General features: G+C 44.6%; 2 protein-coding genes and 1 non-coding gene across 3 annotated transcripts; 2 read left to right on the top strand and 1 right to left on the bottom strand.

The window, feature by feature from the left end:
• Positions 1-22,882: 22,882 nt before the first annotated feature.
• LOC8035794 (venom metalloproteinase antarease-like TtrivMP_A) lies at positions 22,883-76,402 on the top strand. The gene is made up of 15 exons (XM_042293271.1): positions 22,883-23,004; positions 33,608-33,783; positions 39,969-40,058; positions 40,753-40,879; positions 43,824-43,874; positions 46,177-46,295; positions 57,333-57,404; positions 58,859-59,001; positions 62,191-62,240; positions 62,723-62,831; positions 63,979-64,143; positions 68,119-68,129; positions 71,710-71,843; positions 71,923-72,039; positions 76,352-76,402. The coding sequence occupies exons 1-15, from the start codon at positions 22,941-22,943 to the stop codon at positions 76,400-76,402; spliced, it is 1,479 nt and encodes a 492-aa protein (XP_042149205.1). The 5' UTR covers positions 22,883-22,940.
• Positions 59,169-59,243, bottom strand: Trnai-uau. The gene has a single exon. It is a non-coding gene; the product is annotated as a tRNA-Ile (tRNA).
• Positions 76,403-78,458: 2,056 nt separating the features above from the next.
• LOC121837881 (venom metalloproteinase antarease-like TtrivMP_A) lies at positions 78,459-124,316 on the top strand. Its single transcript, XM_042293739.1, has 8 exons — positions 78,459-78,522; positions 84,907-85,082; positions 88,057-88,146; positions 101,680-101,806; positions 106,069-106,119; positions 106,732-106,850; positions 124,158-124,229; positions 124,311-124,316. Exons 1-8 carry the CDS (start codon positions 78,459-78,461, stop codon positions 124,314-124,316), a joined length of 705 nt encoding a protein of 234 aa, XP_042149673.1.
• The last annotated feature ends 19,591 nt before the right edge of the window (positions 124,317-143,907 follow it).

Genomic DNA, 143,907 nt, shown 5'->3' with positions numbered 1-143,907 from the left:
CCTTCGGCCAATGCATTAACCTTATGGGCTGCTGAGTGATAGAATGTTCTACTCAGGACACGCCACGCCTGGCGTCTCCTTAAAGGCCCCCCCTATTTTCTGCAGGGACGATAATCCTCTCGGCCCTCCCCATTTCCTTAGCTGCGAGGGGAGCCAAATTGGGGCAAGGGAAAAAGTGGAGAGGATAGAGGAAAGCGGGAGGCAAGCAAACGTAGAAAGCGCGAAGTGTGCGTCGGCCTTAAAGGTGTCAGCGCTAATAGCGGCTCTGTAGCCTATCTTAATGATACAAACATTGATATCCCCATTGTTCTGACACATAGTTGTTTTATCTAAGGGTCAAGTTAATTGAATTTTCAATAAGACGTTTATAGCGAAACGACTGGAATTTTTTTTATACAGTGCGAATTGCAATGCTAATTGAAATTAGAGTGTACTCGCGACGCTGTTTATGTCACGGGCAATCGTTTATCGGCGCAATTGAACCTTAATATGCGACAGTTTAATTTAGAAGTCCTTACACTTTAATTCTAATGAATTCTCACCACCTATCAGGTTCGTATGCTTGGTCGCTCCATCTCGTCCTCTTAACCAGGAGCGGCCCGCCGATCCCTTTTCCCGTCCGGTGAAGGGGATAGTCTTCTTAGGGCGCAGCTGCTGTCGGGGCGCTCGATATCGGCGGAAGAGAGCTGCTCGCCCGCCCGGCCCTGCCTCTGAAACGACTGGACTAGGCCCGTATTTTTTTGGCCGTACTTCGTTCCCTGCTGGTAGATATATATTTTATTTAATCGGCCACTCCGAATTTAGTTGCGCATGCCACATCGGCTCAAATATGCAAGAGAAAAAAAAGTAAGGCAGGATTAATTAGCGTAAGAACGAATGTTTTACGTTTTCTTAAAGTCCTTTGTTGCAAGATGTATATGAGGACAATTTTGCGTCGGTACTGCCGTCGGCCGCGGCACTCTTTATTTATTTATACCTTATGACCTTCTTTCAAGATGAAGTGAGCGCAGAACCGTCTACAATATTGGTTCCCACTGGCCCCCTTTGTTGCTCTCTTGCCGTGAGATGTTCCATAGCCAGACATCCCAGATGCTTTCTGTAGATGTCAGCTAGTGGTATAGCATATCGCGGTTGCTTGCCGCTTTTAATCTGCAACACGGCACGCAACAGTTTCTTAAGTGTTGCGTGCCTCGTAATTTACGGGAAAGCCTAGACTGTTAGGATGGCACTAAAGAACGGCAGATAAATTAAGCTGCTCAGGCGGGCGCCGATAGAAACGTTGTATTGACAAGAGCGCCTCTAGATTGGCCGCGTTCACCAACTGAAGTGTGCGGCATCGGGACCACCATTGCGGAGGCGTGTTCGATTTTTTTCAGGGGCTCAGAAAGAAAGCGTGACTTTATGATTCGAGTTTAGGGGTTGAGCGACAGACCGCCTGAGGACTGCGGGGCGGGGGTAAAGTCGCCGGTAGAACTGGTAGGTGAGGCGGCTGGAATTTGCCCTTACGATCAGTGCCGTTAGCGGAGACGCCATTGCGGCAGCAATCTCAGACTGGTCAGAAGCAGCGACCATACATTATAATTTTGACTTGGCAGCGCGACTCAAATGCGAATGTTTCTATTGGTTCTGTTTCACTTTGAATATTGTGACCCCGGGCGCGTCCCCTAGGTCCCCAAGTTACGAATAAATAACTTGATATCTTAGAGAAGGTCATCTGATATAACCACAATTTGACCTCAAGCACCTGATTGTTTAGACATCGAGATACAAAATGCAAACACTGTTCCTTTTTTATTGCAAGGAATGAAGCGGAAGCAAATTACTCTCTGGATTGTTCAAAGTTTTCTTTTGTATGCTAGACAAAAATAATATTCAGAAAAACTTGTTATTTGACCAGTAGCTAATTTTTTCAAGTAACAAGGCTCTGTGGCTGCTGTACGTCTGATTGCTTAAGAGGGAATGGTATGGTAAAGCAGTTCATCTTGATTTTAATTTTGCACTTTATAAACTACTGAATGTGTTATTGTGAAACTTTATGGATTGAATGGTTACGACATTGAGATAAGCTTGTTGCTTTTTTGCTAAATAATTTTTTATCTTATTAGTAACTGACTGTTGAATCTCAGGATGCTTTTAATTTTTTAATGTACCTTTTATCAGGAGCAAAAGATAGCATGTGTATTTCATTTGGCACGTGTCTTTCCCATATTGCTGGATTTAAACTAAACCTAAAAAATACGTTAGAACATAAAGCAGGCAAAAAACACAGTGTTCTCACTTGTCACGAGCCAAAAGAATTGCACCTCATTCTATTAATTTTTTAACAATACAAGGAAGTCAATAATTGAAACTTTTACTTCCGAGGCACTGTCAATATATATTGCTATAAACTGTTTAAAGTTCTCGTGCAGTCAGATGAGTAGTTTCTTGTAAAGGTATATCAAAAGTTAAAAAAAAATAAAGAATAAAAAAATTGTTATTTTGAATAAAAAGACAAGTTTGTTTGCCTCCAGATTTCTCGCAAAGGCTTATAAGGCTCCAGCGGAATAGTACATGTCCATTCTTGCTTTGTTTTTATCCACTCCAAAGCCTTGCTTCACGTTCCTCTGCCTCCTGCGTCGTTCCTTACTTTCCCTGTGTTGGTACCTTCGAGGTATTAATCAATAAATAAAGAACTAAATTTAAAAAAAAGCATAAACGTGCATTAACCAATTTTAAATACCTAAGGGCGCGGATTTTGGCGCCATATCTAAGTGACTTGGAGCACTGGTTCGTGCTCGCCGCTTCCCACTTTTGTTTCTCAAACTGGATATAATCTTTCTTTGGCACTGAAACTGAAAAATTTACTTCTTTGGTTTGTTTATTACCCTACCACAGACATAACGAATAATGTTTTTTTTTTTGCAATTTAAAGGAAATGTGAATATCAGAAACAGTGCTGTTTCCCCGTGCCAAGAATCTGTAATTCAAGCGAGCAGAAAACGAAGAGGTATAAATAAGAGAGTACCAACGAGCGTATTGTATTCTTGGCTTGAAATTTATTCCACTAAATTTTGAATTCCCTTCTATTTCTATGATTTATAGTGCTTATTTCCACCGCATGCATTCGCCGATTGTGTATTTGCCGACATGTGATTTATTGTCATTTTTTTCTTACAAGTATCAGCCTGTAGTGAGAGCACCTGATTATCGTAGCGTTTATTCCCTTCAACCTTAATATGACAACTGTTGTTCTATTTATGCTTATAAATAATTATTAATAAATTCAAACCCTGCCAGAAAAAAACATGGTGCGGTCGTCTGCGTAATGAATCATGCTTGCTTTGTTGTCAATATGTATTGATTCGTTGCTGCGAGCACACATCGGCCCCGGATCTTGGCTGCAAGGGGTTCCCTTTGTCGGTGCCTGGCCATGAAAAGTTCCCTAACCAGATATCCCGAGGTTTTTCATTGGACAGAACGTGGTGATATCGGAGATCTGGGTTTCTTGCCATGCTTGATTCGTAACACGGCACGCTGGAACATGTAGGCATGTCGTACACCATAATCACCGTGAAAGGCCTTCAACAGTTAAAATGACTATATAACGACCGCGGGTATCAGGCTACTCACACGAGCGCAGTTAATCGACTTTGGCTCTTGCTGTGAAGCGACTTTGACTTTTGATGTATCCCTCATAATCAGCCCCCCCCCCCCCCCCCCCCAATCCGTCACGGAAAACGAAGTAACTTCTCCCCCTCACCAACACTATTTTGCTCGCGGAAGGAACCGGCAGGACGTTCCTAGAGCGTATGCGTGGGTCAGACTTTTGTGTATAAAAGGAAGAGGAGGGGAGGCGGTGTGAACTTGTCGAGGGGGGGGGAATGAATGTGATGTCACAAGCAAAGCATTGCCCAGATCCATTTCGCTGAACTAATATTTCCCATTTCTCATTAAACTAAAACTCTTTCACTAAAACACACGTTAAACGTCGTTGAAAATAATCCTTGGGAGACTCAGGGAGAGGTCACCGTCCATTAAATCCGCCTTGTAACCCAGCGTGGGCAAAGGATTAAGTTGTCGAGTCTTCAATTTCTGTAAACATATTTACTTTGTCTCTCGACGCGAATTAGCGAATCGTCGTGCTATTCCGCAGTATAAGTATATCGCCAGCCATCTTAGCTACACGCCAACACATGCTACTCTATAGTACTGCAACTGACGACGAAGGCTTCAATCGCAAAAAGAATAAAATTAAGAGTTGCGGCAACGCAAATTGTGCTTCCGGCACGAATTTGCGGGCACTGCAAAGACCTCAAATAGGTTTGAGATAGCTGCGACCTCAGTAGAGCTCAGAGGACGGAAGTCGCGCAGGTAAGCCAAGATGGATCCAACCCTGTCCGGAAGTTCTCATTTTATTATCGGTTTTGTAGAACAGGACGTCCTGAAATGTACTCACCATGTTCCTTCGAAATAAACCAAAATTTATCTCGGCTAACTAAAAAATAAAATGGAGGGCGCGGGTTTAAGTTGGCGTTTCTGGTGTTGCTCCACAAGGCGTCGAAAGCGTTGGGTTACTTTATTTTCAAGAGCCGAGATTCAAACCTTAGGTCCTGTGATGAATGGGAGACATACACCGAGTAGGGATGAGTAAATTGCTTCATAATATTCTGTCGCTTACCTCGATACTATACATATGTTTACAGAGGAAGTTGAAGAAGCTGTATAAACAGCATAAACAGCGAAAAAAAAAACAAGGTGGAACAATACAAAAATACAGTTGTGTACGGCATGTCAAAGATTGGTGATAAGTGCCACTGTACCTCTTAGAGAATGCTTCCCTAAACTATAGATTACCCCCCTCAAACATTTACAGTCCTTCCTCGGACATCATATAAGAACCGAGCACAATTCCTCATGCTACGTTACAGACGTTACAGTCGCTTGGTGGCCATGAAAACTCGAAGTCGATCTCGTCATAAGCAGACGTGGACTCCCATAATGTAACGTAATGTAAGAAAATGGTGTGTGAAGGGCCCTTGAGTCTGAACGCATTTAAGGTTTCCAATAAAGACGTCGGAGACGTGTCTTAGCATACGTTTTCCCAGCGCTGCGACGCAGCTGGAGCAAGAGGTGTACTGACGCGCGGCGCGGAGGCGTAAGTTTAACCAGACGCCACGACGCAGCTGGAGCGAGAGACGTGTTGATATGCAAATCGGAAGCCCTACTTCAACAAGACGCCATGACGGAATTAGAGCGCGAGGTGCGTTAATACGTTTAGCGGAAGCGTGGCTTTAACGATACCCCTGGACGCAGCAGGGGCGAGGTATGTCGGTACGCAAGGTGAAAGCTTAACTTTAACACGACGCCACGATGTAGCTGGAGCGAGAGACGCGTTGACTCGCAAAGCGGAAGCGTGATCTCGACAAGACTCCACGACGCAGCTCGTACGAGAGGCGAAATGAACTATGTAGGCAGTGGGCCAGATCTGCGGCAGATGCCCTTTTCGAAGGCATTTTAGGATGATTTTTCAATCGCATGCGTGAGCATAATATTTCACTAATCCAAATCTATCATCCACACTAAATTGATTTTAAAATGAACTTATCCGGCGAAAATATCGCATAATTGTCATATAGTCACTGGAAATCTGGGAAACGCAGAAAAACGGGGCAGTCCCAATCGATTTGTCATCGCTCCGTAATCAATGAGAGCCTGACATTGGCCGATAAGAGCACCTCAGAATGAATCACGGGAAATAAACGTGACCATTAGAAAACCATGCCTTAAATTTCTTTAAAAAAATTAAAGGGGGGCGTATTTGGGGCTCTGATTTGTTACCAAACTTGTCTACAGAAATGTAAAAAAAATCGCGGAATATTTACGTCACTTTTGCGTAAATTAGATGGCGGTAGCCCACTCTAGGCCGCGCCCGGGAACGCAGATTGCTACCCTCCGTTTCTTGGCTCTCGTTAATTGGAGAGGTTATTGATGTGTGGAGTATTCGTTGTACATTTGTTTTTACTTCGTGCCGCGATGCCACCGTTTCTTTTTTTGTCATGAAGAGTGAACAGTGAACCCATTGCTTCGTTGTCCGAAATGAGTGTGAAGTCCTCTTTCATTTTTTTTTTCTTTTCTTTTTCGGGTTACTTCGCTGTTCATTTATCTTCTTTTTTTTCCAACTCTAGGTTTTCCTGAAGGACGCTTCGGGGTTAAGGGGTATTTAGTCGAGAGGCGTCTTTCGTATCTGAAGTGGGAACAATGTTTAGAATAAAAATGGAGAAATATTATTTGCGTTCTAGTTTGAAGGAGGGAGGATTCGTTTTGCCTTAGTCTGTTGACCTGTAAAGTTCTCCCCTTTCTTACATTTTGTGATGGTGGTTATGGCGCTTGAACTGTATAGACTTCGTCCTTGAGTGGTGGTGGTGACAACCTCGAGTTTGATACTATATGAAGAGGTGGGCTAAATACACGGGTTTGCTGCGTTTGGGATGTCGCCTTTCCTATTTTTTATTTTTTGTTTATTCTACGTTTTTATGCTTATCTTCTTCCCAAGTTTCAAGTCAATTCAACATGGTTAATTGGCACTTGTTAGCTTGCACCCTTACTGTATTTTGTTCGTGATCAGCATGGCTACCTTGGAGAGAAGAATATAAAAAATTAATCCGTCATATCTTTTTAAATCCAAAAGGAGGTCCCCAAACCGCATAATCAAAACCAGTAAGTAAATATATAATTTTGCTTTTTCTACACTCGTTTCTGCACACCAAATATTCACTATTCGTGTCTGTATACTATTCGCGTCAAATAAAACAAACTTCTCTTGTATACACTTGGTTCAAAATACGACATGCCCCTGGCTTATATTCGTGATGTAGTAAGAATATATTAATAAAAAAAGACCTGTCGTATCTTAGTTATTACAGACTTGTTGGCTCGTCGTAATTCATGGATAGGATGAGTACTTTCACGTGAAGTGCACTGAAATGTTTCTAAACTCATAGGAAACCTTTCGCATCGGTATGGCGCAAAAGGGAATTTAAAATACAGAGTAATTTAAAACAAATTTTACTTTTTTAATTTTACAATGCCATTGATAGTGCCTAAGACTTACTTCGTTAAGCTCGTCACAAGTTTACTGCTGTCCTTGAGTGTGGAATAATTGATGTAATTATTAAGGACATATTAAAATTTCCGAGCGCTAGAATAAATACCTAATATACTTCACCACGAAATAACATCCTAAGTTTAAAAGTAAACCTCGATTTCATTTTCCATCACGCAATTCTTTGAATTGAGCCCCGTGGTTCATTATATCTTTCTGGAGAAAGGAACAACGCGGGTTTTTATGTTACAATTACGCGCACTAAACGCAATACCTATTGTGTTTCTTGTTTGGAGACCAATGCGCTGTTATAAGAACAATCTCTGGAATATATACCTACTAGCGAAAACTTTATTCTCCTTCTTTATGTGAGCGAAGGGTTGTCTAAAGCACGCCCGAAAGTGTAATTTGACTACTTAAAAACTTAAAGAAATAACATGCATCAAGGGTAAAACCATAAAAAAGGGCGGTCTAGTGAGTTAATCATGGGTTACATGGGTCACTGCACGGACTGTATCTTTAAGGTGTGTATAATAAACATAAGTTATGCAGCTTATGCCGCTTATAAATGTGAAAGCGATTTATTGTACAAGGGGAGCTATTAAGAGAAGACCCAACGAGAAGTGGACCGGGGTGTGAACAATCCTGCATGTGATGGTGTGCATAGGTCGTTGGCCGCGAGACTGGAATTAACCCCCGGTATTCACAACGGGGTGCTTTGGTATACTTCAAAATTAATGCCTTGGTTTTTGGATTTCATATATTATTGAGCCGATCGGGCTGGTGGTTAGAGTTTCGTACGACTAGCTCAGAGTACCGCCTCCTGTACACTGGACACTTGTTTTTACCTTGTTACTCAAATATAACCGAAGTTATTTTCCCGCGTGATTTGAATTCAGAAACTCGGAAGTACATGCGGAAAGTTTGCAATTATTGTATTTTTAAAGGTTTCAAGCAGTCGGTTCTGCCAAATAAAAAAATAGGTGGATATTTCCATACCCTCTGTTATCTTGTTGTTTATCATATGCTTTTCTCTGGATGGTTATGATTCTCACTTAAAAGAATAAGAATTATATTATTCTACCTGGTCACAAAGATTTTTGTTATTTAACATATTTGCAGCCATGAGGCCACAGCAGGTTCGTAGGCGCTCTAAACGCACAAACACACTTAAGTAATAAAAATGTTATCAAGAAAACCACACACATTTTCACTATTAAAAGCATCCGTTGATCAACACTTCCATTAATCGATGCATTTAACAAAAATAGTTTCTAAAAAAGCCAGCGTTGAAGTGATGAGGCACAATACATTTGTTATGTTTTCTTCTAGTTGCGTTATTGATGTTTGCCTTTGTAAAATTTTTCTGAATCTGATTTTTAAAAAAAATTCAATCGTCTCATCATCATCCTGGCACTTATGGGCAAAATGTAGCATCGGATCAATAGCGATTGAAAATAAATCGGACAGCTTTACTTTGTCTGCGTTCTACTTTGCAAATGTGTTGCTGTGTGAATGGTTCCCAAACAGGGCCTGCATATTCAATTGTTGGTAAGATCAGTAACTTATATGCTATAAATTTGAGCTCCGGACCGGCCATTTTTAACGTCCGTCAAAGTTTCCACATTTTTCTTAGCGCTTTATGGGAAGCATTTTTGATGTGCGCATTCCAGTTCAGAATACATTTCAAAAGAACGCCTAGGTATTGGTACTCCTCTACACATTTTAAAGGCACCACTGCTGGTAATTCGTTTTGCGTTCTGCTCTGGTATACATTTTTTTTTACTTTCATCTGCATCGTCGCACTAGCCTGTAAATTTCTGTAAATGATTATTCATTGTCTTTTTATCATCATATGTTTGTATTTCTGAATATATAATTTTCTCAAGTTGAAGCCTGGGCGAGTTGGTATGACATTCTTAAAAGGTTAAACCAGCGCAAAGAACGACGGACAGGGTAAAGAAGGACACGGACAGAGCGCTGCAGCGCTCGGTCCGTGTCCTTCTTTACCCTGTCCGTCGTTTTTTGCGCTGTTTTAACCTTTTAATAATTTTCTCATCAGCAAAATGCATAATTTTAACACCAGCTTGAAATCCTCGGCTTATGTCACTGATACATAGGATAAATAGCAGCGGGCCAAGAACAAACGTCTTGAGTCACTCCTTATATAACAGATACGTTGCCTGACATTGTACTCTTCAACTGCGCGAACTGCTCTCTACCAACCATGTATAATCATCAAGCGAGGTGAAAATTTTATTGTTGTTAAGAATATATGTAGTTTATGAAGTAGCTTTGGGTAGAAATACATTTAAGTGTGTTGGTAAAATCCAAGAGCACCACACCTATCTATCCGCCCTTGTCGAGGCGTGAACTTAGGACGTTGGTTACTTCTATTAGTCTTGCGACTGTTGAGCAACCACGCCTAAAACCATACTGATAATTTCCTACGAGGGTATTTTTCTCAAGAAAAGTTATAATGTATTCAAAGATTTTACAACTTGTACTTGCCGATCACGATTTTGGTATTGGAACTATTTTTCAGACTTCCAGTCATGTAAAAGGCTCCCTCGAGATGTTTTTTTTTTTTTTTTATAGATGGTGGCTGAGTAAAAAGAACGACACTGCATATTAACAAAAAAAAAATAATTGCATCATTTCTTTGTTGTTCGGATTGTGCTCTTATTACAGCGCGCTGGCCGAACAATTCGTTCAAACGCAGACGATTGCTTCGTCAGTTTAGGCGGTGTTTCACCTGTGTAATAATCCTGGTGATCTAATGATTTTGTCTAGCGATGTTTTTGACACAAAGCGGAACAAAGCGATTTATGTTGGCCTTAGCTAGGGTTTTGAAAGCAGTTCACGTTTGTTCTGCCGTTGTGGTTCCTAATAGAGCAAACTGCTCGACGTCGGTGAAATGTAAATGTAACATGTCAAGTATACTTTTATTATCGGCACAAGTTAAATCTGGAAATGTGGTCTTCGCTGATGGTATCGAAGTTGGACCATCTAATGGATACTGAAAGACTACCTTGTCATGATCAGAGAGGCCACCTTTAACTTCGCATAAATAATTCTGTCCAGCAAGTTGTTTACCTAGGAAAATTAAGTCACGCACCGATTCCAAATTATTATGTCTTCTAGACCCATAACCTACAGCTGGTGTGAGGTCGCGAAAAACTTCCAATGAGTGCTCGGGATGCTCCGACCTCAGCGTCTCGCATATTTTCCAGTCTATTAAAGGAATATTAAAATCTGCAGCAAAAATGTACCCGGTTTTTTATTTTTATATATCTACAAACGTTAATATAAAGATGAGCAAGATTTTCCGCTCCTGATACAGGTGGACGTTATACCGCATATATGATAAGGACTACGTTTATATATCTAATTTTAAGAAACACGCACTAAACACTTTCAGCGGGAGACGTCGGAATACCCTCTACGCCCTTCTCAACTAGAATGGCGACATATCTTGCCTTCCACAACCATATTCTATATTTGTAGTAGAAGTACGAGCTTTTTTTTTTTTTACTCAAATGTTACGAAACAGAGTTGACGTTTAGAAACACTCGCTTCGTATGCACTTCGTAGGTTAAGTGCTAAGTGCGGCATTACGTGTGGATAATGTCAGACCAGTTATTCTTTTGTTCAATATTGGTATTAAAAAGTCAAACTCACTTTTCGTGAGAACAATAGCCTGCGTTATGCGAGAAACGTCTAAGGAGTAACCTTTGTTTTAAAGGCCAAAACAAACATTTTGTCGCCTAGAAAAAAAAAAAGACAAGCTGCCTTAGTGAACGCAAAAGGGCAATTTTATATGCAAAAGTCAATAGTCATAGTACCCGATACCATGCTATATATTCGCAAAAAACTTAAAAAAAATGAGTGAAATAGACAAAAAAAACAACACAGAAGGCTCTATTTCTGCAGTTTGTATGACTCACACCGTTGTAGCATGCCAAATAAAGCAGCTGGAATGATATACCTGAGACTTGCTTGTGTAATGGCTTTATGAAAATATGGCAAAGAGCTAGTCAGTTGTGCTGCGAAACTGACTAAAAGGTGTACATGTGCACCACACCAACGGGTGCGCACGTACTCCCATATTTGGGGTGTGCAAGTGTTCCCCCAAAGAGTGTAGTATATGTGACAAGCACTTACACCCCCTATGGGTGTACCCCATGACGCCCTTTTTTTTAGAGTGTACGTGCACTCCAACCTGAATGTCCGGAAGGCGTCGTCCACCGCGCAGCGAAGCATTGGCGCGTCAAGCGGAAATGGATCGGAATTATCGGACACGAATTGATATCACTGTCAGTCTTGACGCTTTGATGTGAATTCAATACCATGACGTGAAATCGTACCTAGATACAGAAACCGGGAGCTCTGCTGGAGCCTGGGACTTCTGTGGTGCAGAAATGTAACAATTAATATCTTTTCACTGTTACCAAAATAAATGTATCGGGTTTTCCATAGGTTTTTGCGCAATCGTCTTTTTCAATTTTTTGTATTTTTGTAAAAAAAAACATAAAAAGTTTCTTTTTACGCCCCTCAAAATTTCATGAAATTTTTCATCTCTACCCACGGCACCGCGTCCCGTGGAGAAATAGTGTAACCATCTTCTGCTGCGTTGCGCGAGGACAGCGCAGCAGGGGTTGGTCGCACTATACTCCACGGGGCGCGGTGCTGTCGGGCCTGAGATGCGCTCCGATTGCAAACCGAAACTTAAATACCGGTCGAATTTGTGCGGTTTTTCAGAAATCCGTAAAATGCTTCGCGTGCCTTCTATCGTTCTGCAATTTGTTGATTTAGTGTCTTTCAATGATGCTGAGCAATTTTCTAATCGAAACCATGGCCTTAAACACATTATTAAAAAGTTAATTACGCAAAAATAATTAACAACTTAATTATCCTTCACTCTAATATTTTCCTAAATGGGCCCCTGGACCATGACCAAAACGCCGCTAGCCTTTTTTCGCTGTGATGAGTAGTTTTCGCATTAGCGATTTGGCCTGCGTTCTCTGAAACACCCTGTATATATTGTGGGCACCCTAGCGGCTTCCCAGCCCCAGTTGCTCGACTGCGAGGCAAAGGTGCCGAACTTTTCCCGCGTGGCGGCGACGTCACGCCAGCCACGCGCACATCGCGTGCGCCGCATTGATAAGGCGCATCAGAGGCGGCGCACAGAGAGTCGCTGCCTGGACTCAGGCACCGCCGGTAACAATGTTAATCGTCTGGTCCATGTCCCGTTAAATGTAGTTTCTTGTTGTTGAAACCGCTGGCTCCTTGTTATTCCTCCGGGTCGGGTATGCAGCAATGGCAAAATCCGACTACAACGGCACCCAACGTGGGGCACTAACATCACCTTAAGGTTCCGATTTACCCTTTCCGTGATATTTGCTTACGGATGGTATGGGGAACTTCTTTTGTGCTTAATGCACCGCGCATGCGTCCGCAAACACCTTACTCGTCAGATAGGAGGCATTATCGGTTACAAGATGTGCAGGAAAGCCAAACCTAGCGAATGCTTCGAGTATAGGCACTACCAGATTTTTTTTTAATCTAGCTTCCCCAATGGAAATAACTGAACCCACTTCGTGAAGTGGTCGGTTATCACGAACAAGTACTGATTGACGCGGGTACTACGTGGGAAGGGGCCCATGACGTCACATCAACAAATCTGCCAAATGCTCTGACTCACAACTGGTTGCATGAGAGCCGGGGGCTGACCACCACGTGGTTTTGCCTTCTGGCACACCGAGCGTATCGGAGCACATCCTGCCTCATGCCAGGTAGCAATTTGGGATAACTTTTCGTAAGTCTTGCTCCCACTGCTGTGTCCTGCCAAGGCAGAGTCATGCATGTATCGGATGAAAAGCTTACGTAGCTTGCGGGGTATCACGGTCCAGAAAGCCGAGCCATCCGGATCGTCGTCGGCCTGGGGGATGTAGCGCAGCAGGAGGCCGTCGTCGCTCATCAAGTAGGAGTCGAACTCCTCGTCACTTGGGCGGTCGACTGGATCCCTTGCTGCCAGCCAAGCGGACACGCGTTGGCAGAGTCCGTCATCCAGCTGCGCCTTGCAAAGCTCCTCGTGGCTCACCATTGTACCCCACTGTGAATCTGGGGATCCTCGTGTCGTGGCCGCGACGGTCACCAAGCCATGGGTATCCTGCGAGTGTTCCTCGGGAAATGGAGCGCGAGAAAGCGGATCAGCAACTTTGTTAGTTGACCCCGGACGGTACACAATGGCGTAGTCGTACTGTTGTAGCGTAAGCGCCCAACAAGCAAGACGTCCAGCCGGATTCTTAAGTCCCCTTAGCCATGATAGCGCTAAGTAATCAGATTGAATCTGGAACGTAGCGCCATCTAGGTACATATCAAAGCGCTTCAAAGCATGAATAATGGCGAGACATTCACGTTCTGCGACACTGTAGTTGCGCTCGGCTGGAGTTGGCGTGTGGCTCGTGAAAGCAACTGGCCGAAGCACACCGCCATACTTCTGCAGCAAGACAGCACCCAGGTCACAGTCGCTTGCATCTGTCTGCAGAACGAACGGCTTGTTCAAGTCTGGGAGCTGTAAACAAGCGTTGTCAGTCACGGCTTTTGAAAGGGCTGCGAATGCGCATTGTTGTTGTTCGGCCCGACACTACCTGACGCCTTTTTTTAGAAGGTGATTGAGCGGTTGGGATATCTCGGAACAGTGGGAATGAAATCCCAATAGAACGCAATCATTCCGAGGCATCTGTCTAGGCTCTTTACGTCACGTGGACTTTAGTATTCCGTTAGCGCGCGCAACTTATCTTCGTGGGGGCGGAGCGTGCCGCTATTTAATCCGAGGGGTTAATCTTGGGCGCGGTCAAATGAACCTTTCCGGGATGAATCGTGAGCCCAGCATTACGCGTTCGCTCAAGTACAATGCGAAGGTGTTGGACATGCTCCTCGATAGTACTCGAAAAAACAACCACGTCATCCATGTATGCCATGGCGAATTCGTACTTCGAGTTCCCGAGTACAACATCCATCAGGCGCTGAAAACTGGCGGGAGAGTTAGACAAGCCAAACGGCAGTCGGGTGAACTCGAACAACCCTCTGTGGCAGATGGAAGCAGTTTTTGGAAAGTCTGATAGATGAATCTCGATCTGAAGGAACCCGCTACAACAATCCAACGTTGTAAACACGGTCGCGTTACCGAGCGCGTACATCACGGAGGAAATGCTGCAGAAAGAGCAGCATGTGGCCAAGGAGCGGGGGAGAGCACGGACGCCGAACGCATAGCACGCGTCAACCAACGTTTCAAGGGTGTTCGAATATCACAACCCTTTTCAAGGGTCTTAGAGAATCCCAACCCATTTTTCGGGTGGTAGAAAATCACACACTTTATGTAGGGCGTTAGGAATAACATACCTCTTCTTGGGTGTTTGGTTACCCGAATAAGGGTGCTCCACATAGGACAGGCCATTTGCACCAAAAGGGTGTTAAAATTTTAAATGTGTGGGAAAAAAGACGAGGGGCACGCGCTGAGAGACCGAACGTCGGAGGCACCTGGTGGGTGAGCTCACTTTCAACTGCTCGTTTGCCCAAACTGTCAAATTGTTACTTACCCCATCTACCTTCACTGATAACTCCATCAGCATTTAATCACTGTACTTAATAAAATCCTTTCAAAATACCGGGTATTTTTCTTAAGCTTTACAGATTTGCTTAAAAAGACCCGTGAAAGCTTCACGTATGCGCTTTGTTCAAGTGATTTAAACGGCTAGGGGGACGTAATCGGTTAATAAAGTAAAATTTGTTAATTAACTTTTTAATTAGCGAAAACAGACATATTGTTTCAAAGAGAAGCTTGCTGGGCGCCATCTAAAACCACTGAATCAAAATTTTTTCGAAACACTTTGAGCGCGTAGGAGGCGTAATAGTGCATTAAATGTACCACTCGTGCTGAGGTAATGATAAGAGGCGGGGCTATGATATGAAACGGAAAAATTGCGCGGGCTCTTTTTGCATCAATAGCCCTGCTCCTGCTGTACGAGTGGTAAGTTTAGCGCATTACTGCGGTTGGAACGCGCTCCAAGTCTTTCTGAGAAGTACTGATTTAGTGGTTTTCGATTACGCGCAGCAAGTTTTTAATTAGAACCATATGTCCATTTTTTTCTAATTAAAAGGTAATTAACAACTCTTGCTTAATTAGCCGACTGATCGTTACGATTAACTCCCTGTACTCGGTCCCCCTGGACGTATAACTCACCTGCGCCAATCGCATAAGTGTAGCTTTCACGGCTTTTTTTAAAGCAAATCTGTAAATCTTTAAAAAAAAAAAAAAAAACTCTCTAGAGTACACACGGTGTTTAATTTCAATTCGAAGAGTCTATGTTTTTTTTTTTTTTTTGTTTTTTTTAAATTACATGATAGGCGAATTTTGTTTTCACCGTGTATTTATCACGTTCGGCGGACATTGGATGAGGGGATAATTATTATGATAAGTTGGGTAATTTAATAAAATCCATAAACGTACGCTTTCATTGTTGATTTTAGGGACCATGTTGAATCGCAGTATCGAAAGAAATTTCTATTAGATGCTAGATCACTTAAAGCAATTTGCGAAAACAAGTAATCATTGAGATAATGATTGATCAATTGGCATGTTTTTAGCCCGAAATGAAACTTCCTCGCAGAAAGAGCTCTAAACGTCCTGTTCACAATGGCGCTTGGGAGATTGACGTCGTCGTTGTTTTAATCGTGTCGTCACTCTCTGGGTACCGTGCTCTCACTGGGTGCGCCGACGACAGAAGTAACGACGTGACTAAACGACTATAGTCCACTATTTTAAGCCTCACTGTGGACAGCTCTTCCGGCGCATTTTCCTGCTGCCTGGCGGGTAAACGCTTAGAAACTTCCAGCCGCCTGGCGTTTACGAAAGCTATTTATCTATTCTCTAGAACATCGTAATGTTTACGAGAAGGTAAGTCCACATGCAGTAAGTCACAGCCGGGCATATGCATTTTCGTCGTTTCGGAAGGCGAACAAAGTACGCACCACACGCAGGAACTATGAAAATCGCACCGACTAAAAGCACTTTTCCGGAAAGGTCTATAAATTGTGCGCTAAATTACCCAAGCACCAAGGAGCATATGTGCATGCTAAAAGTGTAGTTGCATGTGCTAGTGTCTGCAAAAGTAACTTTTTAAAGAAATTTTAAAACAAATGGCACGCCCATTCAGGTAAGAAGAGCCTGTACAGCACTTGTACCCGTATTTCGAGCATTTCCCCGTGGTGTCGCAAAATGCATAGCGAAACTCTTCGGCCTTTTTTTTGCCAGCATAATTGCTCGCTTGTGATAGAAGAAAGACGGATTTACGCCAGTGAATTTCCAAAACTAACGAGCCACGGCTTGAGTTTACCGAGTGGAAAACACAGTGTTTTCAAAATCACAATTTTTTTTTTTTTTTCACTTTTATAGTTAGGCTTTGTGGCAAGTGTCGTACTTGGTGCAAAATAAAGCTAATTATTAACTTCAGATAGACACGAACGCCCCCGTCTTCTCGCTGTCAGACGCGATCAACGTGGAGGCGAGCGTGCCTGATAGCCGGCCGAGCGCTTTGCATCCAGCCGGTGTCGTCACGCTTGAATGGAGGGGGGAAAACAAGAAAGAACGAGGATTCGGTTTCAGGAGCGGACAGAATATACGTTTCTTTAGTTAACTATGCGAATATTTGAGAACGAGATAGCAGTCGGACTTACGAAGTGTCCAACATCCATATGATGCCTTTGGATTAGGTAGATCATAAAGTCGACGGAGGTTGCACCTAAGCATCCTTGAAAATCCAAAATTAGAAGCATGCCCGTCATTTGTTCTAAGATGTGTCTTAAAAAATGAACGTAACGCGATGTTTGATCGTTTTTTTTTAATAAATAAAAAGACCAACAATGCTTGTAGTTTTAATTTTGTAGGTTGCTTGGGGCGCGGTATACTTGGAACCATACCAAGATAATCTCAATATCCTTTCTAGTGCATCTTAAAAGTTTATAAAAAATTGAGACGTTTAGAAATCTCTGTAACGCGAGCTCAGAGTGCAGCCCTTGAGGAGGAGGAAGGGAGGGTACGGGCAGGAAAGGTGTGCCCCTCCTCCTCCCTTCCTCCTCACCTCCTCCCGTCCTCGTCCTCTGCTCCTCGTCCTCCCATCCTTTCCTCCTCCACTGCCCTCTTCCTCCTCTCCTTCTCATCCTCCTCTGTAGCCCGCCTTCCTCCCCATCTGTACCCTTCAATCCTCCTCCTCCATACCCTCCCCTCCTCCTCTTCCATACCCTCCCCTCCTCCCAGTTTCCCAGTTAAACTTAGCTGAAAAATTGACGCCACGTAACCTCAACAGCAATTCAATTCCCCGCTAAATTTGGGGAGGGAATGAATTGTTGTTGAGGTCACGTGACGTAAATTTTCTCGCTAAATCTAGGGGCGAAACCGAAATTGTTTATAGGTGACATTACATCAAACCGTGTGATGCCATTTTTCCTGCGAAATTTAGCCCGGAAACTGAATTGGCGTTCACGTTACCTGATGTCAAGTTTCCCGCTAAATTTAGCAGGGAATTGAGTTACTGCTTACATCACGTGACATCAATTTTCCCGCTAAACCTATCGAAGAATCTGAATTTGTTCATTGCTGACGGTACACCCAATCATGTGACGTCATTTTCCCCTCTACATTTAGCGTGGAATTGAGCTGGTGTTCCCTTCACGGGACGTCAATCTTCCCGCTAAATTTAGCGCGGTTACGCCGACGCCGACGGCGACGCCAACGCCGTGAAACCCGGAAACGGGCGCCGAAGAGCTGCGCTCTAAAACACTAGAGGCACCAGCGTTCCTCAAGCTCCCCCTTTCATTTGTCATGGTGTAAGCGCACGAAATATGTCATAATCAATCTTCTATCCTTAAAAGTTTTTTTTTTTTTTGTCTTTACAGGACTTGGGAACACAATGCTTGTCTATCATGGCTCAGTAGAAGCTCGGCATTCCTGTAATCGGCTGTCACTCCTTATAAATGAGAATGTCATCGATAGCAAAAAAAAAAAAAATAGTTTTACGATGTTTGTTTTACAGCGAATCTGTATATGGCTCGTTGGTCGGGTTTCTTCGTGTCCGTCGACAGAACAATAGTCGACAGACAAAATAGCGGTCAGAAAACCCACGCGCGCCTTATTTCTGACCATGTGGTTTTAGCACTTGTGTCCATCAGAAAACCACAAGACAAGTGTCGAAATTACATAGTAGATGATATGGACGTAGAACTCCCTGCGTGCGTTTCTCAATAAAAATAGCGGTTGCATCAGCTGCCGACTCAACGGCAGACTACGAAGTGGGGTGTAACGTCACTTGCCCCGCTAACATATGCGAAGCTCGTAGCGTTCCCCGCATGCGTCTCGCGGTAAACATTGCGGTTGCATAAGGTGCCATGGCAACGGCAGCGTACGAAGTATTTCATATATGAAAAGAAAAGTTTCGGTACAGTGCATTTACTTTTCTTCGGTCAATCATTTGGTGTAGAGCCTCTTGCTACAAAAACATGAACTGCCGCTTGCGTCCCAAGCGACTTCCGGTCGCATCGTCTTTGCAAGCCTGTAGAGCCTGCATATGCCCACCAGTGCTAGAAGGCATAAGTGCTACAAGAACAACAAATCTGGAGATTCAACGAGGGGTTTAGGCTGTACAATATTACACCAGGAGGAGTCAAGTTGGTGTACAAGAATACTCCAAACATTTTAACGAATCTCGCACTCCTTCGTTTTTTTTGTCGTTCACCTGGAGAATCGGTGATTAGATGTTTCATCTACATTTCAAGCAGCGGTGTTAAGGTGGCCCAGTTGTTATGGCAAGTCGTCATTCATTCTTTTCATAAACCGGATGTTCTCTGGAACGTGAAAGACAGGAGCACCAACTGGTGGCGTTTGCCATAAAAAGGGTCTATAGTGCAGTGGGCAACCGTTGCAGGAGATACTACAGTTTTGCTGTCCAACGAACTTCGTAGCGTTGATTGGAGCCTTAATTTTTTTTCTTAAATTTCAAATTAACATTGCGGAAATTAACAAAAATAGCATATCAAGATAAAGATGGACGTGCGGCCGTTTCTATGGCAAGGGATAACGAAAGGGGCGTGATAATTTTATATTTCTTGTAATCTTTATAAATAATTTTTGAAAAACGAAAACATGAATACTGCAATGACTTTTCTACTGCCTAGCCTTTTCCCCTTTAAGTCGAGACGATGGAAATAAACAAATGCAGAACGTATATTTAACAGATGTAATTTTTGCACCTCCGACAAATAAAATGTTATGATCCGCTTCTAGTGTGAAGCAATGTGCTGCGAGCGAAGAGTCTAGAAACTGAATATATATATATATATATATATATATATATATATATATATATATATATATATATATATATATATATATATATATATATATATATATATATATGCCCGATAAAAACGTTCAACGGGCCGGTTGGACGTAAAGCGAAAGTGGAGGAGTTCCAGGAAAGGCCTGTCTTTACTGTACCAACGTTTCAAGCGGGGACCGCTTTTCTTTCTGAAGAAAAGCGGTCCCCGCTTGAAACGTTGGTGCAGTAAAGACAGGCCCTTCCTGGAACTCCTCCACTTTCGTTATATATATACATATATATATATAACGGGCATGGTGGCGGGAGGCCAAAGGCGTGGGTATAAAACCGAGAAGAAAAAAACCCTTAGTGAAAAACAGCAACAACGGACGATTTAATCTTCGACGTTTCGGCCGGAGTCCGGCCTTCGTCAGGAAGCTGACGAAGTTATATATATATATATATATATATATATTCCGTCATGCGTTATTCCGTTATATATATATATATATATATATATATATATTCCGTCATGCGTTATTCCGTTATATATATATATATATATATATATATATATATATATATATATATATATATATATATATATTCCGTCAGGAAGGCCGGAGTCCGGCCTTCCTGACGAAGGCCGGACTCCGGCCGAAACGTCGAAGATTAAATCGTCCGTTGTTGCTATTTTTCACTAAGGGTTTTTTTCTTCTCAGTTTTATATATATATATATATATAACGGCTAGTAAATATTATTCCAAGGATATGCTAATTATCGATAAGAAAACAAGATTGAAGAAAATAAAATTGTATGCTGCAACGACTGCTAACTTTCAGGTAAGAGTAAATTTTAATTGCATTAAACACAACCAAAAGTAGGTGGTATTTTCTGTGCCTATTTCTTTTCTAAAGCAGGGTATTTTCGCCAAATAGAAGGCCCTAGTAACGCTATACTATTAGTAATTTAGAGGATATGTTTCGACTCAGAGACACAATTAGACAAGCTATTAATGTACTAGGTATTCGTTTTAGATACACGGAAACTCTTCAGTAGAAGAAATTTCAGGGGAGAAAAAGTTGTCGTAAGCTCATTCAACTTGCGCAAGTGAAGATTATAAACGCACACAAAATAAAATAAAAGTAATGGCTACTTCGGCTCGATTGCTAGAAACTAATAAAATCACTAATTATTTTATCTGATTGCTAATTTTAAAACTCAATATTAACAGACTCTTTGTCATATGCGTTTCTTCAAACTGTTATCGGAACTGCTTGGTAGTTTAATGCAACATATTTACTTACAAACTATTTGGAACCTCTCTTGTTGAGAAATCCGGCAAGTAATATAATATATGCCGTTTTTTAGCGCAAATGTCGACTTTTCTCTACTTCACAATGACAGACAATCCGCAACTCGCTCAGTACGAACAAGACTATCTTTACTGATGGGGCGATCAAATCACGGCCTGATTCCTCGAAAGTTTTTGAGGTTGAAGAGTTATTTCCCTATACAGACGGCGCATGGGAAAGCCCTTGACATGATCTTCATCATAGCAAAAGTGCTTGATTTCATCATAAATACAACGCAAGAGTCATAACATTACAAAACGCGCAGTAAAATTCGGTAAGCATTTGGTTGTTTATTACTTACAGCGTAAATAGACAGTACAATATTTGGTTGTCCGCAAAGATTATAGTAAAAATGAAATAAATATAAACTTTATATATAGAATACCAACGCTGAAGTTTCGCTGAACTGCCCTGAGTATGTCCAATATCTCCGCGGCCCGAGATTACGAAGTTTTACTTCATTGTTTTTCAATCCTTGTGCTATTATATTTACACAATGTTACGCAATGTGACAATATTTGTTGCCGCCATTATCCTCTCATCGAGTATTCGCTATTCGTATTTTAATTTCTTATTTCTTCGTAATTAATGCCTCGCTTTTTCATTCAATGTAAAAAAAACCCTGTTGTATTTCTAAATTCCTAACCTGGAAAATGCCCTGACGAAAACAAAAAACCCGCCGAATATGAATTAAAGAAATTGGATAAGACCTTTGCCGGAAAAGGGGTGTCAAAGAAAATTTAAGGCAAGAGTAGACTAACCCTGTTGAACCATACCTAAGATATGGAGGAATATTATTTTTATTGAAAGTGAACATGTTACCCGGGCTCCTATGAGACTTTATTTTTTGTTATTTTTAAAGCGGATTGTAAAATTGCGAACTGCATTATTTTATGCCGAGGCAACTATACAGTTGTGACACGTACTTGGGTAGTTTAACTAACCAATGACACAAATTGCAACGAAAACAGAGGTGTGGGTGCTCCTCTTACTTTCTTCGGTAAAAGTATTTGGAATTTATAATGATAAACTGCCACTGAGGCAGTTTATCGATGTACGCTACCTGTTGATGGTGGCGAAAAAGAGGATATTAGAACGAAAATGCGCGCACGAACATCTTCCCATATACTAATTACTCTTTTAATTAATTTTCACATCTCCACAATGCGAAGATACGAAGAGCAAAGCGGAAGGGAATACTCCACACTTCTATATATTTTGATCACGGGGGATGGCCCCTTTATTCCCTCATCCCTGTACTTTTTAGTGATTCTCTCAAATACATGTCTTCATTAAAGGTATAATTTACGAATCCACCAAATATTAAAAAAATATCTTCACTCGAGATCTATTTCTGGTGATGTTGGGATTTGGATTATAAGAAATAATATGTCTGATTTAAGTTATGATTTATATTATGCTGAGAATTACTATTGTTACTAATGCTGTTTATATTTCAATCCTGCATGCAAACTCCTAACATAAGTAATTTCGCTCCAGAAACATGGAGAATTATTCTTTTCATATAAACTTCTGCATTAAGCATTTCAAATGCAGTAATACAGCCAGAAATAAACAACGAAAACGATATGCAATTGACTTGGAATGTTTTTCTTTATATATATATATATATATATATCTTGTAACTTCCCTTGATATTAATGAAGGGGAGGAGTGAACAAAATAAACGACATGCAAATACCAAGATTTCGGCTCATTTCAGTTCAAAATGGACTTTAGTCTTAACAAAAATCAAGTTTTTAGTGTCCTAGTGAACTACCGGAAGCGTTTCAAGTGAGAAGGAAAATCAACATTATAAATGAGAACAATGTTTAAAGCACGAATAATCAAGCGCTGAAATGTGCATCATGACTTTAACAACTGCATTGTCCTATGAATAGATTAAAGTGTGACACAAAAGCATGTCGGAAATGTGATGTTTAACACTCATTAAAGGTGCTCGTAAATCAAAACGCTCGTTGCTAATGCCAAACGCGTTGATGACAGAAGAATAAAGGAAGCCTTGTCATGCGAAATGGCTTTAAGAAAGCGGCTTTAAAACTTCACAAAATAAGCACCGATAGAAGTTCGTCCATGCATTACGAATCAAGACCATCGTACGATGTGTACCATTTTGTTCGTTCTTGTCTTTGCGATTTTCGGTCATGTTCTTTATTGCAAGCAACGTGAGTACAATGCGCAACCTATAGAACATTTAAATGCCTAGCTTTGTAATTTGTCCAGCGTTTTTATGCTGGCGCTATATCGGGACACGATTAGTGATGGCAATATATATGACTCGAAACTCGCACTTGCCGCAAGGTGACATTGAATGTAAAGAAATTACTTCAACAAAGGTCATGCACCAATAAAATATTGGAATCTCAAGTAAGACGTGACTAGCAAATTCTGCGTATATTCAAGAACCTGCTTCAGTTTATTGAATCTATTTATGTACTATAGTTTAATGCTGGTGGCATACAATATTTGTTCAAGTTTTGTTTGGCCACAAATTAGGACGTTATTGGCTGAAGTAATGTCCGCATGATTACAACTCGGAATACCTTAAAATTGGATTTCGTTAGATTTCAGACGTCCTTAGACTAGAGTATTTTAGCAATATTATCACAATAATTGACAATAAGTATATTGCCATTAGATTTCTCAAGTGCTACAATCATCTTCTATGCTCTTTTTGTTCACATCGTGCTGAAAAAGTTTCTCAACATAAACATAAAGCATACTTTTTTTTAATTTAAAACTTAAAACTCTTAAAACATTTAAAAATCATAATAAGCGACCTACAAAAATCTCTTCAAGCAACACTGCGCACGTGCATGCTGGGAACCAGTTGGCTACGGAACAGAGTGGCATGGTTTCGGTTTCGATAAGACAGGCGCTCTCTGTTCTGCTGCAGTCAAGCACGTGAACTTCGAAGCCTGCACAACTTTTCTCTACGCGCATACGAACGTACTAGCACGACAGGGGCACCAGAAGGGACGTTGCAATCTATCGCTCTACATTTGCCTACCCTTGCCCAAAATCCGGCACATCGATAACCGCTAAAACAGTGCCAAGTCTTGTTGTTGTCTTTTTCAGTATCTCGGCAACGCCTACAGTATTGTACACTTGTAGGAAGTCGCAGCAACAAAAACGAAAGCAGCGTGATTTGTCACGACACGATGATCGTGACAAAATCTGAAACTGAAACCGAGACTAAGTGGCCAACTGGTACCCAGAATTCATTTCGTGCCACCGTGCCACAAGGGGCCCTTCTATTCGGGAAATGATCTATTGGAATGTCATCGGGGACTGTAATTAAAGCAATTATGTATATTAAATTAACTCACAAACGAGAAAATGGCTTCCACTTTCGGGTGTCCGGAAGGTTTGTGGCGCTTGTCTTCCGCCGTCCGCCTCGATGCATCAACCAGGCCAGCCAGGAATTCAACGGAGGGGTTTTATTACCAAGAACTTTATTACCTTAAGGAAATTGAATTACTGCAGACATGAGAACGGACACGGCGTATAGTTTCTTTAAATTTATAAATGAACGGAACAAGCGCACGTTTATACAACAAAAATGATTCCCCCATATAGTCAAAATCAACAGTTTTGGATCTGTTACGAATGCAGAGCACGGTGCTTTCAAGAAACACACATTGACTTTTGCGTGTATTATACTTGACTTTTTTAAGTTCATAAATGCGTTATCATAGATATACCTTGCGCATCTTATTGGATCACCATCACTTAGCCACTATTACTTAAGCGAAATTGCGCTATCATAAATATTTGGCCACCCAACCCTCGTGTGCCACAGAGTCATCTAGATACTCAATGTGCGCCAGTGCTAATGACGATTTCTTTCCTCAGACGTATCTGGTACGCCGACGGCGTAAATAGTCACAACTTGCTATAAAATCAAGCGCAGAATTTGTGCACATAATGATGGCACGGAGCTAGGTAGTAAAAATTAAAGAGGTTTATAAATTTCTGTAATGCGAAGTTAGAGCGCAGCTCTGAGGAGGGGGAGGGGAGGGTACGGAGGGGAAAGTATACTCCTCCTCTGTACGGTCTCCTCCTCCCCTCCTGCTTCTCCCCTCCTCCTCCTCTCTTGTTCCCTCCTCACTTCCCTCTCATTTTCTTTTACTCTTTCTCTCCTCCTCCCCGTACCCTCCCCTCCTCCTTCTCTATACCCTCCCTTCCTCCCAGTTTCCCCTCTAAATTTAGCTGACAAATTGACACCACGTGACCTCAACACCAATTCAGTTTCTCCGCTATATTTAGCGGGAAAAATGACGTCCCCCTATTGAAAAAAATCTAATTGGTATGATAAATTGCTGTGTCCGAGGAACAGATATGAATCGTAGAAGATATACAAGAACTTATAAAAGATATTAGAACATATAAGAACCATATAAGAAACTTGAGAGAAGTTTCTTAGAAGTTTCTCATAGGGTTCTTATATATCTTATATAGTCTATGGTTCTTATATGGTCTTCTACGTCTTGTATGATTCATATGGGTCATTCCATGTCAAACGTCCCAGACGTCGCGCTCGACCACCGCCGATTTCTAGAAAAAATATTCATGGCCTTCTGCCGTAATCTCCGTAGCCATTCCTTAAAATATGTTTGTCGAAAACCTTTTTTTTATGACGTGACCGCGGCTTTAAGGTTTAAAAAGAGCGCGAAACTAGGCATCACTCAATAATTTATGAAAAATCATTTTTTTGATGAAACACCCAACAATATTTTTTTTTCTTAAATGTGCACAGCTTTCGACTTCCAATGTGGTTGGACTTGTGCAGTTTTGTCCAATATAAATATAAAAAACGAAAATTTCTCGAACATGTAAATATTTTTATTATTTTATTGAAAATATTGAATTGCCTTCGGGACTTAATTAAACTTTTTACCGGCTGCCCCTGCAGGTATATAATATATAAAAATGTTTAAAACCGCGTACTAAAATATATTTCAGTAAAAAAAAATCCTGAATTTGCAAAATAAAAGTGCGCTTTGGCGCATAACAGCCGTTTATTTGACCCTGACGTGTTCCAAGTAGAAATACAAAATGTAGTGTGTTTGGAAGAACGATCGATTGTTTTTTGATTCTGAAAGTTTGATCGAAGTAATTTTTGTTTAAAGCGAGAAAACAATTTTTGAAATTGAACTCTCGCACCAGAACCCGGAGTCGCTTTTTTCCGCCTCTTTTCCGCACAGCACTACGACGATAGCTGACACGATTAGGTCCAAAGAAAGAACGGAGTTTGCTGCCGCTTCCCCTTGTCCGTCTTTCCGGCTGCAAGGAAAAAAAACGGCGGGTATCGTGTAATAATCGGAAATGCCGCCAGCGCGTAGCCATCGCAGGCCCGTTGTGCCCTTCGCACCCGAGGGCGGCTCAAAACGCGATACTTTGTTTTTAAAACAAAATATTTAAACAGAACTGCACAAGCCCAACCACATTGTAAATAGAAAGCCGTGAAAATCTAAGAAAAAATATTTTTGGGTGTTTCATTGAAAAGCAGATTTTTCATCACTTATTGAGTGATACCTAGTTTCACGCTGTTTCCAAAAGTTAGAACAGCGCTCACGTCATCGAACATTTTTTTCGTCAAAAATATTTCAGGGCGTGGCTACGGACAATATTGGAAAAGGCCATGAGTTTTTGTTTCAGAAATCGAAGGTGGTCGAGCGCAATGTCTAGGACGTTTGACATAGAATGGCTTTCTCCCTCGGGCACCTATGAACGAATTTAGTTTCTACAGTATATTTGGCTGCAACATTCTCTTCACGTGACGTCAACACCAATTCCATTCCCGGTGAAATTCAGCGGGGAATCGAATTGGTTTCGAGGTCACGTGACGTCGATTTTCCACCTTAAAGCAATCGGAGAAACTGAATTTGTACGCTAAATCTATAGGAGAAATGAATTTCCCCGCTAAATTTATCGCGGAATTGAATTGGTGTTAAGTTCACATGACGTCAATTTTCCCGCTCAATTTAGCGCGGTTACGTCGACGCCGACGCCTCGAAACACGGAAACAGATGTCTAAGAGCTGAGCTCTAAAACAAGCATCAAACGACACTTATCAAAGCAAGCCAAAAAAGCGCGGTAAAACGCGACGAAAAAAATTAAAGGCGTTTTCAAATATCTGTAACGCGAAATTAGACTGCAGCCCTTGAGGAGGAAAAGGGAAGGGCACAGAGGGGGAGGTATGCACTTCTTCCTCCTCCCCTACTACTTCGCCTTCTCTCGCCCTCCTTTCTTCCTCCTCCACCTCCCCCTCCTTTCCTCCTTTTCCTCCATTTGTTTCCCTTCTTCTCCTCCTCCCCACGTGACGTCAATTTTCCAGCTAAATCTAGCGGCGAAAGTGAATTTGTTCATACGTGACGTGACACCGAGTCATGTAACGTCATTTTCCCCGCTTAATTTAGCGCGGTTACGCGGACGCGGACGCCGCTCAACCCAGGAACGGGCACCTAAGAGCTCGGCTCTAAAACACAAATACAATGCCTTCGCCAGGGCGCGGAGGGGAGAGTGGAGCAACGATCTGAAGCCAACTCATGGCGGCCGCGTCACGTGATTCCAAGATGGCAGCGCCCATGCGATGAAGGGTGAAAAGGTTTGTAGCCGGGATGGCCCGGCGGTGTTCTTTATGTAGGGTGGTTTTCCTTTTAGCCTGTTCTCGTTCCAACCTTCTCGTGTGGACCTTCTCAAAAGGATCGTCCTCAAAACCATGTTCTCGGTTGGGCCCGCCGCATTTGGTCCGTTGTGCATCCTTCGCGTTTCATCCTCAAAAAAAAAAAAAAAAAATCAAGTTAGGGTTTTTTGAGGTTTCGGTAATATGGCTTAGAGACAGTATAACCTCCAAAAACTGCTTAAAGTGCGCCCCCCCCCCCTCCCCACACACACACACTTATTTCCTTACACGCACTCGCTCAGATACACATGCTCACGTACTTTGGTTTGGGTCCTGCGGGTTGGGAAATTACTCCTGGAATACATTCTTTCTGCTTTTGAAACATCCCCGAAGGTCAAGTCTCGCTTGTTCTGTAGTCCGGAGGTAGTCTCAGGCGCAGCAAAATAACCCACCGAATTGATATTTTATGTGCAAACAAGCTTTCTATGTCCCCCATTTTCCCACTGCGCGGGAGGATAAAAAACGGAGTGATTTCCCTCTACTCATATTTCTTTTTAATCTGCACTGCCGCGCATTCCACGAGCCGTCGGAGGCAATACAGGGCTGAGAACCACACGTCGTTCGGTCGTAGTGCGAACGAGACCGAATGCAAACGTGATGCCAAATAGCGGCTGCCGCTACTTTGGTCCCCGAAGAAATGCAGTAAGATTTAGTGCAGGGGTTTGTTGTCTTTGGAGAGCCAGTCTGTTCTCCAGGGCGTGGGCGCTTTTAGGTGCAGCCACTACAGCTTTTAGACTAGTGAACGCCAACACTGGCGCGTGATTGGAAGCGTGCGAGAGGATTTTTCCTAACAAAAGGGAAAGTTTACGTAACGAGCGAACGAACGGAGTGAGATAGCATGGCGGGAACTGCGCCGCAAGATTACGAAACCAGTCCAGTTCACGGTTTAGTTCAGTCAAGACCAAACCAAAGACGGCTGCATGCACCATAGCAATTAATGTTAACATTGTAAAAAAAAAATAGTTTAGATGTTTTCAGAAGGTTCAAACGAGAAAGTTCAAATGAAAATGGGGCGAAATGAGAAAGCCCGAAATGCCAATGAGTCCTTTCGAGACGCACTCCTTTTAGAGCGCAGCTCAGGCGCTCGCTTCCGGCTTGAGCGGCGTCGCCATCATTGTCGGCGTAACGGCGCGGTGCATTTTAGGACGCGTCACGTCACTGGTGACGTCACTGATGACGTCATCAGTGACGATGACGATGCGTCCCCAGATATATTGACGTTATCAGTGACGATGACGATGACGTCACACGTGACGTCACTGATAAAGTCACTGATGACCTCATCACGATAACGATGACGTCAATGTGACGACGCAACCATCATCGTCACGTGACTTCACAGGGGTCACGTTACCCCCGTGAGGCCACGTGCCCCTAGTGAGGCGACAGCGACGCCGCTCGGAGGAAGGAGTAGGAGACAGGGTGAGGAGGTGAGGAGGAGGGAGGAGGGCTATACCTTCCCCTCAGTGTTTTCCCTCCTCCTCAAGACCTGCGCTCTAATTCGGCGTTAGAGGGGGTTGTACAGGGGGCGCCTTGAGCGGCCTGGGCGGCTTGAGCGGCCTGGGTGGCTTGAGCGGCCTAAGCGGCTTGAGCGGCCTGGGTGGCTTGAGCGGCCTGGGTGGCTTGAGCGGCCTGGGTGGCTTGAGCGGCCGGGGCGACTTGAGCGGCCTGGGTGGCTTGAGCGGCCTGGGTGGCTTGAGCGGCCTGGGTGGCTTGAGCGGCCGGGGCGACTTGAGCGGCCTGGGTGGCTTGAGCGGCCTGGGTGGCTTGAGCGGCCGGGGCGACTTGAGCGGCCTGGGTGGCTTGAGCGGCCTGGGCGGATTGAGCGGCCGGGGCGACTTGAGCGGCCTGGGTGGCTTGAGCGGCCTGGGTGGCTTGAGCGGCCTGGGTGGCTTGAGCGGCCGGGGCGACTTGAGCGGCCTGGGTGGCTTGAGCGGCCGGGGCGACTTGAGCGGCCTGGGTGGCTTGAGCGGCCTGGGCGGATTGAGCGGCCTGGGTGGCTTGAGCGGCCGGGGCGACTTGAGCGGCCTGGGTGGCTTGAGCGGCCGGGGCGACTTGAGCGGCCTGGGTGGCTTGAGCGGCCTGGGCGGATTGAGCGGCCGGGGCGACTTGAGCGGCCTGGGTGGCTTGAGCGGCCTGGGTGGCTTGAGCGGCCGGGGCGACTTGAGCGGCCTGGGTGGCTTGAGCGGCCTGGGCGGATTGAGCGGCCGGGGCGACTTGAGCGGCCTGGGTGGCTTGAGCGGCCTGGGTGGCTTGAGCGGCCTGGGTGGCTTGAGCGGCCGGGGCGACTTGAGCGGCCTGGGTGGCTTGAGCGGCCTGGGTGGCTTGAGCGGCCGGGGCGACTTGAGCGGCCAGGGTGGCTTGAGCGGCCTGGGCGGATTGAGCGGCCTGGGTGGCTTGAGCGGCCTGGGTGGCTTGAGCGGCCTGGGTGGCTTGAGCGGCCGGGGCGACTTGAGCGGCCTGGGTGGCTTGAGCGGCCTGGGTGGCTTGAGCGGCCTGGGAAGCTTGAGCGGCCGGGGCGACTTGAGCGGCCTGGGTGGCTTGAGCGGCCTGGGTGGCTTGAGCGGCCTGGGTGGCTTGAGCGGCCGGGGCGACTTGAGCGGCCTGGGTGGCTTGAGCGGCCTGGGTGGCTTGAGCGGCCTGGGAAGCTTGAGCGGCCGGGGCGACTTGAGCGGCCTGGGTGGCTTGAGCGGCCTGGGTGGCTTGAGCGGCCTGGGTGGCTTGAGCGGCCTGGGAAGCTTGAGCGGCCGGGGCGACTTGAGCGGCCTGGGTGGCTTGAGCGGCCTGGGTGGCTTGAGCGGCCTGGGTGGCTTGAGCGGCCTGGGTGGCTTGAGCGGCCGGGGCGACTTGAGCGGCCTGGGTGGCTTGAGCGGCCTGGGTGGCTTGAGCGGCCGGGGCGACTTGAGCGGCCTGGGTGGCTTGAGCGGCCTGGGTGGCTTGAGCGGCCGGGGCGACTTGAGCGGCCAGGGTGGCTTGAGCGGCCTGGGCGGATTGAGCGGCCGGGGCGACTTGAGCGGCCTGGGTGGCTTGAGCGGCCTGGGTGGCTTGAGCGGCCTGGGAAGCTTGAGCGGCCGGGGCGACTTGAGCGGCCTGGGTGGCTTGAGCGGCCTGGGTGGCTTGAGCGGCCTGGGTGGCTTGAGCGGCCTGGGTGGCTTGAGCGGCCGGGGCGACTTGAGCGGCCTGGGTGGCTTGAGCGGCCTGGGTGGCTTGAGCGGCCGGGGCGACTTGAGCGGCCTGGGTGGCTTGAGCGGCCTGGGTGGCTTGAGCGGCCGGGGCGACTTGAGCGGCCAGGGTGGCTTGAGCGGCCTGGGCGGATTGAGCGGCCGGGGCGACTTGAGCGGCCTGGGTGGCTTGAGCGGCCTGGGTGGCTTGAGCGGCCTGGGAAGCTTGAGCGGCCGGGGCGACTTGAGCGGCCTGGGTGGCTTGAGCGGCCTGGGTGGCTTGAGCGGCCTGGGTGGCTTGAGCGGCCTGGGTGGCTTGAGCGGCCTGGGTGGCTTGAGCGGCCTGGGTGGCTTGAGCGGCCTGGGTGGCTTGAGCGGCCTGGGTGGCTTGAGCGGCCTGGGCGGATTGAGCGGCCGGGGCGACTTGAGCGGCCAGGGTGGCTTGAGCGGCCTGGGCGGATTGAGCGGCCTGGGCGACTTGAGCGGCCTGGGAAGCTTGAGCGGCCGGGGCGACTTGAGCGGCCAGGGTGGCTTGAGCGGCCTGGGCGGATTGAGCGGCCGGGGCGACTTGAGCGGCCTGGGTGGCTTGAGCGGCCTGGGCGGATTGAGCGGCCTGGGCGACTTGAGCGGCCTGGGAAGCTTGAGCGGCCGGGGCGACTTGAGCGGCCAGGGTGGCTTGAGCGGCCTGGGCGGATTGAGCGGCCGGGGCGACTTGAGCGGCCAGGGTGGCTTGAGCGGCCTGGGTGGCTTGAGCGGCCTGGGTGGCTTGAGCGGCCTGGGTGGCTTGAGCGGCCTGGGCGGATTGAGCGGCCTGGGCGACTTGAGCGGCCTGGGAAGCTTGAGCGGCCGGGGCGACTTGAGCGGCCTGGGTGGCTTGAGCGGCCTGGGCGGATTGAGCGGCCGGGGCGACTTGAGCGGCCAGGGTGGCTTGAGCGGCCTGGGCGGATTGAGCGGCCGGGGCGACTTGAGCGGCCTGGGTGGCTTGAGCGGCCTGGGCGGATTGAGCGGCCGGGGCGACTTGAGCGGCCAGGGTGGCTTGAGCGGCCTGGGCGGATTGAGCGGCCGGGGCGACTTGAGCGGCCTGGGAAGCTTGAGCGGCTTGAGCGGCCTGGGTGACTTGAGCGGCCTGGTCGGCTTGAGCGCCCAGGGTGGCTTGAGCGGCTTGGGCGGCTTGGGCGGTCTGGTCGGCTTGAGCGGCCTGGGCGGCTTGGGCGGTTAGGTTCGCCCGTCTGGCCCACACCGCGCTGAGGCGGGCCTGAAGAAGGGCGCCGGCGAGGTGCGTTGGGAGGTGTAGCTCGAACACCCCTCAGATGGGGGAAGGGATGCGCACGTCTACCTCATTTTAGATGGCCGGCGGCTCCACCGCGTGCCGGTCTTCCAGCCTGAGGCCCCGGAAGGGCTCCGTGACGGCGTCAGCAGAATCACCGCATTCCAGTCTTGGCCGCTCCCAGAAACGGTAATTTGTAGCCATCCTGACTTGCCTCACGTTCGTTAGCCAGGTAGCCACAGAAACTGTTCTCAATGGGGGCTGTCCAAAGCCCCAGTGGTATTTCTGCTGCCAGTCTAGGAAGCGGGCCGCGGTACCCCTGTGATGCCGCAAGTCTTCGATTCCTGCAAACGCGGCGGACAGCACAAAGAGGGGAATTTACGAGTCTGAAGGGAAGGTGAAGGCCAACAGTCTGATGGTGCTTACAATCGTATCCCCTTTGTGGAGACAAAAGGACAGATTTCGTTCGAAAGAGATGTCGTCTCTCAGTCCCTCCAATTAAGAAGAGGGAGTGTAAAAAGAATGGTTCATAGGCGTCTGGTGGGAAGTCATCGCCGGCGCAGGTTGTACTGCCCAAGTGGGGTTTTGCGATCCGGGCTCTGGCTGGAGGCTGCATCGTTGCGGACGTGCGAAGGAACCTTAGGATCGATGCATCGTTCCAGCTCAGACACTTGAATAGGTAAGTACTGCTGCGCCTTGAATAAGTAACGCCTGACACGAGAGCGGCGTCCGAGCCGTAAAGCGTAAAGCGGCCGCCAATGGCTATCTAGAAGCCGTTTCACTCAACCAATGTGAGAATGGGCATTTGTTTTGCGTTCTTTCACGGCTAAAGACGCCCCCGGCTCCGCTCTATGAGATAGTTAAGGCTTTCGCATTAAAGAGCAAACAAAAGTGCGACGTGTTTGCGAAAAAATAAAAACCGACGACGCGAAAAATACGCGTACACGCTAAAAAAAATTATAATAGTAGAAACGCTACCCAGGCGCGATGAAAGTCAAGGAAAACGCAACACAAGACATTGAGAAACACGAACCAACTGGCTGAGTTGACCACCGAAGACGGACGCCGATATTCACGATGGGTACAAGATGCATATGGTTCGGCTTCTACCGTCCGTTTCGATGCCAACCAGGCCAGCCAGAAAGTAATCGAAAAGGTTTCATTTCCGCTGTGGTCCATAGCTTCAGCCACCCGCGATGGAGGGGGTGGTGGTACGTTGTTAACATTTTATAATACCAAGGTTTGACTTGCCCATGAAAGGTGGCGTGGGCAGGAGACGAGCTCTGATGAGGGCTACTGTGGGGGTTTACAAACCCACGCTGTAGTCTGTCCCGGCCTGATATACAGGCGGTCAGCTTGATCTATGCGGCAATCTGGCAGTAGCGCGAGAACTCCGCATCATGGACGCACTCACAGGTTTCATTTTAATGGGCACCGACAGTCGAAAAAACAGAGCGTGACAAGCCCCGTGCACCCTATATTCGTACACCTTATATCCACTTTGCAGCCGGTGTGAAAGTGGCATCAGCCGATAAAAGCTGGGAAGAACCAAACACAAAAACCCGAAACGTAATCAAAATATGTTTAACACACATGCATGAACTGTGAAATACTGTGGTTGATTTTGCTGATTCATTTGTTCTTCGTTTCAGTACAGCAGCGCGAACCATCGCTCGTGTATCCCGCGTTTCTCGAAGGCCGAGGGTTGCCCGGAAGTCGAATCCTTAAGATCAACGAGGACATTACGTTAAACCTAGAAAAAAGTTCTGCCCTAGCCGACGAGTTTCTAGTCAGGAGCTACATTGACGGCATTCTGAAGCACACATATGTAAGTATTGTCCATTGTAACAAGCGCTGAAGAAACTAAAGGCGTGGCGAATCAGGAGAATATAATTATTGCTTACAGCCAGTATGATTGAGGCTAGTGCCGCTAAGAGCGCGAATATTGAATCACGGTACAACAAGCTTGAACATCCTAAGCGACGTCCTATGGTTGACACAAGGGTCATCGACAATACCGAACCATATCTAGGGTGCCTCAATGTCCTTCCGCTTATGGCGATGAGATTCCATGTACGGTCACTTACCGTTTATAAATTGCAGGGTGTGTCTATCAAATGCCTGGCCTTCATCACGCACTTTACGCCTTACGCCGTGCTTTGACTGCGCTAGCGCGCTGGTTGCGCTTGAAACGCCGAAGCCTTGTCCAAGGTCGGAAGCTCGCGCTGGAAGCGGGACGAGTGTAACTCTAGTACACGATACTGACTGCACGCTCTTATAAAGCAGATAAAAGGGATATACGGAAATAATGCCACCAAAGCACACCTAGCAACCTTAGCACAATCAACGCCAACAGGCCGTGCCCGAAAACGCTTTTTTACGCACGGTTGAGAAAAAAAAAAAAAAGGAAGCATTTGAAATAGTTGATAGATTTATGGTTCCGGTTTGAATCTCCGATCGGTACGGATACGATCGCTAAATGACTGGTGCAAAAGCGCGCCCTCGCTTCAAACACAAAAATGCAATTTTGGTTGCCGGAACAGGACGCTGAGGCTGGAAATATGACGGAAATGAACGGTTGTTGTGTACTTGAGGAGCGAAGCGTAAAGTTTGATCAGGAAAAGGTCATAATAAGCGGAGATTAATAGAAGGCAAAAAAGGTACCTAGGCCTACAGTATGTTAACGTGGTAGAGGCTTCGTTGTTCTCTCCGTTTTTTTTTTGTTTTTTTTTTTATTGTTCCTACGTCTCAGGGTTACTATCGAAGACATGTTCCAAAGTTTCATGCTTTTGGCAGAGAAAGGAATCAGTACCCTAGGCAACAAAAGTTTTCGTCTTCTCGAGCCAAGTTTTTACGGAAAGAGCGCTCGTGTGTAACTAAAAGCAATCGGTTTTTTAGAAGGTGGAAGCGGCACTTTTTACACTTTACTTAAAACGTCCTGCCCTAATCCTGCCGTAAACCGCACCTCAAACACAAACTAATGCAATTCCGGTAGCCGGAACAGGACGTAGAGGCTGGAAATACGACGGAAATGAACCGTTCTTGTGTACTTGAGGAGCGACGCGTGAAGTTTGGAGAGAAAAAGATGGGTAATAAACGGAGATTAGTAGAAAACAAAACGATATACCTAGGCATATACGATGCAGAAGGGGTAGAGGCTTTGTTGTTCTGTCCGTTTTCTTATTGTTCCTACATCTCAGGGTTACTATCGAAGACATGTTCCAAAGTTTCATGCTTTTGGCAGAGAAAGGAATCAGTAGCCTAGGTAACAAAAGTTTTTCTCTGCTCAAGCCAAGTTTTTACGGAAAGAGCGGTCGCGTGTAACTAAAAGAAAACGTTTTTATAGAAGGTGGAAGCGGCACTTTTTAAACTCTACTTAAAACGTCCTGCCCTGATCCTGCGGCAAACCTCGCCTCAGCCCCTGAGCCTGCTTTAAATCTCGCCTCGAACAAAAAAAAAATTCAATTTCGGTAGCCGAAACACGACGTTGAAACTGGAAATATGATGGAAATGATCTGTTGTTGTGTACTTGAGGAGTGGCGCGTAAAGTTTGGACAGAAAAAGATCGTAATCAGCGGAAATTAATAGGAAGCAAACAGGTACCTAGGCTTGGACTATGCAGACGTGGTAGTGGCTTCGTTGTTCTGTCCGTCTCTTTTGTATTGTTCCTACGTGTCAGGGTTACTATGAAAGACATGTTCTAAAGTTTCAGGCTTTAGGAAGACAGAAATCGGTGCCCTAAGGAACAAAAGTTTCTCACTACTCAAGCCAGGTTTTTACGGGAAGAACGGTCGTGTGTAACAAAAAGAAAACGTTTTTATAGAAGGTGGAAGCGGCACTTTTTAAACTCTACTTCTAAAGTCTACTGTGACGTTGTCGGTACCTTTACCCGTAGTTCACGCGGCCATCAATATTTGCTAGTAGTGACCGACCATATCACGAATTGGGTCGATGTGTTTCCTTTACGCAAACTGGACTCTAGGAAAATCTGGGACTCTCTTCTCGAGACGTTTGCGCGCTTTGGCTTTTCCTCAACGTTATTACGAACAAAACTTTCTATTTTGTTTGCAAGGTGTTCGTGGATGCGTCTAAAGTGCTAGGGATACAGCACAAACGGACTTCGCCATACCATCGACAGACGAACATCACGGAAAGAGTGAACCGTAACCTGAAGCTGGTGCTTGTAGCGCATACGGAGCGACACAATGGCTGGGACGCAAAATAGGCAGAAATGGCATTCGCTACCCGCACAACAATCAACCGGTCCACGGGTTTCACTCCGTTTCAACTTAACTTTGAGAAAGGGCTCGTGCTTCCTCTGGGAAACGGCCTTCTTTGCACAGATGCTGCAAGTATGCAGCGCACTATCACGCAGTTCGCAAAAGATATCCGTAAGCACTTCACGAAGAACGTGCGGGAAGCTCGAGAGAGCCTCGATATCACGAGACTGCAGCTGGCAAACCAGTACAACAAGGGGAGGAGAAATCTGCAGTTCAAGTTAGGAGCTCTGGTACTGAGGCGAACTCATTCGCTGAGTGATGCTGCTAGAGGCTTCACCGCCTCTTTAGCAAAAAGATGGGACGGCCCCTCCTCTGTTAGTAATAAGCTCTTCAATCTTTCTTATGAGCTGGTGCATTGCGAACCTGGTGAAGTGTGTGGGTCTGTTCATGTCGCCGACCTAAAAGCTTTCTATGAACCCGAGGAGGCAAATGTGCCGCAGGTTCCAGATGGAGACGGTTCGGAAATCCTCTCGGAAGATTCTACACCCTCTCTGCCGCGATACAACTTGAGACAGCGGTGAAGACGACGAAAAGTAGCACCAGCTCTAAGCGCATTATATCCCTACTGAAAAAAACCATTTGGCGCCTATATGAAAATAAACGGGTCCATACCGGTAACAGTTTAACCATACCGGTCACCAGTTTGTCAAAGGGGTCGCCCGTATGGCTCAAAGGGGTCTCCCGTATGAGCCATAAAGGTCACCTATTTGGACAAACAGGTCACTCCTTTGTCAAACGGGTCGCTCCTCTGGGCAAATGGGTCGCTCGTCTGGGCAAATGGGCGACTCGTTTGGGCAAAGTTGTCGCACGTTTGCTCAAACCGGTGACCATGTTGCAAACTGTACCGGTTTAATCAAACGGCAATCGGGAGCCCGTTTGATATTGAACGTACAGATCGGCGGCGTGGGCACGCCCAGCGTTTCAGCCGTGGCAGCCAATGTTTCCGAAAGTCTGGGAGCGCCGGTTCATCGATTTCAGATCGTCCGCGTAATGCAAGTAATTATATTTATATTTCAATTGCGCTGATGTTCGCTTATACTGCAACTAAAACTGACACCTTTTTTTGTTGTTGTTTTACGTAAACGCGCGACGTTGGCGAGCCGATATTTTTAACAAAACTTTAAACTTTTTTCAAACTTTGTTGCCTCAATTTACTTATTCAGCTCGAATCTCTCTCGCAGAAGACGCGACCGCGTGAAAGAATGTACGTCTAGACTCCGTTTCACTTTAATTCAAACGCAGCGAAGGTAGCAGGCGTACACGCGGCTGCAAGAACATCGAGCATTGCAAGAGCACGCCCGCCGTTGCAGCAGTCGAACTACGAGCTCGCGCTGACTACTTTCTTCGCTCGGGCGCAAGCCGAGCTTCAGGCCGCCCCGCCGCCATTTTCAAGGTTCGAGCGTGCTAAAATGCGCGCGCGCGTTTTTTTTTTTCGAGGTTACAAAAACACATCTCACTGGAATGCCTGGGGAGAGGGAGAGGGCCGTCCCTGTGGTCCTCGCCCCCTCCCTCCTCTCTTGTCACCCGTCACGTGATTCGCGGCCGCGCGCGAGCTACACGCTGATAAGCATCGAGATCCGGAAGGGTGCGCCTGACAGGCGCTTTTTTCTTTGTCTGCTTGTTGTCAGTTCCAGGCTTCCAGCTCGAACTTCGCGCGTCCACCTGCTTCGATCTGTCACCTAACCCTGCGGTCTTATTAGGATGCCTCTCGACAACGTATTGGATGTGCGCCAAAGCTATCAGTGTTCAAAAAGTCCTACGTCTATATCGGCAACAAGCAATTCTTCAAAGAAGTCAGGAATTCTCGCGGTTTGGTTGGGTTCGGCAACTGACAGCTTGTGCGCCACATCGTGTTGAAACTTCCAAGAAGCCGTTCCCTCTCATTTGTGTTTGTGTGGTTGTCCTGCTTTAACCGTGTCGACAAATATCGCGGATTACATCTTTCAAGACCGCTATTTTTATGGTAAGTGCACTGCAACCTACTTCTTGACAACGATTGACCGTTCTTCTACTCGTACTCTTCCAGGTTATCTATATAATTATGCAGCCACTATTCTCGCGGCAGCCGGGCGAATAATTTCCCGAAAGTCTACCTTCATAGTCTAGAATTAACTCGGTTCTTGTTTGCTTTGCTATCTTCTCAGTTGTATAAAAGCTTAGAGTGCCTCTCACATTTCACAGATCGTTTGCACGTTTGTACTTGTCTACTCAAGACGTAATAAACTTTGAGGAGAATTGAAAACGATCTTTTGTGTCTGTTTTCCTGCCCATTTGCAAGCACCTACGTGAGCACATTTGTTCTACGTGTTTCCTCCATGTTATAAATAGGTTTGTGAGTTTCGGAACGTCTTAAATAAGTTTAAGATAACCAACCTACCAGACGATCCCCGTTTAGGGCTAGCGCATAATTTGCCTATTCGAATGGCACGTTCAAACGTGTGGTCACGTGCAAGGTCGAACGGGCAGCTGTATCAAACGGGCACCCGTTTCAAACGGGCACCTGTATCAAATGGGTACCGTTTCGAGCGGGTACCGTTTCAAACGGCTACCCGTATCCCATAATCACGTTTGATCCAAACAGGTCGACAAGTTTGCACCCGTTTGATTTACCAGTTTGCCACCCGTTTGAATTTCAAATGTTTTTTTTTCAGTAGGGATTCATGCCCTTTTCGGGTTTTTCGGGGGAGAACAAAATGTAGCCTTGCTCCTGTATGCACAGTGGAGCAAGCATCGTCTATGCCACGCCATGGCCTCATGTTGTTTTAATTTCTAGCTCCTCGTGCCAGACTGTAGCGGCGGCGACGCAGCTCCCATGATCAGACCCGTCAGAGCCATATGGGTACTGTCTGGAAGTACTGACGTCGGGCCCGTGCTCACCCATCTGCGAAGACCCTCGCTGACCCAGAAGGAAGGCCCTCAAGACCTTCTAAGACGCACCCTATAGTTTGGTTTTTGGATGGGGGAGATCTGTGCGCAACCTGGGGATGCAAATCGTTTGGACCATGTTGCTCTTCCGACAATCGTCAGTGGTCATCTCTACCGCGAGGTCGCCAAGGGCAACTGGCCAAGTGAGCGGCGCTTCGCCGCTGATGAAGGGCCGTCGCAGCCGCCTCTGCGCCTCTCGCAGCCTGGAACAAAAGTTCAAGGCTTCGGATATTGAACTAAAAGACTGTCGCAGCCTTAAAGTTCGCGTATATAGTAATATCCTAATCTTCTTAATTTTGGCGTTATCTACAGCGCCTCTTCCCAAAATTTACAGGATGTTTTAACCGCACACACAACTACAAATTTCCCAAAGCTTATTCTCCGGCAAACCATATCACTAGCGGTCCGAACCAAAAGGAAAGTCTTAAAACTAACCGTAATCTCCTTCAAAAGTTATGCGTGATTTGTTAAAAACTTTAGCAGAAAAATTAGACCTGTTTTTGTACGTTTTCGGGAACTGGCGTTATTCAGCCCCATGTATTCGAGAGCTCCGTCGGCAATCATTTTCTTACTGAAACTTTGGGAAAATCACTGACAATGTTTAATAAGATAACGATTGGTTCTGAAACTTTGGCCTCTGGTTCCGGTCGCTAGGGTAACACTTGGGCGGAGAATGAGCATTCTGCAATGCGTAATTTATTTTTGTTGTAAAAAAAACCCCCTCATTTCTTTTGGAAAGGGGGGGGGGGGGGAGGGGGAGGGGAGGGGACAACCTGTATAACTCTTTACACATTTTTTTAATATGTAGCTGGATGGGTCTTATCTAGAAGAGGACCTGTTCCATGATAAAGATAAAATGGCTTCCGTCACCGTATCTGTTGAGGAAGGGGTACAAGTGGTAAGTTGATTTTTCATATTAGCCTTAGTGTAAAGTCATAGCGCTCTTTGTTTGCTACAAATAGCTTTTGCTAAAAAGTACCTAATAAATCATAACGAGAAAATTAAGAAAAACGCAGAGATATTCTAAGGGACATATAATCTAAAGTGTTGTGTCAAATTAAACATACTACGCAGAATTCAGATACTGAGACCTATTAAAGGACATGCTCACGCACATTGTTAGTGTTTAAGAGTAGAAAGCAGCCTTAATATCGTACAGCCTGTGTATCCGTAACCATATTATCCCTATTTTATTAAAACTCTATTTATGAAAAATAGTGATTTAAAATGGGCACTTATAAAATCACATCGTAAAAACATGCTCAGTATATTTTTAAGGGAGGAATTGAATAGATTCATGCTTTCCTACTGAAGGAGATTGATATGCCAAAAGTAAAATAGTGCTGAATTTGTATTTGACATTTGGTTTGTATCGAGGTTTCTGCCCTCCCCTCCCAATGTGCTCCTAAAGAGTGCTGTTCTTGAATAAGAAGAAACAACTTGTTGCTTCATATTCTCCCAACGAAGCAGCGTGATTGTTCAGTTATAAATAATATTTCGCTCGATAAAGTGATAAAGCCTAAGCCTAAAAACGTCCTTGACTTTATTAAAAAAAACGTTAATAGAATTGTTATTTGCTCGCATGTTTTCAGGAAGGAATGATTGGAAATAAGTTAAGGATAATGCCGGCGCTTGAGCAGGAACGGTCATCAGATGGCCGCGTTGCCCATTGGCTACATGAGATCACGGACTCACACGCAGGATTTCATAATGACTACGGTCTGTATTTTAGCACCTAATATCGGCAAATCACTTTACCGCGGTATATTATCTACAAGTATATAAACATTACGTCGTTTACCTAAACTGGAGTGAAACATTACACATTTTAGCAGCGTTCTGTGAAACCTACATACGTTCGGACCACCACCCAACACGACAAGATCTACGCTAATCACACACGTTCAACGCGACACAGGTACCCGCACTGTTCAAAACTCTAGGTAGTCACCAGCAGCCCGTCGCAGCAATGTTGAAGAAGACCCCTGCGGCACGTCCCTGCAATTATAGTACAGGGAGCGGTCGCTGCCTGGAAGAAAGGTGGCGCTTTAAATCGCTGATGACTATCATAAAGAGAGATGCGGGTATTCACTTGGCTCTATAGGTGCCGTCAGAGGCAGTTGGAAACAGGCGCAATCTACAGTCACCGACATCTCAAGAAACCAGACTTGGACGTAGTTCAACTACTCTACTCACACTACTGTAGTTTAACTACTTTTCCGAGTGACTTGGTAACTTTCAATTACAACTTTATTTGGGTAATTAGTAGTTCAATTTAACTACGTTTTTTGGGTAACTTCTACTCAAATTACTAACTACTTTCGAAATCTAACCTTTTCTTCTTTTTTTTTCATCACAAAAGTTTGAGCGCAGAAATAAATAAGACGCGGGCACAATAAGTGGTATTCACGAACAAGGGACCCCCTCACATTACGTCCTCACGCACTTATACTCGGCAGCCGTAGAAACTGCATCAAAGGCGTCCTTGGGCCAAGGTGGTGACGAGCAGCCAAAACATAACACCGGCGCGCACGAACGCAGAGATGCTTAACAAGCCTTGGTCGGGTATTGACCTAATCCGGTAATGCACGCAGGCGCTACGCCTCCAGCTGCAACCGTGAAAGACGGGGACACTCCGAGGGTTGTTGTTGTTTTCATGTTGTGTGCCTTTAGTGAGTGCCGACTCAAGTGGTAGGTTTTACGGTAGGCGCCACTGGAATGACCTCGCAGCTGGGCGCCTGTTCCCATGGTCGCCTCGTCGTCAGCGGACACTCCCTTGCAAAGCCGGACTCCCCCGCTCACAAACGCAGACACGGATAATCCGTTTACGGGAGCACGTTCTCGCCTCCAGCTGCAACTGTACGAGCGCCGATGCATGTTCACGTAATGCTTCGCGTCCTTCCGACCTTCTACGCCAGGGAGTCTTCCTCTTAAGGTCCGTTCACACTCTTGCAACCGAGTACGACCGAGAGAGACCAGACTGGTTTTTAAGCTTCTTGCGACCTCTTAGGACCGGATGCGCTACAGCGGAGCTGGTCCTAAGAGATCGCAAGAGGCTTAAAAACCGGTTTGGCCTGTCTCAGTCGTACTCGGTTGCAACAGTGTGAACGGACCTTTAGTTGAAAACGTTTTACTTGTCAGGCGTGTCAGGCGCGTCAGGATACCGTAGTCGCCGGGGAGGATTTCGAGTCACTTTCGGGAGATCCTTTTGTTTGAGCCAACGTCAACGGCAAAAAGCAATTTTTTTTTTTCAGTGGCGTAGCTATAACACTCGAAGAAGACGCGCAGTCCTCCGGATGATCTCATCGTCGTGGCGCGAGACTTGATCCCTTGACGGTCAGAGGTGCACTCGCTCGGCGAAATCTCCGAACGTCGTGAGAATAAAGAGGGGCCAGTCATAGCAATCTCAACTTGCGGAAGAAAAAAAAAAAAAAAACAGGAGAGTTTCTATAAAAGACCCTCTAGCCGAGGCAAGCCTCACGAGTTCGTCATGGGCACCAAACCAAAGATGCCGACACTAGCTTACCCGACCTTGCACAGCCTGCTTGGCCTGCCTTTGCATCCAGCGCCACGGTGGAACGTCTTCTTAGCTTGACTGAGGACGTCATTAGAAGGAAAAGGGGAAAGCTCTCCGATAACAACTTTGAAAGACAATCGCTTCGGCGAGCGAATGAACTATTTGAAGTGATAAAATTACTGCATCTATTTCAGGCTCGCAGAGTTTTTCACTGAACAAAACTGCTGTTCAATTTGCTGTCACAAAAATATAAAAAAGTAACTTCGAAAGTAACTTCAAAGTAACTCGCTACTTTTTTACAGTAGTTAGTAGTTTACTCAATTACTATTACAAGTGCGTAATTTCTACTTTACTCCAATTACTTTTGGCGTCGATACTCAGTAACTTAACTTAACCACCTTTTTTGAGTAATTTGTACATGTCTGCAAGAAACGCAGTGGGGGTTTATTATGTTCACATTCTTTGGCTTCGTGATTCGTGCTTATGTGTTCGTAGCATCAAATGGCACAACACAATGGGCTTTATAGCGATAAAATTATGATCGCAAGGCGCCACTCTTACCATCCTGCACTTGTGAGTGAGTATGGTAATGGTGGCGCGGCCCGAGTTAATGTGAATGCAGATAGACGAAGCCACCTACTCTGACTCTTTTCGTTTATACGGTTTGCAAAGCTACACAATGTTGATTAAAATGCATCTTGTGGCATCTACTTTACCTAGAGAAAAATATATGCTTAGCTTCATGATATATCACTTTCTGAACATTGGCAAGAAGAAATAGTAGGGGAACTATTCCTGTTCGCGAATCAAGGTTCGATTTTGTTTTTATTAAAACATAAAACACGCTAAAATTTGGTACATTGTAAGGACTCGGAAACACAAATAACCCGAATACTAGAAGTTTTGAGCTTCGTTTATTTTTTATCAAAATTTAAAGATAAAGGTTTTATTGCGCTTACTAATATTAATTTAAACTTGATTTTTTTTTAGTTAAGAATAAATAGGTCGATATTTATGATTGAAATGTTGATATGTCTCGGTGTCCCAGTTTTCAATTATCTGGAAGTATGAACGAAACCAAATTCTTTCAATAACGGTTTGTGATTGTGACGTGAGTTAAAAATACAATTAACTTGATTATTTCAGTAATGCCCGAAAGACCCTATCACAACATTACAGAAAGAGCAAAGAAAAAGGGTAAGAAATCTGTTTATCTATCGCATGCAGCGTAAATACATCTTAAAATATCTGGTTGTTAGAACGATAATAGCAGAAAGTAAATATTTTGATTTTAAATTAAACACAAAGGGCAGCTTTTGTTCTGAACTGTCCCTGGGGATGATCAACTTTGCCTCGGTCCTAGTTGGAACAACAGTTAATGTCGGCATATTCCTGTCTGTCAATGACTGATCAAGTCAAACAACGAGCAATTATAACATTGCATTCACCCCTAAGCTGACAAGGAGGGGGAAGATTCGTAATCTCCCCAGCAATGAATCGCCTCTCTTTTATTACCAGACACCGCTCTCCGCGTTTGACCACGAGCAAAAAGAGTGATAACGTGGCGCAAGTACAAAGGTAGACTGGTTCAATAGGGGCATATTTTCCATCCCCCTGCCAGTGTTAGCGGTGAGCGGTACACAGAAGCCTGGGTGGCAATGGTTGACCGGCGGTCTGTGGGCCCGTATATATCATTCCATTTAGCGCTCTCAGGGCGACGCCATTTTGTTAGACCGTAGCGCCCTCTCCACACATCCGGGAAATTCAGCTGTTTCGGCGGGGCAAAACGAGAGGGAGGGCACGCGTCCGACTCTGCTAGCAGATGACAAACCTGGAGGTTGCCGTTTTCCATCTTTGGGCTGGGCCGGCGGGCTGTACCGAACATCGAACCCTCGCTCGTGGCTGCCGTCATGAAGTGGTTCGCCTTCTTAGAGTATTTATGATTACTCAAAAATCAGCCTGTTGTTTTATTTCAGTAAATTATCAACTAGCGTATCTTTGTTCTGTTACTTCAATAGCATTGGAGTCAGCCGACACCTCAACCACTGCGTCTGTTCTGCCAGGAGAGCGCGTTCCTATTCATTTTTCCAGACTTCCACTTATTGTTGCTAAAGGTCTACACCAGTACGGACTTCGTATAGTAAAACAGCTACAGCAACCGGATTTACTTTTCGCCGGAGCGACCGGCCACTCTGGCACAGTTTTTTTGCATTTTTTTTACTCGCACGCAGGTAACATAGCAATTAGACTGGGTTAGTATTTTCATCGAGAATTGCATTACATGATAACTTGCATATCACTATAGATGGATCTGCGCTTGAAATTTTCAAAATGGCGCGATTTTAAACCGACTTCGAACGCCATCCGGATATTAGGTACAGCTCACTCGACGGAGCAGACCACGCGCGGGGTGAGAGAGGGAGGGCATCCTTTCTCTCTCTACTCTTCCTAGTGGAATGGTCTATATGACACTTATATATGAATTCCTAATTTGAACATATATATATATATATATATATATGAACGAATATGTGCAGATGAATGAACCGTACTTAATCCAATGAATCAAAAAATCCAAGTTTCCGGGAACCCGCCGAAAGCCAAAAATTGGCGGAGCCAGGATTTGAACTCTGGGCCTCCCAATGTCCGGTCGGGTGTGCTAATCACTACACCACTCCACCTTGGCTTTCTGGCGTTTCCTACCTGTCTTATTAATGCACAAGAAACGAAATGTGTCCAATCGGAGGTGTTCTGGAAACACACGCCGCCGCGTGGAACGCGGTACGACGCTTAGTGTCACGTGGTACGTGCTCGTTTGTGCTCCAGAAATCCTCCCACTGTTTGTCTCGCCCCGTGTACATGTAGTATTCTTTGTTTATGAGCTATATATATATATATATATATATATATATATATATATATATATATATGAAACGTCACATAAGACTTTCCTTGTTTTTTTCAGTCAATTGATCTTTCTTGTATGTATATATATGTACATGGTTATATATTCAGGGTGCCCTAAACCAAGGTACATAGTTTTTCCCCCGCAAGAATACACTGCGCATCGCCAAATCCTTATTTTTCACCCATGTGTAGCGCTAGGCGTCCGAAACAAATACCAAAGTTAACGGCACTAACCTTTACTTAGTCAATGGTTATAAGCGATATTCAGAAAATTTCAATGGAAAAATGGCGGTCGACGGAGCTCTCCAATACATGTAGCTCTATGGCGCCAGAAACCTCAAACGGGCAAATATGGGTCTCATTTTTTTATCGAAAGTTTCACGAAGTCATCTATAACTTTAGAATAAAATATCATGTTAAAACTTTGTCGTCTGGTCCTCAAATCTAGTGCTACATTTGAGCGGAGAAAAAGCGTTCGGCGCTGCATATTTTTTTTTTTTTTTTTGCGGTTGAAGACAACACTTTGCGTTTTGTTTGGGACACTGCATACCTGCTCGAGAGTGAATAAATCGAATTTGTCTGCTTTCGCCAGGTACTAACAAGTCAGCAAAAATATACCCCGAACTATTTGTATTGGTTGACACAGTATTTTTCGGGGAATTCGGAAACAATGAGAAATTGATAAAATATCTATGTCGCACATTCAACGCGGTGAGTAGGATTTGATATTGCCCGCGTTTTTTTTATTTTTTTTTTTACAGCAGAGTATTATGCACATAGTAAAAATTCACTCCAAATTTCTCGATAGACCCTCAAGTACTAATAGGACCTAATTTTCTTCGATGGGACTATAATTCGCATACAACTTCGTGACAATTTCTTGAAAAAAATGGCGAACATATGAGGTGCATTTTTGGCATTGACACTTCAAGAAGCACAACACGCGGCTTATTATGTGAACACTTGTTGCTTAGGCGTGAATTGTTCACGGGTCTTCTTTTCGACTAATGGCTCTTACTGACTGTTGAGCGATAATGAGATGATCGGGGGCTTGCCACGCCCTTGAGCAGTCAGAAACAACAGTCGGGCAGACCTGATTTAATGAGTTTGCTTTTACGAAGAGAAACTATAAGATGCTCTTTGAAAAATACACTATTGGCACGAGGGCATGACGCACCCAAAACTGCAATTTTTTTCACCGATATGCTTGAGATGCAGTTGCTGCTAGTGTGAAGGTGAAACGACGTTCGGTGTTCACGGTGTTTTCTTTTAATAGGGAGTTTTAGCAGGTCGTTTCCACACGAACGGTTCGCCCACGAACGCATCCGCGACGCCACTGCGCATGCGCGCGCGAGTCGTCCGGGGCGTTGGGAGGCTCTTCTCGTTTGTTTCTCCCATTCCGGCCGCTGGAGTCGTCACCGCAACGCAGCCAGCACCATTCACGACTCGGGTAAAAAAAAAAGATGGCGGTCAGTTCGGCGACCGCCTTCGCCGACCCAGCCGAGCGTTAGGCTTAGGACAGCGGGAGGCGATTTGCCGTCCTGTTAGTCTGCTTCATTTGAGAGGTGGAACCAAATCATTTTGAGGATTGCTCACAATAGTAAGCGATCGTGAATGCGGTAAACTGCGCATGCTAGTAAATTTTTGCGATCTGCGGGCAGACTAGCTGCCGTGCCGACCGCGAGCAGACGAAATGATTTGGTTCGACGACACACAACGTGAACGATCGTTCAAGTTCGAGATGACGGAGACACACCACATACCTTTACGGTCGTTCAGACACTTTTTACTCTATCTAGCTTCGCAGTTCTTGAAATTCGGACCGTCAAATGTTACGTCGGCCGTCTCGTTTACATCAGTCGTATACGCCGGAAACACGAGCCGCCACCGCGGTGTCCGCCACCGTCGCCATGGATTTACAAGTTGCAGAACGTTTCACATGTTTACTAGAAGATGGCGCCACCGTTAAGCACTATCATCATCATCCTTTACACGGTCGCGCCACTTTCACGATTCGCTAAAGAATGTCAAATTTGACGTACGGTTTCACGGAACGGACCAGCTGGGCCGTTCGTGATTTCGGAACCGTGTGCTTGAAAAACGACTCGCTAAAACCCCCTAATGGGACCGCATTGTTTACACACAAAAAAAAAGGACTTGCGCTATGTCCTTTTTGCCCTGGGGCTAAGTTGGCGTCTGTGAGGGTCACTAGAAAAGGGGAGAGATTGGATAATTAGTTTTAGCTAATTAAAAATAAAGCATCTTGAGTAACATCTTAACTTTTCAGAGTGTGGGGCACAATATAGATAAAGAATTAAAGTTTTGCCTCCTTAGTATATAGTCGTAAACGTAAGAGGGGTATTAAAACATTCATAGTAGGTCATATATTGAACCAAAAATGTCACCTTTCAACGCGGCTCCGAACTGAAACTAGGCCAGCGAAAGGCGCCCCTGACGCCGATCCCTTTGGTTGGTGCTCGAGTTGTACCATAGCCTCCTCTATACTAACAAAGCCTGGCAGTTCGACGACGGAGTCATAGAGAGTGACCGGTCGCAGATTTGGAGCGCGAGGATCTGTTGGCACAGAGCATCAAGGCGCCATTTCTCGAGGAACCTGGACGTCAGCACACAGCTTTTGCAGCGGCGAGGACCCGAAACACAATTGTTCGCTCGGGAGAAGTGTGTTTCGGCGTCTCGCCGCAGCGGGGCGCCAGTCACGTAGCTCTCTTCTCATCCGTTGTCTGCCGCTCCACATGTTTCCATTTCGGCGGCTGCTTCTAGTGGCGATCTGCCGGGCTTTGTCAGTATATAGGAGACTATGGTTGCACTGATGACTTGCCCAGGGGCGCGGTCACGCGGGTTGTGAAACAAATGCAGGGCGTAGCCTGGGTCGACGTCATGGGCGCCCTTCGCTGGTTCAGTGTCGGTTAGACCATTGCGAAAAATCGCCACCTACGGGCTGTCGTCTTTGTCTGCTGAACTGTGAAACGCCTTCTGAGAATGCGCTGGAGCTGTGCTGTGCGGTATATCAGACGCTGCGCATGCGTACACAGCTCAGTGACTCAGCATTTTTCGCTCGGGTGATGAGCGATGCAAATGTCTATAAAGCCGAGCGCTAGAATGACGTTTCTGGTCCCATGGCCATTCTATTATCTAAATCTTTGAAGTGATTTTCTTAAATGTTAAATGGGAAAATGGCGGCCGACGGAGCTTTTGAGCGTGCGGAGCTGAATGAGACCGGTTACCAAAAACGGGTGAAAACGGGTCCCTTTTTCCAAATGAAATTTCTGACAATCACTCATAACTTTTGCACGCGACAGTGGTTCATCGGGTTCGTATCGTTAGGGCGATATTTAGACGTAGACGATGCGTAGTTTATTTTTGCAGAGAAATAAAAAAAAAGCCTGTACTTTTTCCTTTTCTTTTGGGGGGGGGGGGGGGGGCAGCCCGTAGTTACTGAACAGGGCTTAATATCTGCAATCTGATTGGCTGCGAAGCAATAATAAGATTTTCAGGACTCTTCATGCCTTGCGTTTTTGAGAATGACATTGTCCTTATAGCCAACAAACCTTAAGATTGAGCGCGTCTATCAGTCACGATTCGATAGCTGAATGACTTCGGTTCCTGATTACGAATACTCCACTTCAATTTTTCCTCTAATATGAGCGAGAAGTGTTGCCTCGCCAGCCTGAAGTGGTGTATAGTAATCAGAGGTTGTCATTTTTGGCCGAACTCACTCACAGCTAGCTAAAAAAAGAGGTTAAATATAAATGCTCACTCACCCTCATCCTCACGACCGCACTCACCTTCAAGTCCTCACCCACGATCTCATCAAGTCAGCGAACTCACGAACTCATGCCCCTCGCCAAGACCGGACCATAACCTCACAGACCTCACAACCCGTCTCCGCCCCCCCCCCCCCCCCCCCCTCGGACTCATGAAATCACCGAACTCACAAACTCACCGAACTCATTTACTCACTGCGCTCATAAACTCACCGAGCTCTTGAGCGCACTGAAGTCACGCCCCTCACCAAACTCATGGTGCTCACAAACTCGCGCCCCTCATCGAACTCATGAACTCACCGACCTCGCTCAATCCAGAAGTAGTTCTCGCCCTCTCTGAAGTCGCGGTGCTGGCGCTCGCGTTGGGCGCGGGTGGCGCGAGTTGCGCGGCTTTTACAACTGCTTCACGGTCGCTGCTGCCTAAAGGGGTGTCCGAACAGGACACTACAAAACGCACGACTCCGACAAATCGTGAAAATTGAAGCGGACGCGCCCGCTTCAAGCCCGCTTCAATTTTCACGATTTGTCGGAGTCGTGCGTTTTGTAGTGTCCTGTTTGGACACCCCTTTACGCCGCTCCGGTGCCAGCCGTCATGTTGCCAAGTAATGTTTTGTCTTTTTGTTTGGCTTCGATTTTTTCCGCGCCCCTGCCGCGCGCCGGCCGAGCTCTTGAGGAAGGCGCGCCTTGTTAGGGACTTAAGAACGCATCATCGCGAGTTTCGTGACGGAGTATTCTTCACGGTGTGGCACTGCTTGTTCCAAGTATTCGCGACAACTGCGTGAAAGTAGGGAGTGAGCGTCTGCATCGCTGTTGATGCAGGTGTGAATTATCATTATTCCAACACGCACCGTGGGCCTGTATTTTTTTCTGCATAATACATTGCCAACTTTCTATTGGTAGGACGGTTTGCTTGGCCAATTCGTTGTCGAGTAGAACTGTTTCGAAACAGTTTTCCTCCATGTTTATCGTCGTTCACACAGATCGTTTCTTGTAAAATACCTGCCTGGCGGACACTTTTTGTTTTCTGGAAGACGGAACGATTAAAGAACTTTGTGCGCACCATAATATTGTATAATAATACTTGTTATCGCGTCTCTCGTTTTCTGTTGCACCACTCATATTAATTACATCTGGAACATTCTAATCTAACGACTCTGTTCCTCGTGAAATGCTACACTTTATAGATCCTAACATAAAATCATGATATTATGTTAGGATACCTTAGGCATTATTCTTGCTCGGACAATGTGTGCATGTATTCTAACTTGTCAATATATTAAATACAAATATTTACAAACTGCATGCACAAAGCTGTGTTTTCTATTAAAATCATTTATTCTTTTTTTATAGATAGTAATTTCTAAATTGTCGTCAATAATTTCAATAAATAAGTGGCCTGCTTTTGTAAGCGAAAGTTCTTTTACCTTTGATATTTACATTACTTTTCAGTTGTAACCATTAGAAGCATAACTCAAAAATCCACGCTATTTTGAAAAGGGGGATGAACGCGATCATGCAACTTAATTAAATGGGGTACGATTATTCATGATTTGTTTTGTTAGATAAAATCAATTCGGGCGCTTAATTTACTCAGGCGAGAAAGTTTGCTTCCGTGCACGCACGCGCTTGCACGCATATCAAATATATTTTAATTACTTAGGTTTGGGTCTTATTTTCTCCCCCTTCGCACTGTTATTTACTAGCATGTATAGATCGTACTGCTGAAAATGCAAATAGCACTCCACATAAACGACTAAGACTTGACTAAGAACGCTGAAGTTCTCCGTCAGCCACCCAGTCCAGTGTGGACTCACCTCGTTCTTCCTCCACACCTTGCTGCCTTCACAACCGAAAGGCCTAGGCTTCATGGCAGCGGACCCAAAGCACGTAGAGGACACCAGAAAATCGCCAAGTATGTTATTATCGCGGCATTCCTGGCCACCAATCTCGATTAGCCGCCATTCTTGTGCCAATGACGACACAAACTTGTAGCCACTGCTCCTTGACAACTTCCTTTCAAGCCGTGCACGCTACCGGCTTTGGTATTACTACAACCAAGACTATGCCACCCGACATCCATCCGGCATCGGGCCGCCTTTTTCATGCCGACGTCGTTGTTCCATCTCCCAAATGAACTCCGGGCAACCAAACTCATCTTTCCCCCCGGAAAACTGACGTGGGCAGTTTCTAGCGCAGCAACTGCTCGTTCTCTGACACGGCGGAATCCTCCAATGCAGCGAAGAAACCTCATTTCCGTTTTGTTTGGCCACCATGATTTCTCTGCTCTACTGGACACAGGGGCGTCTGTGTCCGTCATTCATCGGGTGTAGGGAGAATGCTCGGGAAAGTTGAAAACACGCCCTTTTGGAGGTGCCGGAACCATGCTCCTACCCACCACAGGCTGTTGTACCGCTCATGTTGTCATCCAATGCCGTTATCACGTTGTTGAATTTCTGGTTCTACCACAGTGCACGTACAATGTCAAACTCGTGTCGGACTTCCGACAATCATGTGATGCCATAATCGGTTGTTCGAGCTTTGAATTGTTGACTGCAGAAGAGACGACTACTTCACCCACTACACTGCAAGACGAGGTTAAGCAGTCCACCATTGTTGATAATGTCCTCGCACCGCATTAAACAACTATCATAAAAGCATATATGTATTTCAGTATATCCACCGACGTTCTTCTGTACCCGGTGCACGACACCATTTTCAAAAATAGGTCTATTGTACCTCACAGTCTCGCTTCTGTGGATACATGATTTACGTCGATTACCGTCACAAATAAAACGAACCGCAGCGTTCTTTCTAAAACATTTTTATAAACAAATGCTCAGTCTTTCCACGATAAAAATATTGCATCTCTTACAAAACATGACCCCATCACCTCGTATCCAAAAGCGCTGACTTCACCGCCGAACCTAGCATACCTTTGTTCTACCGTTGACGAGTCTTTGACCAATATCCAAAAATGTCATCTCATCGCTCTATCTCAAAAGTTCCACGAGGTGTTTGATCATCCTTCATTTTCCTTAGAACATGCCACATAAGTTGAATACTACATTGAAACTGGAAATGCACCTACGGTTCAACAGCGACCGTACCGCGTGCCTTTGGCCGAGCGAAATATTTATTCAACAACACGTTGATGACATGCTGACAAAACGCGTGGTACAACCTTCTTGCAGTCCATGGTCATCTTTCGTCGCACTTGTGAGGAAGACGGATCCATTGGGTTCAATGACAATTATCGACGACTAAACAAAATTACTCGTAAGGACGCCTACACGCTACCACGAATTGATGACGCTCTCGACTCTCTGCAATGATCCTCGTATTTCTCATCTCTCGACTGGCGCACAGGCTACTGGCAAATACCAATAGCTGAACATCACAAAGACTGCATTCACTACCCCCGACGGACTTTTTAAATTTGACGCTATGCCGTTTGGCCTTTCCAACGCACCAGCTACCTTTGAGAGGACGATAGATGGAGTCCTGCGGGAAATGAATTGGAAAACACGCTTGTGTTATTTTAACAACATTATCATAGTTTCTACCACATTTGAACAGCACTTAACCCGACTGGCCCACGTTCTTTCTTGCCTTCTTAAAGCAGGTCTCAATTACATACAAAGGAGTTCCGCTTCGCTGCAAGAAAAATAAAGGTACTCGGCCACATCGTCACTCAAGTTGGCGTCGCTCCCGATCCCAGCAATATTCGATCAGTCCGAGACTTTCCATATGCCAAGAATATAAAATACCTTCGCAGCTTCCTCGACCTGGCATCGTACTTTTCCCGCTTTATCAAAAAGTCTGCAGGAATCGCCGCTTCTCTTCATCACCTGCTTCGTGGAGATGTAAACCACAGTGTGGACCCTTTTTTGCAGGACCTCGTTTGCTTCCCTTCGACAAACCCTTGCCTCATCTCCAGTCTTGTGTAGCTACGTCCCTTGTGCTCCTATAGGAATTCATACAGATATCAGCGGATGCGGATAAGGAGCTGTACTCCTGGGGCGGGACGCAATGACCCAACAGGAAAACGTCACTGGGTAAGCCAGCCGCACCCTAACGAAGCAGGAAGCAAACTATTCAATACCCGAAGGAGAGTGCCTTGAGATTGTGAGGGCGATCACCAAATTTTGCTCGTGTTAGGCTGTCACTTTGATGTCGTCGCAGACCGCCACTCACTTTGCTGGCTCTCGTCAATGAAAAACACCTCCGGCCGTTTTGGACGATGACTTCCTTGTCTACTACAGTACGACTTCTCTGTTCGTCTCAAAACTAGAAGAGCCCACAACCACGCTGACGGGCTATCCCAACGCTCTCTAAGTGCGAAGGACACGAGCAAGAGTCCAAAACCCGCCGCGACAACAACCCTCTTTATTGCAACTTTCTCAACTGGCAGCTTTTATCATTCTAGCGCTTCGACACCTGAATTCGCCCACCTCTTGAGCCTCTTGAATGCAGTAACCCGTCGAGCGATCGTTGCTTTATTAAGATAGTCGTAGGACTTCGCCATTTTTAATGACCTCCTTTACAAGCACGACTACGACCCCGATGAAAAGCGCTGGCTGCATGCTGTTCCATCAGTTCCTACAAGCCCAATCTCCATCGTTACTTTTGGTCAGGATTGTACCGTACAGTCTGCCATTGCATTGAATCGTGTTCCCCGTGTCAGCATCACAAGCGCTCCTCGTCCGGCCCCACCGTTCTCCTTCAGCTCATCCCTCCATTAACGCAGACTCTTAGTGTTGTAGGAATTGATCTTGTTGCTCCCTTTCTTAGTTCATAACCGGCAATCCCTGGATTCTCGTCGTTATCGACCACGCCACTCGATATGTGGAAACTTCCACTTTACCGAAAGTCACTGCTGAAGCCATCGCACTCCTCATTTTATATAGCATCGTACTTCGCCATGGTACACCAAGAGTTCTATCAGCGATCGCGGACGGTCATCCCTGGCGCAAACATTGGAACGACCTCCATCTACCATTTCAAAACAAACGGGCTTCCGGAGAAATTTAACCACACGCTCGCAAGCATAATTTCCCTGTACGTCTCGAACAGCCATTTCAATTGGGACATTATCCTTGTATTCGTGATCTTCGCTTACAACACGTAAGTACAAGCCTTCGCTCGATACTCCTCATTTTATTTAGTTTACGGGAATGAACCGTCCACCACGCTCGATGCTGTCCTGCCTCACCCAAGTGAAGTTTCCGACAATGGCTTTTCTTCCCAGGCCGCTTATAGTACAGACTCCTGCGGTCAACTTGCCCTGTGCATGTACAGCTTCGCAACAAGGACACTTCAAACGCCACAACGACAATAGACACCAAGATCGGCACTACACTCCGAATTACCTTGTTTGTGTCTATTTTCCCACACGGAAAGTCTGTTGTTATACAAAATTCTGTTCTAAGTACCAAGGTCCGTACCGGATCAGTTACCAGACATCTCCCGTCAATTACCTCGCACAGCCTACGCCACCCACAACCTACCGTCGGTTTCATGGTCGGCACATCGTCTGTGTTTACCGCCTAAAGCTTTTCCACCGTCGGGACAAGCTTCCTCTTCCGATGATCGTCCGCTCTAGACCAGGATAGCCTTCTCTCGGAAGATGGCAGACGTAAACAACTCATTCGTGTGCCCAGTGCAACAAGCGGCAGCACCAGTGTCTCGGGGACTGGCGCGCGCCGGTGTGGAGCGGGAAAGCTCGCATTCAGAACAGACTGGCCGTAGCTGGACACTAACATGTCTCCGTCTGCTTCTTTGCTTAGCCCTAAAACACCCTAATAATATATAGGATTCATAACTAATATTTATATACCTTTGCCTTTGGTCAAAAACCTTTCTCCGGCGTTCGAAATGTTTTCGCGTGTGGCCAGTATTCTTTACGACTATGGTCAATGACCCCCTCTTTAGCGACTAACGGGGTGTCGGATACCACGTTAGGAACGCTAATTGTTATTAGCAATATTAATCTAAAGTAAAAAGATCGTTTCATATCTCTTTGAACGAAATTCATTACCTTATCGTCTGCTATTGTTCTGTGTGAATCCACGATCGGTTTCACTTTTATTTGCTACCAAATAAATGTATCGACCTTCAAACTTAATTGCTGACTAGTGCAGCGTTTCGGGCGTACTGGAGAACGAAAACGTGCATGCATACTTCTTTTTTACAAAACTCCAGGCTACGACGTGAACAAACAAGTATACAGGCGAATCGAGACAGCTCCCAGCGGGCCTTTATTTTAAGATTTGATTCAGGAATAGCGAGAGAGCATAAGCAGAGCGCACTTGAGATAACATCTACCTCCAGGTGTACCGGCGTAGTGCGTAGAGCCGGTTTGCTTCCTTCACGAAACAGCAAAATGACAAGCTTAATCGGTGCCTCGCAGTCGAAAGCGACCGAGGCGAGCGAGCGACCACTGTTCCCCCCCCCCCCCCCCCCCCCCCTTCTTGTCGCACCGTCACCAAGCAGCGACCAGAGACAAAAGACAACGCCATGCCGCCGCGAAGCGAGCCGGAGCCGAAGAGCACAGATAAATCAATAGGCTCCTTTGTTTCTTTCCCATCACTGTAAAGAACCAGTCGCACGAGCTAACAGCGCGATTGCGAAGCGAGCGTCGACTCAACTTCCCCGGAAATGTATAGAGAAGTCCTGTGACCCGCCCTTCTTCAACTGCACCCCGCAAACCCTCATCAAACCTATGGCCCCTCGGGCACCTATGCAGAAGTGATAAGCTCACACCTCTCATCAAACCCATAGTTCACCAAACTCATGCACCTACTGAACTCAAAAACTCATCGAACTTATGAACTTACCGAACACATGAACGCACAAATCTCATGAACCCACCAAACTCACGGCCGTCACTGAACCTCAAACGCGTGAGCTTTCGAGGCTGATGAACTCGTTCACCTTCACCTCACGTCTGATCTCTGAGGGTGAGTGAGGTGAGCGAGTGCAGTCGTGAATGAGTTTTGCCGAGGAATGATTGACAAACAATGAAACAAGGATTGCGAGAGGCGAGCAGTTAGAGCGCGCCCTTACTGATGCATCAGCGGGTGGTTAGAATCAAATCCCAGGTAAGAATAGCTAAACATCAATTCGTTTTTGAGCTAAATTTAGCGATAAGCATTTTCCCGCTACATATAGCAGGTAAGAGATAATAGCAGGTAAAATTTTACAGCATTTCAATTTAGAAAAAAGGGCGCCAGAATGGATCCGCGCTGGGCAAATTGATAATGCCGAGCTCGGCAGTCGGTCTGTAGAAATAACAGGAATTTTGATGCTATCATACTGCGTTTTTTGTTCTTCATCAAGCGGTGAGAGGCCGTAGTTTTCTTTTGTCTATAATTACCTGTAATTCAATGATCCGCAAAACAATTACGGCAATGAAATGAAGTTATTGTGGAATCACATATATCAGCACATTCTTCTTTATCATGTGTGTCATACTGGAGAACTTTACTTTGATCAAAGTATTAAGTATGATAAGTGTCGTACAAAGAGTTGGTACGCATTGAATCAAGTAGATAAGATAAAAAATGGGCGTAGCACTTCAATGAGGCAAACGCAATGATTAATATTTAGAGTACAATGCGCATTTCAACAACTGCTTGAGTGACTTTATAATGCAGTTCGGCTTCGTTGTACATATCTAACCTAAATTTTTGCTGCATAAGGGTATGTGCACAAAAGAGTGCCTAGTAAAATAAAAAATTGTGAGGGCTGTGCATAATGTATAAAATGCATGTATTGCCATGATAATTCGTCGTAGGATAATATGAACGCTTGGAAAAAATAGAAATTTGTGACAACGATATTGTAAAACAAAATGTGATATTAATTTCACTCGACAATTAAAAGCTAGTTTAAATTGGACTATTTTTAGTTTGACAATCACTATTTTACCATAAGGAGAGCTGTATTTTTTTTTTCTTTTCAGGTTAATTTAAGATACTTGAGCGTTGACAACCCGAAAGTGAAGTTTAGGCTTTTGGGAATAGAGCTACTTTCGGTGCGTATTTCTGCTTACATCAGTCTTATAAACAAGCCTCTAGCAATACATTCTCCCAAAGCTTTCATGAAATAAAAGATCTTACAAAACTACACCTGTGTCACAACTATAGTCAGTTAAAGGTCAAGAAGGTAGCGGCAAATGCCCCTCAAAGGGAATCAGATATCCCTCTGCCACCTCCGCATCCAATAGCGTCCCACCGTTTCCGTGACGTCGCGGCCAACGCGCGAGGAGGGTCTTGCCTTTTTGTACATATTTGCTTTATCTTTCGGCTTTGACTTAGCATTGTGGAAGCGACGAGAGGGAGATTAGAGTTCTCCCCCACCGACGGAAACAAATACGACTTTCGGGGATTAGCTTCCCCCCCCGATGGATACAAAGGCTGCTTTCAGGGGCTCGGTTCCCTCTCCGATGAATACAAAGGTCGCTTTCTTAAAAAGTGGGATCGGAGACAAGTGGGAATCCATTGAAGCGGAACAAGGAGCCTTTCCAGTGAACTCTTCTTTCGACTGCGGAGAGATTTGAAACGGGCGCATCACAATTGTGGGAGGACCTTCTCCTACCTTCTTGACTTGGAACCGACTATACTACTCTGTTATACCAACATATATCGCAGCGACTATGTTTTCAACAAGCTCGCATTTGATTGGTTTAAAGCAGAATATTGCGATCTACAGTTTTTCAAAGAAAGACAGGCAGTCAAATAAGCGAAGTAACATATATTTTAAGTACATCTATTATCTGTGACTAGTCCTCTAGGTAAAGCAGCTCCTTTTTCGCCTGCTACAATAGACCGATATAAATTTGTATAGCAAGTAAAATCGTTAGAATGTCTTTCTCAGATATATCTGAGAAAATGTAATTCAAAACTGCTATAACCCGGATATAGTAACGTAGTATTTTTCTGAATATAAACGTTCGAAATACTACTTGCCTAAGCACATGTCATAACCCTGCTATTTTTTATTGGATTTAATTATTGACTTTAAAGTCAACTATTGATGTACTACAGTGGGTAGGCTAACTAGAAACCGTAAATAATCTTGACCTAAGCTTAAGCATATATATATATATATATATATATATATAAACAAAAGCATAAGAAGTATGAGAAGCGAACAGTCACCAGTAATGTGGAACACGATCATATATCAAAGAGGTCCTTGCCGAAAAATGTACATGTGCAATTTCCAAAATTTTGCTCGGCCTACGAATTAAGTTCAGAAGCAATAAACGAACCAAAGGCTTATAAAGCTTCAAGTCTGCTACAGTCGCAACATTATAGGGGAGTTTATTTCAACCTTGCACAGATCACAGAACTGGAAAAAAACCAAAGCATTTGAGTTAGTACGTGATGTAGTGGGTTGAACGTGGCATGAGTTATCAAGTATGAAACATACGTTGACGAAGAAAAGGGTAAAATTTGTATAATATCTTGCTACGTTTTCCTGCAGAACTCAAGAGAGTCGTTCCTGGCTTTTATGCCTAACCTATCAAACGCCATAGACGGAGTCAAGTCAGTATTCAACATGAGAGTTTTCTTCAATCAAAACAAGAAAGACTATGCCACCTATGACATCGTCTATTTGGTTACTGGGTAATTCCAACATAGTTTTGCTATAATTATAATGCAATTAAATGCAAAGGTGCAAGTGAGCTGGACAAAAATGACGAAATTAATCCCTCGAGAAGGGGAACAAGAGGGACAAAGGACAAACATAAATCTCCAAACACAGCTAGGTGAGTGGTGAGCGACCGAAAAAATCCAGCCGGTCCGGGTATTGAACCCGGGACCTCTCCATTATAAGTGGAGCGCTCTACCAACTGAGCTAACCAGGGGTTAGACGTCAGTAGAGCAAACGGGTTTTATCAGCTGCCACCAGTCTAACACCAACAAGGGTGAAGCTTGCAAATTTAAAGTTATAATTATAATGCAATTAAATGCAAAGGTGCAAGCGAGCTGGACAAGAATGACGAAATTAATCCCTGGAGAAGGGGAACAAGACGGACAAAGGACAAACATAGCTCAGTTGGTAGAGCGCTCCACTTGTAATGGAGAGGTCCTGGGTTCAATACCCGGACCAGGCGGATTTTTTCGGTCGCTCACCAGTCACCTAGCTGTGTTTGGAGATTTATGTTTGTCCTTTGTCCCTCTTGTTCCCCTTCTCCAGGGGTTAATTTCGTCCTTTCGTCATAGTTTTGCTATCCGCAAGACCTATTAATTGTCATTTAGCCAGTCGGTACTTCAAGAAGAATGAAGACAACGCGCTGTATAGAAATATTTGTTTTGGTAATAAGCAAGCTCAATACCTAACAAAAGCAAAATTTTAATGACGCTTTTCAAAGAAAACGATATATATATGACCATAGTCAATATTTCGGACGGTGTCTTTCTTGTCATCCCCAGCACCTGATTTAGCGGTGTCGCTCCAAAATTACCATTTGCTTTTTCAAATCTTCGCTAATTCTGGAGAGGAGTTTTACATGAGTGTGACATATCTATTGGCATCCTGATGTAAAAGAGGAGCCATAAGGAGTGATAAATTCAGAAAATTTCCCCCCTGGTTTACAATGGCTTCTTATTCTCAGTGACGTATTTAATATACAGGGTATTGCTTTTATTTCGAAGATATTTAATTAAAAGAGAGTGAGGGTTAGACGAGTGCCGTTTTTATTTTATATTGCTCAGGCTCGGTGGACATTAGATGAGGAGACAATCGTAATTGTGAGTTGAGTAATTAACTAAAAATTCGCTTATTATTCTTTTTCCTTTAGCTTTAGGAGTGACTGATGTTACAGCTTTGACGGTAATTACTATCAGAGGCCAGACCAATCCAAACAATTTTCAAAATTGTAATAGCTTTGAGATATTCTTTGATTAATTTTCGCGTTTTTTAGCCCGATTTAGACTTGCGCGAAAAAATGAGCGCATCAAGCCCTGCCAACGATTATGGTGAGAAGAGTGACCTAGTCGTTTCAGTTTCGTCGTCACTTGTGTCGTCGGCGCACCCATCAAGGACACTCTTCCAACACAGTGACGACATGATTGGAACGGCTATGTCACTCTTCGAAGCGTCATCAAGGACAGAGTTTGCGACGCACTTTTTACGCGCAATTTTTGATACCTGGTTAAGAGCGTGATATTAATCAACATCCAAAAATTCTTACATTTTTGCAAATGTTCTAAATGTTATCACCGCTAGTAGTGATTACCGTCAGTACTGCTATTAGAACATGACACCTGAAACCGATATATAAATGTTAATTAATGATAGTTGATTAGGAAACCTTAACATGACGATTATCTATTCGTCTAATGACCACCGAGCCTGATAAATGCACCGTGAAGACATCACTCTTCGAACACTCACTCGCTTTTAATAAAAGCAATCAGTTCTAAATAAAATATAACACTCTATATCTATATGTTTAAAGTAGCACGGCTGATTTCTAATATGATAAAGACCACGATACCTTTATTTTCAATGAAAATGAAGATGCCTAATAGTGCTTCAATTAGCCGCTAAGCATAAAAATATGTCAAACAACCTGCTCCATCATGAAACACCGAGCGCATTAAGCAACGTAACATGACAACTTACTAAGCCAGAACACCAGAACATCGCATGTTCAATACAATAATTTTAACTCTTAAAAATAACACAAAAAATTTATATTGAAGGATCGAACAGCAGAAGAGACAGATAGACCTTCAAAGAAAACGAGGTCAATGTAGCTTATATACCGTTAGATTTGAGCCCAGTACGTAGCTTCAGACAGTTAAGGCCCGTTCACACACTTGAGACTCCTTAGAACCGAGTGCTTGAAACGTCGTCAAATTCCTTAGGACGGGAAAACACACTGGCACGTTGGCGCCATCTACGCGGTGATCCTGGAACTGCACTTTGCTAGAGCAAGGGTTTTCAGGATTTCCGAAGTCAAATGTGCGTACTACCTATGAGAAATGGTCGTTTATAACGCTGAAAAGGTTTTTCTAGCCAAGAAAAAAAGGGTGATGCGCGTGAGAAACAAAATATACAGGACCACCAAGTTTCAACTTTTACCTAATAGAGGGCGTTAGTGTGTCCGCTCGTCGTAAGAGGTCTTAAGAGGTGCCAAGGCGCTCGGTCTTAAAAAAATCGGAAGTGTGTGAGCTGAGCTCTACAGTGTTCGAAAGATTGCCTGCTGCACGCTCAATATAGATTGCTCAAAATAGTAGCTTTCGTCATTTTACGTTAATGTTAACTTAACCCGAGATATGGCATACAAAAATGTGTATTTTTCTTAAGAAACACAAAATCTGAGGCCCATTTGAAACCTGAAAAGATTCATATGGAACCCTAACATTCACATCCCTTTAATATTTACAATCATTCAGCACCACTTGAATTTATTGTGGTATAAGGCAGTACTAGGCAAATAAAACAAGATTATTGTTTACTACGTTTTCTTATGAGTGAATTTCGCATGCGAAAAATCAATATAGTATAACTTATATTATTGCGAGAAAAATGGCCTGTCTTGAATTTCTTTTGTTGTGACTAGAAGGACACTACGATTCTTGATCTAAAAAAGTGATGCACCAAATCATTTTTAACATGTGCTATGAAATACTGAATTAATAAATAAAGGAAAACCAGCGTTATGTGTATCAAGGAATTCATTTTTTATTAATTGGCAATAATGGTACTTACGTTTAGGGTGTACTTCTTATAGAAAAATTGTAAAGAATGTTTGTGTCATTCACATTATATTCGCGTGTTTTTCATGGCACACGCACATGAAGGAGGGACATGGTTATAATACAGGGATCACACGTCGACAGAGGCAACATGGGTAAGACAATCACGACATATAATGTAATCAGAAGTAAAACTTGTGACCAATAAAGCCTCAAGCTACACTCTAAAAAAAGCCCGTGTGTATACTTTCCCGCACAACACCTCGCAGAGCCAATCACCACAACTTACGGAAGCAGCTCTGCGAATGACAATGCCGAAACATATGTTTAGACCAAAAAACGCACTCTGAGTTGTGACATTAAGCAATTCAAAACTTCACGCTTGCATTGCTTAATGTCACAACTCAGACTGCGTTTTATTGTCTAAACATACGTTTCGGCATCGTCATTCACCGAGCTGCCTCCGTAAGTTGCGGTGATTGGCGCTCCGAGTGTTGTGCAGGAAAGTAGACGCACGTTTTTTTTTTTTTAGAAAACTGTAATGATGGCATCGCGATTCTAGACTTAGAGGGAGGTTCATTATATTCACTCATATTTTTGGTGCCAGCTCAAGGGGTGTTCAATTTTTCCTTTCAAGGGTATGCGTTCATTGCCGCGGCATGTGGAGAAAGTAGAGTGGGTTTAGGAGAAGACAAGGCCAATACCTTCTTGGGAGTACGCATCATGGCTCATGAACTTGGACACCTGTGAGTATGTCAGATATTGTTATGTGAAGATCCGAGATTCATTATGCTCGCACGATGTACATGGCTAAAGGATTTCCCTGTGGACTTAAACCGCCGCTTGAATGTCAAAATGATGCACGAGCATATTCAATCGAAGGAATGCATTCACTTTAGAAGTAGATTGCGTGCAAATCTCTGACTACAGGCAACATCAAATGATCAGTATCATCGTAGGAGGGACGATTAGTAAGTTTTACCCCTTAGGCTGTAACTTCTTATACAATGATGGAATTTATATATGTTACAATTGAATGAAAGTTTTCAATCTTTCTTTCTCAGTATCACATATATTTTCGACCCCACCGGCGGCGATGCACTCCAGCTACCTATCGTTCCTCTGCGCATGCCGTCGTAGATGGTTGAGGGCGGCCTTCGACGTCATCAAAGGCCCACCGCATCGCTAGCCCCGTCGTCGGACGCAAAGCGCTTATCTTTCAGGTGCATTTTTATCTGGGAAAATAGCCAAACGTCCAAATGGCACAAGGTGCAGGTAGTTAGTTGATATAGCCAAGACATCTTGGAACTGGAGCTCTTCCAGGGCCGCGTTGGTCTTGTGAACAAAGTCCTCAATCCTCAATGACGGCATGCGGAGAGTAAAGCCAGGGTAGCGGAACTGAATCGTCGTCGGTGGGGACTACGTTGAAAAGCTATAAGCTCCTGGCATACAAGATATTTGAAAATTTGATTTGAATGCAAGAGCATTGAATTCAATCACTGAATAAAATGTTACAGCCTGGGAGGCAAAACTTATTACCCACCCCTCAAATATGTTTTAACAGGCAACCAGATCATCTATGTCTCTTTATTTTCTAAAACACAGTTTGTCTTTTGCAAGGCGATCAGCAGGAATAATAATACACCGTATAAAACAACAATCCGCGTAAATTGATGAAGTGCACATACAGCAGAAAAAAGTGAAGGCTTCCAAACCAAACATTGAACACAGAAACTCGTGTTTCGGTGGAAATGGAAGAGTTACGTTGGAATCGTTCCTACTTTGTGTCGTTCACATTAGAATGTTTCCTTCCGTCAACTGCACTTGCAACGAGTACTTCACACCTCCACAGAATTGATGATGCTAGTCCTTTTAATCGTCCATGCTTCACAGAATGGGATGTCCTCACGACGGCGACCCTACACCTCCTAACCTTGGAGGTCCCGGATCTACAAGTTGTCCTTTTGCCGACGGATACCTTATGAGTTATTACACGCATAATATGAACCAATACACATTCTCATCGTGCTGCAAGAAGGAGATTAGCCTTATGGCCAGGTATGTCGACGTCACACCTATCTCTACTCTCGCAAAAAAAAAAAAAACAATGTGTGTTGTTATAAATTTCTTTATGAGACACTTCAGCGGTATACACGTAAAATATAACTTTTTCATTTGTGAACGACACCCCCATCTTGGCGTCATGTTATCTTCAATGTAAGCTTTGTAAACTGTTCCTTACTGTGCTTCAGCGGCATTTTTATTTTGCCGTTCATGTATAAACTTGCTTGAAAGTTCAGACACAGGTCTGTCTAGCGATCTTAGTGGTAATGGTTGTCTGACGGCTGCTTTCTCAGATACTAAGGGTGCACACGAGGGCTGGCCTTTGTCTCCCTGGTTTTTGTAATTAGTATTGACCCGTTCTTACGTAAAATCCACGAGAATGAGTTAGTCCGAGGGTTCCTACTTCGCGGATGGAGCACAGTGTCTCTTTCTGCATATGCAGATTGCGTGTCTTCGTTTCTGCGTGACTCTGACAGCGTTTTGGCAGTTTTGCGCATTTTCGCGATTACGTCGCACTTTCTGGTGCGTAGTTGAATCGCGACGAAAGTAAGGCGCTGCGGTTTGGATTACTTTCTGTTGAATCCCTTAGTATTCCCTTTGCTTCAACTATACGTGTTCTTCAGGTACGTTTGTCGAGAAATGGCGTAGCAGACCTGGCATGGAAATAAATTTTCAATCAGGCGAGGAATCAAGCGCAGTTCGCTTTTGTATTTGAACTTACCTTTAAAGGTAAAGCTTTTTTGACAAAGAAGGTAATATGTGCGAAGCTGCGGCTTGTAGCGAAAGTCTCACTCTCACCTCTAGGTTTGACGCGTACAATGACGTCTCTTATCTTTTTTTGCGATATAAAAGCCGAACTTGTGGCCAGACCGGCACTACGCCTACCACGATCCAGTGGTGGCTCGAACATTCAATGCCTGCCAACGTTTACGAGGTTATTAGCATTAAAACGTGTGCTCAATCTTTTAGACGACACGGAGTATATTGGTCTCTCCCTCGTATTGTATGCGCCAGTTAGGCAGAACTCTCGTGCCAAGTGGTCTTCAAAACCTGTGCCCTGCGGCGGAGACTTTCTCTCTCTATTACGTTTCTGTCGTCGCGAATCGCAGTACAGCGTCGAGTGACTGAAGAGTTGCCCACTGTACGCGTTCAGGAGACTACCGTGTCGCGAATGTGTGAAGCCCTTTGTGCAGCTGACGCGTCTGTCCAACATCAAACCCGGAGTTTCCATGTAATCCTGGATTGGCTTGGCTGCTCGGCCGAACACACTGGAAAGTCTAGTGTTTTCCTATCGCGATCGTCCGGTTCGTCCCGGTTTACCCCCGCATTTTAATCCAAATGGTGGTCAATTTAATCCAAGTTTCATTCAATTTAATTCAAGCGCCGTCCAATTTAATCACAGCGCTACCCGATTTAATCTCTGGGCAGTCAATCCAATCCACAATGCATATTGTCGACGCCGACGTGAGTCCCCAGTTTTATTACTCTGAATTATTTTAAGGAATTATTTATTAAAATTTAACTTCGTAGAGGCTCATTGACATTCTCATTACTTTTTGGTTAGATAGCTATTATTCACACAAACAACTTTACTGAAGCAGCTTTTCGTTACTCAGCCGATTACTTTATATTACTATTGACAAAGGCAGTCCTATATATGTTCAGCTAAGAGTTTCATTACTTTTTATTAAACCACGTTAATATTCAACCAATTCATTCACTAACTCAATTAAATTAGTGATTACTTTTTATCCTTTTCTAATATATTAGTCACGTAACTGAGTTTATATCAGCTTTGCTGACATCTTGATTACTTTGAGTAACTATAGTGACCTATTTGTCTTTATATTGATCTAATTGATATAATCCTCTCTCATAAATACTTCAGCTTTTATACAACCAAATTATATATTCTCAGCTGAGTTACTATTTTGATCACACTTGATTATTTTGACTTTGATTTTGTCTAAGTGACATCATGATTACTTTTGACATTTCTATGAGCAAATTATCGACTAACCGATTGATTATGAGCACAAGTTGCATAATGATTACCCTTTTGATTACTTCGAGTTGCTACTGACCAAATGGACTTTAATTAGCCCTAACTGACATCTTGATGGCTAGATAACTTTGTTCTAATATTCAATCAATTGCTTTGTCATTAGCTTAATTGATGTTATGAGCAGTAGTTTGATTACTTTGAGTTACTACTTTCTGAGTATATTATATGCAAACTAATTGACCATGTGGTGCCTCTGTTCATTACTTTGAGTGATTATGAAATCAGTTTATCTATTATTGGCTCCATTCACAATTATTACTCTTATGACTACTTCGAGTTACTTTTGACCTATAGATTTTAATACGGCCTAATTAGCATTATGATGATACTTTTGATGTAATATTCAACCAAAGTATTCAATATGAGCTAAATTTGCAATTGGGTCAAAGTAAATCCAAGTAATCAACTGAGTAATAGAAAAGTAAATTTAGTTTGTAATACTGGTGGTATTGCTAAGTAATCAAGAGAGTCCCCAAAGTGTGAGTTAGGCCAAATTAAAATTCATTGGGTCCATAGTAGCTCAAAGTAATCAAAAGTGCAATCATACTGTCAATTGAGTTGATAATAATTAATGTTTCTTAATATTGTATCAAAGTAATGAAAAGAATCCTCACAATGCCATTTAGGTAGTATTAATATCTAGGGATTACAAGTAACTCGAAGTAGTCAAATGAGTAATACTATTGTGAATTGACCTAATATAGATAAACCGCTGGCATAATAGCTCGAACCCTATTGAAAATTCTCATTTGTATGAGAAATTTTCGTGTCCTATAAACACATATGAATCATCCAAGATATATAAGAACATATAAGAACCGTATAAGAACCATATAAGAGCTATATAAGAACTATATAAGATGTATGAGAACATACAAGCACCATATAAGAAACTATTAGGAAGTTTCTTATAAGTTTCTTATGGGGTTCTTATATATCTTATATAATTCTTATATAGTTCTCATATAATTCTTATATGGTTCTTATAAGTTCTTATATGTTCTTATATATCTTGTATGATTCATATGTGTTTATTGGGCACAAGAAATTTCTGATACAAATGATTTTTTTTACTAGGGAAGTAATTAAAAGAAGCACCACAATGTCAAGTAGCTGAGATAAAATTGAATGAGAAAATAATAACTCGAAGTAATCAAACAACAAACCATAACATCAATTAACCCTTTGATGCCCAAAATTTACTTGAAATACTAGAGACCCACAAACCTTGATATGGTTTTAGAACACACAAAATAACACAAACATGAACCCAGAAAAAAAGCACCCTTTTTGTAAGCGTGTTTCGAAATGTTGCTCGTGGGCAACGTTTGGTATTTGAAGCTCTACTTCATGTTGGACAAATTAAAGCAGTTATGACATAGGAGAACGCCAATGTGCATTTTGAATTTTGTACAGCAGAGAAAGGTAAAACCGAATTTGTATTATTTGCGCCGCTCTTTCTTCTCGCAGTTTTGAGGCTAGTGGAGCCACGCCATCATACGTCACATCCGCTGTCGGCTTTGGTTTTAAAGAATGAGTTATCTGTTTTGAAGATGCATTTAGATTCTTTACTGCTAAGTGAATGTATCTTTGCTCTTGGAACAGAGGGCACTAAATTCATAGAGGCGCATGTGGTACGGTAAAAATCAATCACTTTTGAGTTGTTGCTCTTGGTCAATGCTGAGGATTAAAGGGTTAAGCTCTCAACAAATCAATTGGTTGAATATTAGCTTAAAGTAATCAAGTCATCAAGGTCAGGGCTAATTCAGGTCCATTGGGCCAATATCATCTCGTAGTAATCAAAAGGGTAATCATTATGCGCCTCGTGCTCATAATAAATTGGTGTGTTTATAATTGGCTCAAATTAATGTCAAGAGTAATCATGACGTCAGCAAGGCCAATAGAACTCCATTGGGTGAATACTAAGTCAAACTAATCAAGAGTGATCAAATTAATAATAGTGTTGAGGATAAACCTTATGGATGCAAATAAGTTCGCATTAATAATGAGAGGAGCATAATTTGCCAATTCTAATGGCACGTTCAAACGTGTGGTCACGTGCCAGGTCGAGCGGGCACCCCTATCAAACGGGTACCGTTTCGACCGGGTACCGTTCCAAACAAGTACCCGTATCCCATAATCACGCTTGATCCAAACGGATCGACAAGTTTGCCACCCGTTTGATTCAAACGGGTCGACCAGTTTGCCACCCGTTAGAATTTCAAATGTTTTTTTTTTTTTTTTTGTAGGGTTAAGTGAATTAGACAAATATAAAGTCAAATATGGCACTAGCCACTAAGACTGATGAATATATAAATAATGCTGATATAAACTTGGTTATGTGACTAATGTATCAGAGAACGGTAAAAAGCAACCACTAAGTTAACTGAAGTAATTTAAAGTCAATTGGGTGAATTGTATCACTAAGTAATCAAAGCAGTAATAAAACTCTCATGTGACCTTATATAAAGTCGCCTTTGTCAATAAAATTTTAAAGTAATCGACTAAGTAACGAAAACTTTGCTCTTATAAAGTAGTTTGTGTCAAATATAGCTATATAACCAGAACGTAATCACAATGTGAAATTAGCTTCTACGAAGTTATCTTTTTGTCACTAATTTCCCGAAGTAATCGAGACGAATAGAAATGTTTGCTGAACCATTTTTACGTAAATTGTGTTAATGACTGGTCGAAGTAATCAGATATGGATGTGATACAAAGGAAGCGGTATCAATAATAGCCAGAAGCAATAGAAAGTGTAATCACAAATTGCACGTGTATTTATATTATCTGAACTGTATCAGTATTAATTCGATGTAATGTAATGCGATGTAATTTAATGTAATGCAAATGTCGATTCAGCTAAAGTAAATTTGAGTGTGTCACTTTTATCTCGAGGTTGCCATAAGAGCAATCCATATGTCAGTCGCGCCACTAGTAACTCCAAATGATCGAAATAGTGATCAATATATCGGTAGTGTCAAGCAAAATCTAACTGTTTAGACACTCACTCTGATTTATCTACTGTGTGAGCGAAACACGACTACTAAAGACAAAAACGTGCATGTGCATATTGGAGAAGAAACGGACTGTCCCAGAGATTAAACCGGGTAGCACTTGGAATACATTAAATGACACCTGAAAGAAATTGGATGACACTTGAACTAAATTGACCACCATTTGGATCCCAATGGGCTGGAAAAAATATAGTCCGGCGTCTGGCACCGCCTGCTGGTCGTGCAAGCCGGCGCGCGGCCACTACCGGAATGCGCCGAGAAATCGATGGAGGGGAGGAGAAAAAGCGCGCGAGGATGTCAGGAATCCGAGCTCTGATTGGAGTGATTAGTGATCACTGCAATCATCGAACCCGTTAGAACGCCGAACTCCGGCGTCGGGTGTTTGGCTCCCGCATTTGAACGCCTTCGACGAGTGCAGTTAAGACAAAGGTAGCTAGCTCCAGGTGCACCCATTAATCATTCGAACAAGAGCTCGGTGTTTGGACATGCCTGAGTGCTCTCGTATTCTCCTCTCCCTCATTACATCACCGAGTATCGTCGTCTGCAACGGCCGTATGACGCGGCCATAAAAGTGGCGCGTCGGCGACTGGTATCGCCTGCGCCCTTCTGCTAGTGACACCTTTCAAAAGTCACGTGTCCATTGAAAAAAAAAGCAATCTGATCCTCCACACAATGGTGGAGTGACCGATACTGCGAAACGTGTAAGTAGCGCGAGCGGGTAGCTTCGACCTGTCCTGCCGCTCGACATGGGCTCGTATTCCACGACGCAGCAAAACCCAAGAAACTAACACGTGTCCGCCATCGTGAAGGGACTTCGCTACTTCAAACTTAGGCCACACTTTACAAAGGGGTCTACTCCGTCTGCGTCTGAGACCGTCTGCAGCGCTCGGAAACCACGACCATGAATACGATATTCTAGTGTTCTATCATGCACAAGCCACGCGGTCCAATACAAGCGTCTGTCAAAGATTTCGATGTGCAGTAAAAAGCTACAGAGAGGACTAAAAAAGGTAACAAAAGAAATATACCGTTTTTTCAGCTTTTCTGTTCTTGTTTTCTTTTTTTTTCGCACGGCATCATTGAGCTAAGTGCGAGAGTATCACGGCGCAAATTGAAACGGAACCTAAAAGTATTAGTTTAAGAGATCCGGTGCGCCGCAAAACTTGAGAGTTATTTTCCTTCCAAAACGAAATGAAGGGATCATGCCTCGAAACATTTGATGCGAGACGAACGCCCGTGTTCTATCCAAATGGCTTGAAAACTTTTTGTCGTGAAGGTATCTTCTTACTTTTGAAAACCGTGATCGCCATCCCCGACGGTTGCATAAAACACACATTCATGAATTATGAGAAGCCCCACATGAACTGATCAAAGGTGCTAATAAGATTTGAATTTCTGGTTTTGAACGTACATGTAAAAGGGGAAATTCTTCTCTTATTTGCTCAGTTGTTCACCGAACAATTTCATGCATGAGCCAGTAAAACTGGCAACGAGAGATGGCGCCACACACGTCTTGTAGTGGAATGCTCAAAGCCAGCAAGTTGATCTATGATTGCTGACAAAGTAACAAATACGACGTAATTCAAATCACGTATCTTTACCATCCCTCCTTCGCTAATAAGAACGCGGTATTAGCAGAAAAGAACTGTAAAGAACAAATCGTATAGCAATGAACGGGAAAAAATCTGTACGCTGCGTTTTTTAAGCTGTCAGTGACCCTCTTTTCTATTATTTTATAATTTATTTTGTCAAAAATTGTAAAAGTTGGTTTCGAGAATGTTCACGGGAATATCTTACAGGTATTCACCGAAGTTAAAATAGTTACTGTTTTATCCCTAGTGAAAAAAGTCATTTCTATGAGAAATTTCTTGTGTCCAATAAACACATGAATAATAAAAGATATATAAGAACATATAAGAGAAACTAACAAGAAACTTCTTACAAGTCTTTTATATGGCGCTTGTATGTTTTCATCTATCTCATATAGTTCTTATATAGTTCTTATATGGTTCTTATATGGTTCTTATATGTTCTTATATATCTTGAATGATTCATATGCGTTCATTTGACACAGAAATTTCTCATACAAATGAGAATTTTCAATAGGGATATAATTCAGAATACAATTTTTATTTACAAATTTTAGGACAATGGTTACCTAAACAAAAACCGACGCTCTTCTAAGTAATCAAAATTCCAACAATAAAAGCCAAAGTTATTTTTTTATTTTCATGCAAGGGTTGATCTCGTTAAAGTAATCAAACTGAATTAATACTTCCTTGATGATGCAGAAGTTTTTTTTTTTCTCAATAAAGTTCCTTGTGTAATGAAAGCGCGAAAAATACAAGAACACAGAAGAAAGAGTGATAACATCAGCAATCCTTCGACTTCTAAGTTATTCTTTCTTTCTTATCTCACTTTTTCACTCTCTGCTGCATACTAATCAAAACACACGCGTCTTTGTCAGGTTGCGACAAGGAAGATGCCTCCACATTAAAAACGCGATATCTAAACTAAAAAATATGGATCAGAACTTGCCGGGAGAGGGCGTGTCCAAGACAACTCAATGCAAGAGAGCATTTCCAAAGTTGAAAAAAACACACTACATGAAGGTATGTTTTTTTTTACTAATAAAACCGTACGAAGTCAGTCGCGCTTTTATTACGCTTTTTTCTTGTTTTATTTTTTCAGAACAGACCGATCGTAAACTGCGCCATGCAGTGTTTTATTCCCAAACAAGTATACGGCTATGATACCCACATCGCGGTTGCACTAACCGATGGAACCACATGCAACAAAAAAGGACACGTAGGTTTTTCGGTGACATTGTTCGAGCATCACGGCTGCTTCAGACATTTGCGTTCGAGTGCGATTGACTGCGTTGAAACCGCCTGCAACCGCTTAGGGTGAAGCAACGTACTGGCGCCATCTACCAAGCAGCCCTGGAACACATTCGATCTGCGTGTGCCTATAGACTAAGTGTGTGTGTGTGTGTGTTTTGTTTTGTTTCTAAATTGACGATATCAAGAGTTTGCATTACCCCAGAGAAATGCTATCTAATAAGATTGAAATAATTATTTCAGGTACGCAGGGAAAGAACGATGCGAAAATACATACACGCCACCCGGAAATGTTCTATAGCTATCCAATCGATGGTGCCGGTCTGTTCTCTCGTCCTGGGCGCTTGCTTGCGGTTGCAACGGAGTTAGTTACTCTCAAACGGAAATGCGTCAAACAACCTTTATGGCTATTTGAACTTAGTACGGGATGGGACTTTTCTCAACCTTGAACTTGGAGACGAATGCCAATAGAAACATAGGACTTGGGGAATCGAATGTTTTAAGCATTGACCCTAGAATTTGTCTATACGCTGGAATAAAGTTGTAAGCATTTGTTAGAACCTTATAACTAAAACCTTGTTAATAGAAATTAAATCAAAAACGAGATCGCAAGAGACACCTCAGCAAATCTGTTTTCCGAAGTAAATTATGAAGCTCAAAACTTTATAAACTGCCAAACGCCCCGCCCCCCCCCCCCCCCCCCCCCCCCTCGCACCCCCTATGAACTCAACGCAAAGTCCTATAATGAGAAAAAGTGCTCAGCCACATTTCTTGTGGTGCAAGGTTCGAATTTGAAGCCACATTTTGGGGAAAATGGCCGTACAGGGCGCTTAGAAAGTTCAAAAAAAATAAAGCGCCGTCGCCATCGCCGTTGTCGACGGCGACGGCGACGGCGACGCGAGGCTGCTCAAACTGGGAAAGGGCACCTAAGAGCTGCGCTTTAAAAAAAAAAAAGGATCATTGCGTATGGCATGCAAATGCCATACGCAATGACCAGTCAGCGACAGGTGTAGTCAGTGGCAGGTACAGTCAGTGATAGGTACGGTCAGTGACAGGCTAAGAAAAGTTTTCTGGCAGGGGAGGAGGAAGCAGACGAAATGCTGAAGAGAGGTGGAGGTTTCCTCCTCTCCAGCATCCCCTCTGCTTACTTTTCCCATGCCCTCCTTTCCCTTGAAAAAGTTTCTTCACCTGTATCAGACTATAGGGGCTGCGGATGCGGATCGGCTGCGCGTGTCCGGATCTACTTTTTTGCTGAGGCGGCCCCTAGACGTACGACCTTAGAGTGTAAAGCGAAGAAGGGAGTGAGACTATAAAGCGCACCGTCTACAATTTTTGCGGGAGCAAACAATACTCTTTCATAAAAAAAAAGTCCCAATCGTGGAGAAAAAGCTTGGTTACGCCACGAAAGAGTTGTCTCCAAAGATTGCGTTAAAGAGTTTAATTTCGCTATCCACAGAAAAAGAAAACAATGAAATCGGGGCTTCTATCACCCCGAGAACGCGTGTTCTTCCTTACCAGGAAAGGGCGGAAAACATTCTTCCGGCAGACGAAAAACAAAACGTACAAATAAGAGGAAAGTTGATGCCTCGTTCTCCACCGCCATGTTGTTTGTAATAGGTGCTGCTACTAATCGCACAAGGCACCTGAATACGTTAAAAATAATTTACTACGCAATAAAAAATCGAATGAAAGTTATATATTAACATATAGAAATAAATAAGTTCGTTGTTAATGTCTTAATAGTTATAGCACACAGGTTAGGATGTTTGTCGATCAATCCTTGCATTTGGCCTGTATGACCTTTAAGGGCCCGAGCATTGTGAGTGGTCGGGTGGTTAAATGGTCGGGAAATCGAGTGGGTGATAGGGTTTGCCCGGGGCTTCTTATTTGGCAGCTTTTGCTGTGTTCGCTCCCTGCGCCGAGTCGGCCTCGTACAGGTCGACACCTCAATAGCTTGAAAAGAAAAGGTGGCGCGTCGGACTCCTCCCAGCCTGGACCGTCCGACGTAAGCTGGCGCTCTTTGTATTCGCCGGTCTGAGCCTTAAGGCTCTGTTAAGGCTCTGTTATACTCCGACGTAACGCGTGCGCGCGCGCGAGCGCGTCACAGCGACGTCGCGTCGGCGAAAACCCGACGCTGTTCGGCGCAGCCTGACCACCTCGACGCCAAAATGGAGCATGCCGTATTCCGCGCCGGCCGCGCCGGCGACGCCGGACCAGGATGCATCACGCGCTGGCTCCCGACAGGCGTCGCGCGGGAAGCGCGGCGAATACGAGCAACAGCAGACGACAGGAGCACCACTCCGTGTGGCGTCGTGTTTGAAGGGTTCGGACTCGGTCGGTCGAGAAGCTGATCGAGGGAATTCGTCCTCACCCGCGTGTCTACGACTCGAGGAAGCTTGAGTGCCGTAGACCGGGCGCTTGTCAAAGATGTACCGTATGCAAACTGACCGCCTACGCTTGCGGCGCAGGCGGGGCACCAACCAAGAATTTTCGTATGCTATCCGAAACGAAAAGGAACCGGAAGTGGCGCACTCTTGCAGGAAACGTGCCCCCGTAGTCAGATTCTGCACATGCGCCGCACCGGCGGCCCACCGACGCGCGCCGCGAGCGCCGCCAGGGACGCCGGAGTATAAAGAAGCCGAATTTTTAATGCGCTCGGCGTGACTAACGTGACGTAGCCGACTTCGGCCAGCGTTCGCTTGCGCGCGCGTTACGTCGGAGTATAACAGAGCCTTTATACTCCGACGTAACGCGTGCGCGCGTGCGAGCGCGTCACAGCGACGTCGCGTCAGCGAAAACCCGACGCTCTATACTCCGGCGTCGTGGCGTAACCTGACTGCCTCGACGCCAAATTGGAGCATCCCGTATTCCGCGCCGGCCGCGCCAGCGACGCCGGACCAGGATGCATCACGCGCTGGCTCCCAGTAGCCCTCGCGGCGAATACGAGCAATAGCAGACGGCGGGAGCACCACTCCGTGCGGCGTCATGTTTGAAGAATCGGACTCGGTCGTCGAGAAGCTCATCGAAGGAATTCGTCCTCACCCGTGTGTCTACGACACGAGGAAGCTTGAGTACCGTAGACCGTGCGCTTGTCAAAGATGTACCGTATGCACATTGACCGCCTACGCTTGCGGCGCAGGCGGTGCACCGACAGTGCAAGCGCGAGTTTTCGTCGTGCAAGGTACGTCCACGCCATCGCTCGAACTTGGCGCTCAAGAAGCGCAAGAATTTTCGTCTGCTCTTCGAAACGAAAAGGAACAGGAAGTGGCGCACTCTCGCAAGAAACGTGCCCTCGTAGTCAGATTTTGCGCATGCGCCGCGCCGGCTACCCACCGACACCCGCCGCGGGAGCCGCCAGAGCCGCCGGAGTACAAAGGAGGCCGAATTTTTGACGCGCGCAGCGTGACTGTCGTGACGTAGCCGACCTCGGCCAGCGTTCGCTTGGGCGCGCGTTACGTCGGAGTATAACAGAGCCTTTATGTTCCCGCCACTCGAGATCTCCCGCGCGCCGCCTCGTCTCACCCGCCTTTGTTTTCTTATATTCTCTTCTTTCTTGTCTTTCTTTATTTCCAGAACGAACATGACACCCATTTAACTTTCATGTTTAGAAGTTACGTGTCTGCTTGAAGTAGGTAGTGACAAAGCAAAAAACAAACAAAACAGAAAACAAGAACATTTAAAACTTACTTTATCTTGAGCGCATTTTCTGGGATGTTTCGAAGCTTCAAAGAACGATCTCATCCACGATAGTCTTTCTGTTAATTTGAAGCAAAGTATCTCTGAAAGGATGATCGTTCTCGGTATAAATACCATAAAAAAAATAACACGGTCAATTTACATTCACCGTTTTCTGACTCGAAGAGCTATTTCTGACAATACAAGCAAATGGCTTATAAGGTATAAGGCAGAATTGAAATACTTCATTTTTCTCAGTTACGGTTGATTTCATGACGCAAAATGAATGCGCGGATTGCGGGTCGGTTGCGGTTCCGAAATTTGTCGGTGTGGTTCGAATGTGAGTGCAGGATGCGGATGGGAAGAGCATACAATAGTTTAAGAACATTGCGGATGCAGTTTGGATGCTTACAAAGTTATGCGGACGCGATCGGATGCGGATCACCAAATTGTTATCCGCGCCGGGCTCGAACTGCGGGATTTTAAATGAAGGGTGTGGGTATTGTGCTGGAAAAAAAAAGGTTTACTTTGTAGTCTGCGTACTTTATAGCCGAGTGGGACAATCAGGCCCAAATAACATGACGTTGTTTTCTTCTTTTTTTTAGGTCTGCATTAACGGCCGCTGCAGGACCAAGAAGAAAAAATATCTTTTCTAAGTCACAGAAATATAATCGAAATATTTTTCACACAAATGATGTTTCTGTACTAGTCCCAGAAATAGGGGGTGCAGTACTTACACTCCTTGCCCCGTGTGTAACACCTGAAAACTACATTTCGACGTTCAGTCCGCTGACGTCGAACGTACAATACCATCTTTAGTTAGTGGCTTGTAGCTGTGTGATATAGCTTAGAAAATAGCTAGTTTACGCATTAAAGAAAAACAAAACAAAAACATGGAGGTTTTGCAGCAGGGCCAACAAAACATTCAGTTTTCCTGTAGCCTTTAATGTGTGCATCATCTATTTTAATAAGTTTTATTACTCGATTATCAAGCCGCTCCTCAATTTGGTATAGACGGTTCGACGCCATTAGACTGGTCATCCAATTGTATTTTTTCGGGTGTCACTTTAAGCCACTTTAAGCGATGGTGGTACCGCGGTGTGAGAATCGCACTCCCTAGCTCCTGGATGATTGGCCTCATAATAAAATGGCTTGCCTACACTTTCCTGACGTGAAAAAAAAAAAAAAAAAAAAAAAAAAAAACATAAAGTAAGGCTTTGATACTGCGCGTATACAGCACAACTAGAATTACTTACGCGTCGCGCGCAGACAGTATACCGCTGTTTTACGACGATCATCCAGATGACCGCAATTTTGATAGGCACCAGTGCACCTCTTATGGGTTGTGAAAGTTGCGAATATCTACGGGGGCCGCAGCGACCCACATATACCTACCTCCCACTAAGAAAGTAAAAACATGATTCCGGCACATACTAAACACTTCCATATCCACAATGAATATACTCTGAGGTTGGATATGCCTCCAGACATCAATGTAACATATTGATACCCGGAACTTAATTAACAACTCTTTAACTCGGACACCTCACTACACCTAAAGAAAACGCCTACCCGGCATCACTTTATTAATATACCAATATATAGCTCACACCATAGAGAGGCAACAGGATGTCCATAGACTCACCGGGACCATAGAACGGAAATAGGAAGGAATGAAAAACTTTTTGTTTCGCGAAGATCTCTATGGCGTTGTTGTGTCCATTCTGTGGCAAACCAGTGGTACATAGACGGTCTAAGAACTGTCTACAGGAATCCATAGGATGGACAAAGGGGTAATAGAACGGCAAACAAAGTATGGACATAGGACGTCCATACATATTTTTGTAGCGGGGCGCTGCTGACATGCGCTGGCTTCGGAGCCAACCATGACGGTGGTAGCTGTGCGTCCACTGCGAAGCTCTAGAGAAGAATTTAGGATAAGAAGGAGCGCAGAAATAGGGAAACTTATACTGACCTCCACCACTTGGGAGAAAGTTTAATGCCGTTTCACTGTGCACGACGTACGACTGTTTTGAGTGTGTTGCGGAGGTTGTTTATTCGACCTCCCTACCTCGGGCGTTGTCTCGTCGTCTTTTTCTGCTTCTCGTTTTTTTCTTCCTAAAAATATTAATTTCTGCATCAAAGATATAAAATTCAGTAATGCAGCCCGAAATAAGCCACCCAAGTGATTTACAATTGACTCTAAATGATTTATTTTTCTGATGTACCATATCACATCTCTCGATATTGTTGGAGGGGAAGAGTGAACAAAGAGGGGGAATACAGGGCATATAGACGCGATTATTTTGACCCATTTAAATTCTAAATTAACTTTAATCTTAACCAAAACTAGCTTTTAAATGTCCTAGTGAACTACCCTAAGCGTTTTGAGCGAGAACGAGAAATGTCGTTAGAAATAAGATTGTTTAAGGTGCGAATCATCAAGTGCGGAAATGTGTCATTTGACCTCAGCATCTGCACCACCTTGTGAATAGACCAGAGCGTGAGCACAAAAACATGTCGGAGATATGACGCTCAACGCTCCTTCGAGGTACTCGTACAACAATGCGCACTTGCTGATGGCAAACCCGTTGATGACGGAAGAATAATGGTAACCTTTTCACGTAAAATGTCACGGAAAAGGGGGCTTTGAAGCTTCACACAATAAGCACACACAGAAGTTCGTCTCATAACGAATCACGACCACAAACGATGTGTACCCGTTTGTGCGTTTTTGTTTTTGCGTCTTTCGGTCATGTTCTTCATTGCAAGCAACGTGAGTATAACACGTAAACTACAGAATATTTAAATGCCTAGTTTTGTAGTTTGTTCAGCCTTTTTATGCTGGGCGTATCTTCGGACGCGATTACCGGTTGCTAGGGCTGGGCAATTGATCGATTAACCTTCCGATTAATCGATTAAGGCTTTAATCGCGATCAAATTTTTTAACCGGTTAATCGTTTTTTTTTTAGTCGGTACTCACAAAGAAGTCAACTGGACGCATGCATTGCTCTATCCTGGACGACTTGCCCGAACTAGGGCTGACTCATGCCCCACTCGCCCCCCCCCCCCCCTCTCTCTCCCTAACGAAAATGCTGCGTGGTGTGTATCCGGGCGTTCTGTCCCGAGCGGTTTTCCGTTCCCAACCAGGCGCTATGAGCAAGGTTCGATTCTCGCGCTCGCTAAGCGTCACGTGTTCGAGGATATACATTACAGTTTTGCCGAGGCCAGACGAACAAGCCGGGCCGCAATTGATCCCCGCGCGACCGAAAAACTTCACGTGTTGAGGATCTATTACACATCCTGCCCCGGCAAGACAGACAAGCAGAAAAACAAGCTGGGAAGCTAACAACGCCATGGTTAGTTGTTCCAGTATTCGGCCCGTAAAAATAGACTAGTATGAAAGGCTATCTCGCTGGAAAGTTTGGGTTTAAAGTAAACTCCAGCGGTGAAGTTTTTAACTCGAAGGAAGTCCACTGCATCATCTGCAAGGAGCCGTTTTCGTACAGTGGAGGCGTAAGTTCGCTTCAGCATCTCCTACGAGCGAAGCACCCCAGTACGCCGCTGCAGCGAGGACCATCCGCCAAAACGCAGACAACAACCAACGCCTTCTCATCGATGCCCATTTCTTTGAAAAAAGAAGAAAGCATCGCTCAAGCCCTGGCTTCTTGTCTTCGTGTCGGAGAATGTAGACAAACTTCTTTCTCTTCGGAGCTGGAGCAAAAATATGTCTTTGAATCGTTAAACTATATGTATCCTCAATTCTAAATGTCCTTTGCGCAGTGTAACAGGGAGTAGGATAAGTCTTCAAAGGCAAGACGAGTTGTTGCCATTCTATTTTATATATTATTTATAAAAAATCGACGCAACCGATTAATCGATTCATTAATCGATTAAAGGGTAGCGATTAATCGGGTTAAAACTTTTAATCGACGCCTAGCCCTCGTTGCTACGCATATGTCTCGAAACTCGCTCGTGCCGCAAGGTGATATTGCCGCCCAAGAAACGCTCGGTCACGGACTTCTAGAGGATTCGCGTTCATTCTCGCACCATACGTATAACTTTCCTCCTGCTTTCTTGCTCTCGAAAGTGCCAGTTCATCCTTGCCCCGAGCGCTCCAACTTTCTTTGCCGAACTTTCGAGATACTGACGCACGGTAGCTAAGCAGCTGCCCGCGACCTTGTCGAGTCAGCCTCGCTAGCGCTCTGTAGTGCCGCCGAATCGCCGCCCGCTTTTCTGCTGCCCTGAGTCTCTTTCGTTAGTTGTTTTTGTTTGGCAAAAGTTCGCCAATTAAACCTTTAGTCCTTCAGTTCACTGTTCGGCTTCTCGTCACCTTCATTCGTGACAATATTGAATATAAGAGAATTACTTCAACAAAGGCCCTGTGTCAATAAAGTATTGGGATATAAAGTGGCATGTGACCGACAAGATATGGTCATGTTCTAAAACCTGCATCCGTTTTTTATAGTTGAATACTGATACTAGAGGATACGTATTCAAGTTTTTTCTAGTCACGCATTGACACCGTTGCCAGAAACATTCTCCGCTAGATTTGTGTTCGGAGTAGACCACCCACCTGGAAATTGGACAGTGTTAGAAGTCAAAAATCCCAAGAATACCGCATTTCTTTTGGAAATATTATCACGATATTTGATAGTACGTACGTTACCATTACGTTTTTAAAGTGGTACAATGAGGTTCTGTGCTTTTTTTCAGTAACAACCTTTTTCAAAAGAGTGGTAAAAATAAACTTAAATGGAAACTTTTATTTATTCGGAACCTATGGGACACGGCATGAAACTAATTTTCTCTCATTATTAGAATGTCATTGATGTCAGCAGTAAAAATGAAAGCCGTTTACAACTCCCTGTAACGTTGAATTGGAGCGCAGCTCTTGAGGAGGAGGAGGGAAGGGTACTGAGGGTCACGTGTTCTCGGGGGGTCACGTGACCTCGGGGGGGGGGGGGGGGGGGTGACCCGGGAGAGGGGTCACGTGACCCCTCCCCCCCGAGAAATTTTCCCGCTAGATTTAGCGGGGAAATTTTTCCGTTAGTTTTAGCGAGCAATTTGTCCGCTAAATCTAGCGGGGAAATTTTTCCGCTAGATTTAGCGGGGAAACTTTTCCGCCAGATTTAGTGGGGAAATTTTCTCGCTAGACTTAGCGAGGAAATTTTTCCGCCAGATTTAGTGGGGAAATGTTTCCGCTAAATTTAGCAGGGAAATTTTTCCGCTAAATTTAGCGGGGAAATTTTTCCGCTAGACTTAGCGGGGATATTTTTCCGCTAGATTTAGCGGGGAAATGTTTCCACTAAATTTAGCGGGGAACTTTACCCATAATGCACCGCGCGGTTACGCCGACGCCGCTCAAGCCGGAAACGGGCGTCTAAGAGCTGCGCTCTAAAACAATTATGTATGTTAAAATAACTCATAGACGATATGCTGGCAAATTGCTGGGCAGTTGTGTAGCATACCTGGAACGTTCTAGCCTCACAAACGCCCAGCGATACCCTCACGGTGCTCTTCATCAGATAGTTTAGCGCGTGCCATGTGTACACTTGATGCTTGTTCTTTGAGTACTTTTGCGTATGTGTGACAAAATTAGCTTTTCGAATTTGTCTTCGGGAGCAGCTGAACCTCGTGGATGCACCGATATGCCATTGGTGATCAGCTTTCGACACTTTACACTGGAGCGGGGGGTTCCACAAAGTTCCATCCTTGCCGCACTGCTTTTCAATCTAGCACTCCTCCTATTGGCTTGGAAACTATCGGCTATCTCACACGTCCACTTCTGAAATACGAGGATAATGCAACCGCGTGGGCCACTCACTCCTTCCTGGAACGTCAAACACGGGGTCTGCAAGCTGGCTCGGATAATATCCCAACCTGGTGCAATTCGGTGTCCGCTTTACTCTCCTACCCGTAAGGACTGCCTCCATTGCTAACAGTTGAGGCCTCCGCAAGCTCCGCCACAATCCACTAAGACTGACCACCGCCGATCGAGTCCTGCCGGAAGGGTGTCTCCATTCCGCGTGCTCTGGATGGGACTTACTACCTTTGGCTCAGCGTCACACTCGCTTCGCGACGCCGGCAAGTTAGCTTCCAGCATGCTGCTCCTGTTTCGTCGCATCTTTCAAACGGTTTGGGGGGCTCTTCTGCAAGATTGCCGGCATGTTGGTTAGCTCGATACTCCATCTTCGCCCTATTTACCAGCCCGAGTTCCAGCGCCCTACCTTGGCTGAATGGCCGCGATTGGAAACTATTCGTCGGTAGGCCAAGTGGGTCACTACGGGCCTCTCCCGGCTCATACCGATTCCTACACTACAAGCTGAGGCGCAGTGGAACATATTAGACGAATTGATTCATCAAGGACGTCAAGCCCGTGCCTCGAAGACTGACGCAGTTCTAGCGGCGGCTGCCTTGTCACGTTACATGAATTCGTCCTGCCATTCGTGGATTCCCTCGATGCACCGTTACCCCCTGGGCGCCATTCTCAAGTGACTGACAACAAACGTATGGTCAGGCTTATCGAAGTTCTCTTCCTATGGCGTTAACTATGTTTAGTCCTTCCTCGTGAATGCCCGAAGCCGATGAACAGGTAGCCTATGAATCGAGGCTCCATACAAGCCCTGTTTGCCCCTCTATCTCGACTGCAATCAAACGTGTTCGTACCTCCCGGACACCCCACCGCCCACGGTGCTGGCAGAGTTGATGGCTTTCCGGGACGTTCTGTCCGCTTTTTCGTCCCTTATTGCTAATCTTTGTCCCCATCGTGTCCTTTTTTCCATCGACTCGATACAGGCTGTTCACGACCTATGACGTGTTGATCGCTCCTTATTTATGGCGACAGACTTTCACTGCCCTGTCCGAGTATTCTGGACTCACCGTTCTAACGTTCCCGCTCCATGCCGCTATCTCTTCTATAGTTGACGGCCACTGATAGTCTCTCCATTCAAAGGGAGACTCTCCGGCGCGCAACACGAACTTCAGTTGCTGCGTGAGCTCTCAACTTCCCTGGCGGTCTCGCTTGCCTAGAATAGGTTTTGCTCCTAAGAGTTCGTGGGAAAACAGCGATCACACCGACTGTCCGAAACGCAAGAAGGCATGTGCTTGGCTAATTGGTGGTGCGTACGTGTTTAGTGGGAACAGCGGTAAAAGACGTGGGACGAGGACGCGGAAATACACAGACAGAACACTGACATACGACGGAAAGTTTATTTCTGAGCAAAAAACAAAAGCAAACACGGAAAAGGGGAAGGGAAGAGAACAATTAAAGCAAACCGATAATATCCCGCGTTAGATACACCTACATAGAGTCACACGAGCATGCCAGACTTTTTAATGAAATGTACCTCGTCACCTACAAGGTGAACAGAATGAGCGCTCACACACGAGTCCGCTTCATGAGTCGTCATAAAACACGCCTCGTCTATTTCTCTCTCGCAGCCTTGTTTGTGTGTTGAGACAAAATCTGGATCTTATGAAATGACGGCGAGCAGCAACACCTATACAATGGAGCGCTAGGTCAACACCTCCTGGACAAGTAAGCCAAAGTGCTGAATTTTCCTGCGTAACTAAAGAGGGTCAGCGTAGCCCACAGAATGAGCACTGCTACGGCGACATCGTAGTACTGGGACTCGAGCTTTCACTAATCGGACACGCGTTGCGTCCCAACGCTGACACAGCGCTCGTGTCCAATGTGCGGCCTACGATGGCCTCCTTTAGTAACGCAAGAAACTTCAGCACTTAGGATTCCTTATCTAGGAGGTGTTGGCTAGGTTCCCCGAGGGCGAAATACGCAGTGAAGGACAATGATCTCTTGCCCCTATATTTACACACCTGCCCGTCTGACCACTGTACACCCTGGTACAAAACCCTGCATGCACATGCAACGTATAGGTTGCGATGTTTGATGTCGCACCAAACGGCAGGGCATCCCGCTCTACTCAGAGAGGCACAAAGCAGGGCAGCTTAAACGGCACCGAGAAGACGACGGACACATCAAACCTATCGGAAAGGTGCTTGATTCGGTGTCACTTGAACATCGTACGTGAACCGTTGGCCGAAGGTGCAGCTCGTAGTCACGCTGGTGCTGGCCAAAGGTCCCTCCCCTGCCGGCTGCCGGAACACCGTCACCAGCTCGAGGGTGGCGTACATGCGGTACATGGGCGCCAGGACGGTGGCCGACGACGGACAGGCCTTCAGCTACACGTCGCTGAATTTGTTCTTGTCGTTGTCTCGTAGCTTAGGAGGCATAAGGAAGGAAACAAAAACCCAATGCAAAAAATAAAACTGAAATCAAAATAATTAAAGCCGTTTACAATACTCTGTAATGCCGAATTAGAGCGCAGCTCTTAAGGAGTAAAAGGGAAGGGTACGGAGTGGGGAACTTGACGCGAAATTGTGGTATAATTTCCTGGTAAATTACCCCGCTAAATTTGGCGGGAAAATTTCTTCGCAAAATCTAGCGGAAAAATTTGCGGACAACTTTCCCCACTAAATTTACCGTAAAAAATGCTTCGCTAAATTTTGCGGAAATATATCCCCGCTAAATTTAGCGAAAAAAATTTATCTCCGCTAATTTTAGCGGGAGAATTTTCTGCTCAATCTAGCGCTAAAATTTACGGCCAAATTTTGGCACCGTGTGACGTCACGAGGGTGATGTCACACGTGACGTCACACGTGACCCTCGGGATGTCACCCATGACCCTCCTGACCGTCGTGACGTAACTCGTGGCCCTCGTGACATCCCACGTGACATCACGTGTGACGTAACTATCGAAACGTCTCATAATGCGAGGCGCGGTTACGCCGACGGCGACGGTGACGTCAGGAGCGCGGCGATGCAAAGCGGTCGGCGCTCCGGTGTTTTCTGTGGGACGTCACTTCTGGGACATCGTTTTCGTGACATCGATCTCCCAACTTTGAATCCCCTACAAAGCGCGGATAAAGACGTCGTTGTACGTCAGAAACACAGAGCGTGACGAGTCCCGTGCATCATATATTCATTCTGCGACCAGTGTTAGACTGGCATTAGCCCATGAATTCGCCGAAAAACAAATAACAAAAACACAGAGCGCAATCACGTTATGCGACGCCCCGCGCTGCATGAATTGTGAAAGAGTGCAGTTTATTCTGCTGATCGCTTCCTTCTTAATTTCAGTACATCCACCCGAACCAACCCTCGTGTATCCTGTGTTTCTCGAAGGCCGACGATTGTCCGGAAGTCGCATCCTTAAGATCAACGAGGACATTACGCTGAACTTGAAGAAAAGTTCTGCCCTAGTCGACGAGTTCCTAGTGAGGAGCTACGTTGACGGCATTCGCAAGCACACATGTGTAAGTATTGTCCATAGTCACTGAATGCTAAAGAAAAAATAAATTGACTCGCGTATGTTTATACAGCCTGAAGATGGTCTGCGTCAACGGGCGACGAGTCTCACAGCTGTAGATGAGAAATTTTGCCAGTGCAGTACAACCGGCAGCCTGGGGTCTTTAACGTGCACCACGCAGTAGTGGTACACGACCGCACGCCGTCCAGATCGAAAGGGGCAGGCGTGGGGATTGAACCCAGGATCCCTGGGTTCTGCAACGCGAGCTTTCGCTGCCCGTGCTCCGAGCTGGTGTGCGCTAGCCCACACTGCCACCGCTAGCCGACTCGGCCACCGTAATTCATGAACAAGGAAAACCTGCAATACATACCCTAACTTTGCGGCTAAAAATGTGCTACAAATATATGCGAGAGACGACATAGATAAACCATTTCTTACTTACTTCGGCGCTTTTGCACGGAAAGATCCAGTTTCTCCCTTCCAGTGCAGATTGGTGGTGCGGTAGTGCTCTAACGGAATTTCAAGACACCGCCCCGGGGTAACAGAGCATAATACATCATCAAACACTGTAGGCGCGCAAAGCGAATCGTGGTATTAAAAACCCTCACACTAGTGCAAGTTCACCGCGCTACAAGTTAAGTCACAATTTCTTAGTTTCCTTAACCGCTTTTCCTTCCCTTTCTTCGTAAAAACACACACACAAAATATAAATATATGGCTGCTTAGTTTGCGTATGACAAAATACGCACTTCGCTAGCCTGTAACTAAACCCATGTGGCTGTTACTAATATTGCTTAATCAAAAAGGTCCAAGAAAAATGCAAAACACTGTCGGCGAAACGCGATATCCCCGTCGTACGGACCAAAAAAGACGCTCTCATGGACTCGCTCGTCGACAAGAAGGCTAGTGGCAGAATTTTTTAAGCCATGGGTACACCATCCCAGAAAAAAAAAACACATTGATGTGCTTGAGAATAGCGAAAAAATATTGTGGGATAAAGAATGTAAAGCTCTCTCAAGCTCCACTCGCAGTAGAGCACCTCCACGGTTCATAATGTCCCTGCATTCTGAAATGCTGCGCGCGACGTGAATGTTAGTAACAATACGTCTACCTTTAATGTTTGGTGTAAGCCGACGATAGTGTGTATTACACTTTCCAGTCTTTCAGCCAAAACCTTCGTCAAACTTTTTTGTAATCGGTGTTCGTCAAAGTCATGGGTCGATGAGAACCAGACGACGTAGCTTCTCGCAATTATCACTACTCAAAATAAAAATTAAGTTCGCACTCATAAAAGATGGAGACAAAGCTTTGAAATCATACGCCTCGTTAAATACGCCATCAGACAAGGGTGCGATATGGTCTTTGAAAGCCTCGTAAGATTCCCCCTCCTAAGCCGTCTGAACCGGGTGATTTGCCGATTTTCAAGTTATCATTTCCTCTCCTACTTCGCACAGCATTATCGGTTGCTCTAGTTTTTCCTTTATATAATTTTCTAGTCTTGGAATTAACGGCAAATAAAGTTTCTGAAATTATTTATTTTTTGGCCCCACATAAAGCCTGTTGCACATTCAGTGACTGTTGCGAAAAAATCGGTACGACAGCCGACGCAGCGAGTGCGATCGCAATGTTTAGTTTCACATGCTCCAACAACCGCGCGATTTCTGTGGGCGCGGACGTCTCTTCGGACACGGACGCGACGCCTTTGACTTTGCCTAAAATACAACAAAAACGTCTTAATGAACTCAAAGGTTTTACGAATACAATATGTAACTAGAAATTTTTAATAATTAAGCAATAAACCGAACGTTTTAAGGTGTCTAAATTTATTTTCGAATACGCAACTATCGCGGATGAAAGCTGGCAAATGAACGGCTGGTTGACGGTGAAGTGATCGCCCTCACTCTGCGACAAAATACCAACTTCGTGGAAACCAGTCGCAGAGCCTCTGCAACAGTGGGACTGCGATTTTGATCGCAGATTTACTGGAAATCGCACCGATTTTGAACGAGACTCGCAGCATCGGAAACAGCCTTAACTCAAAAAAACGTTTTGCAGTAGTCTACGAAGGCGCGTTTAATTCATGTTTTGTCGCTAGTAAGAGTTTCGCAGCACAAGCTCTCGCTGATCTCATACGTACTGGTATGGTGCCTGGAGCGCGTCTTCGACTGGTGTGTTTAGCGTCCTATCCCGCCCATACATCAAAAGCGGTCCCGATGTGGCAACAAATGACGCGAGTGTCATGCTGTTGCCTGTCGCGATCCTGGCGGTTGGCCGTAGAAATGCTGGCAAAAAGCACGAGCGAACGCGAGTGTCGCTGTCGTCACGGCGTCCCGTTAGGCGTCCCAACTTCCGGCTGCACTAGCTTCCGTGAACTGTCACAGTGGAAAGCGACCTGCAGCAGAACAGGCATCTGCCACATACACCACAGCTGTTGGGACGCCGCCAGGGTCGCGACCGGCGACAGCATGACACTTGTATGACGTTATCAGGCGGAAATCGAGGGACCACTTTTTTGGCCGCGGTAAACACACCAGTCGGAGACGCGTTCCAGGCACCATAGTACTGGGGTTCTCAACTCGACAACCGCAAAGTTGGAGGCAATAGTTTGCGGGGCGCGCCGATTGGACGTCGGCGAAAAAAGCGCGAAGTCATCGTCGTGGTGGGCCAATCGGTGCGCTCCGTCAGCTTTGGCCCCAACCAGTGGCGTACGAACTTGTTTTTGAATGGGGGGCAAACCCCCTCACCCGGGTCAGGGGGTGGTGCCCTTGGTATCCCTTGGGCGCCGCCGGCCAGTGTTTGCCCTGCCCAGTGGGGGCTGTTTCAGGGGGGAGGGGGGCAAAGCACATGCCTTGACCCCCCACTCTGACAACTGGGGGGCAAAGAAAAAATGTCCAACTTTTTTTCTTTTTTTTTTTGGGGGGGGGGGGGGGGGGGACAACCTGTATGGCACAATTCTCATTAACAATCCGTTTATTATTTAGCTGGATGGGTCTTATCTAGAAGAGGACCTGTTCCACGATAAAGATGCAATGGCGTCCGTCACCGTATCAAATGAAGAAGGGATACAAGTGGTAAGTAGATTTTTCCTGATTAGTCAAAGTAAATTCATAGCGCACTTCGTTTGCTACAGATAGCTTTTGCTAAATAGTACCTAATTAATTACAGCAAGACAATTAAGATGAACGAATACATATTGTAGAATATCTCTAATCTAAAGCATGGTTGCAGATTAAAAATACTCTAAAGGATTTATATACTCAAACGTTTTAAAGGACATCCCTACACCCATTGTAAGTGTTTAGAGTATAAAGTAGTCGTATTACTCTGCTACGCGTTGTCCCGTCAAGATATGCCTGACCGTAATTTTTGGGGGAGAGCCTGTTAAGCATAAGATAGTGCTAAAATTTGCTCTCATTACTACATGAAACACTTATAAAATCACATCCTCAAAATATGCTGAGTATATTTTTAAAGTAGGAATTGCATACCCTATTGGAAAAACGTACAAGAAACAAACCTGCTGCTTGTACAGTCCTGGTATGACACCACCATAATTTATTGTTATTATACATGCAGCTAGTTTGGTTTTGCGTTCTCCATAACTGGAGATACCGGCACCGCTATGGCTCCGGGTCTGTCTATACTGGCAGCCGGTTTGCTCGCCGATATGACTCGGTATGGCTGGTATGATTTTGCGTCCGATGACGTAGGCGACCGCCATCTTTCCAACGAAACGCCTATACCACAAGACCACCGGTATAACTAAACCATACATGCAGAAAGACGACCGCCATCTTCCAACAAAAACGTCCATCGTTTACCACCGGTATCGTTACATACATCATACATGTCGAAAAATACCATAAGCCGCGTTTACATGAATGCGACTTAGTCGCATTGAATTCAGTTGCCGCATTCAATATGCGGTCATGTAAACGGCATAATGCGCAAAGCGCATCGCATTAAAGTCGCTAGACAGAGGTGGATCGAGATGGCGAGTGCGCATTCATTCAGCCCATGTAAACGAAGATCGCATCGCATTTTGGAACGGGGAGGATTATCGGAAGGCGCTCGCTGCGGGAGCGAGTGAACAGCTGAGAACATGGTGGCGGCCAACCTCGTCGGCGGCGCGGAGAGCGGTCCCGCAATTTTTTTCCCGAGAACAAACGCAAGCTTTTATTGCGATCATAAGTAAGCGGAATTTAGCGGAGCTGCTCGGTGAGGGCGGCCCCGTCCAAACCTTTGCGAAGTACGACTTGCGCGTCCGAAGGGGTCACAAAGGCTTCGGAGCAAGCACGCATGACAACGAGAGCTCCGAGCACTGTAGAGCACTGCATGGTTGCGCAGAACGAGCAGCTCCTACCTCGCTGCCGTTCCTGGCTGCGCAAGAGCCTCTCGGACTCGGGGTCTGGTCGCGATCGGCGAGGTCTGGCGCGGCGAAACGTGGAGGCTTCCTCAAAGCGTGCGCACACACGTCGCCTCTCGTTCAGAGTGGACCGGCGGCCCGGACTGGAGTCCTAAACGCCTTGGTTTTGATGCTTCTTCCGTCTCCCAACTTCTTCCACAGCACCGAAGACAGCGGGCGCGATCTTTACGTTCACTGAATGCGTCGAAATACCTCCACGTGCGATGCACCGGAAAACGTGGTGCGGCTGGTGCCGGAACGGAACTGACGGAACTGCATAACCTCGAGCTTTGAGTCAACGTGCACGGCAACAAACCGATCGTGACACTAAGCCGCGGATACCGCATCGCCGGTCGACAGGGGCAAATGGCCCGTTGCTCGTATCGTGGGCCGTGACTCGTACTCGGCCAACTCGGCGTCTTTTCGTGGCCCCTCGCGTCGTCGCAACCAGCCGCAAACATACCAGCCCGCGACCGTGGCCGATGTCGGAGAAAAGCGAAACCGAAACGTAAAGCTTCCGCCCAGTGGCTTCCGCTGCCGCGCCTTTTCTAACTTCCCGGCCAGTCCCGGTTTACACGCTTCCGGTCGTCGCGGAGATGGCGACGCAGCCAGACGTAGCGGTTTTGGCGCTGGCTCCTGCGTTTTACGGGACAGATGTTTTACGGTCCGTTTCTACTGCGTCTCTGGCTCTCAACTCGACGACGCCTCTCATGGTTCAACCAGGCGTGGTCAGCCGGGGTCAGCACAGCGCGGCCGGCTCAACTCGTCCGATCGCCGGACCGCAGGCGACTTCCGATTTCGGCCGTTAGGCCTAGGATCCGAAGGACTCTGTTTCCGTGAAGCGGTAAGCGAATCTCGCCCCGTTTTCGTTCTACTTTTAAATTACGTTAGGTGCGCTACAGTGTAAGCATGCGTGCCAAGTGTTCGTGACAATTTTGAACTAGAATAATTGTGCTTCATTGCGGTTTGTCATTTACGAAAAAGTAAATCGAGCAATGAACGAGGAGCCATGCTTGAAAACGATGTATGTACGATGTTAACTTCTACCTGGGTGGCTTAAAAAAAAGTCAAGACTGGTTACGGTTGGATGCGAGGCTGGTCCCAATGCAATGGTAACCACTTAGAGCACCTTTCTGAACAGCATGTAAGCAATATAGCGATCAACGAGACGAGCGACGACGAGAAGGTACGAGTGCCGGCGCCGAGCGACGAAGATTTCTCACTCTCGCTGCTTGCGCCGCTCGGTTCCTGGGCTTCTAGAAAACGTCGCTGATCGCCTTGATCGCTCGCACCAATCGCTTTCATAATGTGTGTCTCGTCGCGCAGCTGACTACCGTGTTTATTCAAATATATGTCGACCTTTTCTTTTTTTTTTTCCGGAAATCGTGACTAAAGAATTTCGACCTACATTCGCGACCAAATTTTGCGACCGTACCGGAGGCATGAAGCTATCGAGTCACCGAGCCGGCGTTGCCGTAGAGCTGCGCCGCTTCTTGTTTCCAAAAGCTTTTGTTAAACAACCGAAAACAACAGCGGTGGCTGGTGCCGCTATCGCGCGCACCTCTTGGGGCATTAGATTTCGCCATCGCACCTCTAGCGTTCCCCTTGCTGGGCAATGGGGAAGGAGAGGAACGCGATGCGCCATGCACTTTGTCCTCCATCCTCGCAAACGCGCACAAAAAAAGAAAAAAAAAAGATGTTACTTTTGTTAGTTGCTTGAGGCGGCTCGGCTCGCGTGTTGCTCATGGCGACACGGCGGCTTTGTTTGCGTCTTTGTAGTTTGTCTTTCGTTGCTTCGCACCTTCTTTCGTTTCTTGTCGTCATTTTACAACGGTGTCAGTGAAGTATCGTGGCGGATTTGCGAGGATGTCTACCAAGCTGTGAAGTGATGTAAATAAAGGTTTCTTTCTTTTGCCCAAAATTTCCCCTGTTCTTAAAAATAAAAAAAAGTCGACCTATATTTGAATTGTTTTTTTTATTCTCGGTGGGTCCAACAAATAGAGTTCGACCTATTTTCGAGTAAATACGGTAACTTTAATTTTTATTTTGGGTTACGTCGGACGTAACTCGAATGCTTGACAGTTACGTTGGGCGTAATTTTAATTTTTATTTCGGGTTCCGTCGGACGTAACGTTAGACACTGCGTTACACTTAAGAAAAATAGAGGCTGATGGTTCATCATATAAACCAACCATTTGTGTTTAATTAAAGCGAATCACTGGCCTAAAAAAATACTGCTGTCCTATAGGAATGTAGCGCTTCAGATAAATTCGTTAATTTTTGCTTTTAGTCTCTGCCCCACCAGATACAACATCTGGCCTAAAGCAGTGTTCCGGATCTCCTTCCAAGACCTCAGGCGGGTCGTCATTCAATCCAGGAGGCGGCGGCGTCTCATGGGCGTGTTGCTGGTGCTTCTTACTGGATGGTGCTACCGAGGGAAAAGTGGTCGTGCTTGGGAAAGGCAAGTATGGCCGCCGTAAGTATAGATATTGTTTTTACCTTTGCTCGAACCCACCTTTAAGAAATGCACAGTTCGCATGTGTGCATCTCTCAATGCTTCTACAGTCGGCTGTTAATATTTGGAGTGCTCCAACTCTGTCAGCGCTAGTTTCTCTAGATTATGCAAATGGGATGCAACACTAAACCACATATGCTCTTGCAACAAACAGTGCTCTGCTGAAGCACGCACTGTGGAATCTACTCTGGCTTTATAATGCAGCACAAAATAGTTGACGCCAAGTATAGCTACTTTTGTGACTCCGTTTTACCAAAAGCTCTGCCGAAATAAACTTGCCACCTTATACGTAGTGCAAAAGAACCTCGCGTGCCTAACCTGGAGAAGGGCACTTTTTTCATAGGTAAATTTTTTCTTAAACCAATACCTTCAGCCTCCTTGAAATGTTAACATCATGTGACACTCAGAAGAACAGTAAACCCCTTAATGTTGGCGAACCTTTAATTTTCGCGGCCTTTAATTTTGCGGAATTCAGTGGCTGCGATTATGTCCTCTGTGACCGATTCGAGAAGAAATAGGGGCTACCAAGATAAGGGGGTTTTACTGTCCATCGGAGGAGAGAGGAAGTCACCTTTGTTTGTATGCAAGAGTAAAACCAACAACAACAATCATGGTGCCGACACTTTGTGAGCCTATCTGTGTCTATTGAATGATATCAATTTTGTTTTTGTTCGTTAAAAATTGTTGCCTGTCCACTGTTGGATGTCGTCTTCAACACGAGCAGTGGTTTACCTCTGAAGCAGGCAGCATGGACGCGTGCCGCAGCACAACATAGTTTATTTGCAGGTGGTACCGCAGTTTGAAGGATGGTTCGCACAATATGGGGGAATCGCAATTCAATGTTCTACCTCGGGCGTAGACAAGATTTGCTCATTCTAAATCATTTTGTCTACAAATCGGGAACTTGCAACGAATGCACCCGCATGGTTGGAAGGGCCAGACAAGCCTTGCGAGCGCTTCGTTTTCTAGCCTCTCAGTCCTGAACCTACTCACGCACCACATGTGTAGATGTTCCGGTACGTGGGAGCACTTATTTGGAAAATGGTGAATGGCAACTGTTGTTATCTTTAAGGTGGACTGCATATTTGCAGTACTTTTCCTCACTTAAAAATATGTCTTACTAAAAATATGTAGTATAGCCGATGACAAAAAGAGAATGGCTGGGCGTCCTCCAGCACATGCTTGTGCTTTTCACCCCGCTTTAGACAGATGTGCTCGCTCCAGGCTCATCAGGCGCTGAAACGTCATCGAAGGTAGCAGACGGGCTGGAGGTCGAACAACGGAGACTTCTCCCTGCCTTTCTGATGGTGTCAGTGAGCATGTACTTCTATACTCTAACTTAGCTTAACCTGCACAGAGCTGAGTAGAATAGGCTTGGCAAGTGCCCTTATTGCATATGCATTTGTACAGCTGAGGCACTTTCTAAATCAAGAACATTGTGTACCTTACCTTCAAAAACAAATCAGTTTGGGGGTGCAAAAAGAATTCTAAGGCATATTTTTGTTTGTATTGTCCTATTACGCATCGACTCCTTCAACTTAATGCGGAGTCGACCCAGCCTCTTGAAAAATTTAATGCTTGCCAGGTAATTGTTTTGCATTTAGTTGATATATCAGTATTCAGTTAGGTATCCCAAGTCATTAGTCGTTGAGGTGGAGTCTCTCTGTAAGTCAGTCATGTTTAACAGTCATAGAAATGCTTGTCAAATAATGGCACTGTCGAGGACATGTATTCAGCTCGAACAATCGCTGGGCACAAGCTGGTCGTGTGGTTACAGGCAGCAAACATCCCGGTTGGAACGTCCTATTTCGCAATGTAGCTGCAGACTAGGTGAGGGCCCCACTCATAAACGTCTATACTTTTAGTCTCTTTAAGCTGGACCACTTTTAAAACTACAAGCCTTTGCAGCAAAAACAGCATGACGCATGATTATAAGCTCGACGTACCATGGCGTCCAACTAGAAGGTCACATGGCTTGCTTTGTGCACTGAATTTGCAAGGATGGCTTGAAGCTTCTGTCGTGGTTAACTTTAAGCTGAGATAGTTTAAAATAATGCTCTCAGTTTTTAGTGTTGCCCGGCATGGTTAACAAGTTGGTGATATAGCGCTGCATTGAAAAGTCTGTGCATTCATGACTGTATCACCTTATGAATGCAAGCTACCTATTAAACTCTTCGTTTTTCAGAGAAATGAAATGCACTTTGCTTCCAATTGCACCCGCTTCTGTAACTTCATGGTATGAAGCACCTTATGGCTGCAAGCTCTGACCGATCTTGTTCTGTGGTCTGCGCAGGCCCATATGAGGGAGTCACTCCGAGAGCCTCACCAGAGTTTCCTGCCCGTGGTCGTTCTAAATGTTTTTGTTGTAGGTATGCATCCTTTCTGTCTTTCCCTTAATTGTACTCAAACGTCTTCTTTTCATTGTCGCCGATTTGCCTCAAAATTGGTTAAGCACACAAATGCACGCTGTACAACTGTATTGTACATATTTTTTCCAAGGTAACTTTTCTTTGCCAAAGTTACAGATTTTTTTATGAAGGTTAGTCTTTTTTGTTTTTATTTTCAAATTTATGTGAGTTTCCATGGGCAACACTAAAACGTTATGCCAGAAGCAAGGACAAGTTCACTGCTCTAATTTGTTCTCAACTGATTGCAAGAAATTTCGTTAATGTCGTGAAACCTCCTTCCAGCGCTTGCTTTGCAGCATAAAAAAAAATTATACATAGGACATACTCTGTTTCTTAAACTGCTTGCTCATTCTGCAGGTCTGCCTGCCATAGATGTCGTGCTACTGGAGAGCAGGCGAATTCGATTGCTGGTTTTGCCATTGCTTTTTTTTTTTTTTTTAGACGTTGTCTTGTCTTAGTAGTTCTTGTAAATTTGGAGATTTTCCTAAAAAGCAAGCCGGGAAGAATATTTAGTTTCGTTAGGAAGCTGAAAATAATGATTTAGTACCCCTTTGTCAGTAAAATAGATACTGTGTGCCGCTGTTAGTGTCAAGCCGAGATCCACGCTTTTTTGGCATTTTGCTCAGAGTGGTACCCATTCTTATTCGTTAGCCTCTTGGTGTGCCAACTAAACTCTTTGTATACAGACACCTGCCCTCTGCTGGTACACTCTACCCTCATGTTCAGCGAGTGTATGAACCGGAGTTGTATCCACAGTCGACACTCGCTGAGCACGAGGGTAGGAAAATCTTTCCATTGCAGCAGAGCCATATATGGGGAGAGTCTGGCAGTCTATGATTTCGCTGCCGTAACGTCTCCCTTCCAAGTGAGCTGATCAGCCCGTGGCACAGAGCAAGAGGCGTGAGCGCATGCGCGTGAACTCTAGGCTGCTCCCAGCTGAACGGGGAGGGCCGCCATTTTCATTCATTCGCCCGGCATGGGATCGATATTCAAATTTCGGTTCTTTCCTTTTATTTGGCAGGCTCTGGCAATAAAATGATATAGTGTTATTCCTCGGTGGCTTAAAAACCTAAAGAAAGAAGTTCCTCCATGTTTGAATGCACTTTTATTTAGGCAAAAAAAATAAATAAGCCCGTAGCAGACGACATGTAGCCTCAACAGTGCTCCGTGCAGACAGCTTTGCGTCAAAATGGTGGTCGTCTCCTCTTTCTTTCTCTGCTGCCTTCTCTCTCCCTCCTTCGGCGTTCTCCTCCCTTTCCTCCTCTCCGGCGCCTTCGTTGCCACACCCGCTGGCTAAACTCTCCCACTATACGGCTTTGCATTGCAGTAGTAGTTTTATTTGTAGTCTTTACAGTTGAATGTGAATATTTGACAGAAGTCTCAGGTTGGGGCGAAAGGGGGTTAAATGAATGCATTTGATCATTCACCTAAATTCGGTACCCATCATTTTAACGCCTACGTAGCTTTGTCCTGGGGGGTGACTATGACTAAAATAAGAGGATCTATGTGCTGATCACGAAAGAATATGCTAGCCATTCTAATGTAGCTCTGCCAAGTACTTGATTGTGATTTGTTTTTATTTTCAGCTACTTGGGTGCCTCAAGATCTGGAGATCCTAGTGGCCACAAGCTTGGACTCAATCTTTTTCTGTGGTCTGGGCAGGACCATGGGGGAGGTAATCCCAGCAACAAGAGCATCGCAGTATCTCCCTGGCTGTGACTTTCGGTCTGCGTCACGACACGGGAGTCCTCGTGCCACCAGGTGTTAGGTATGCCACTTGAAATAAGCATTTTTCTTACCTATTAATAGAACAGCAAAAGCACTACTAAGCCTAAAATGCAAAAAAACATATTCAAATCTTGGGTTGGATGAAATTCCAATTACAAAAAGGAGTCTGCAGACATGATTAACATGTGAACTTAAAGCCCGCGGATGTAGGTTCGACGGTGTCACAGAAATAACTTCCCGCAGATCGCCTTGCTCGTGCTATACCCAAACAAATTCTTAAAATAATCATTGTGTTTCGTTGGTGTCATCAATCTTATGTCCCTACCACACTCACCAGTCGGGACATGTGAAATATAAAAAAACAGGAACTTGCACATTGTCAGCTCTGCAAAGATTTATATAGTAAACAGAGCATAGCACGTTCAGCTTAAGAAAAAAATTCAGTGCAGGCCTATATTCATGGTTCACATATGTGTAATTGCTCTTTATAATGAAGTGAAAACTGCTTAAGTTGTGGCCCACTACAGGCTTTCTATAAGTGTTAAAAAGTGCGGTAGAAAATATGATTGCGCTTGGAAGACGGGGACATAGGAAGGACAGACAAACAGAGCGCTAACTTTCAAGTGATTTAATTCAAGAACCTCAGCGTAGAAACGGACTGTGTCACCGCACCACATCTCAACCAATCCGTGGCCCTGCCACGGACAGCAAGTACGCCAACTCCTTATCCGCCAAGTCAATTGACGCCACACTGACACAACTTGTGCCGGAACTATTTATAGTGTCAGCCTCCATAATCTCGCTAACAGTCCTATCTTTGTGCCTCTCAAGAACAATAGACGAAGCAAATAATGGTTTGCACCCGCAGTCATGACAGTGACACGACAGATCATGACTGCGAGTGCAAACCATTATTTGCTCAGTCTACTGTTCTTGCTAGGCACAAAGATATGACTGTTAGAGAGATTATGGAGGCTGATGCTATAAATAGTTCCGGCACGTGTTGTGTCAGTGTGGCGTCAATTGACTTGGCGGATAAGGAGTTGGCGTACTTGCGGTCCGTGGCAGGGCCACGGATTGGTTGAGATGTGGTGCGGTGACGCAGTGTGTTTCTACGCCGAGGTTCTTGAATTAAATCAGTTGAAAGTTAGCACTCTGTGGTGTCTGTCCTTCCTATGTCCCCGTCTTCAAAGCACAATCATGTTTTCTAACGTACCGTACCAACTTGCCCAACAATCAGCACTTGCTAAAAAGTGCTATTGTGTTTTAAGCAGCTCGCACCAAATATTTTCTTGAAATACATAGGTTCATGGAAATTATTATGTAGATGTTGGCAGACAGTCATGGTGAGGCCAATCTTTAATGCCAAGTGGTCCACTTATTCAGAGTTAATTGAGTTTGTAAATATTGTAGGTCGCAAATTAAATTTTTATGGTACGCAATGGGCACAATCATCCGTAATGACTAGCTCTACCTAGGGGAACTTCATACGTTTACTACGGCAAGATGGTTTCGAAAAACAAAGTATTTAGTTTATTCAACTCCTGCACTAACCTTGTCTTTAGAAACTTTTTATATTCTTTGCGATGCTGAGATAAGATTCTGGAAATAGTTTTTCTAGAACTACTCTAGATATTTCCAGTTCATCATTTTTCTCGCAAAGCATTCGAGAGAGCCAAACCCTGTAATGTACGGAGGGAACTCACAGAATGATGCGACTGACAGTTTGGAACATTCGGCACTGTAACAGTAATAATGACATGTCACTTATGTAATGTTCATTATCGCAGATCAAACTGCTTTTTCCGTCTACACTCATTTTCAGTAGACTCATTCAGCGAACTCCCACCTGAGACTGCAGTGCTGGGTTCTGCAAAGTAATTTGAATGAATATAGATGCAACAGGTTTCTTTGAGCGTGCGTCTAACACATATTCTTCATATTGAATCTGCTAACTGTATTCATGTCCATGTCCATAATTCCACATTCCAGCTTATTTTTATTTTCACATTTGAGTTTTCTTCAGTACTTTTCTCAACATCTGTGCTTGCTGAGCCGTACTCAAGTCCATACATCTTGTCTTTCGCTATTACATTAATATATAAAACTGTTGATGCCGAGTGAGAATTCAAGGTACCGAATCTGTCGTGCGAGCTAAATAAGAACCAATAAAAAGCTCTACAAAGGAAATTTTGTTAAAGGATGCTGTATGGGCATTAGAATAGCACATGCCATGCTAAAAAAAATACAAATTCTTGTTAGGTATGCGAGGATGACAGTGCTGTGCTGTTTCTGATGTGTCACAAAAAAAAAAATCAGTGCCATACAGTGTTCCTTATGGAAGTACAAACTGTTGAATTCGAAGCCCAGAAGTTTTATTCAAGAATGTTCCTCAATACAAATGTATTTAGAGATCTGAGCCACTGACTCATACATGACTATGTGGCAAACATTAATTTTCATGTGGATTATAGTTTACAAGGTCTAGTCTGCATTGATTTATTGCATTCATGCTGAAACTGGGAGGGGTTCCCTGGGTATGAATAAAGAGATGAACATTTCTTGAAATCAAGACATTTGAGAACGGACAAAAGGAAGGATCTGAGAACGGTATCTTAGATTCTCTTCTTTTTCTTACAGTATCTCTAATGTTCACTTTATTTCACCTGATGCATTTAGTTTTTAGCGCAGCTCTTAGCACCCGTTTCCGCGTTTCGCGGCGTCGCTGTCGGCGTAACCACCCAACTAAACTTGGCAGGAAATTGAATTAACGTTGTGGTCATGTGACGTTAATATTTCCGCTAAGTCTAGCTGAGAAACTGAATTTTTTTATGGATGACGTGACACGGTCATGCGACGTCATTTTCCCCGCTACTTTTAGCGGAAAAACTGCATTGTGTTGAGGTCATGTGACATCAATTTCTGCGCTAAATTTAGTGGGAAACTTAACCAGCTAAATTTAGTGGGGAAATTTTCCCGCTAAATTCAGGGAAGTTTCCTGCTAAATGGGAGGGAGCAGAAGAGGAGGAGGGGAGGGGGAGGAGGGGCATACCTTCCCATCCTCCTCTTCAAGATCTGTGCTCTAATTTCACGTTACAGAGAATTGTAAACGTCTCATATTTCATCTCATGTTTATTCAACTTTTATATTGCAGGTGCGCTCACAGCACAAATCTGGGTTGTGCTGATCCTCTACGCACAAGTTAGGAACTCCTGAGTGGCAAGAGTGGGAGTTTGGTCTGACAGCTCAAGGGACACCATTGTTCAGTATTGAATTTTTAATAATCTTCTTTTAAGCAAAGTTAAGCTTTGCTGCATGCAGTTCTTGTAAAAATAAATACCTGCAACCAAATTTACCAGGTCACGACATTTCGCCTCTGCTCTTAGTGGTCCTGGTGAGCCTCGGATAAGAGCTTACTGGTGTGCAAACACCATGCTTGTTTGAAACCACTCATTGATGTAGAGACTCGCTGACATCCAGCATTCCAATGAAACGCTGGATGTCCACAAGTCTTTCTTGAACAATGCAAGCGGGGAAGGAACCATACAATCGTATCGTATTGGGGGACATTCTACAGAGTTTTTTTTCTATGTTTTACAGATTTTTAAAAAAAAAAGCCGTAAAAGCTACATTTACGCGGTCTGTGCACATGAGTTATATGGCCAGGGCGGCATAGTATAAAAGGCTAATTTGTAATGATCCGTCGGCTTATTACAGAGATATGCCAGACTTCTTTCAGAAAACTAGATGGAGGTTCATTCTAGCGTAGTTTTATCCCGCGAATCTGAATATCCCGTTCGTTTTCCTCAAAGATATAACTAAACGTGAGAAAACACAAAAAACATCCCACCAACAGTGACATCGTAAGAAGACCTTTCGGCCGCCAAGCGTGTGTCGCTTAAGGGCCGCGCGTCCAATCGCAAGTTTTCTAGGTATATTCTCCGGCACTGGCACCAGTCGTGACACATTTTTCTGCCCTTTTAAAAAATAGCATGTGCGTGCATAGCTTTGATAGGCGCTGAAGATGCGTGAACAAAGATTTTGAAAGCTGCTGTTGTGACGTCGCTCTCTAGGGAGGTGCTTTCACAGCGCTTTAAAAATTACTATGCAGCCTTGATTAATTAAATTAGCAAATAATTTTGATATTTGAGATTCTCGAGGTCGAATGAAGAAGATTTAAAAGTGTTTTCTCAAATACAAAACTGCTTCAGCCTCTCTCTAAGTATAGTAAGTTCGTGAAATTTTTAATCAGTGAAAATAGACCCATGGTTCCAATTAGAAACCTGCTAAGCATCATCAAAACACACTAAATCAATTTTCTTTGTAAAGATAGACGAGTAGCATTATATGGCGTTATAAAAAAATGGTCAATTTGGACGCATTTCCAGACTTCGGTTTCTTACCAGAGCGCATCTTTGCACCTGCGGTCCAGCTGCCCGGTGACCGCAGTGCGAAGCCGCCCCCTCGCCTCCCTCGTAGGATGAAGGGAAGCAAGGCGCATGTGTGTTGCGTGCCTATGCCCCTGGGGAACAGGACCGTGGGCGCAGAGATGAGCTCTGATAAGAAACTGAAACCTAGAAACTCGTCCAAATAAAGCTTTTTACAGAATGCATAAAACGCTACCCCTGAATTATATCCTTCTAAAAAAAACTTGATTTTGTGGTTTTCAATGACTCAGCAAGTTTCTAATTGAAACCATATTTTCATTTTCACTAATTAAAAAGTTGATTAACAAATTGTATTTAATTATCTGACTGATCGTTACGACTAGGTCCCTATACTACGTACGCCTGGCCGTATAACTCGCCTGCACAAACCGCATTAATATAGCTTTCACGACCTTTCTAAACATATATGTAAAGCTTGAAACTAAATCGCCCTGTACAACAGTGAAAAGGCGAAACCAACACGCTGGAGCCATATGGCTCCACCATGCTGGTATCGCCTTTTTGCTGGTATAGGATGTCCCATATTACGTTATGCATGTATGGTTCCGTCCGCCTACATGGTTCCGCCTATATCCACTACGCTGGTATAGGATGTCCCATAATACGACACGCTTGTATGGTTCCGCCCACCTGTATCGTTCCGCCTTATTCCACTATACTGGAGCCGCCTTTTTCGCTTGTATAGGATGTCCCATATTACGGTTACGCTTGTATGAGCCTTTTCCGTCATCTTTCCATCATCGAGATTTTCCAACAGGGATAGACTCATGTTTCGCTACTGAAAATGTTCGTTTTCTGTTTTCTCCCCATATGTCAACCGTAAAACAGTGCTGAATTCACATCTACCATATGCATTTTATCAAAGTTTTGTCCGTCCCAATGTGCTGCTAGAAAGTCGTATTCCATAACAAGCCAAAGCAACTTGTTGCTTCAATCCCCCCCCCCCCCCAAAAAAAAAAAGAACAACAAAAACAACAACGTGCTTAATCAGCTTTAAGTTATATTTTGTACCATAAAGTGACAAACTCTAAACCTGGAGCCATAATTTCTTCCACTGGAAAAGCGTTATTAAAATTAGTCTTTGCATGCATTTTTTTCAGGAAGGAATGATTGGAAATAAGTTAAGAGTAATGCCGGCGCTTGCGCAGAAACGGTCATCAGATGGCCGCGTTGCCCATTGGCTTCATGAGATCCCCGACTCATACGAAGGCCTTCATAATGACTGCGGTCTGTATCTTAGCACTTATATCCCAAATTCACTATTGAGCGTTAGTATCTAGTAAGCTACACAGTCGTAGAAGAACCAGCTTTTTTGGAACTGAGGAAGGCGCAATGCTCGAGTAAAATGTTCCTTCTCGAGCAACGTTGTTGAGGACCGTCGTGCCGGAAATGTACAATGCTGTTAGGTATTCTCACCGCACTTTGTTGCACAGCCTTCCTAGGAAGGACCTGGGGTGTGTCGCCATCACCACTGACAGCTGGACGTAACGAGCTGGTGACAGTTATGTGTCAGGAACGTGCCATGGGCTGAGTGAGGGCTTGATTCGTACCTTACAGCTCTGTGCTTGCGTGCGGTTGCATACGTGCAGCGGGGAATCTGCGTTCTCTGATCGAGGACGACTTTGAGGAGTGGGGCATGCCTCTCATACTTTTTTGCAGTGTAGTGATAAAGCTCAGAACTTCGTTTCTGCGATTGTCCAAACGCCGTGAGTGGACACTGCGTGTTTGCACATACTTTGCACTTTTGCCTTTAAGATTCTAAGAAAGAAACCAAGGGGTTCGCAAACGTGTGCACCGAACCGCGAGCCACAAGGGGGCACTGCAAACGGAGCAGCAGTGAAAGGGCAGGACTGCAGGATATTCAAATGAGGATGGACATAGAAGTTCCTCTTGAGCTGGTACAAGATGTACTCACAAGATGGAATAGTGAGTACGCCATGTTGGCACGCCTGCTGAAGCTCAAGGCCGCTGTTGCGTTAGACCTGGCAGAAACCGATACCGATGAGAACTCCGCCGCTGACGAATTGTGTCTTGGATCAGCCTGTGTGTCAATGCTGCAACCAATTGTAGGAGCCACAACGGCTGCTTTTGCCGATTCTTTTCCAAGACTTTCCATGGTTGTTCCAGCTGTTCACTGTGTTAATATGTTGCTTTCTGAGGCACAAGTTGAACTTAGATCAGTGAAAACAAGGTTCCTGGAGGGAATCGCACAGGCGCCTTGTGTCCTTGCCACCTTCCTTGATCGTCGACTCAAGGACATCTGATACAACAAGAACAAAAGCAGAATGTAGAGTTCCTAGTAAGTACAATGCTTCAGGATGTACCAGACTCAACACAGCTCACGTCTACAGAAAGTTGTGCCGGAAAGCAACCTCAAACCAGTGAGCAGCCTTGAGTGTGGAAGATATCGAACAGCGTGGCGTTGTCAAGGAAGAATGATGCACCAAGTTGTCTAACGCAAGAGGTCTACGACTAACTTCAGACTTCAGTTTTGCCACGTACTGACAGCCCTATCCGCTGGTGGCAAACTGTAGGCAAAGAAATGTATAAGTCTCTTGCACGTGCGGCGCACACCTGGCGATTCCTGCGACCCGGTTTGCAAGCGAGAGATAGTTTTCAACGTGCTCAAACACTGTGACAAGCCGACGAAACTTTCTTACTAAAAAACATGTAAAAAAAAAGCTTCTTTCCATTTTTTTTGCATGGGAATTATAACTATTTTAATCGGACGTAACAAGCCTTTTTATGTTCTTATCTGTGAAAATAAGATGTCTTGTGTACTGTCTCCGTTCCCTCACCTATGGGTCGAGGGAAGGAATCTGATAAGGTGTAAGATTCCTTTTGTTAAGTTCCGTGCAAACTGTGATTTTATGTTCAGCATCCGCGTGGACTGTGATATTTTGTTTAGCATTCTAACGTTTTAGTAGTTTTTGTCTCTCTTTAATGATATATGTTTGAACTCTAGTCATTATAGTCTAGTCTTGCACTTCTACAAGGATTTTAAGGAGGAGCAAAATAATTTGTCGGCCTAGTTGGTTAAACATTACGAAAATAAAAAGCACGAAAGACAAGGTCAAGAGAGAGACTACACAGGACAAGCGCTTACTCGCAACTGACGTTTGAATTCGGAAGATGAGGGAAACGAAGACATTAAAGACCCTAATATTAAAAGTTACAAATATTTATGAGAAATGAGCGAAATGATCAGTCTTATCAGATCCTTTCGGTCTTTTCTCACAAATATTTGTAATCTTTTATTGTTAGGGTCTTTTAATAATATATCTTCGTCTTCCTCATCTTCCGAATTAAAACGTCAGTTGCGAGTAAGCGCTTGTCCTGTGTAGTCTCCCTCTAGTCCTTGTCTTTCGTGCTTTTTATTTTCGTAATTTTAAGGAGCATTCTGGAACCATAAACTAATTTGAAAATTTGTACTCTTATTTGGTAGCTATTTACTTACGTTTCGAAAACCATTTGAAAGTTATTTTAATCGTATTCGTATTGACGTCGGTGCCACAATAATTCGATTCGTTTTCGATACGATTTCAAAAATCACTTCTCACACACCCCTATACAAGTCTATAAACATTAAGTCGCTCACCTGAACTGGAGCGAAACATTCCAGGTTTGAGCAGTATTTCGTGAAACCTATCTATTCAGAACACCATTCAACACGACAAGATCAACTCCAATCGCACACATTAAACGCGACACGGGTGCCAGCGCTCTTCCATACTAGGTAGTCATCAGCTTCCCGTCGCAGCACCATTCGCGGGGACGCCTGTGGCGCATCCCTGCAACTGTAGTTCAGAGAGCGGCCGCTGTGAGCAAGACAGGTGGTGTTTTAATTCGCTGATGACGATAATCAGAGAGATACGGGTATTCACTTGACTCTATCAGTGACGTCAAAGGCAGTCGCAAACAGCCGCAATCTACAGTCACTGTCATCTCGTGAAGTGCAGTGAGTGGTTTAATATGTTCACGCCCTTGGCTTCCTGATTCGTGTTTATCTGTTCTTATCACCAAACACGGCAAACTCATTGGCTTCATAGTGTTAATAGTGTAAATAGGACGCGCCACATCCTACGCATTTTAAAAAGCAACTCCGCTAAATTCCGAAAATATTTGGAAAATGAGTGATTTCACACTTAAAAGAACTAATAAAAGGCACTACGTCATATACTTCGCGAATAATGAAATATATATTGTTAAATCTTACTTTAAACATGACCAGACATCGAAACCTAAACTTCAGCTCCGTCCCTCTACAATGGCCTCGGGTCACCAACAACACGGTTATCACGTGGTACTAGATGTCACGTGATCCCTTACGCAACGAAGCGCCGGATCGGGTCGGTCGCGTGCCAGGCGCAAGTGTCGTCTGCACCGCACGCTTCAGGGCGTTTTGGTGACTACGTCATTTGTCGAAGTCTGCGCAACTGCCACATCAGTCTGTGCACACAGTGTGAACAAACCTCCAAGAGACAACAAGCACAAATGGTGAGACTATGACGTCGGTGGCACGGCCGGACGGCTCCCAAGAAGCGCACTGCGCAGGCGCGTTACGCCAATGACGTAACACCGCCGAGCGCCGAGAGGAAACGTTGCTGAAGTGACCCATCGCGCTTGCCCGATAAGTAAAAACCAACAAAGAGGGGCAGTGGTGATGACGTTCAGCTCAAGGTTGGCAACGCCAACGCCGTAACCCTGACCGCGCTGTTGGTTGCTCCTTCATTCGCCCGCTAGAGTCAGCCGATTTCAGCAACTTGGCGCGTTCGAAAGTTTGCTGGACCATTTAAGAAACATTTAGATAGATCTAGGTCGTAATATCTGAAATCCGGTGTTCCTTCATAAGCTGAGAAGAACCGCTTTGTATTTTAAAAAACAAAAATGAAGCGAAGCTGTCTTTTAATTTGGGACTATGGTAATGGTGGCGCAGCTAAAGATATTGTGAAAACAGATAGACAAAGCCACTTACTATGGCTCTTTTCGTTTATAAAGATTGCAAACCTTGGACCACAAAATGGCAATTAGAATTCTCTTTGTAATGTATACTCTGTGTAAAACAAAAAGGCTTATGGGCATTATCTTCCTATTGTTTGACTCTTGAGCATTGGAAAGAGCAAATAGTAGTGGAACTATTCGCGCTCGTGAATCAATGTTCGTGTTTGGTTCTATTGGAATATAAAACGTGCTAAAAGTTGGTACATTATAAAAACTCAGAAACCAAAAGAACCTGTACTAGATAGGTTGAACTTAGTTTATTTTTTTTTATATTATAAACATGGAGGTTTCATCGAGCTCAATAAACACAATCGGAAAATTGTCTTTTTCATTAAGTATGAGTAGGTCATATTTATGATTGAATTGTTTAAATGCCATGGTAGTCTTGTTTTCAGATAGCTGTAAGTGTGAACGAAACCAAAAGCTTTTAACAACGGGTTGTGATTGAGGCGCGAGTCATTAAAATAACTTTAACCTCATTGTTTCAGTAATGCCTGAAAGACGTGATCACAACATTACAGAACAAGCAAAGAAAAAAGGTAAAAGTTTTTTTTATCTGTCTCCTACAGCGTAAATAAATGTTGACATATTTGGCTTTCAATCGAATAAAAGTATAAAATAAAGAATTTAAGCTCTAATTGAACCCTAACGTAGCATTTCCATATCGCCTCGGCCCTAGGTGGAATTCAACAGTTGCTTGATTCTCTTAAAATTCGAGAGAGCTTCCTTTTGCCATACAATGCTTAATGTCGGCATGCCTCTGTGTGTAAATAACTGCCGACCAAATCAAACGGTGAACAGGTATTGCATTCTGTACACCTGGAAGCTGACAAGTCGGTGGAAGGAACGTAATCTCCGGACCACTGAATCGCCTCTATTTTCGTTACTTGGCTCGCTCCCGGCGTCTGCCTATGAGCCAAGAGCATGACCAAGTGGCGCAAAAACGAAGGTTGACTGGTCCAATAGGGGAGGGGTGTAGTTTCCATCACCCTGTCAGTGTTAGTGGTGGTATATAGTACCTATATTTGAAGTCCTTCGTTGAACGTTTATATATATATATATATATATATATATATATATATATATATATATATATATATATATAAGCATAGGCTCGATAATGAATTAATCGAACATGTTTGCTTTCACAGATGCCAAGAAGGCAAAAATAGGATACCCCGAATTATTTTTATTGGTTGACAAAGTATTCTCAAAGGACTTCGTGAACGATGAGGAAATGATAAAATATCTGTGTCGCACATTGAACGCGGTAAGTAGGATTTGATATCGCGCACGTTTTTTATTACAGCAGAGTACCCTGGGTATCGTAACATATCTACTCGAAACTCTCGGTGGACCCACAAATCCGAATACTACCTGATTTTATGCCACCGCACCCCTCTTCGCGCCTAACCTCGTGACAAGTTCTACAAAAACAATATGAGGAAAATATCGGGTGCATTATAGGCATTCACTAAATAAGAAACACAAAACGTGCCTTGTTATGTTAAGGCTTCTTGCTTAGGCGTGAATGTGTGATGGGTAAAAATAATAATTATAATATTAATAATAACAACAATAATTCTTTGCATACGAAAATGTGATGTTGGGTGGCGAGCACGGCTGTGCAGAAAGGTAGGCGAGTGCGCCTGCCAGCCCGCCACCCGCTAATGCCTTAATCTCAGTCGCTGCTGAGCGACGACGAGATGTGCGGAGCTTGCTACGCGCAGTTTGTCTCGAGCGGTGAGCTACTATAATCGGACATGCCTGATCTCTTGATTTTACTTTTATGAAAAGAAACCGTAAGATGTTCTTTGAAAACTACAAAGTTGTGACAAGAGCGTGGCGCGCCCACCACCGGTAGTTTGTGCGTAGAGGCTCTTGAGATGCAGTTACTAGTTTCATTTCATTTCATTTATTGTTCTCTCAGGGCCCGAAGGCATTACAGAGAGGAGTGGGTTTTTTCAAACGGAAACATATGAGTATAACGATACATAAGGCAAGACATAAAACAAAAGTTATTGAACATCAAAAAACTTAGTAATGGCAATTTTAAAATCAGTAGCATCAGTTATCGAGACTATGGGTGCAGGAAGTCGATTCCAATCTATTGAGGTCTGAGGGAGAAAGGAGGCATTGAAAGATGAGGTGTTACACTGGGGGACGCCCACTTTTAGATGGTGATTAGTTCGTAGCGAAATGTAAGATGGTTCTAAGAATAATGTTTGACGAAGTGTTGGATTAGAGTGAAAAATCTTCTGAAAAAGACAAAGCCGGGATATTTTCCTGCGAAGAGAGAGGTTAGGCAAGGAAAGGGATGCTTTCATAGATGTGACGCTGGATGTGCGATGATAGTTCGAGAGGATGAAACGAGCGGAACGATTTTGTATGGACTCAACAGCGGATGAAAGGGTGATACCGGGGTCCCAGATAGAGGCTGCATATTCCAGTTTAGTACGGACTAAAGTCTTATAGATTAGAAGCTTTAATGAAACAGGAGTAAGCGAAAGGTTTCTTTTAAGGTAACCTAGTAAGCGATTAGCGCTATTAGTGACATATTCGACATGTAAATTCCAGGAAAGGTCATTGGTTAGATGCACACCAAGATATTTATAGGAAGTAACAGAAAGTAGGGGGGAGTTAATGATGTTGTAGGATGGACAAGTGTTATTATGCCTGGACACTCTCATAGATCTACATTTAGATGTGTTGAGTTCCATAAGCCATTCTGAGCACCATTGTGTGACGTTGTTTATATCAGTTTGAAGAACAGAAATGTCAGAATCGTTAATAATTTCTTTATAAATGACACAGTCGTCAGCGTACAAGCTGATGGAAGAGGAAACACGCGTAGGAAGATCGTTAATATAAATAAGAAATAGTAGTGGACCGAGCACAGAACCTTGAGGAACACCAGAGTTAACACTTGATAATGATGAGTTAGTTCCGTTGGCGCAAACAAATTGAAAACGATTTGTTAAGAACGATTCTATCCAATTGAGTATGTTGTTATCTATGTTTAAGTTACGAAGTTTATGGAGAAGGAGTACATGGGGCACTTTATCGAAGGCTTTGGAGAAGTCAAGGAATATGCAGTCTGTCCTGGAACCCCGGTCGAGAACGACGTGAAGGTCATGGGTAAAAGTTAGGAGTTGTGTTTCACATGAATAGAATTTTCGAAAACCATGCTGTGCTGGGTGAAAAAAAGAGTTCGAGTCCAGAAAGTTAATAAGATTGGAATATATTACGTGCTCAAGTATTTTGCATGGGATGCTTGTTAAGGAGATCGGACGGAAATTCAAAGGATTATGTTTATCACCGCCTTTGTGGAGAGGAATCACCCTCCCCACCTTCCAGTCTCTAGGTAGTATCTGTTGTTCAAGTGATTGGGTAAACAGTTTTGATAAGATGATGCTTGAATACATTTTAGTATTTTTCAAAAACTTTGTATTAATATTATCGATGCCTGCTGAAGTTGATATTTTTAGGGTTTCAATAATATTCGCAATACCCTCGCAATCAACAATGACTGGATTCATTTGCAGATACTCACAAACTGGGAGAACCGGATGGTCAGAGGTAATAGGTAGTGAAAAGGATTTAGCAAACTCATCATTCAATACAAAAGAGCACAAATCACCTTGAACTTCAACTCCGTCATTATCCCTGAGCGTTACGTCCTGACTGTGACTGGGGCTAATAACTTTCCAAAATTGCCTGGGATTATTAATTAGCATGAATGGTAGTGTACTGTTGAAAAAAGTGGCTTTCGCCTCCTCCACTGCTTTTTTGTACTCCGCGGCAGCAAGATGATATACTGCCCAGCGTTGATCATCGTTCGACATTTTAGCAGAACGAAATAGCCTTTTCTTTTTATTTGACAACCTCTTTAAAGTCGTACTATACCATGGTGACTGGGGTGACAGAGATATGCTTCGAAGGGGCACATGAGCACTCATAAGTGACGCAACCTTTCTTTTGAATAGATTCCAGTTATTTTCAACAGAGCGCTCCTCAAAGCCATGTGTATATTTATCTAGAAAGAGGCATAATTCGTTATTTATAGATTCAAAATCAGCCCTCGCATAATTATATATTTTCTTAATTTGCTTTGGGTTGGAACATTTAGGGATATCTAACATGAAATGCAATAAAGAATGGTCGCTAAGACCGGGCATATGAATTAGTGAGGAGATAAGATCGGGTGATGTTGTTAAAATGAGGTCTAACAAAGATGCGGTTGTTGCTGTAACACGTGTAGGTTGCACAACAATTTGTGAAAAATTAAAATCTAGACACATGTTTACAAACTCATTGCACTCTGACGAAAAGTGATTAACGGAAGTACGCACATCTGACCAATCTATGGAAGGATAGTTAAAATCACCGAACAGTATCAAGGGTGCACTTGGAAAACGAGCTATGACTGCACTGATCGCATCATGAATCTTTGGGACAAAAGTGGCACTTGCATTTGGGGGACGATAACACACCCCGAAAATATATTTCTTGTTTCTTATACTTAGACCCACCCATACTATCTCAAGTTGAGAAGAGATGTTGATGTGAAATGTTTGTATGTTATCAGCTACCGCGATTAACACACCGCCACCGTTTCTTTCGTCCCTGTCATGACGGTACATATTAAAACGTTTCTGACAGCTTAATATTTCACTATTGCGTATTTTACTTGACAACCAGGTCTCGGTGAGAACAATAATGTCCGCGTTAGACGAGTCGACAATTGACGATAAATCCTGGCGTTTATGCATAACGCTTCTAATGTTAGTAAAAATAACAGAAATATTATTCACACAGATGTCATTATTGGCTCTGTAACTCCTCTCTGATTGTTATGGCAAAACTGATGCAGGAGCGGAAATTCTGGGGTTACTACCAGATGGACTAACCATGGGAAGAGGTAATGCTTGGTTTGAAATTCCAGCTCCATGTTCAGCTGAGGTTTGATAAGGCTCACGGAAGTTTAACTCGTTCACAGAGTCAGTGCTAAATGTATATATGTAGCATTTATTTCCCATAACTAGCTTATCGAAACGCAGCTTGAAAGATAGGCCTTGAGGCTTTGCAAATTGGAGTAGTTTTCTTCGAGCAAGACGCACGGATGGTATAAAGTCTTCACTCACAGAAAGGTGTGTTCCCTTGAATTTGTGCGCGTTAGAAAGCACCATCTCCTTATCTTTGTAGGAGAACAATTTTACTATGATTGGCCGATGTTTTTGCTGACTAAACCTTCCTAAACGGTGCGCTCTTTCGATGGATGCAAGTTCCAACCCTAATCTTTCGAGACACACATCAATAACAGCCTTTTCTGATTGTGCCCATGTTTCTTTGTCCGTATCAGGAATACCAAAAAAGATAAGATTTGACCTACGGGCTCTGCTCTCTGCGTCATCGCAGCGCGCCCTAAGCTGAGATATCTCGTTAACGGCGGATGTTAGTTGCGGATCGGAAGTCGTACTTATTGTAACGCCGGACTCTTTTAACTTCGAAAGTTCGTTTTCCACCCGATTAACGCGTGTTATGAGGGCATTCACTGATTCCTCGGTCGTACTCTGCTTTAGTTTTAAATCTCGAACTTCCTGGAGGATATTGTTCTGACCTGTCTGTAGCGTCTGAACGATTTCAAGCACTTTATTAAGTTGTTCTTCTTGGACTTTGGTCATGGGCCCGGGGTTAGATTCAATGTCCCCGCCAAGGAGCAAAAGCAGACTGTAACTAACACTTTCAACATACGTAGAAACAGATACACTGAAAATGCTGAGACATTCTATGAACAACGCAAAACAAGCCTTGGGGCCAGGCAGCAAGAATAAGCACAAATTGTTGCTTTTGATAGCAAGGTATTTGAAATCACTAACCTGTAACGATATCACAAAAAACTTAGGCATCTTGGTTGGGCAGTTGCTGCCTGGTCCACCGGTGAAGTCGAAAGATGCAGCCGCTTTTCTTTCAAGTGGCGCTGAATCCATGGTGGTGGTTGAAGGCGAAAGACTGATTTCAATCAGCGCCGTCGGGAGCATGTGATTTAGTCCGTTCCACCTGGAGCACTGAAGCGATGACGAGCTTGTAATCTCGAAAACAAATGTAGACGTCGCCGATGTCACGTTGCCGCCGATGATCGTGTTGCCGTTCACTGCGATTATAAAAATGGCTTCACTATTCACTGTTTTTTTAGTGGGATTATAATTACTTTCAGGAAATGTACTAGCGTTATGTCTTTTTAGAGGTATACAGCTAAGGTGGCGTCTATGGGAGTCAAGAGAAAACGGGAGCGATTGGTTCATTAGTTTTAATTAATTAAATAAAACGTTTTGAATAGCTTTTTAATTTTTCAGATTGTGAAGCATAACGTAGTTTAAGGATTAAAATTCGACCTCTTTAGTCTATGGCCATAGACGTAAATTGTTTATTAAATCAATCGTAGTGGGCCATTGTGGGAAAAAATATCACTTTTAAACGCGGCTTCGAACCGAACCTAGGCGAGCGAAAAGCGCACCTTACGCTGATCCATCCGGTTGGCGCTTGAGTTTCGCTGATGTCTTTCCCTGCTTCGCGGTCACGTGGGTTATGGAGCACATGAGGGCCGTGGCCTGAATGGAGGTCATGGGCGCTCTTTGCTGGCTCAGTGTCCATATGACGCGATTTGCAAGGTTGACATTTCTGGTCTCGTCGCCATCGCCTTTTTTTATAATCTTTTAAGTGATTTATTTAAATTCTCAATAAAAAAATGGCGGCCGACAGAGCTGGATGGCACCATGCATTTACCAAAACGGGCGAAAATGGATCCCATTTTTCAATCCAAAGTTTCGGGAAATCACTTATAACTTTTGAATGTGACAGTGGTTAGCTCTAAATATTTAGAATCTGGTTCGGACAACTAGCGATACATTTACACGGAGAATTAGCGTTCTGCGATGCGTAGGTAATTTTTGCGGGAAAAAATATAAGTTTTTTTGAAGGACGCTTTGTTATTGCTGGATAGAGCCTAATATCTCGACCCCACATTAAACGCGACATAACTTCTATAGTCACTGCAAATTTAAAGAGACACTGCATTGAAAATAAGTTCTTTTTAAAAGCATAAATGGGACCGGTATTTTTTTTGTAATTTTTGCATGATAAGAAAAAAATTTAGCAATGTTTACACCGTTACATGCAATGTAGCTTGAGGTCACGGCCTGCTCCAAGCCCCGCCCACTAATCAGTTGCCCTGCCCATTACTACTGGATTAGCTTGGCTGCTCGGCCGAACACGCTCAGAAGCCTGCTCTTTCCCTTTCGCGACATTCGGCGCGTCTAGTTTGGTGTTTGACAAGGCCTGCCAGTGGTGCTAGCAGATGCACCGCAGCCTCCTGCTTCGCCTGATATTTCACCACCGTCCATCGTCGTCTGCCATGCCTGTAAGACGCGGACATGAACGCTGCCCGTCGACGACCGTTTTGCCTTTGTTCATCTGCTATTCCGCCCCGTCTGAAGACGTTTTCAGCATTCACTGAACTCGACCATGGAAGCGACGTTCTAGCGCTCCATGATGCGCGAGCGAGGTTTCAATGCAAGCGTCTGTCAGCATCTGTCAATGTGCGGTCAAAGGCAGCCGAGAGGACGAAAACGAGAAACATAATAAATATGCAGTCGCTTCAATTTGTACGTTCTTGTTATTTTCTTTCGCATGGCATCCGGAAGCAAGGTGAGAGAGCGCCGTGAAGCACAATAAAAATGTGACCTAAAAATATTTGCTTTGGCAGGTCAAGTGCACCGCAAAACTTGAGAGCCACTTGCCTTTCGAAACGAAATGACGAGAACATTCCTGAACTAACTTGATACAAGACGAATGTCCGATTGCCTCCACCAAAATGGCTCGTACATTCTTCCCTGTGCATATATCTTCTCGGTATTGAAACCATGGTCGCAATCACGACGGTTGCAGGATTCACAGAGCAGCGCGGCTGAGTTTACGGGAACCAACACCTTTAGTCAGCAGCAACACACGCGAAGAAAGAAATCAAGCGAGATCGGTCGGAATGGTTAATGTGGTACGCTAGGCTTAGGCTTGTTTTCCACTAGGAAAACAAGCATCCGCACAGGGCTTCCGTACACGCGTGCTCGCGACAGTTGTTTGCTGCAAACTATGTCAGTTGATGAGACCTTCCTCTGCACATCTCTTTGGAGTCAAAGCAACCCGCACATATAAAAATTGATGTGCTCTGCAGACGCCGGCAGCCATGTTTCGTTAACGTTTAAGAAAAGATCGGGATAAGCAGTGTAAGAATGCTTTGAAAACGATACTTACTTTATTTTGATTTGTTGCTTCTCAGACATAAAAATAGTCGATTAAAATGCTATTACGGCACGGAGATACAACTTTACAACCAACCTTTCACACGCCAATCATCTTTCGAGCTAATGAGGGATGGGAACACATTGTAAGCACGAGGCGGTGCATAGCCGGGCTGCGGCCTCAACATTCTGCACCTCAGTTGTGTACCCTATTGGAAAATCTCGATGATGGAAATATGACGGAAAAGGCTCATACAAGCGTAACCGTAATATGGGACATCCTATACAAGCGAAAAAGGCGGCTCCAGTATAGTGGAATAAGGCGGAACGATACAGGTGGGCGGAACCATACAAGCGTGTCGTATTATGGGACATCCTATACCAGCATAGTGGATATAGGCGGAACCATGTAGGCGGACGGAACCATACATGCATAACGTAATATGGGACATCCTATACCAGCAAAAAGGCGATACCAGCATGGTGGAGCCATATGGCTCCAGCGTGTTGGTTTCGCCTTTTCACTGTTGTACAGGGCGATTTAGTTTTAAGCTTTACATATATGTTTAGAAAGGTCGTGAAAGCTATATTAATGCGGTTTGTGCAGGCGAGTTATACGGCCAGGCGTACGTAGTATAGGGACCTAGTCGTAACGATCAGTCAGATAATTAAATACAATTTGTTAATCAACTTTAGTGAGAATTAGTGAAAATGAAAATATGGTTTCAATTACAAACTTGCTGAGTCATTGAAAACCACAAAATCAAGTTTTTTTTAGAAGGATATAATTCAGGGGTAGCGTTTTATGCATTCTGTAAAAAGCTTTATTTGGACGAGTTTCTAGGTTTCAGTTTCTTATCAGAGCTCATCTCTGCGCCCACAGTCCTGTTCCCCAGGGGCATAGACACGCAACACACATGCGCCTTGCTTCCCTTCATCCTACGAGGGAGGCGAGGGGGCGGCTTCGCACTGCGGTCACTGGGCAGCTGGACCGCAGGTGCAAAGATGCGCTCTGGTAAGAAACCGAAGTCTGGAAATGCGTCCAAATTGACCATTTTTTATAACGCCATAAAATGCTACTCGTCTTATATCTTTACAAAGAAAATTGATTTAGTGTGTTTTGATGATGCTTAGCAGGTTTCTAATTGGAACCATGGGTCTATTTTCACTGATTAAAAATTTGACGAACATACTATACTTAGAGAGAGGCTGAAGCAGTTTTGTATTTGAGAAAACACTTTTAAATCTTCTTCATTCGACCTCCAGAATCTCAAATATCAAAATTATTTGCTAATTTAATTAATCAAGGCTGCATAGTCATTTTTAAAGCGCTGTGAAAGCACCTCCCTAGAGAGCGACGTCAAAACAGCAGCTTTCAAAATCTTTGTTCACGCATCTTCAGCGCCTATCAAAGCTATGCACGCACATGCTATTTTTTAAAAGGGCAGAAAAATGTGTCACGACTGGTGCCAGTGCCGGAGAATATACCTAGAAAACTTGCGATTGGACGCGCGGCCCTTAAGCGACACACGCTTGGCGGCCGAAAGGTCTTCTTACGATGTCACTGTTGGTGGGATGTTTTTTGTGTTTTCTCACGTTTAGTTATATCTTTGAGGAAAACGAACGGGATATTCAGATTCGCGGGATAAAACTACGCTAGAATGAACCTCCATCTAGTTTTCTGAAAGAAGTCTGGCACATCTCTGTAATAAGCCGATGGATCATTACAAATTAGCCTTTTATACTATGCCGCCCTGGCCATATAACTCACGTGCACAGACCGCGTAAATGTAGCTTTTACGGCTTTTTTTAAAAAAACCTGTAAAACATAGAAAAAAAACTCAGTAGAATGTCCCCCAATACGATACGATTGTATGGTTCCTTCCCCGCTTGCATTGTTCAAGAAAGACTTGTGGACATCCAGCGTTTCATTGGAATGCTGGATGTCAGCGAGTCTCTACATCAGTGAGTGGTTTCAAACAAGCATGGTGTTTGCACACCAGTAAGCTCTTATCCGAGGCTCACCAGGACCACTAAGAGCAGAGGCGAAATGTCGTGACCTGGTAAATTTGGTTGCAGGTATTTATTTTTACAAGAACTGCATGCAGCAAAGCTTAACTTTGCTTAAAAGAAGATTATTAAAAATTCAATACTGAACAATGGTGTCCCTTGAGCTGTCAGACCAAACTCCCACTCTTGCCACTCAGGAGTTCCTAACTTGTGCGTAGAGGATCAGCACAACCCAGATTTGTGCTGCGAGCGCACCTGCAATATAAAAGTTGAATAAACATGAGATGAAATATGAGACGTTTACAATTCTCTGTAACGTGAAATTAGAACACAAATCTTGAAGAGGAGGATGGGAAGGTATGCCCCTCCTCCCCCTCCCCTCCTCCTCTTCTGCTCCCTCCCATTTAGCAGGAAACTTCCCTGAATTTAGCGGGAAAATTTCCCCACTAAATTTAGCTGGTTAAGTTTCCCACTAAATTTAGCGCAGAAATTGATGTCACATGACCTCAACACAAATGCAGTTTTTCCGCTAAAAGTAGCAGGGAAAATGACGTCGCATGACCGTGTCACGTCAGCCATAAAAAAATTCAGTTTCTCAGCTAGACTTAGCGGAAATATTAACGTCACATGACCACAACATTAATTCAATTTCCTGCCAAGTTTAGTTGGGTGGTTACGCCGACAGCGACGCCGCGAAACGCAGAAACGGGTGCTAAGAGCTGCGCTAAAAACTAAATGCACCAGGTGAAATAAAGTGAACATTAGAGATACTGTAAGAAAAAGAAGAGAATCTAAGATACCGTTCTCAGATCTTTCTTTTGTCCGTTCTCAAATGTTTTGATTTCAAGAAATGTTTATCTCTTTATTCATACCCAGAGAACCCCTCCCAGTTTCAGCATGAATGCAATAAATCAATGCAGACTAGACCTTGTAAACTATAATCCACATGAAAATTAATGTTTGCCACATAGTCATGTATGAGTCAGTGGCTCAGATCTCTAAATACATTTGTATTGAGGAACATTCTTGATTAAAACTTCTGGGCTTCGAATTCAACAGTTTGTACTTCCATAAGGAACACTGTATGGCACTGATTTTTTTTTTTTTTTGTGACACATCAGAAACAGCACAGCACTGTCATCCTCGCATACCTAACAAGAATTTGTATTTTTTTTTTTAGCATGACATGTGCTATTCTAACGCCCATACAGCATCCTTTAACAAAATTTCCTTTGTAGAGCTTTTTATTGGTTCTTATTTAGCTCGCACGACAGATTCGGTACCTTGAATTCTCACTCGGCATCAACAGTTTTATATATTAATGTAATAGCGAAAGACAAGATGTATGGACTTGAGTACGGCTCAGCAAGCACAGATGTTGAGAAAAGTACTGAAGAAAACTCAAATGTCAAAATAAAAATAAGCTGGAATGTGGAATTATGGACATGGACATGAATACAGTTAGCAGATTCAATATGAAGAATATGTGTTAGACGCACGCTCAAAGAAACCTGTTGCATCTATATTCATTCAAATTACTTTGCAGAACCCAGCGCTGCAGTCTCAGGTGGGAGTTCGCTGAATGAGTCTACTGAAAATGAGTGTAGACGGAAAAAGCAGTTTGATCTGCGATAATGAGCATTACATAAGTGACATGTCATTATTACTGTTACAGTGCCGAATGTTCCAAACTGTCAGTCGCATCATTCTGTGAGTTCCCTCCGTACATTACAGGGTTTGGCTCTCTCGAATGCTTTGCGAGAAAAATGATGAACTGGAAATATCTAGAGTAGTTCTAGAAAAACTATTTCCAGAATCTTATCTCAGCATCGCAAAGAATATAAAAAGTTTCTAAAGACAAGGTTAGTGCAGGAGTTGAATAAACTAAATACTTTGTTTTTCGAAACCATCTTGCCGTAGTAAACGTATGAAGTTCCCCTAGGTAGAGCTAGTCATTACGGATGATTGTGCCCATTGCGTACCATAAAAATTTAATTTGCAACCTAAAAAAAATTTACAAACTCAATTAACTCTGAATAAGTGGACCACTTGGCATTAAAGATTGGCCTCACCATGACTGGCTGCCAACATCTACATAATAATTTCCATGAACCTATGTATTTCAAGAAAATATTTGGTGCGAGCTGCTTAAAACACAATAGCACTTTTTAGCAAGTGCTTATTGTTGGGCAAGTTGGTACGGTACGTTAGAAAACATGATTGTGCTTTGAAGACGGGGACATAGGAAGGACAGACACCACAGAGTGCTAACTTTCAACTGATTTAATTCAAGAACCTCGGCGTAGAAACACACTGCGTCACCGCACCACATCTCAACCAATCCGTGGCCCTGCCACGGACCGCAAGCACGCCAACTCCTTATCCGCCAAGTCAATTGACGCCACACTGACACAACACGTGCCGGAACTATTTATAGCATCAGCCTCCATAATCTCTCTAACAGTCATATCTTTGTGCCTAGCAAGAACAGTAGACTGAGCAAATAATGGTTTGCACTCGCAGTCATGATCTGTCGTGTCACTGTCATGACTGCGGGTGCAAACCATTATTTTGCGAGGATGGAGGACAAAGTGCATGGCGCATCGCGTTCCTCTCCTTCCCCATTGCCCAGCAAGGGGAACGCTAGAGGTGCGATGGCGAAATCCAATGCCCCAAGAGGTGCGCGCGATAGCGGCATCGGCCACCGCTGTTGTTTTCGGTTGTTTAACAAAAGCTTTTGGAAACAAGAAGCGGCGCAGCTCTACGGCAACGCCGGCTCGGTGACTCTATAGCTTCATGCCTCCGGTACGGTCGCAAAATTTGGTCGCGAATGTAGGTCGAAATTCTTTAGTCACGATTTCCGAAAAAAAAAATAAATAAATAAATAAAAGAAAAGAAAAAAAAAAGGTCGACATATATTTGAATAAACACGGTAGTCAGCTGCGCGACGAGACACACATTATGAAAGCGATTGGTGCGAGCGATCGAGGTGATGAGCGACGTTTTCTAGAAGCCCAGGAACCGAGCGGCGCAAGCAGCGAGAGTGAGAAATCTTCGTCGCTCGGCGCCGGCACTTGTAGCTTCTCGTCGTCGCTCGTCTCGTTGATCGCTATATTGCTTACATGCTGTTCAGAAAGGTGCTCTAAGTGGTTACCATTGCATTGGGACCAGCCTCGCATCCAACCGTAACCAGTCTTGACTTTTTTTTAAGCCGCCCAGGTAGAAGTTATCATCGTACATACATCGTTTTCAAGCATGGCTCCTCGTTCATTGCTCGATTTACTTTTTCGTAAATGACAAACCGCAATGAAGCACAATTATTCTAGTTCAAAATTGTCACGAACACTTGGCACGCATGCTTACACTGTAGCGCACCTAACGTAATTTAAAAGTAGAACGAAAACGGGACGAGATTCGCTTACCGCTTCACGGAAACAGAGTCCTTCGGATCCTGGGCCTAACGGCCGAAATCGGAAGTCGCCTGCGGTCCGGCGATCGGACGAGTTGAGCCGGCCGCGCTGTGCTGACCCCGGCTGACCACGCCTGGTTGAACCATGAGAGGCGTCGTCGAGTTGAGAGCCAGAGACGCAGTAGAAACGGACCGTAAAACATCTGTCCCGTAAAACGCAGAAGGAGCCAGCGCCAAAACCGCTACGTCTGGCTGCGTCGCCATCTCCACGACGACCGGAAGCGTGTAAACCGGGACTGGCCGGGAAGTTAGAAAAGGCGCGGCAGCGGAAGCCACTGGGCGGAAGCTTTACGTTTCGGTTTCGCTTTTCTCCGACATCGGCCACGGTCGCGGGCTGGTATGTTTGCGGCTGGTTGCGACGACGCGAGGGGCCACGAAAAGACGCCGAGTTGGCCGAGTACGAGTCACGGCCCACGATACGAGCAACGGGCCATTTGCCCCTGTCGACCGGCGATGCGGTATCCGCGGCTTAGTGTCACGATCGGTTTGTTGCCGTGCACGTTGACTCAAAGCTCGAAGTTATGCAGTTCCGTCAGTTCCGTTCCGGCACCAGCCGCACCACGTTTTCCGGTGCATCGCACGTGGAGGCCTTTCGACGCATTCAGTGAACGTAAAGATCGCGCCCGCTGTCTTCGGTGCTGTGGAAGAAGTTGGGAGACGGAAGAAGCATCAAAACCAAGGCGTTTAGGACTCCAGTCCGGGCCGCCGGTCCACTCTGAACGAGAGGCGACGTGTGTGTGCACGCTTTGAGGAAGCCTCCACGTTTCGCCGCGCCAGACCTCGCCGATCGCGACCAGACCCCGAGTCCGAGAGGCTCTTGCGCAGCCAGGAACGGCAGCGAGGTAGGAGCTGCTCGTTCTGCGCAACCATGCAGTGCTCTACAGTGATCGGAGCTCTCGGTGTCATGCGTGCTTGCACCGAAGCCTTTGTGACCCCTTCGGACGCGCAAGTCGTACTTCGCAAAGGTTTGGACGGGGCCGCCCTCACCGAGCAGCTCCGCTAAATTCCGCTTACTTATGATCGCAATAAAAGCTTGCGTTTGTTCTCGGGAAAAAAATTGCGGGACCGCTCTCCGCGCCGCCGACGAGGTTGGCCGCCACCATGTTCTCAGCTGTTCACTCGCTCCCGCAGCGAGCGCCTTCCGATAATCCTCCCCGTTCCAAAATGCGATGCGATCTTCGTTTACATGGGCTGAATGAATGCGCACTCGCCATCTCAATCCACCTCTGTCTAGCGACTTTAATGCGATGCGCTTTGCGCATTATGCCGTTTACATGACCGCATATTGAATGCGGCAACTGGATTCAATGCGACTAAGTCGCATTTATGTAAACGCGGCTTATGTTATTTTTCGACATGTATGATGTATGTAACAATACCGGTGGTAAACGATGGACGTTTTTGTTGGAAGATGGCGGTCGTCTTTCTGCATGTATGGTTTAGTTATACCGGTGGTCTTGTGGTATAGGCGTTTCGTTGGAAAGATGGCGGTCGTCTACGTCATCGGACGCAAAATCATACCAGCCATACCGAGTCATATCGGCGAGCAAACCGGCTGCCAGTATAGACAGACCCGGAGCCATAGCGGTGCCGGTATCTCCAGTTATGGAGAACGCAAAACCAAATTAGCTGCATGTATAATAACAATAAATTATGGTGGTGTCATACCAGGACTGTACAAGCAGCAGGTTTGTTTCTTGTACGTTTTTCCAATAGGGTAGCAACGTAAATATTGGTCAGAAAATGATTCTTTTTTTCTTTTCTGGTAGATCTTTTTTATATAAATATTGCCGTCCGCAAAGCCGAGAAAGCAACGCTTGGTCACGGTCCTCTAGAAGATTCTCGTTCATTCTCGCACCAACCGTAACCAACGGGCTGACGGAGCAACTAAACAAGACAGTCGCCGACATGATTTCGATGTACGTGGACGTGGAACACAAGACGTGGGATGAAGTGTTGCTCTACGTCACGTTTGCGTACAACACGGCGATTCAAGAAACTACCGGCATTACACCCTTTCAGCTGGTGCACGGCAGAAAGGTGACGACGATGCTCGACGCCATGCTGCCCCACGACCCGACGGACGACGGCACCGACGACGCCCAGCTGGTCACCCAACGAGCAGAAGTACACCAGCTAGCCCGTCTTCGGATAAATGACCAGCAACGTGTGGACGCTGGCCGGTACAACCTTCGCCGCCGCGACGTGGAGTTCCAGCCCGGAGACAGGGTATGGGTGTGGACGCCCATTCGCCGCCGCACACTCAGCCAGAAACTGTTAAAACGCTACTTCGGACCCTACAAGGTCATCCGCCGCCTTGGGGTCTTGAACTACGAGGTGCTCCCCGACGGAACTCGCCCATCAGGACGCCGCCAGCGACGACCCGAAGTCGTCCACGTAGTTCGACTCAAGCCGTTCTACGCGCGTTAGGATTGTGACACTGCATGTTTATTTCGTTTCATCGTAAATGTTATAGCCATTTCCGTTTTCCTTTCGCTTTGCATCGGGGCGATGCACTTTTAAAAGGGGGGATAATGCCGCCCGCAAAGCCGAGAAAGCAACGCTTGGTCACGGTCTTCTAGAAGATTCGCGTTCATTCTCGCACCAAACGTAACTTTCCCTCTGCTTTGTTATTCTCGAAAGTGTCAGTTCATCCTCGCCCCGAGCGCGGGACACTCGAGCCTCCTTTGCCGAACTTTCGAGATAGTGACGTACCGTAGATAAGCAGCTGCCCGCATCCTTGTCAAGTCAGTCTCGCTCTCTGTATCGCCGCTGAATCGCCGCCTGCTTTTCTGCTGCCTCGACGCTCTTTCGTTACTTATCTTTGGTTGGCACAAGTTCGCCCAGTAAACCTTTATTTTCAGTTCACTGTTCGGCTTTTCGTCACCTTCATTCGTGACAATATATAGTTGTCCATTTAGAAAGAAACAAACAAAAAAACGTTATTTTTTATTGTAGTGTTTCCTTGAGAAACACATGGAATTACGCAATCTAATTGGCTAGTAAACGAAAATGAGATTCGTCAGACTCGCCATGCCTATCACTTTTTGAGAATGACATGTCTTTATAGCCAACAAACTTTGGAACTGAGTGCATCTATCTTTCGCAATTAGATGATTGAATAAACTGTGTGCCTGTATACATAAATGCCACAATTCACTTTTTCCGCTAGCATTAGATAAAAGTGTTGCCCTTGCTGGCCTGAGCTGGTGTGTAGTAATACAGACAATAAGAAAGGGAGCGGTAGAAGGCAATCACTCAGAGCGCACCCTAACTTATGCGTCGGCGGGTGGTTAGAGTGACACCCTACGGAAGAATAGTTGAGCACCGATTCAGTATTTCCGCTAAACTTATCGAGAAACGTTTTTACGCTAAATATAGCAGGTAAGAGCAGAACTGTGCGTAATCATGCAGCACTTAAGCTTAGACATAATTTGCTCCAGAATGGTTCCGAGCTGGAAAAATTGGTAATATGAAGTTCGACAGACGTCTGAAGAGGTAACAGGAATCTCGGCTGGTATCACAGCGAAATTATTGTTTGCCATCAAGTGGCGCGGGGGAATAGTTTGTTTTATTTCTTTATAGAATGACTCGTGATTTAATACTTTACAACAAAATTGCTGTAATAAGAACAAAAAACGTATTTAATTATTGCGAAATCCGCAAATATATGCTGATTGTGCTTAGATTTGATCATGCTTTAGAACATTGCTTTGATCGATATATTTTTACTTCATTTATATACAAAGGAGGGAGATAGGGCAAAAAACTGCATAGCTTGCAGCTTGACGTGGCCCTATCTCAGTGTGGAAGAAAAGCGGCAGAAACATTTCAGACAACACAAGCAAAAAAAAAAAAAAAATAAACTTAACCTTATTATATCGATTAGCTGCAAAGAACACCGTTATGATTTTGTTTCTAAAAACTCATCTCGTAGGATACCCTTTGCCTTTTTAGTAAGGTCAATATTTTCACCCTCAAGCTGATTTAAAAGTGATGATAGCGTATATTTTAATGAGGCTAATCTATAATTAGTATGGGGTTCGGTAATACACCAGTTCTCTCTATTTCTAGTTCCATACGTCTTGTTTGTTCTCACCAGGCATTATAGTACAAAAAGAAGAAAAAAAAACTAATTTTGTTTTACTGCCGTATTGTAGACTCCCATCAAATGATAGCTGTTTAAATGATTATCTTATCGTTAAACGTATTCAGAAGAGTGTTAATAACAAACATTTTCAATCGTGCGAAATAGTTTCTTCTGTGTTACAAGTAGTGTTGTTAAGTTTTGTTTCGTTGCCTTCTTCCACATGTAATCTGTGTAGATCAGAAAATAATACAAGAGCATACTGATAGGAGTCATATAACTACGTTGTATGTGTTGATTCAAGTAGACAATATGAATTTTAGATAATGCGTTAACGTGGCAAACATACTATTTACTATTTATAGCACACTTCACCTTTCAACGGCGTTGCTTAAATGACTCTATAATTCATTTGAACTTTGCTACAGACAGCTTACTTAAATTGTTGTTGCCTCAAGGGTACGCGCGCATAAAAGTGCCGAATTTAATGAAAATATTTGTGTGTGCTGTGCATCGAGTATTAAATATAATTCTATTCTAATTTGTTGCAAAATGTTAAAAACGTTGGAGAAGAATGGAGACGAGTGCCGACAATAACTGAAGGATATAATGGGTATACATTTCACGCAACATTTAAAAACAAGTAAAACTTTTGATATTTATAGTTTCAAACGTAATATTTCAACATAAGCCGAACTATTATCTTTTTTTCAGGTGAATTTAAGATACTTGAGCGTTGATAACCCCAAAGTGAAGTTTAAATTTATGGGAAGAGAGACACTTTCGGTAAGTATTTCAGCTTAGGTTAGTATATACACAAACAAACATCTCACAATACATTCACCTAAAGCTTTTAAGAAATGACAGATCTGACCAAACTATATCTCTCTTACAACGACTACTTTGTTTTACGAACATATCTTGGAGAGCCTAAGTTTTCTCAAAGCTCTCAATTTAAGGATTTAAACCAGAAATTTGCAATTAGCAGTTTTTAATGGAAATGTAAGCTGTCGAATACGCGAAGTCACATATATTCTAGTCATATCTATTTTCGACAAATTGTCTTTAAGTAGAAGCAACTTCTCTTCGGCTACAGCAATGGAGCAATATGAATTGGCACAACAAAACGATCGTTCGAATAATCGATCTCTGTATTATACATATCTGCCAGAAACGTAATTTAATACTGCTATAACCAGGATATGGTAATGTAATAGTGTTTTGAACGTAAACATTTATTATCCGTATCTCGACACAACTCGTACCCCTGCTATGATTATTTTATTTCATTATCAACGTTACAAATATCTATTGATATATTACAGGGGAGGAGAAAAAGTAGGAAGAGGAAATATTCGCTCCTGATACTTCTGTGTTTGTTCATTTATATATATATATATATATATATATATATATATATATATATATATATGATTGACTTTTAACCGAACTTGCATTTTTCTTTCTTAAATTGTATGCCTGGAACTGTGACAGGGCACTTTTCACTTTATGTAAACAATCGTCAAAATCTGCTTTCAGAATGTCATCTAAGTAGCATGATTCGCGATCTGGCATTTTCAACACTTCATCCATCACTGCCTGAAAGATGCACAGGGCAATCGTGATGCCGTAGGTTGAGCGAGTGTACTTGAACAGTCCCAGGTGCGTGTTGACAACGACTAGCGACGGGCTCTGGATGCAGTGCGAGCAGCTAATAGGCAGTAGGGAGGCCATGAACCAAATATTTGCGTCCGGAGATCATTACGAACAGATCTTCGATAACGAGAAGGCGGTAATGATCTGTTCGTGAGAACGGACTGAGCGTCACATTGAAATCACCACGCACCCGGACTTGCTCGTTCGTTTTTGGCACAACTACAAGGTGCGTCGCAGGGTCACTTTGCTGTCCAGGTACAAGAGCTCCTGGTTTTACGACAATCTGCAGCTCTAATGAAACGGCTTCTCTGAACGAGAACGGCACTTTTCGCGCTTTGCGAACTAGCTGTGTGCCCCCTTTTTTAGAACCAGTTTCATGCGCTACTCTCGGTTTGGCCCATCGTAGGCTCAAAAACCGTAGCGTACTTTTTAAGCAGCGCCGACATTTTGTCTAGGCACGTATCCACGCACAGTAGATCCGTCCGACTTCAAAGCCGTCAGCCAGTCACGTCCAATCAACGCAGTGCTGCCATTGTCGCGTGTCTTCATGACAATAAGCAGAAGCTGGTTTTGCTCACCGTTATGTTTGACGGGAACACACAGCTTCCCGGCCACTGCCAGTGGCGTTCCGTCATAGGTGTTTAGCTTTAGACGGCATGGCTCTAAAGGTAGAGTGGGCTAGTACTTACTGTACATCTTCCGGTACACTCGAGATCGCCGCGCCTGTGTCTATCTGCAAGCGCAGTATCTTCTAGGCTACTTCCAAGGAAATCTCGTAACGTCTTGAACACCCTTCACTAGAATGAGCATTGTACAGCCCAACTTTGTCCCGGTCAAATTCCTCCACTACAATGTTTGCAGTCTCCGGCTCCACCCCTGCACATTTTCGCGAAATGCCCGTAACGCTTACAAGAACCGCAGCGATACTTGCGAAATTTGCAGGTGAGCTCCTCGTGCGCTCAGCCGCACCGGAAACAGTTTGATGACTTCGACGCTCTTGCTCTGGATGATCCAGCCGTAGCAGACGATTTCTCCCGTCGCGGTGGGCGTTCCCCATTGTCAGGATTATGGTGGAGAGCACTGACTGTGCCTTGGGCATGGCTGGGCTGATATTACTGGCTTTCTTTGCAGGCCAGCTCGATACTCTTCGCGATATCCCAGGCATTTGCGAACGCCAACGTGCTCTTCTTTGGCAACTGCGCTTGGGTTTCTGTGTCGCTAAGCCCGGCAACACAACGATCCCGACCAGCGTCGTCCGAAATACCCCGAAGTCGTACGACGCCGCCAATCGCTTCAGCTCTAGTGCAAAAGTTACCACATTTTCCCCCGGTTGCTGGAACCATCACTTCAAGGCCGACGACCAGTTGGCGCTTCCACTTTCGCTTCCTCCTCTCCCCCCTTCTACCCTGTCCACCGTTGCCTGTTTTCTCCTCCCCCACGGTGAGGAGGATCTTCTGCCTTGCAGAATCTTGAATCTGGTCGTCGGCCTTTAAAGGGGCCCTGCAAGCACTTTTTTACTAATTTTTAATTTGCACCAAACCTGAGCGCACTGAACTTAGTAACTTAGTGAAACTTTTATTTTCTTGAAATTCGCTTTATTTTAAAAGTTATAGGCAAATCAAAATTACAAAAACAAGTAAAAAATAACCTCCCTCACGACGTCCTTGGTTGCTTGAGCGGCCGTGAACTAGAGGAGGGGTAGTGAGCTCATCGCGAGCGCTCACAGCTGCCGCATTCCGTGTCGACGGCGCGAGGGGGCGCCACTAAAGCGTATTCTGGACAGGCTGTATGCAGCGGGCAGCCAGAGCGGCTCTCATTGCCTTTGCTGCGTGATTAAACACTAATTCGGCATTACACTTCATTGGCCACAAACGACAGCAAACACGGGGTAAAGATCAGTTCAGAGTGGGAGCCACTTCGCGTTGCCATACCGCGAAACGGCCAAACCGCAAGACAAAGCATCTCGCCGACGGCCTTCGGAAGGCTCGGAGCCGGTCGGATCCTCCTGCCCAAACGACCGCAGCGCTGCCGCGTACATCCGGGACCTTTCCGTGTCGGCGCCTGATCCCACTACATCTTTCTAGTATGCGCCGCCTTTTCCACCGCTTGGTGGCGGGAATGTCGACGGGTCATTTCTTGTTTCCGTACTTTATAGACTGCATTTGTTTCTTTTCTCATCTAAAATAGTGAACAAAAACTACTTTTATAAGTAATTGAAGCAGTTCGCGACACTTATATTTTGTATTTCGACTAAAAAGAAGCTTTTAGCGGCTCTGACCAGTAGTAAGCCCAGGACCAAAGACGTCACATTTTGCGCGCTTTCGGTACCGCGGGTCGCCCTCGTCGGTGGAGGAGGTTTCTGCGTCGTCCGGTTAAAATATGACGCACTGATATTTAGTTACTCTCTCCGTGCCCCCTGGCTTGCCCAAACTTCAAGAGACGTGGAAACCACAAAAAAGGTAAATGCTTAAATATGATTGCAGGGCCCCTTTAAGGGGGGACATGGCCTCGGAATTCAAAATTTTCAGAAAAAATCTTTTTTTCAAAAATGATATGTTTATGCTTATTAACTTCCAAAGAATAGTTTCAGAAATTTTCATTTATAAACATGTAGGATTTATCTCAGAATAAATTATTTTTGACCTGTCGGCAGCCCTCTGAGTCAGCAGGGAGCAAGTTTTTTGCGTTTTTTATTTAGCGCTGCTTCATACTCGTTTAACATAGCCAGAGCATCTCACCCTCATTGGAAATACCATTTACTCTAGATTTAGCCCGTAGAAGCTTTCCAAGTTTAAAAGTATCAATGGCCAGGAGGACCCAATACATCCAAACAGAAAAAATTCTGAAAATTTGGTATTAGCAATCTTATTGGTGGAGACCTGAAACAGGGTTTACGATTGCTCCTTCCCGGTGACGTGATATTGTGCCATCTTCAGTAACGCCCCTTTACAGTACCTTCCACTTCAGATCCTATTCCTGCTTTGCTGCTCTTCCTCAGTGTGATTTTCCTCTTAGTTCTTGTGAGTTTATCTGTCAGGGAATGCCGGCTACAAATGTCAGCGTGCCTACAAACAACACAAACTGGAAGCTATTGCCAGGGGAATAGGGAAGTCTCAAAGAGGAAGGTGCTAACAAAGCGCCAGGTGAATTTTACCTACCTCGGACTCACAGAAAAGAAAGAAACGTAAAGTTCAAACTTCAAATGCATTTTTCTCAGTTTCACTTTTTGACAGGAAATGTGGTATGAGGAAATGTATCATTGGACATTTTGAAAGTGTAAAGATTTTATTCAGTGGTGTCCTGAACTGAAATTTTCTGAGGAACAAGTTAAGGTACTCATATTGTGAAAAGGCTAAATTCTTAATGACAAAAACTGAATATTTTAAAACTCAGAAATTTGTTAAAATAGTTTGCTCTTTTTGGGTGTTATTGTTTTTCTCTAGAATTGCATTTTCTACAATTAATTTTTACCTTAACTTGCACTACGGGTATTCTACTTCACATTAAACCAAACATTTTGTGGATTGCAATTATAATTTTTCTTAAATACATTTCCTAATAAAGTAACTTTTTTCTGGAGCTTGTTAAGCATAGTATGTTGTAGAATCAGCCTATAAGACTGAAACTTTAGATGTCACCAATCCTAATGGGGTTCAATTCACACTGAAAGTTTGAATCAATTTGAGACAATGGTTCAAAAGTTGACCCTCCCAGGCCATGTCCCCCCTTAAAGGGCAACTCCGGTCAATATCCTTTTTTTTTTTTTTAATTTGGGATTACAACTGTTTTCAGCGAAAGCAGTGTCCCTGAATTACAAGGTATTTGTTTCTCGATATTCTGTGTAGTTTTATAAATATTACGGCACCATATTTGGTTTAGTGCGTCCACGCAAAACCGAAACTCTTCGCTAGAGGGATGGTAACACTGATCATCAGCCGTGCGGACGCGACGTGACGTCATAAGGGTGCTCAAGTACGCGGTACAACCAATCAACCGCAGCTCCACCCAACGTTACTAGATGACCACAGTTCTGAAACTTCCGCGGAAAGAGGTACCCCCCTCACTCACTTCAATCCGCCTCCCCTTCGTTCGAAGCGCCATCTAGGTTTTCTTTTAAGGCCTCTGTGTTCCATAGAGTACGGTCGAACGCCATCTAGACGCTGCGCTTTGAAACGTACGTATCCTATAGAATAAACTGCACTTACCAAAGCAGCCGTCTGGCGGCGCGTTCAACGACGGGAGGCGAGTCGTGGTGAGCGAGAGGGTACTGCTCGTACATGCAGCGTCTATGACCATTTCAGTAGGTGAGCTAATCTAATAACGTGTGTTCCACCGCGAGATGACGTCACAAGTGTGCTGCGCCAGTGTTCCTTGATTAAAAGCTGACCCGCTTGCCGCCCACTAAAGAGCAGGTAGTATATTTTATAATTGGTTTTAGACGAATACGCGGCTTTACTTTGACGTAATATTTCGGTTGTGATCATATCTCGTGCCACTAAAGCGACACCAGTCATTTATTTTGGTTTCGTTTTAGACCACAGTTGTCCATTAACCTTGAACCGCCTCGCTATTACTATGGGCTTCGGCGAGTAATGGGCTTTCAATGCCTGCACGTGGGTGCGTAGGTACTGCTTTCTGGTTTTTAGGGTTCCAGTAAAGTTTTCAGAGTCTTGTGGGCCTTCTTTCCTATTGTCATCCTACAAGTTGAGACCTTGAGGTCGTCGCTCACCTTGGAGGCCTTCAACAAGTGTTCGAACCTCTCCACGTAGGACCCGAAGTCCTCGCCTCCGCCCTCGACGAACTGGTCGAACCTTCCAAGCGTTGCCATCCCGGCGTCTTGTCGCGGCACTCTCAGGACACGCTGCTAGTGGCTTCTTGAGAACCGGTAGGAACCCGTGCTCGTCGCCAGTATGTTGCTGCCCAGTGGACGAGGCAGGAGGCAGAGCGACTAACGCGACATGTTTATTCGGCAAACGCAGCCGTATCAAGGACAACATACTGAGCGCTCCTAGCGATCTTATAGAGATAAGGGCTTGTCTCGCTAGTGACTTCATAAGCGCGTAGGCAGGACACCACAAGTTCATTTTGGCAGGAATAACTTTATTCTGAGACGTGAGCGCAGTCTTGACTTCTATTTGGATGAAACACACTTTTCGGCTTTGCAGATCTGGAGGTATACAAGCAGGTGCATACTTTATGGCATTTCAAATTTAACAAACATCAATGAGAGGCTCGGCAGCTGACATGATTGAATATACATTCACGATCACAGACTAATTGACTTAAACATGTAAATGAAGTTTTTAAGTATTGGATTTTACGGCCCATGTTAATATTGGAGTGTTTACGGAAATTAAGATTAAAATGTAGGCCAATTTAAAGATTTTGGAGATGGCAATATATTTTGAGATTGTCATTAATCTGTCTCCGCTTTTCTGTCGTTTCACTTTGATTATTTATTACGAAAAATCACCGCGAGCCGCGTGCACAAAGATGCTATAATTGTCGTGCTTAGTGTTTGGGCACCACGTCATTAGACGCGCTGCAAAGGTAGCGATAACTTGACTTAACCGATTAAGTCAATATGGTAAGTATACGACTGTGAGCAGAATTTCCGGCGCACTCTCTGCATCGTGTTTCACAATCGGGTGACACAACCGATAAAACTGGATAATGAATATCTTGAAAGCCGTTAACATATTTGCAAATTTTTGCAAGCTGTATGCGTCTAACAGCAATTGCCGTCTCAGGAGCAATTGCAATATGACTAATAAAACCACCAATTAATGAGTTACTTGGTACATTTAAGTTTATTGGCCCACTTATTGTGGCGGTTGCTCTTCAACCTAATGTCCGTTGAGCTCAGAAACAAATAGCGAGTACGGTATCAACCTTTACAAGTGAGCCACGTTAAAAGAAATACGTTTACATTTGAAAACCTCACTATGTATATTATCGAGAAAGCTTTTGTACGCGACGGACGAAATGTAGTATTTATCCTACCTTTCCTGGGGCACACGTTGTACCATCTGGTGCCACATCGTTTACTATCCAATATTTCTCATCTTGTACAGGTGTTCTGCATCGCAGTCTACATGTTTTCAGCATATCCTCCTGCAATATATAGTAAGAAATTCATTTAGTGTTTGTTGTTTATGTTTAACTGTAGACATTTATATTGAGTGCGTTTTTTGTCCACTTGGATAAAGACGTGCACGAAATTTTATTCCTAAAAGTATTAACGCTTATAAATGCTTTTAATTATCGAAATTAGAAGCTAATCCTGTTATTAGTATGGCTACTGGGTTCGTTTACTTTTTTATGCGAAAATAAAACCTTAGGTGGTGCTTGTAAATACAAAGTGTGATTGACCTCTATTCACCCAGAGTTAAAAAAGAAACGGAGGGCATGATGAGTCCCAAGCATCTCACTATAGCTGCACAGCAAAATTAATTGTAGCAGTACTCAATCAGAAGAGAGAAGACCACAATACAAAGCAAGATTTGGGAACACAATGAGTCATGTTCGGAGTTTATTAAGCTGCCACTGACTATAACCTAAAAATCAAGGACGTCTGCGTCTCCCCGACAATCTCACGAGTGTTAAGAAATAAATTGACAAGGTGCCCCTTGAACCTTGATTTTTACAAATATAAGACTTATTTCCTCACTGATCAGACGTGTTTCGATTGTGTAGGTTCAGACATGCCGCGTCTTTTGTCATTCACTCGTCACTTGTCTTCAAAGTGAGTTAAGGGGAGCAAGAGGGTCGCCTGATTTAGACATTCCATCAAACGAAACAAAGGTGCGACGGCGCTAATGCGCAGTTCCTAGCCTAGCACGCAGCCGCCTTTTTCACACAGCGGAAAAAGGGGGGGGGGGGGGGGGGGGGGCTGTTAGAGCGCTGCTTTGCCTTCCCCCTCCCCCCCCCCCCCCCCCCCTCCAGCTCCGCGTTGTGCAATGCCATGGTGTAATACGCCACAAAACATGGACAAAACGAAGGAGAACTGGGCACGACCCTGTGTAACTTTCAACTGAATGGTCTATTTAGAGACTACACATTAAAAGATAACTAAAACTGGCACACTGGGCAGAACAGAAAGACATGGTCTAAGCCACAACCCCTCGAATACCGGCGTCATTGGTTTTTGAGACAGGGAAATTCATTATCGTGTAATGACGAAGACGATGCACTCACGCAAGAGTTGTTGTTGCGGAATTTTATTTTAAGATCAACAACTCTCGTGTGAGTGCATTCTCTTTGTCAATAACCGATAAAGATTTCACTATCTGAAGAACCAATGACGCTGGCATTTTAGGGAGGCGGGGTGTTTTAGACCATATCTTCGCCTTCTGCCAAGAGCGTCGGTTTTATTATTTTAACGCTAAAGCCTTAACTGCCCCGTGGAGCAAAGGCGGCGTCATCTGCTATCTGTAGCAGCGAAAAATGGCACTAATACCCACCGGCTGAGGGAAACGATGCTTAAAATCCCATTGGCTGAGCGAAAAGGCACGTAGATTCTGATTGGCTGATCGGAACGGCACATAAATTTCTATTGGCTGCAAAGCGGAGACGCCTCAGAAAAAAAAAAAAAAGGAAACACAAAGAAATGCAGCGCACCGCAGATGCTTCGTCACGGAAGGCGGAAGGGCACTCAAGGTCAAAGCGGACGCGCCTCAGAAATAAAACGCAAAGAGAAGCACAGCAAAGCAGATGCATCGTCACAGAAGCCGTGGAGCCGTCGGGAATGCCGCGCAGTGGGGGAGCCTGATTTCACCGCTGGAGCGATGTGAAAAAAAGGAAGACGTGGCGTGCTGCTTGTAGGAATGCACTGCATGTAGGAACCCGTTCGCATTCCTAGACGTAAGCGATCTTAAAGAGGCACTGAAGTGGTTTTTGAGTTGGTGTTTTGATGATGACAGCTGAATTTAGACGCCCTAAGTCTCCCTACAAACCAAAAAGTATTCATACCTGCGATTATTTTTTTAATAAAAATGTAATTGAAGGCCGCCAAACCTCGGATCCATCCGAAAACGAAACCACTCTCATTGGTCCTCGCACTCTTATCAAAAGGATCTCGGGCCAATGGCGTTGGACGACGTTCCGTCGCGCAGTGATCCCGAGGTAGCCGCATCGGTCGAACCTCTTTGTCATTCGAGCTTCGATCATGACGAAGTTCTCTACGCTCGAGGACCTGACGCCGTTAGAGGTGGAACTTCTTCGGCGGACAGCCGACCTGGGGATGATTTCCTATGACGCCACTCCGACGTGCGATGTGGACGATAGCAGCGCTTCGGAGTCATGTTCGGGTTCCGAGGACGACGAAACGCAGACCTTTTCGGGCGTTCTTCGATTTGCGGTTGGGGCAAGTCGTAACCAAACCAACGTTTGACATCGCAGCCTTACGTCTGGTGCCTGATGTCAAACGATGTCGCCACGTTGACTTTCGCCTCGGGAGGACGGGGGAAGGCTGGTTCAGACATGTGCAACGAGCGAGTACCCACGACTGCGTCCGTTGCAACCGGAGCGACCGGAACGACTACTCTGCGCCCGCGTACACACACCTGCAACCACTGCAACAAGCGCAGGGGGTCGTCAGCACGGCGACCGCTTCTATACGCCGCCGTCAGCTGGTTCAGCGGCCCCTCTAAAAAGGGGACGCACTGCTACTCAATGCCGTAACAGAATATAGACAGACAGTTTTCTATAGCCTAAAGCTTTATTATTATTTTTTCTTGATAGGCTCGCAGGGTACAGTGGATGTAAAAAGGAAAATAAAAAGATGCAGACCGCCGTCTTGAACGATCACGACTAATACACGACATTGCAATGGTACAAATATCGCCACACGCCTTTTCTGCGATTATAAAAGACAATGTAATCTTAGCAGCGATATAGCGACGTAGAAATATGATTTCGTGATCAGATAGACGTTGCGAGCGTTCAGGATTGATAACGCTAATCACTTTTCTCCGGTGATGAAAACGCGTGAAAATTCGCATCCTTTATACGGTACGTGCCAGTAATACCTTGAACTTGAGAACACGCATGAAATGCGCCAAATAAGAAATCCGGGCGATGTTCGAGGACACAAATGCTTAGAAAGCACCACCGTAGTCGAAGTAAACAAACACGACGGCACGGGCGTTTCTGCCGTCTTGAGAGTGCCTCCACGACATCGACGCACGCGTAGGTGGATCTTCCCTTCTAGTACGTGCTGGGTTATCATAGCGACACACGACGAAAATTCACAGCCAAGGATAGCGCTTTTACGCGGAACGATGAGCTTTCACCCCGCCGTCCACGCCGCCCATCACCACCGACGCCATGTTTGCGGATAGAAGGAGCCGGCCGGCCCGCGACCGGCACGACCGGCCGACCGGCCTGCAACGCGCGGAGATACCCCTTAGCGAAAAGTCGTTCGAAATCAGTACACTCGAAGTGTACTGAAGTATACTAAAAGTATACTTTCAGAGCGGTCTTTGTACTGATTGTATACTTTAAGTGTACTTAAAGTATACTTCCAGTAAAAATGGCGGAGGACTGAAAGTGTACTCGTCCGTACAAAACTAGTACATGTAGTAGAATCGTAGTGCCCACGGTAAAAAGTAGTTCAAAATTAGTATACAAGGAGTGCACTCAAGTGTACTAAAGGCTTACTTTCAGTGCTTGCAGTCGGCGTACTCAAATTATAGTAATGGGTATGTATATATATATATAGATATATAGTGCGATTGTTAACATCAACACACTAAAAACGCGATAGGCCGATGCCGTTTTCACAGAATATTTGTGGGGCTCGGTGGACATTAGATGAGTAAATAAACGTCACAGTACGTTGTCTAATTAGCTTTTTTTAATTGACAGTGTAATTGACCATGTTGAATTTTCAATTTTAAAGGGGCTATGAATAAACTCTAGCCCAACTGAAACAATTTGCGAAAAGGTGACGAGTTTTGGGTTATTCATAGCTATGAATAACTCAAAATAATCCGGTGTTTTTGTAATGCAGGTCTCAGCGTAACAATACGCTGTTTCAGATATCTGCATCCACAGCAATCAAAAAGACAGGAGGCAAAAGAAACCACAGCTAATAATGGGGACATAAGATCCTCCACCTTGCATGGTCGCATGCAGCGCAAATCAACTTCCGAACCGCGTAAGCGAAGTGATGTTATGAATGGAAGCTCGCTCTGAAATTGGCTGGAGATATCGGCGCCTTTATGCAACAACCTCAAGTTTTCACCGAAAGTGTTTCATGGTGTAGATTTCTCTTGCAAAACTCTAAATGAAAAGGGATTGACAATTGCAACAACGAACAACACCGTCGATCGAGATTTCCACACTGTAAAAAATGGACGTAAATTTAACGTGTCTTTCCCTCGTCAAAAAAGACGGGCACGCTCATTGTTTCAAAACACGAGGTTACCCTCATTATTCATGTTCCGCGAGAGCCGATCCTTCCAGAAAAGCCGAAATACCAGCGGTGCAAGCATGCGCTGATGAATCAAAATAGCCTCGGCGACAAGGGAGAAATGGCTTGAGATAGTTTCGGTTTTACACTGAAAAATAAAACCGAAAGTTTAGATAAAACCTAAGATAGACTAAATGGTTTGTTAATTTTTTACGAATATAATAAAGTAACATTATTATTATTAATATATTGATGTGCATAGTTTTGTCTTAAAAAAGAAAAAAAGAACAAAAAGAAGATACTTTTGAAAACTGCGCAAGACCATCGCTATTGCAATCAGCTTCCGTTCGGCCGCCGTTGGAATTCCGGGGAGTTCGAGCATCGCATCCTTTTTACGTTTTAGCCGTTTTTGCGGATATTTTACATACCTTACTTACGAATACCGTGTTCAATAATAGCAAGCGATTACTGAGAGCTGTGAGACACAGCGTCGCAAGTGGCGGATAGTCATGGCCGACTGGTGCAAGCGAAGGTGAGGAAGTTCCTTTTGTTTCTGCGAAGTGCGCCGCTGTTTCAAACTTTGTCTTGTACCGTGTGCTTGCTAAGCTATGCTGGACTCTCACTATGCTCTACCCGGTTTTATTTCGTTATTTGAAAAGAGCGTATCTTCAAAATTTATGGCTCTCTCCGCAGAGTGAGAAAGATTCACGTGCGGCGGAACCGAGGGCCAGCCGAGGGCCTGTCCTGGGCGCCGTCCTATACGACGGTCGCCCGACGAGGCTTTTGCGCAGCGTTCAAGTACAGTCTGACGGCAGTTCAAGCAATCACAGGTCATGCTAGTTCTGAGGTGTGGTTCCAACAGTCTCTCGTCAACGATTTGTTTCATAAAGCGTTAGCGTGAAAAACGTTACAAGGGCGAGCAGCATGATTTATTGCCCGTGCTGATGCCTGTGCCGTAGAGACGGACGATCTCTGCGTATGCCGAAGCGGCACGCTTTCCAAGTTTGCGATTTTGTGTTGTGAATAAAGTGAGTTTCTATGTCACGTTTTTTAGTGGCGGCGAAAGCCGCTACAAAAGGCAGAGCAGTTCGAAAAAGCAAAAGCATGAAAAAAATGTTAAAAGGACCTGAATATTCGATGGAGTTAAAAGACTACCAACGTACCAACTCGCCCAGTTATTCTTTGTCAAAGAATAATAGCGAATACTAATATATTAAATAAATGCCAACTTTTAATTGGTTAGAAATTTATAACTGATGCAGTACAGCCCTACCCTGCTCTAGTGCTTTTATGATATCAGATAATGTGTAAATATATCGGATAGTTCATAGCAACCATTTATGTCCGACCCATTATATTGAATATTTTCTCTAAAAGCTCGAAGTTATATAAAAAAGTACTTATCATAAATCAAGCCGCACCACTGATTGTGTAATAGCGTATGACTTGTATGTGTGTTCACAGCAAAAGAAAAGGAGGCATTAAGAAAATGCCAATCATTTTGTTTGCTCTGTGTTAGAGCTTCTTTCAGGTATCAGGTTTTCAGAAACGATATTGCCCGATTTTCCTCGCCCTTTTGTCAGGATGAAGTTGTTACTATCTTGCCTTCCTCACATAGTGGTCCTTTGAGCGAATTATGTGATGTTATATCATAGAGTGGCCATAGGCTAATTTTCTCTTCTCTTTTTACGCAGGATGTAATGGCATACCATCATCACAAAGGAGAGTGTACAGTGAGGCAGGCTTGGAAACTTGAATAAAGTGATAAGTAGGATTTTAATTTCTGTCTTATCAATTACGTGAAGAACACTGACCATAATGTTTGTATGCTACACATACATACTTTCAGTTGAAAAATGCAGTGCACCTCTTCTTTATGGCTTTTCTCACACAGTTTCAGAAGACGCCGGTACGTCATTCTCACGAGGAATAGAGCTGCCAAAGATTTCCTCGTTAATTTCCTGACTCATTTTTAAGAGTGCATCTCCCGGTGGTGGCGCCTCTGCATTATCATCATCAATTGAGTTGTCAACGGCGTTTCTTAACATTTCACGAGAATTGAGCTGTATAAGATGAAATTTCACAGGTTGGAATACAGCCGTTCAAAGAAACACCTTTGAAAAGTCAGCTTTTTAAATGCAGGCGGCGATTTTTCTGGTCAATTTGAGACCGTGCTTTCCATTCAAAACGCCCGACATACACGGCGTCCCAGATAACTTGCACCATACTTAAGAAACACCGGAGGGCTCTGCAGGAGTGAAATCAACTGTCGTTAGCAAGTGAGCAAGTGAAGCAAGTGTCTTGAGAAAGTGCACAGATTTTTTTAATGCGCCTGGTTATGTAAATAACTAAGATTATTGAGCTAACCTTTCGAATATTCTTTTAAGGGCCAAGATGTTAATTGTAAAGTTGCCGGGCGCATTGAGAAACACCCATTTAAAGTGTTTGAAACATAATACGTTTTCGTACTTTTTTCTGGCCTTCAAAGCACGCACATTCCCGGCGCGCTCGCACGCCGTGATTGGGGAAGCGAGTTGTCACGCGGTATTTTTTTGCTTATGGTATACTACATATGTACTTGGGGTGTACTAAAGGTACACTACTTTGTTTCATAAAAGTGTGAAACTAGTACGATTTCAGTACATACCCTAAGTTCACTATTAGTATACTTTCAGTATACTTTCAGTATACTGATTTTGAACGACTTTTCGCTAAGGGACGTGCGCTTCCGCGCATCCCTGGGGAACGGGAAATTCACCCCCCGCGGAGGAAGGCAAGGAGAAAACGTAGTCCCTTGTTTGTGAAACGATAATTGCAGTATCGCGTATTCTAGACTAGAACTATGTTACGTCTTGTGAAATTATCATGCACAACATATGTAAATGAACTGAAACTTGTTTCTTTAGCGAAACTTTACGAAGACCGCCAAAATTTTCAAACAACGATAATTTCATTGGTCCTCGCAAGTACAGAAAAGAGTCCGCACGTATTTTATTCATGCGTGATTAATAGGCGGTTCTGCCTTCTAAAACTGAAGATACTCAATCACTGACACTCCCTTAACAACATCGTACCAAAAAGTAGCTTCTCCAAAAACCGCTTGAGTGCCCCTTTAAGAGTCGTCGTTTAATTTTTTTTAATGTATATCTTCCAAATAAACCATTACTTCGAAAGTTACTTCACGTCCTGTAAGTTCTCCCTCGTTTTCGTCGGTGTTTCTTGGCGTATTCCACCATGATTGGCAACCAACTAGCCCAACTAGCCATCCCTACGCTTTGCAGTCGGTCGCACGCGCTACGAAGTCAAGCCAACACCTTTGATTCGATGCCGTCACTCTCTCCCGTGGTTTGTGACCAACACCAGCAGGATCAAGCAAGGTCCGTTCAAAGCAACCCTTATACGACGTGAACGAATTTGTCTGCTGTTTTACGCACGTCGTGCGTTTGTTGACAGGCCAAACGCAGCCAAGTGGTTCTGTTTATCTCCGACCTGAATGAATTACGAATGAGCTTGGCTGCCTCGTCATCGCGCATTCCCTGCATGTTTGCCGCGTTGTTCTCTGATAGGCGTGCCTCTCCCTTCGTTCCCATGAGCCAAAGAAGCAGTTTGGCACAATTGCTTGCTGTATACACCAACACAGTGTTTGCAAACAAGCCGGCTTTGCCCAGGTGTTGGCACTGCGCGTGCGCAGAAATCGAATTCGGGAGGAGAGCAGCGTTTGCGCATGCGCATTACCGACAGCAGCGCCGCCGCTGTGGCGTGACGTCAGTGAGTTGAGTCGGTCTATGCACATTTCCATGAAACGCTCCCTGGCCGCCGCCATGTTGCTGGTGATGATGCAGCCGGTGCGACCCCCGCGCCCCCTATCAGCTAGAAATATTCTGCCACACTTTTGAACTCTTGAATCTCCGCCTAGATTTGGCGGTTTTGCATTTCAAGTATTCCGACATCTCTTAGAAGTTTCCTCTTTAATATTATTTCTTTACGCATACTATCCTTATTTGGTTATCAATAAGCAGTTTTAGCGAGTCGTTCTTGAACCACGCGGTTTCGATGTCACGAACGGTGCAGCCGCTTCGTTCCCTGAAGCTGTATGTAGACTTCAACGCGTTGTAGGGCATCGTAACGTTCCTGCAACAGTTTCATCGATGACAATGACTGCGCTTGACAGGCAGTCTCATATTGTAGTGAACACACAAACGTGTAAAACGTTCTGCAGCGTGAAAATCTGTGGCTCGCGTTTGTCGGCGCACACTGTTGTAAACAAGACGGCCGAGGTAGTATTTACCCGTCTGAATTTCAAGAGCTGTGAAACTAGATAGAGTAAAATGTGTCCGAAAGAGTACCGAGGTAAATGATCTGTCTCTATCGACTTGAATTTGGACGATCGTTTACGTCGTGTGAAGTATAGAAACAGATCATTCAAGGTCGCCACGGCGGCTCGTTAACCTGAAACTGGAAACTTTAATCAGAGGCGCAGTTTACAGCATTCACGATCGCTCGCCATTGGGAGTGGTCTTGGAAATGATATGGTTCGACTTCTCAGAGGGATGATTTCAACTTCTTTGGAACGCGCAGGAAAACGAGCTGCGACGGGCGCTCGTCTCCCGGCGGTGGAGGGCAGCAGTTCCGGCTCCGCTTTTCTTCGCCGTCTGCATGGCGCAGATGTTCTCCGCTAGGCCGAAAGCGCACCGTCCCAACCAACGCGCATGGTTCTGACTCAGAAGGCGCGACGGAAACAGCCCAAATGTCACGAATTATGCAACTTCCGGGAAGCGCACGACCGGCGCGCGCACAAAAACGCCTTGGTTTGGATCAGGCTTAATACTCCCTACTGACAACTGTTCTCCCCAAACCCTGAAATTATCCGCGTAGAGACCTTCTCATTCATCGCCAAAACAGCAGTTGACGTGAACGAAGCAGTCGCGTCCGTTTCTTCACCTCGGTGCTGGTGTTGTGAACAAAAGGAAACTTTGCCCAAAACGTGACCCAAAACGGGGTCCTAGATTCCGTCCGATAGCCGAGATGTGACTGTCGTCAAATGTTACGATGTTTTTTGTTTTTTGTTTTATTTTTCTTAAATACATTTTTTTTTTCGGATGACGCTGCACCGTCTGGTGCGTACAATATGTTGTTCGAATGATGACACTCGCTAAATTTCATGTCCGACTTTTGTCATGTAGACCGATAATTACGTCACTTTTGAGTTTGAAATAAGGATGCCTTTCGGCTATCTTCTGTTGTAAATTATTTTCGACATTTAAGCGCGTTGTCGATTCGCACGGCTGGGTGGCGGCGCCGTCAAAACACATCATAAAATAAAGCAAACATTCCAGTCGCATTCGTTTTGTCGCGATAGCGACGATAAAAATAACGCTATACGCCGCTATAGCGTCGTGGGCTTCGCCGTTGCCATCGGCGTAGCAGCGCGCGTTGCATTATGGGACGCCACAAGCATATACACCAATTCAATTCCCCGCTAAATTTTTGTTTGTTTCATATGTCATTGGGAAAACACATACACAATGATACGAAAAGGGAGGGGGAAAGGGGAAAATTTGGCCACCAGCAGTGCCTGAAATTGAACGTAAGCAGGCAGGGTCTATTGAAATGTACAGTCCACTTTGTTAGTGTTAGCAGGGACGCCAATGAGAGACTAGCCTCAAACCCAGCGAGTGGGCTCGAAAAAAGTTTTCTTGTGCCTTGGCCGAGTGTTTCTTAGAAAGGTGTATAAAGCTATAGTTTTAAAAGTAAGGTACCTACGCAGGCACTTCTACGAGAAAGAGAAGCTTCACACGAAAATGAGTGACAGAAGGCTACAAAAGGCAGTATTTGTTCGGGTCAAAGTGATATTTATCCATGTTGTTTATCCGATTGAATGGTAAGACAAAGCTATTGTAGTTATATGGGCCATTTGCGCTGTCATCTCGAAAAAAGAACTTAACCACCGCTAATACAGACTAGACTCAAGTGATCTGAGATGAAACTGGACAGGTCTTCAACTAAAACAAAACAAAAAAAAAAAACAAGAAAAAAATTAAGTCTTGAGTTACAAAAATCAGCTTAAAAGTAAATATTGATATATGCATAACTTATTTGCAACAAAACGTTGACTTTAACCAATTCTTGCTATTCATAAACTAAAAACAAAATATTTGGTTATAAACTTAAACCAGTAGGTTGCTCAACCTCTGCATTGCGCATATTAATTATACACTCTTCCTAACACAAACGCTAGATAAATGTAGCACACTTTACCTTATCGTCATGAAATCCACCAGACTTATCAGTCTTTTCAAGTTTTCTTTGACAGGTTTCGTTTGCACTCACAATATCTCCAGGCAATCTCTTTTCTTCTTTAAACGTGTACGATTCAGTCATTAGGCATGAAGAGGATTCTAATCTATAAATAAAAAATGCATGCCGATCAAAGGGCGTTAGTCTCATACGCGATTCTGTATGGTTCAGAATGAGGGTTTATGGCAAACTTAGGCTTCTGAAGAGTTGTCAGTGTTGCGAGCGAAAGACTGAAAACGTTCAAGACGGCATGAACATATCAGGAGTTTTACGTTTTTACGCGGCACATAGTAACATAAATTGTAGTAATTGTTTATTTTATTTTTTTTATTTTTGTTTTGGTTTACGTGGGATTGTGTTTTGGTGCTAATTCTTTATTCATCCTGATCCTGCAGCGCCATCGCGCATCATCGCAGGGCCGAAAAACTTTAAAAAATAAGAAAAATAAACATTTTGGAATTTGTAACACCCACAATCCTGCTGAGCGAGACATTCCACTCATTAATAGTTCTAACAAAAAAATAGTTTTTTTTTCAATTTGGTTTTAGTGCGTTTTTTTCTTATCTTAAGAATGTGTTATTTTCTTTGGAGTTATATTTGGAGGAAATAAGTAAGATATGCTATTAATGCCAGTTATATAATTTAATCTATATTATATAAAAAAACTTCATGCTCAAAGTTCTCCGTCTTAAAGGGATACTTCAACAATATTTGAAATATTCCCGTCGTGTTCAAGAATAGGTTGAATATGATCCACAATATCCGTAAATCACAATCGCACGTTTGTATTTTGAGCCTGGTGGCTCTATTTTTCGTTATAAACGGCCCACTCTGGCAAGCGCTCGGAGAAGGCCCAGCGGAGACCACGTGACATCTAACGCAATCGTGACGTAGGTCGTCTCAGGACGAGCAAACCTACGGCGAGACTGACGTCGAGAGGATGGCCTAGTCGTTCCAGCCACCGAAGCGGCTGCTCTTGTACGAATTTTGAGTGACGGGTTAATCTTCTGTAATTTTGTAGGGGGACAATAGCGACTTCTGCGACACACAAAAGGCATTCTCGGGAAGAGGGGAGTTCCTCCTGCCCCTCTTCTTTCGTCGCTGTCGAGCTGTCAAGGTTCCTAGACGGGCATTACAAGCGAGGCGTTAGCGACATCCACCAGGTGCTCTTTGCTAATCGTTTAATTCGTTTTAAAATTCCTTTTCGTGACTTTTTTAACGAGATTTTGGTATGTTGGATGCGATGCTGCTCCTTTGAACACATATTGGCCAAAACAATGAGCGCCGAAATTTCGTTGTAGTACCGCTTTAAAGGGATACTTCAACGAAATTTGAAATATTCCTGTCGTGTTCAAAAATAGGTTGAATATGATCCACAATATCCGTAAATGACAATCGCACGTTTGTATTTTTATCCTGGTGGCTGTATTTTTCGTTATAAACGGCCCACTCTGGCAAGCGTTTGGAGAAGGCCCAGCTCAGAGCACGTGACATCCAACGCAATCGAGACGTAGGTCGTCTCAAGACGAGCAAAGCTACGGCGAGGCTGACGTCGAGAGGATGGCCTAGTCGTTCCAGCCACCGAAGCTGCTGCTTTTGTACGAATTTTGAGTGACGGGTTAATCTTCTATAATCTTCTAGGGGGACAATAGCGACTTCTGCGACACACAAAAGGGATTCTCGGGAAGAGGGGAGTTCCTCCTTCCCCCCTTCTCTCGTCGTGGCCGGAGACGAGACAACCTCCGTCACTAGCTGTCAAGGTTCCTAGACGAGCATTACAAACGAGGCGTTAGCGACATCCACCAGGTGCTCTTTGCTAATCGTTTAATTCGTTTTAAAATTCCTTTTCGAGACTTTTTTAACAAGACAGTGGTATGTTCCATGTGATAATGCTCTTTTGAACACATATAGACCAAAAAATGAGCGCCGAAATTTCGTTGTAGTATCCCTTTAATGTGGTCATACCGCGCCAAAACGGAACTAACAGAACAACTCTCAATTATTTCTAGATAAGGGGAATTGGTTGGCACTACTAACATCACTGAAGTGTAAAAACACGTTATTAGAACCTTTGTATGTGTCTAAATACTGCAAAAG

This window comes from Ixodes scapularis, unplaced genomic scaffold (assembly GCF_016920785.2).
Source record: "Ixodes scapularis isolate PalLabHiFi unplaced genomic scaffold, ASM1692078v2 PGA_scaffold4__175_contigs__length_147842914, whole genome shotgun sequence".
Taxonomy (NCBI): Eukaryota; Metazoa; Arthropoda; class Arachnida; order Ixodida; family Ixodidae; genus Ixodes; species Ixodes scapularis.
This window is presented reverse-complemented; position numbering and strand designations above follow the sequence as displayed.

What these genes read in the sequence shown, in the direction of transcription:
- LOC8035794 (XM_042293271.1), top strand. Translation starts at nt 22,941, where the DNA reads ATGTGTACCATTTTGTTCGTTCTTGTCTTTGCGATTTTCGGTCATGTT. An exon ending in ATCGTCTATTTGGTTACTGG is followed by an intron (nt 59,002 to 62,190) that starts GTAATTCCAACA and finishes ACGCACATGAAG; the next exon opens with GAGGGACATGGTTATAATAC. An exon ending in GCTCATGAACTTGGACACCT is followed by an intron (nt 62,832 to 63,978) that starts GTGAGTATGTCA and finishes CATGCTTCACAG; the next exon opens with AATGGGATGTCCTCACGACG.
- LOC121837881 (XM_042293739.1), top strand. Translation starts at nt 78,459, where the DNA reads ATGTGTACCCGTTTGTGCGTTTTTGTTTTTGCGTCTTTCGGTCATGTT. An exon ending in GCATTCGCAAGCACACATGT is followed by an intron (nt 85,083 to 88,056) that starts GTAAGTATTGTC and finishes TTTATTATTTAG; the next exon opens with CTGGATGGGTCTTATCTAGA. An exon ending in AGAACAAGCAAAGAAAAAAG is followed by an intron (nt 106,120 to 106,731) that starts GTAAAAGTTTTT and finishes TTGCTTTCACAG; the next exon opens with ATGCCAAGAAGGCAAAAATA.